This window comes from Bos mutus, chromosome 17, assembly GCF_027580195.1.
Source record: "Bos mutus isolate GX-2022 chromosome 17, NWIPB_WYAK_1.1, whole genome shotgun sequence".
Classification (NCBI taxonomy): Eukaryota; Metazoa; Chordata; class Mammalia; order Artiodactyla; family Bovidae; genus Bos; species Bos mutus.
The window spans coordinates 68,077,370-68,181,859 of NC_091633.1; the positions used below are offsets into that span (position 1 = coordinate 68,077,370).

General features: G+C 40.3%; 1 protein-coding gene across 1 annotated transcript; it reads left to right on the forward strand.

The window, feature by feature from the left end:
• Positions 1-4,026: 4,026 nt before the first annotated feature.
• On the forward strand, positions 4,027-84,445 carry MND1 (meiotic nuclear divisions 1). Its single transcript, XM_070385627.1, has 9 exons — positions 4,027-4,702; positions 7,829-7,942; positions 9,768-9,833; positions 18,500-18,557; positions 21,951-22,099; positions 60,687-60,761; positions 63,699-63,821; positions 78,294-78,336; positions 84,192-84,445. The coding sequence occupies exons 1-9, from the start codon at positions 4,700-4,702 to the stop codon at positions 84,296-84,298; spliced, it is 738 nt and encodes a 245-aa protein (XP_070241728.1). The 5' UTR covers positions 4,027-4,699; the 3' UTR covers positions 84,299-84,445.
• Positions 84,446-104,490: the final 20,045 nt, after the last annotated feature.

The following is a 104,490-nucleotide window of genomic DNA, read 5'->3' on the forward strand; positions in this document are numbered from 1 at the left end:
ACAGCCTTCTTGCTGATGTGGAGAAAGTCTGAGGGATCCGGAGAGACAACCAAAGCAGCTACATTCCCTAAAGCCAAAGCCTAGTCTATGGCAAGGTTGTAAGCTATGCTAAGTCACTTCAGTCGTGTCCAACTCTGTGTGACCCCGTAGACGTCAGCCCACGAGGCTCCCCCATCCCTGGGATTCTCCAGGCAAGAACACTGGAGTGGGTTGCCAGTTCCTTCTCCAATGCAGGAAAGTGAAAAGTGAAAGTGAAGTTGCTCAGTCATGTCCGACTCTTAGCGACCCCATGGACTGCAGCCCACCAGGCTCCTCCGTCCATGGGATTTTCCAGGCAAGAGTACTGGAGTGGGTTGCCATTGCCTTCTCCAACAGAGGAGCCTGGTAGGCTACAATCCGTGGGGTCACAAGAGTCCGACATGACTTAGTGACTAAACCACCATCAGATTCCTGGTCTAGAAGAAAAGTTGTGGGTAACAGATGGGCATGTCCCTTTGGGCCTGCACACTCCTTGGCCGTGGGGAGTGATGTGGCTGGAGTGGGGCCAACATGCCCCTCTACAGAGTAAGGTCTAGGGCAAGTGGCAGTCACCCAGATGGAAGGGCAGCACTGCCTGGAACATAAAGGCCACACTGAAAGGAGTGGTTCATCCTCAAAGGTGTCTGGTTCATCCTCACGTTCTCTGCAGGCACAGATATTCAAATTTTTTTAAATGAAATTAATGTGTGCTTAAGGGTTTTGTAAAACACCAATCTGTTTAATAAACCAGTGCCATTTGAGTACTATAACAAATGCTAGGTGGTGGATACTTGATCCAAATTCATGATGCTACAAATATGTATTTGCTTTCATACTCAGCTTATATACTACCTCTTCCTGGAGAATCCATGGACGGAGGAGCCTGGTAGGCTGCAGTCCATGGGGTTGCTAGGAGTCGGACACGACTGAGCGACTTCCCTTTCACTTTCCACTTTCATGCATTGGAGAAGGAAATGGCAATCCACTCCAGTGTTCTTGCCTGGAGAACGCCAGGGACGGCGGAGCCTGGTGGGCTGCCATCTCTGGGGTCGCACAGAGTTGGACATGACTGAAGTGACTTAGCAGCAGCCTGCCCCATAATATTGCAAAACTTGGAGCATCTCAAGACATCTGAATGGTCTATCAGATAGTTTCAGAACTCTGTTGGTGAAAATAGTAAATGGGAAAGCACTACTCGATGCAAATATATAGATTTTTCCAAATAAAATATCCTTTGTTTTTTCACCTGAAAGCCATATCTAGTTATCCCTAAGCCAATGACTAGGTGACGTTCTTGGAAACCTGGTAATTTATTTAATATACATTTATTGAGTGTCCATCATGTGTCAGGCACTTTATTAAGCCTTGGTGATACCAAATGGTTGGCTCAGTTTTTGCCACAGAAAGGAGTTTGATATTAGAGGGAAGCTGTCCAAGTAAATAATTACAAAGTGAATCGGGGTGCTGTGATAAAACTGTACAGAGATCCTATCTTGTGGGGAGGTGTGAGGAAGCAGAGAGAAAAAGACTCAGAGGCCTACCTGAGCATTTAAAGGATGGAAGAATGGGAATGGCTTGTGGGATTTTACTTCCCTGACCAGGGATTGAACCCAGGCCATGGCAGTGAAAGCGCTAAGTCCTAACCTTACTGGACCAAAGAGGATTTCCCAAGAAAGGCTGTTCTTGATGGAGCAGAAGGTATGGCAGTCTGAGAGCAGATAAGGTAAGTTCAGTTCAATTCAGCCACTCAGTCGTGTCAGACTCTTTGGGACCCCATGAACTGCAGCATGCCAGGCCTCCGTGTTCATCACCAACTCCCAGAGTTTACTCAAACTCATGTCCATTGAGTCAGTGATGCCATCCAACCATCTCATCCTCTGTCCCCTTCTCTCACCTTCAATCTTTCCCAGCATCAGGGTCTTTTCAAATGAGTCAGCTCTTCGCATTAGGTGGCCAAAGTACAGGAGTTTCAACTTCAACATCAGTCCTTCCAATAAACACCCAGGACTGATCTCCTTTAGAATGGACTGGTTGGATCTCCTTGCAGTCCAAGGAACTCTCAAGAATCTTCTCCCACACCACAGTTAAAAAGCATCAATTCTTCAGCGCTCAGCTTTCTTCATAATCCAACTCTCACATCCATACATGACTACTGGAAAAACCATAGCTTTGATAACATGGGCCTTTGTTGGCAAAGTAATGTCTCTGCTTTTTAATATGGTTAAATCTTCCTACAAATGCCACCTTTATTCTGACAACTTCATATAAACACCAGTATAGTTGTTTAATATTTGTCTTAAATATCACTTTAATTTTTTACTGACATACTTATTTTCGATGTATCTTGAGCAATGCATGAGAAATCTAGGGTCATTGTGCATGCATGTGTGCTCAGTCGTAGCCAACTCTTTGTGACCCCGTGGACTGTAGCCCACCAGGCTCCTCTGTCCATGGGATTTTCCAGGCAAGAATACTGGAGCAGGTTGCCATTTCCTCCTCCAGGGGATCTTCTCCACCCAGGGATCGAAACTGCATCTCTTGTGTCTCCTGCATTGGCGGGTGGATTCTTTATCACTGTACCACCTAGGAAGCCCTTTGAAAAATCTAGGGTATGGTGCATTAATTATACATTTTCTAGTACTAATATTAAAACATTAAATGGATAGCCTTTTATTATTTTAAAATCATCTTACATACCATCAACAGAATTATACTGAACTCTAGGAAAGACCAAATTAATGGAACTCGAAGTAATTCAATATATCCTTATCCTGCTTCTGTCAGAAGCAACAGGAGATGCTGTTACCGAGTCTAAGCTCATACTGCTCACTGCACAACATGCCAGTAATCAAGAGACAATGTGTTGGGGTGAGAAATTGGCTTTATTCAATAAAGTGACTTTATTCAAAAAGCCAGCAAACCGAGAAGATGGTGGGCTTGTGCCCCAAGGACCAATCGTGCCTGAGTTAGAATTCAGGTTCCTTTTCTACTAAAGGGCTTCCCTGGTGGCTCAAAGGTTAAAGCGTCTGCCCGCAATGTGGGAGACCTGGGTTCGATCCCTGGGTCGGGAAGATCCCCTGGAGAAGGAAATGGTAACCCACTCCAGTATTCTTGCCTGGAGAATCCCATGGACAGAGGAGCCTGGTGGGCTACAGTCCACAGGGTCGCAAAGAGTCGGACACGACTGAGCGACTTCACTTTTCTACTAAAAGAAGAGGGAGTAAAGTCAAACGCTTCCTGGTTTCCATCAGCCTCTGGAAAGTGTGAAAGTCTCTCAGTCATGTCTGACTCTTTGTGACTCCAAGAACTGTAACTGTAGTTCACCAGGCTCCTCTGTCCATGGACTTCTCCAGGCAAGAATGCTGGATGGATTGCCATTCATTCCCTTCTCTAGGGGATATCGGAGAAGGCAATGGCACCCCACTCCAGTACTTTTGCCTAGAAAATCCCATGGACAGAGGAGCCTGCTAGGCTGCAGTCCATGGGGTCGCTAGAGTCAGACACGACTGAGCGACTTCACTTTTACTTTTCACTTTCATGCATTGGAGAAGGAAATGGCAACCCACTCCAGTGTTCTTGCCTGGAGAATCCCAGGGATGGGGGAGCCTGGTGGGCTGCAGTCTATGGGGTGGCACAGAGTCGGACACGACTGAAGCGACTTAGCAGCAGCAGCAGCTAGGGGATATGCCTGACCCAGGGACCCAACCTGAGTCTCCTGCACTTTAAGCAGAGTCACCAGGGGTGTGTTAATTTCTTCCTTCTTGCAGTCATTCACAGGTGGGTCTGCTCAGGAGGTTTCCAGTGAGTTTAACATTGGTATTTTAGTTTAATGCTCATTACCTGGGAAGCAAGGTTCCCAGAGATGAGTCATTATACCCAGTTGAGCTTATAGGCAACATCCCTTTAGTTATTAATTTATAATAAGATTCAAAGGTTCGTCCCTATTACAATGCAAATTTCTAGTGAAATCATTATACTTTAAAATGGTTCAAGATAATACAATTTTCAGAATAACTGAAAAATCAGTTAATTTTCTAGCACCTTGTCAAATAATGAGGTAGCATATTTTTGACTTTTGATTTGAAATTCACTCTCTCGTATTAAAAAAAAAAAACCTAAAAGAAAGGCAAACATATAAACAAGGGGATTTTTAAAATCTGCAAAAGCAGTGCATAGCGGTAAAAGCTGGAGCATAAAATTAAGAGGAAAGAAAATCCGCCCCGGACCAGGCAAATCCGGATGGACGGAGGCAGTATTTCCTGCCCAGCGGCCAAAAGGCATCAGTTTCTTAAGGCAAACTTGGGGCGGTTTCCGCTGAGTGAAGAATGACGTCAAAGGCGAGGGCTCAAGACTTCCTCGGAAAAAAAAGTGGGATTACACTCAGCACCGAGGACGGAAAACGGAAGCAGCTGTGAGAGCCTGTCGGCCAGCCTCTGGAGCGCTGACGGGCGGGACCAAGCAGGCCCCGCCCCCAGGCTAGGCCCCGCCCACACCCGACCGGCCGCTCGCCGCCGCCGCCAGGGGTCGCTGCGCGCCGCAGGAGCGAGGGCTGGTCTTTCTTCCCCTCCTCCTCGCTGCTCCGCCCGCGGGGTGGTGTAGGCGCCAAAATCAAACCCGCCCGAGCCGGCCCCGCCCCTCGCCGCGTGCCGGTTCCGCCGCCGGAAGACAAACCGCCGGCGCCATGGTAAGAGCCGGAGGCGCGTTTCCCGGTCCACTTCCTCCCCGAGGTCCGGCCGCTTAATCCTCCGGCCGTGTGGGACCCCGGCCTGGCTGGCTCTGGGCTCCTGGGGTGGCTGCAGGGGCCGGCTCCCCGGCCGGGTCAAACGCTGCGTCCGCCCCGCGCTTTCCGGCTGCCGCTGCTCCAGTCCAAGGCAGGCATGCAGCTCCGGGACCCCCGCTTTATGCCCCCCGCGCCCTCCCGGGCGGGTTAGATTAAACGCGGAGCGTTCGAGAACGTGCCCCGAGTGTCTCAGGCTCAGCAGTCTGTCAGCAAGGCCAAGAGTCGCTTCAGAAGCCGTGTCCGGGCTCCCCGCCTCCGGCCTCCAGAAGGCGCCGCCCCCGCTTGAGAATCTTGGGGGAAGCGGCATTGAGGGCCCAAGGGCTTCGCTTGATCCCTGACGATTATTGGTTTTGTGCATTGTAGCCTGTAGAGCACATTTCAGAATTCCTCACAGTTTCTAAAGTGACCTAAAGAATCCCCACTTTATATGCCAGTTAGAGGATTTCTGTGAAAATGCTCCTTTTTTACTGAAGGGCAGGACTCACTTCTAAAGTTGCTGTATTAGGGAAGCACCCGGGCTTCCCCGGTGGCTCAGACTGGGAAGAATCTGCCTACAATGCAGGAGACCCGGGTTGGACCCCTGGGTGGGAAAGCCACCCCCCCCACCCCCACCCCCCCAGAGAAGAGAATGGCAACCCACTCCAGTGTTCTTGGCTGGAGAATTCCATGGACAGAGGAGCTTGGCGGGCTGCAGTCCATTGGGTGACAGAGTCTGACACGGCTGAGCACGCTCATGAAACTGCACTGACTTGGTCAGACGTGGTCTTGTGTGGCCCAGTGAGTTCTGTCTTGGTTAGGTTCCAAACCATCTCTTTGTTTTTGCGAGTTTAATGTCTTTCTGCTCATCAAATCATTTTCATAAACCTTCAGAGTTTCTACTCTCGCTGCCCCCCCCCGCCCCTTTCTGTTAGCAGAGAATCAACGTCTAATGAAATGGATCAAAGATTTTACTTTCGTATTTAAGTGGCCGTTATTTTGCCAAGCTAGTGGTGGATGGGGATCTAGGTTGTTCAGTGTTTATTTGAAGGTAATTGTCCAGATGTAATCATAACTGATAACGGCTTCTTTGTGGTTAGACTAACAGCCCAGCCACCTGGGCATACAGTGATGTTGGAAGCCAAACAAGCACACACTTAAATCTGGTACCAATGCGCCCTCATAGATTTCTGTTTATAGTTATTAGCCAGATACAACTGACTACTGCGTTAACTTTTTTTGTTTTTGTCTTTTTACCGACTGACTCTACACCTGCATCACCTTCTAATAGTAAATAGTTTAATTTGCCTTTAACTCTTTTCTGATGTTTACCTCTGGTAATGGAGAAACATGAAACAAAATTTTTTGTAAGAGACGTATTTCCCACTTTTCATGTATCATTAAGAAATAAGTTTAGTGTTATACAAAGATAACCTTTCTTCTCTTTCCTGATTGTTAATTAATTGCTGGTTGCTTCAGTTTGGTTATGCTTGCTGGGTAGACAATTGTTTTAAGTCCAAGCATGTTTTTGAAATTAGAGATAGGTGTTGTGGTCTGCCACTTATGAGGGCAGCAGCTATCATCTGCTTTTAATTTTTCAAAATTTTACTAGTGATCAACAGGGCTGACTTTAGGATTTCTTTTTTTTTTTTTGGACTGCACAGCATGTAGGATCTTAATTCCCTGACAAGGAATCGAAACTGCCTCCTGCAGTGGAAGCGCTGGGTCCCAAATCACTGGCCTTTCAGGGAATTCCTGACTTTAGGATTTTTTTAACTTATAATAAGAGAAGATTCCTTTCATTTTCCTAAAGTCAAGTGTTGAGTGAATCTCTAACTTACACTTTCAGGAGATTTCCTTTCATCTTAAATTTTACGTGAGCCCTTGTTGATTTTTTTGGAGAAATTTCTAAATGTGAAGTAATGTGGCATCCTTTTACATTAGTTATTTTAACTCTGGCCATGATACTCTCCTACCGTGGTTAGTAATAAACATTCTTTGTAGTGGTTAAGGAGAGTGATGAATAAATTAGCCTGAAACCAATGTTAATGGATGATAACGTGTGTGCATGCTAAGTCGCTTCAGTTGTGTCCGACTCTTTGTGACCCCATGCATCGTAGCCCGCCAGGCTCCTCTGTCCGTGGGATTCTCCACGCAAGAATACTGGAGTGGGTTGCCATGCCCTCCAGGGATTTCCTGACCCAGGGAACAAAGCCGTGTGTCCTGTGTCTCCTGCATTGGCAGGCAGGATCTTTTCCACTGGTGCCACCTGGGGAGCTCCTCCGTGTTTCTTGAGTCACTTTCATAAGCTGCTGAGCTGAGTGATAAGCGCTTTCCTCAAACTGTGCCCTCAGGACGCTAGGTTCTCCCCATTGCCTGCCTCTGTGTGGCAAATTCTTGCGGAGCCCAGGCTCTCTCAAGGAACAGTTTGTAACACCAACGTGTTAGGAGCCTTTTCGAAAGCATTAGATCTCTTTCCAGTGATGCAGCCACAGACTGAAGCCCTAGGAGCCCCGCAGTGCCCCTAACTTAACCTCCAGATTCTAGGCTGAGAAAAACTGTTTTCTCAATCCTGGGGCACATATAATCCCATAATAGCCCCCGTTTCCCCCTACCCCTGTGTGCCCTTCCCTCCGCCTCCCCAATGGCAGCTGCTAGTTTGTTCTCTTTATCTGGGAGTCTGCTGCTTTTTTGTTTTGTTGACTAGTTGTATTTTCTAGATTCCACATTTAAGTGTTATCATATATTTGTCTTTCTTTGACTTATTTCACTTAGCCTTCCAAGTCGGTCCATGTTGCTGCTTTTTTATGATCGAGTCATAAGAGTCTGTGTGTGTGTGTGTGTGTGTGTGTGTATACACCACATCTTTATCCATTCATCCTTGAGGGACACAGGTTACTTCCATATCTTGACAAATGTAAATAATGCTACGATGAGCATTGGGGTGCGTGTATCTTTTTGAATTTGTGCTTCTTTGGGATATATACACACAGGAGTGGAATTGCTGGATTATATTTTTAGTTTTTTGAGAAAGCTCTGTACTGTTTTCCACAGATTTTGCACCAGTATACATTCCCACTGAAGTATACGAGGGTTCCCTTTTCCCCACATCCTCACCAGCATTTGTTATTCGCGGTCTTTTTGATAATGGCCGTTCTGACAGGTGTGGTGAGTATCTCACTGTGGTTTTGATTTGCATGAGAGGAAAGTGTTTTAGGTAGAACAGCATTTTGTAAAAGCACAGAGGGAATTCCCCGGTGGCCCAGTGGTTGGGAATCTGTGCTTTCGCTGCAGAGGGCCCAGGTTCAATCCCAGGTCACACAAGCTGCGCCTTATGGCACGGGACCCAAAAAAGGCACAGAAATGGGAAAGAGCATGCTGCAGGTGGAGAACTACAAGTGGTTTTTGTATTACAGCTTAACTTGCGTAGCTTTTCGTGTTATGGTAAACTTGAGGTGGGGAGTGAACATGTGAGAGGTAGGTTGGGGTCAGATGGTAGAGAGCCTTGTCTGTCATTCGAGGGTGACTGGAAACTCCTGGATGCTTGGCAGCCACTGAAAAGTTTTAAGCAAGGGAGAGGCATCGTTAGATTTGCCTTTTGACAGCATGGAATGTGGCCTTGGAGGGACAGAGTGTGGTGAGCAGACTGCAGATCTAAAGTAGGCCTGAGCTTAGGTGGAGGCATGAGGGGTGGAGCAGACAGGATAGATTTGAGAAACAGCTTAGCACGGAGATTGGCAGGACTTGGTAACTGGTTGGATGTGAAATGGAGATGAAGGAGTCTAGGGTGATGGCCAGGCCTCTGGCTTGGGTAACAAGTGGCGTTGAACTGAACTCAGGATCCAGAAGAGCAGGTTTGGAAGGAGGTGTGGGAGAGGAAGAGGTCAGTTTAGACTTCAAGTTTGAGGCTGTTCAGCAGGCAGGTAATTAAATGTGATTGGAGTTCAGGCCCCCATCTAGCCCAGGGATGTAAAGGTTTGAGGTCTTAGCATGAAAACAGGTAAGATCAAAGAAAGAATATGAGGGGATCAATAGAGAAAGAACCTGGGGAACTGCAGTATTTGAGAATGAACAGAGGGAAAAGAGAGAAATATTAACTTTGAAGCTACTTATTTTACCTATATAATCATCAAGGAATACTGGATAATTTGCTGTGAAAATGAGTGTGTGCGTTTCTAGGCTGTATATTCTGGAATGCATTCACAACGGCAATTCCAAATTCCTTTCTTAACTTCAGATTGGCTAAAGAGTAGGATAATAATCTCCTGAAGTAGGCTTTTATTTTCTACTTGCATATGTTTTCCTTGCTCCTGTCTGCCCTCCACAATGCCATGTTACTCTGACTCCCTGTTTTAGAAATTGCCCTGTCGCTTCTCAGTTGCCTGGACAGTCAGCCTGCTGTAATCTGGCCCCAGACAACCTCTCTCATCTCATCTGCCACTCCCTGTACACCCTCATTCGTTTGATAAGCATCCCTAAGTGTTTGTCTCTCTGGAGCATTCTATGAACTTCCATAACCCTGTGCCTGTGTGTGGTCTGTCCAGGATACCCTCTTCACTGTTTCTCAACTTGCCAAAATCCCACTCATCTCTTGCCTCCCGAGCTAACCCTTCTCTCTTTCCTGGGTAGAATTAATTCATTCTGTCTTGGATAGCAATTTATGCATGTACCTGTTCATCAATGAGAAGCATTTTATGGCTGTTTATTTTCTTTGAGAGATTAACTCTTTTGAAGGTAGATACAGTGATTTATTGATCACTTGATACATATTGAATTTCTACAAAATGCCAGACTGTCTCAGCCACAGTTGTTGTTGTTATAGTGGCAGCACCTACCACGAGGCCTGGCTATGAGATTTATTAACCCTCTTGTCTCAGACGAGATCGTGCATTATTTCTAATAATGTTTCGAACCAAGTTGTCTTAAAAAGCATTGGTTTTTGGTTTTAAAGCAGTTTACTTTTTAACTTTTATGCCTAACTTTTGTGCTTTAGTCGAAGAAAAAAGGACTAAGTGCAGAGGAAAAGAGAACCCGCATGATGGAAATATTTTATGAGACGGTAAGTTGTTTCCCTTAAGATTTTTAGTACTTTGTGCAATTTTCTCTGTAAGTATATGCCATCCAGTGTTAACTGTACCTTTTCACTAGAAATCAATACCGACCAATTTCCTGAAGAATGAGTAAAATTCAGCCAACATTTGTGGTTCCTGTGGGCTGTGGAGCATGAAAGAACCCTATCCCAGTGTTTGTAGAGTCTCTCCTATTCAGGGGCTTCCCTGATAGCTCAGTTGGTAAATAGCTCCTGCCTGCAATGCAGGAGACCTGGGTTCGATTCCTGGGTCGGGAAGACCCCCTGGAGAAGGAATAGGCTACCCACTCCAGTATTCTTGGTCTTCCCTTGTGGCTCAGCTGGTAAAGAATCCGCCTGCAATGCGGGAGACCTGGGTTCAATCCCTGGGTTGAGAAGATCCCATGGAGAAGGGAACGGCTACACACTCCAGTATTCTGGCCTGGAGAATTCCGTGGACTCTACAGTCCATGGACTCGCAAAGAGTCAGACACGACTGAGCGACTTTCACTTTTCTGTGCAGACTGCCCTACCCTCTGGCACCATAATTTTTTTTTATCTTTATATTGGAGCATAGTTGACTAACAGAGCTGTGTGAGTTTCAGGTACAGCAGAGTGATTTGTTTATACATATACAGGGATCTCCCTTACGGCATAGAGGGACAACTGCTTAGATGGACTCCTGTGCCAAACACTGCAGGAGCATGAGTCTCAATGCAGTGGCTCAGGAAAGGCTTCACAGCACCTTTAAAACGGGAAGGGTGGTATTTGCTAAGCAGATGATCAGAGAAGTTGTGGACAGAAGAAACTTGTGTTACTGCTTGGTCTCACATCTTGTTTTTTTCACATTAATTATGCTGCTGTATATTGTTCACTTATATCTGGATATGAGATTTATTAATAGTAATAACAGCCCCAAAATATGTATTAAGGACTTAGAACAAGGTTGGAAACTTTTCTAGAATCTGTAGACATAACAATGAAGTAGATGGACAAAGGCCATGCCCTCATGGAGCTTCGATTCTAATTCAGGGAAGCAGAAAAGTGATGCTAATGTTTTGATGTTCCTGAAACAGGGTAACAGTGTAATAGAGTCTAACGGGATGCAAGGAAGACACTCTTCTAAGTACCTTGCACATATGAGCTCATTTAATCCTTACAATTACCTCAGGAAGGAACAGACTGCATTATCAGATCAGATCAGTCGCTCAGTCGTGTCCGACTCTTTGCGACCCCATGAAATCACAGCACGCCAGGCCTCCCTGTCCATCACCAACTCCCAGAGTTCACTCAGACTCACGTCCATCGAGTCAGTGATGCCATCCAGCCATCTCATCCTCTGTCGTCCCCTTCTCCTCCTGCCCCCAATCCCTCCCAGCATCAGAGTCTTTTCCAATGAGTCAACTCTTCGCATGAAGTGGCCAAAGTACTGGAGTTTCAGCTTTAGCATCATTCCTTCCAAAGAAATCCCAGGGCTGATCTCCTTCAGAATGGACTGGTTGGATCTCCTTGCAGTCCAAGGGACTCTCAAGAGTCTTCTCCAACACCACAGTTCAAAAGCATCAATTCTTCAGCGCTCAGTCTTCTTCACAGTCTAACTCTCACATCCATACATGACCACAGGAAAAACCATAGCCTTGGCTAGGGTTGCATTATATTGTCCCTATTTTATAGATACAGAATCCAGAGGTGTAGGAAGTTTAGTTCATTTGCCCTGGAGCTAGTAGGTGATGGAGCTAAGATTCTAACCTGGGTGTCTAGCTACAGCATCATTAAACACTGTGGTGTACTACTGACCTGGGCAAGGATTTGTTGAGGGAATGGTTTCAAGGATTAACTTTTGCCATATAATCCTAGATTTTAAAACACAATTCATATTTTTTTCACAATTCATTATGACCTTAATATCTAATTACTGGTAACAGTGCTTTCTAGATGTTTTTGTCATCAAGTGATGTCAAAGAATTTTGTGCCTTAGTTGTCAAATATTGATGCAAAGAAAATTATAACATGATTTGTAAATCTACAATTACAGCATAAAAATAACTGCCATGGATTGTTACCCCTTTTGTTGATAACAATCTGTACAAATAGTTCAGTAATTTTAACATCATAGGTCCAACCTATTTAAACTTGTAGATCGTGTTTTATAGAAACTAACTTAAGACTTGGAGTATGGGAGACAGACGAAAAATATGCTACAGATAAACTTGTTACAAAGCTTCTGGCTGGATAAACAAGTATGAAATAAACCCACAGTCCCTTGTCTACAGAACAAGAGTCCAGTAAGCCCTGAAAACTAAAAAGTGCTTTAACAAGCTAGCCAAACCTAACCCTGACTAACATAAGACGGTCACATTTATTATCTGAATATTTGTATGTTTTGCTGCAGAAATGTTCATATGTGATATACTGTAAGTGTTCTGCCATACACTATATGTGTCCCGTATTACCCTTCTAAACTTCAGAAAGTTCCAGTCAGGAGCACAGCTTTCTCCAAAATTGTGGCACGAACTATAGACCTTTGAGTTTTATAGCTATCATCCACATATGAAAAATGGAGTATTCTTTGAAATGTCGACGTAACCTAAGCCTTAAGTCTCTTGACTACATTCATATTTAAATGCTTTAAAGCATACATTATATAAATTAATGCCTACATTTTATTAACCCAGTTATGGGCAGCTCCATATAGCGTGATGATAGTTCAGAGCTTATGTATTATTTTTCTTCACTGATTAAATGCAACTCATACTAGCAGACTGGATACTATAAAGGAGGAAGGAGCACGTCAGCCACTTTTTGTGTTTTCTCAGTTTTCCACAGAATACACCACTGAATTAATTTTAATTCTGCTAATGCGTATTAGGCATGTACATCTTCTGTGTGATGCTAATGTAACAAAGATAAATAAGGCAGCAAAGGCCTTCCCTTTAGGAGGACACGGATGCTTTTCTGTCTCTGAAAAACTTATCTTATTGTCCCCTTTCCATGGTCATGTATCAAAATCAGAAACATGGATTAATTAATCCATTCAGCAAATAAGCATCTATTAATTTCCAGGCATAGTTCTAGATACATTATTGAACAAAATAGAAAAAAACATACTGTTTTTATCATTTAACATTTCAGTGGCCCTTAGATTTCCACCTCAGTGTGGATAGCAGGGTCTTCCCAGGTGGCTCAATGGTAAAGAAATCTACCTGTTTGCCCTCTAAGTGAAATCTACAAATCTTTTCTTACATATAATGACTAAATGTCATTGCAATCCAGAATATACCTCATAGTTATGACTATTATTCTGTTGAGTTGAAATATTTTTCCATGGTCTCAGAGCCAGAAAAATATATTTAATCTCTACCAGGCAGTGGAAGGCTGGGGAGATTATTTTGTCCTTTATGATATTGTTAATTTTCAAATGCCAAAATTGTTGTTTCTGATTAAAACATTTTCAACTCTGCTTGTAACATTAAGACACTGATGACTAAGATGCTGTGACATTTGTAACAAGTGTTAGCTGGTTAAAGAAGCAACAATTGGTTTTATGTAAAAAGATAGAATTTGTTGTATTAATTGACTGATTCCAGTTCATATATTCCTATACATTTTCATTCATATGAATTATTTGCTGTTGTTCTTTAGTCACTAAATTGTGTCTCTCTTTGTGACCCGTGAATGGCAACAGGCTGACTTCCCTGTCCTTCACTATCTCCTAGGTTCTTTTTCGAACTCATATCCATTGAGTCAGTGGTGCCATTCCAGCCATCTCATCCTCTGTTCGCGTATCTAATCTGCCCTCAATCTTTTTCCCAGCATCACTGTCTTTTGCCGGTGGTCGACTCTTCTTTGCGTCAAATTGGCCAGTGTTGGCGCTTCCTTCAGCAAAAGTCCTTCCAGATTCAGGGTTGATTCCTTTAGGAATGACTGGTTTGATCTCATTATTCATATAGGCCATACATTATGTGTTCATATATTCCTATTCGTTCACATGAATATACATATATAGATTTATTTGAGATTTGCTAATGTAATGAAAAAATTTTTACTATTTACTCTTAGGAAGGCGATACTTGTAATACAACTCGAGACAGAAGACTAATTTAAAGTCTGTTTCTTTGCTGGCTTTAAACAGATTATTGGAAAACCCAAAGGCTAATGGTAACGTGCCTGCTTCATGGAGTTGAGGTATGGGATTAAGTAAATCATCTGTGAAACATTACGATACCCAGGTCATAAGTGCTTAATTAGAAGTTAATTTAGTATTATAACTGTATTGTCTTCAGTGCTATCTTTATTCATAGTTTTGATTTTGAAAGTTAGAACCATTTGTGTTTTTTTTCTTTATTATCTCTGTGTAATGTGGGGAGAACCAATATTTACTTGGGACATTTTTCTTTGTTCTCTTAATGACCACACTTCAGTTCTGAGGCTAGTTCTTTGCAAGCCTATTCTTTACAACAACACCAGTAGAGCAGTTGGGTATGTCTGGGCTGTTCCTTGATATTACATAGCAGGCAGATGTCTATTACATTCTATTCTTTATTTCAGAATCTAAATTGTTGCAATGGTTTTGATTAATTGATTTTTAATCATAAAAGGCCTAAAGTTAGTAAGTTGTGCATGTTCTCTGAGACTCTACAGAACTTTCTTTAAATAGTTGATCCCAGGTGTGCAAAATTTTGTTTCACAATCTATTAATAGGACCAGTGACTTAGTATTTTCTTGAATTTACTAAATCTTAAGTGTACTGAGATGAAGTTACTTTTCCAACATTTTATAATTGAAGATGAAAGAATTTCACAGTGAATACCTGTATGCCCACTCTAGATTCCACCATTAACATTTTATACTCTACTTGCTTTATCATATATATTCATCTATCCATTCCTTTATCCATCTGTCAGTTCATCTTTTTCTTGAAGTTGTATTTCTGGGGTACTGTTCTTTTGTCGGGTATGTTTTGTGAATATTTTCTTCTGGTCTTTTTCAGTTATAGTGCCCTTGAATGAGCATGTTTTAAATTTTATGATGCCAAATTTGCATCCTATTGAGATTATCAGTTCAAGTTTATATTAGGAGAAATAGATCCCAGATTTCCATAACAGTAATCACAATAATTCTAATTACTGAATACTTAAGTCTTCCCTGCCTCTGTTAAGGGCTTCTGGTGGCTCAGATGGTAAAGCATCTGTCTACAATGTGGGAGACCCGGTTCAATCCCTGGGTCAGGAAGATCCCCTGGAGAAGAAAATGACAATCTACCTCAGTATTCTTGCCTGGAAAACTCCATGGACAGAGGAGCCTGGAGAGCTACAGTCCATGGAGTTGCAGAGTCAGCCATGACTAAGTGACTAACACTATTACTACTATACAAGTCTCTGCTCTTTTTCAAATTCTTTTTCCATTCAGGTTATTACGGAATATTGAGCAGAGTTCCTTATGCTGTACAGTTGCTTCTTGTTGGTTATCTCTTTTAAATGTAGTAGAATGTACGTGTCAGTCCCAAACTCCAGTCTGCCCCTCCTCTCCACCCTTCCCCCAGTAACCATAAGTTTGTTTTCTAAGTCTGTGAGTCTGTTTCTGTTTTGTAAATAAGTTCATTTGAATCTTTTTTTTTTAGATTGCCCCTATAAGCAGCATCATATGATACCTATGACATTTGTCTTTCTTTCAGACCTATTTCATTTAGTATGATTATCTCTAGGTCCATCCATCTCAGTGAAACACATGAAATATTGTGAGTTTTTTTTACCTGTTTGCCCTCTAAGTGAAATCTTACAAATCTTCCTTACATATAATGACTTAATAAAAGTCATTGGCAATCCAGAACATAGCCTCATAGTTATGACTATTTATTCTGCTGAGTTGAAATATTTTTCCTATGGTCTCAGAGCCAGAAAAATATATTTAATTCCTACCAGGCAGTGGAAGGCTGGGGAGATTATTTTGTCCTTTATGATATTGTTAATTTTCTCAAATGCCAAAATTGCTGTTTCTGATTAAACATTTTCAACTCTGCTTTCTATAACATTAAGACACTGATGACTAAGATGCTGTGACTGTAACAAGTATTAGCTGGTTAAAGAAGTTAAATAATTGGTTTTTATGTAAAGATAGAATTTATTGTATTAATTGACTGATTCCAGTTCATATATTCCTATACATTTTCATTCATATGAATTGTTGCTGTTGTTGTTTGGTCACTAAATTGTGTCCCTCTCTTTGTGACCCCGTGAATGGCAGCAGGCTGGGCTTCCCTGTCCTTCACTATCTCCCTGAGTTTGCTCGAACTCATGTCCATTGAGTCAGTGGTGCCATTCCAACCATCTCATCCTCTGTTGCGCCCTTCTGCTCCTGCCCTCAATCTTTCCCAGCATCACTGTCTTTTGCAGTGAGTCAGCTCTTTGCATCAGGTGGCCAAAGTATTGGCGCTTCAGCTTCAGCAAAAGTCCTTCCAGATTCAGGGTTGATTTCCTTTAGGAATGACTGGTTTGATCTCATTGTTCATATGAATACATACATTATGTGTTCATATATTCCTATTCGTTCACATGAATACATATATAGATTTATTTGAAGTTGCTAATGTAATAGAAAAAGAATTCTTTGCCTGTTACTCTTAGGAAGACGATGGCAACAATACAACTCAGAGACAGAGGACTGGTACCCAAAGTCTGTTTTACCTAATAGCTTTGTGGCTTTAAACAGATTATTTGACTGAAGAAGCAAAAGGCTAATAGTAACTTGTACCTGCTTCACAGAGTTGGTATAGGGATTAAATGAAATCATCTGTGAAACATTACGATGCCCAGGTCATAAGTGCTTAATTAGAAGTTAATTTAGTATTATAACTGTGTGTCTTCAGTGCTATCTTTATTCATAGTTTTGATTTTGAAAGTTAGAACCATTGTGTTCTTTTCTTTATTATCTCTGTGTAATGTAGGGGAGAACCAATATTTACTTGGGACCATTTTCTTTGTTCTCTTAAATGACCACACTTCAGTTCTGAGGCTAGTTCTTTGCAAGCCTATTTCTTTACACAGCAACACCAGTGGGGCAGTTGGTATGTCTGGGGCTGTTCCTTGATGACCACATGTAGGCAGATGTCTCAATGCATTCATATTCTTTTTCCAGAGAATCTAAGGTATTTGCAAATAGGTTTGATTAATTGATTTTTTTAATGCATAAAAGGCCTAAAGTTAGTAAGTTATTGCATGTTCTCTGAGACTCTACAGAACTTTCTTTAAATAGTTGATCCCAGGTGTGCAAAATTTTGTTTCACAATCTATTAATAGGACCAGTGACTTAGTATTTTCTTGAATTTACTAAATCTTAAGTGTACTGAGATGAAGTTACTTTTTCCAACATTTTATAATTGAAGATGAAAGAATTTCACAGTGAATACCTGTATGCCCACTCTAGATTCCACCATTAACATTTTATACTCTACTTGCTTTATCATATATATTCATCTATCCATTCCTTTATCCATCTGTCAGTTCATCTTTTTTTGCGGGGGTTGTATTTCTGGGGTACTGTTCTTTTGTCGGGTATGTTTTGTGAATATTTTCTTCTGGTCTTTTCAGTTATAGTGCCCTTGAATGAGCATGTTTTAAATTTTTATGATGCCAAATTTGCATCCTATTGAAGTTATCAGTTCAAGTTTATATTAGGAGAAATAGATCCCAGATTTCCATAACAGTAATCACAATAATTCTAATTACTGAATACTTAAGTCTTCCCTGCCTCTGTTAAGGGGGCTTCCCTGGTGGCTCAGATGGTAAAGCATCTGTCTACAATGTGGGAGACCCGGGTTCGATCCCTGGGTCGGGAAGATCCCCTGGAGAAGGAAATGGCGATCCACTCCAGTACTATTGCCTGGAAAATCCCATGGACAGAGGAGCCTGGTAGGCTACAGTCCATGGGGTCGCAAAGAGTCGGACATGACTTCACTTTCACTTTCACTTTAAGTCTTTTCAAATGTTTCACTTCTATTATCCAAGTTCTTTTGACCTGTTCAACCAAAGCTTATTACAGGAAGAAAGGAGTGTTCTGCCTAGATTTGTTTTTCCAGCCGTAGGATTGAATATTCTATGTGTGTATCTTCCCCACAAGGTTTTGCTCTGCGTGTGGTGGCATAGCCTGTATAGGTTAATGATGGATAGGCAGCCATGAATTGCATGATTTTCTTATTTAGGTCCAGCTCTTCCATGAAACCTTAAATGTAAACAAACCTTGACAGCTGTCTGTCTTAGTTAGAGCTGCTAAGTCTGTGATGTATGGTATATACTAAGCAAAGCACTATTTGTATTTTCTGTAAATCAGAGTGTCAGAGAAGCCAATTATCTCATGTTAACAAATGATTCATCATAACTAGATTTTATGCTTCATTGGGAAGATGTCCTTTATGTTCTGCCCTCCAGTTACTTTACGGGATTGTATGTTCATGCAAAATCTGTCCATTTTAAGTTCTGTTGAAGGTATTGAACAAGATAATTACAATTTCTTCTAGCTCTACAATTCTTGATTCTATTTCACTGTTCTTTTCCAGGCATAGTTTTCTAATACAATATTTTATAAACATAATTATGGTGACTATAAATATATAGTAGAAAGTAAATAGATGTTTTTCATCTTTTTTTAACTCTTTTAAACAGAAAGATGTATTTCAACTAAAAGACATGGAGAAGATTGCTCCCAAAGAAAAAGGCATTAGTAAGTATCAAAGATGTGCCAGAATGTTTTGATGAATACTGGTTATCTTTCCTGCAAATCTTTCACTTCATGGAAGCATAAATTTCTAGAGATGAAGAATGTTTGTTAAAGTCCTTATATAAGGTTTCTGGGCCATGACCATGATTCTTGTGTTCGGAGTATCTGCTCTAGGAAAACTAAGGGGACATATACATGCATGCCTGTATGCACACACACACACATGTATAATACACGTAGTTATACACAAGCCCATTTATGTGTGTAATTGACTTCAAAAGAAGTAAAGCTGTTCATGTATGTTCTGGTATTTGTTAATGGGATTTGCCTGGTGTGTTAGTGTTCTACAGCTGCTGAAACAAATTACTGTAACTTGGTGGCTGAGCACAATGGAGCTTTTATTCCCTCATAGTCCTGGAGGCCAGAAACCTGAAGTAGAGGTGTCGGTGGGGCTGGTTCCTTCCGGAGGCTCTGAGGGAGTTTCCTCTTCATGCTTCTCTCCTGGCTTCTGGGAGTCACCAGCAGTGCTTGGCTTCTAGATGCATCATTCTAATCTCTGCCTCTGCCTTCACATGGCCTCCCCTTTTTTTCCCTCCCCTTCTGTGTCTTATAAGGACACGTTTCATTTGGGACCCACCCTAAATCCAGGATGATTTTATCATGAGACCCTTAATTACATCTGTATAGACCCTTTTCCAAATTAAGGTTGCATTCAGAGGTTCTGGGGTTTATCTTTTGAGGAGTCACTCTTAAGCCCATTATATATGATACATATATTTTTTAAACCTTACTTTTCTGATTGTATAAGCTATACATGTTTAACAGATTTGGAAGTTATATAAAGAATATAATGAAAATACAGTTGTTCATAATCCCTCTACTGACATTACCACTTTTTTTTAAGCTTTTCATTTTGTGTAGGTGTACAGGCAGTTAGCAGTGTGGTGGTAGTTTCAGGTGGACAGCAGAGGGACTCAGCCTTGTCTACATACATGTGTCTGCTCTCCCTGCAGACCCCTGCCCCTCCAGGCTGCCACGTAGCACTGGGAGAGTCCGTGTGCTCCGCAGTGGGTTCTTGTTGATTATCCGTTTTAAATGGAACAGTGTGTAGCGGCAAACGTCAGTGCATTCTCTGCCTCTGTATCTTTCTGTTTTGTAAGTTCATTTGTATCAGTTCTTTTTAGGGTCCACATGTAAGGGATGTCATACGATATTTCTCTGTCTGACTTACTCACTCAGTATGACAATCTCTAGGTCCATCCATGTTGCTGCAAATGGCATTATTTCATTTTTTTAATGGCTGGGTAAGATTCCATTGTATAAATGGTAACATGGTATATTTTGATGTCTTATTCTTAGCTTCTGTTTATCTGTGTTTGTGTTATATATCTGTCCATTTCTCAGAGAGGAAGCCATGCTGCAAATACTGTTTTGTGTTCATGTATTTTTTTCATATAACATTGTATCGTCTACCTATGTTATTTGCTTTAAAAAAAAAAATGATTTACAGCATCTGTATTTCCTAATATTTTTTCTGTGACCACCCATTGTGCCATAATTTGCTTAGCCCATTAGCTATTGTTGCCCATCTAGATGTGTTCCCAAATTTTCTTGCTAAAGTTAAGATAATTAGCATGTCATTCTTAAATTTTTTTCTAAATGACTTATTTTTTAGAGTATTTTTAGGTTCACAGCCACACTGAGAGGAAGGTACAGTGTTTCTCATGTACTTCCTGCCCCCCACACATACACAGCTTCCCCTGTTATCAACACCACTCACCATCATGCATTTGTTACAATTGATAGCCTGCATAGGCACGTCATAATCACACTGAATCCGTAATTTACATTACTAGTCACTCTCAGTGTTGTGCATTTCTGTGGGCTTGTACACACGGATCCACGGTTATGATATCACATACAGTATTTTCCCTTCCCTAAAAATCCTGTGTGCTCTTCCCCCTATTCATCCCTTCCTTTCCCCTTGCCGAAAACTTTTTTCCACATATTACTTCATTAGGAAACGTCCCTAGAAATAGAGTAGAAAGAGACTGTATAGTTTTAGGCTTTTTAGATGGATTCTTAAATGGCCTTCAGGAAAGGCTATTATACTCAAATTCATTTCTCAGAACTGTTACCATTTTTAGAAGTCTTTGACATTTCAGCTTGTACTTTTTTATAAACGAGGTTGAATGTTTTGCATTTGGTGGAGATTTTATTTTTTTATTAAATCTTTTTAAGTTTTTAATGGATTTTATTAAATTTGGGGGTCTGCTCTAGGAAAAATTAAAACAGACTCTATGGATAATTTCTTGGTATAGTTCTATTAATAAAAAGTAAGAATGGGGACTTCCCTGGTGGTTCAGTGGTTAAGAATCTGGCTTGCAATGCAGGGGACTAGGGTTCAATCCCTGGTTGGGGAAGTAAGGTCCTACATGCCTAGGGGCACCCACATGACCAGCCCAACGAATGCAGCCAAGTAAACACTTTAAAAAAAAATAAGAATGGTCTATGAATTTCAAACATTTGTGAAATATGACTTTGTATTTTTACATGGTATTTTTAAAACTCTTTTCTGATTTTCAATCTTACCCCTGACTATAACATCCAGTTTATTTCTTTATTGCTTAATTTTTCATAGTAGTTTTCTTTTAGTTTCCTTAGCAAATAAGGTAAAGCATGTTTATTATTGGAAAAAAATAAGAAAAATGAGCAAAAAGAAGGAAATAAAAATTTCCCTCTTAAACTTACATTCTGCATAACTACTGTCACATTACTGAATACTGTTTTCTAACTTAGTTTTCTATACAATATGTTTTGGATGTACATATATCCAAGCCATTAAATATTTTATAAAGTAAATTTAATGAATGCATAGTATATTTATCCAGAATTTTAAGAGTCCAGTTATTGTACTAATTTCCAGGGTTTTGCTATGAAAAACAGTGATTTAATGAGCATCCTTAAGCATTATTTTCTTTAGCTAAATTTGTAAAAGTGGAATTTCTTTGTAAGAGTTATGCATAAATCTGTTTTTGCTATATTTTTCTACCATGTTGAGGAGTACTTACATCTCTGAATCCTTTATTATAATTTTTAGTGTTTTAAGTAGTCAAAAAATCCTGTCTCATGCTTTATTTTACATTTCTTCGATTATTAGCCGGTTTGACCACTTTCCTTGTTTATTGCCCATGCGTGTTTTATAGATGCTTATTGATGTATTTTGTTTTTCTCTTGGAGTATTTGCCTTTTATGTAATTATTTTTAAAAGCTCCTTATTTATTAACTTATTAACTCAATCTATAATATTTATTGCAAGTGTTCCCCCAGTTACTAGCCTTTAATTTGATTTATGATATGTCTTAATATGAAGTCTTTAAAAATTATCTCTCTTAGCTGCTATGTCAGTAAAAGAAGTCCTTCAAAGCTTGGTTGATGATGGTATGGTTGACTGTGAGAGAATTGGAACATCTAATTATTATTGGGCTTTTCCAAGTAAAGCTCTTCATGCCAGGAAACGTAAGTTGGAGGTTCTGGATTCTCAGGTAGGCCACCATAATTTAAAATAATAGATTTGTTTTTTAAGAAAGAAATTTGTTTTATTTAATCCTCTTCCTATTTAGTGGTTTCTGTTACATTTTTAACGTGCGTTATTTGACTCAGTCTAAAGATAATCAAAATCTCATTTTTTCCAAGGGGAGCAAAGACCGTAGAATGTTCTAACTCTCATCTCACATGCCATGATATTGTTTTCTAGTATTTTAGTTCTTTTTAGGTTTACAGAAAAATTTATGGGCGGGTACAGAGAGTTCCCAAATACACCCATGCCCCCTGCAACCAAATACACAGTTTCCCTTATTATTCACATCTAGTATTAGTGTGATACAGTTGTCACAGTTGACGAGCCAATGTTGATACCTTATTATTCACTAAAGTCCATAGTTGACATTAGAGGCTCATTCTCACAATGTCTTGTGCATTGTGAGTTTTGACAAATCTATAAACGTCATGTATCCAACATTATAGTAACATGCAGTGTAGTTCACTGCCCTAAAAGTCTCCTTTGCTTTACTTATTCCTCCGTCCTTTCCTCTCCTCTAGCCCCTCACAACAACTGGTATTTTTAAGGTCTCTAAAGTTTTGCTTTTTCCAGAGTGTCATCTGGTTGGAATCATAGTCTGCAGGCTTTTCAGAAGAAAGAAGACTGGCTTTTTTCACTTAGTAGTGTGCATTTTAAGTTTCCTCCATGTCTTTTGGTGGCTTGGTAGCTCATTTCTTTTGACTGATGAATAATATTCCATCCCATTGTATGTGCCACAGTTTGTTTACTCATTCAGCTATTAAAGGAGCTCTTGGTTGTTTCCAAGAGTGTAGTTCCAGATTCCATCACATTTTGATGAGCTCTTTTGTATCCTTTACAAGACTGATGGCATGAATTATCATGTAGAACTTACGATGCAGTGGTCCCACCCTTATCTGAGGAAATACTTGCCAAGACCCCCATTGGATGCCTGAAACCATGGAAAGTCCTGAATCCTATACATGCTGCGTTTTTTCTTATGTATACATACCTGTGATACAGTTTAACTTAGAAATTAGGCACCGTAAGATATGAACAACCAACTAGTCGTGAAATAGAACAGCTGTACCAATAACAGTGTGAATGTGGTCTCTCTCTCGAAACATCTTATTGTGCAAATTTAGTGCCCTTTCCGTCTTAATGAAGCACTTGTCATGCCCTGGGGCTGTATCTTTTGCAGTTTGAGGTGCAACAGCAGAACTAGCCCAAATTTCTTTTGCCTTCTTCACAGTTTCATGGAGAGAAGATTCATTCTCACAGTCTTTGCAAGCTCAGCATACGATTTTTTTCCTTCCCTACTAAGAACTTTCACCTTTTCACTTAAAGGAAGTTCTTTGCAGCTTCTCTTTAGCATATCTGAGTTGTGTGCATCAGCACTCTTGTGCTTTGGAGCCATTATCAAGTAGAATAACGGTCACGTGAGCACAGGCGCTGTGGCAGCATGACAGTAACCCCATAGCCAGCGTGACTGCTAAGTGAGTAACAGGCAAGATTCGCTGCACAGAGGAATGACTCATGTCCCATGTGGGATGGAGCCGGACGGGGCAAGGTTTCATCACGCTACTCAGAATAGCACACAATTTAAAACTTCTGAACTGTTTTATTTCTAGAATTTTCCATCCGATATTTTTGCACTATACTTGACCACAGGTGACTGAAACCATGGGAACTGAAACCACAGATAAAAGGGGACTCTACTATATAGGCAAGGGGTGAAATTTTAGGGAAAGTACTGTGGACTTTTTTGGGAAGGGAGGAAGAGTCCTGATTTTCTGGAAGGTAACAATAACAGGAAAAGTTAATTAACAATAGTAAATTAATTTCTCTCTGGAGGTTGTGTGAGATTGTGTTTATTCACAGGAAAATCGTCCTGAAACACCACTTTTTTAAATGATGCTCCTGTGTTCAACTTTGTGGGGAACCATAAAGTCCGTGTTCTTAATTACAAGCAACACAAACTAACTCTGGTTGACATTAGCAGAAAAGAAATTTATTAAAAGATGTAAGATGGACTTGCAGAGTCACTGGGAAGGATGGACACAGTTCTAAAAGTAGGCAGGAACTGAGGGAAGGTACACAGCCAAACTCCTACCAGAACACACCATGAAGCCTTTCTGGTGAGGATACTGCTGCTTCAAACATTGCACCCAACTTGGCCTTGCTGACCTCAGAAGATAACCTCAGGTTTATACGTATGTGTGTGTGTTTATTCTTTTTCAGATTCTTTTCCCTTACACTTTATTACACAGTAGGACCTTGTTGTTTAAGATACTGCATTTTTTCCTTGCTAGGAAATAGCATACGTATTCATCACTCAGCGGTTTTTTTAACTTATGCAATTAAAAACTTTATATAAGGTGATTTCTTTTTAGGCCTTATTACATTTTCCTGTCTTCATGGTTTTTTGTTCTTATCCCCTTTGAAAATTCCCTTGTCTTTCCTTTCTACTTAGTTCTAAACGTCTCTTCTCAGAGGCTTTCTCAAGCTCCCTTAGCTTACTATGTTCTTGTCCTTCTCTAAACTCCTGTAGTATTTTTGGTCTTACCATAAATAAAATGTACAGCTTTGGCAAATATTTCTGGCTGTCCAATAAACATTGTCCCCTTTTTCATTGCTGTGTTGAAGGAGCAGAAAACATTAACCTTCCCAGATTCCCTTGTATCTGTGAATGGCAGTGGGAGACAGATTTGATGAGTGAGATGTAAGTGAAGAGAGGCTTTGTGGTTTCTGGGAAGATGGTCACTTTCATGGTAAAGGCAGAACCCTTTCTTCCTCTTTTCCACGATATGGCCCTGAGATTGTACTGTGCCGATGTTCCTCGAATGGCCAGGCCTGAGTTGACAGGGCTTGGGTCCCCGGTGGCGTTTTGACACGCTGCACGAGCCTTGGACTGCCTCACTTCTGGACTTCACGTTGCATAAGAAAATTAAGCCCTGCTTCTGTTGGACTACAGTCCGTGGGGTCACAGTCGGACATGACTGAGCGACTTCACTTTCACTTCACTTTCATCTAGTTTTAGTCAAATACTCTCTTTATATTCTAAAAGGATGTATTCTAAGTGGGTAAATTTGCTTTAAATTTCTTTTTAATTTAAATGTGACTTAGCTCTTGTATTATCTATTGCCGTGGAACAGAACTGCATGCCCCAAAACTTCATGACTTAAAGAAACAAACATTAGTGTATCACCATTTCTGTAGGTCAGGAATCCAGGCATGGTTTAGTTAGACTCAAAGCTCATGTGAGGGGACGTCCCTGGTGGTCCAGTGGTTAAGAATCCGTCTTACACAGTATGGTACTGGCACAAAGACAGAAATATAGATCACTGGAACAAAATAGAAAGCCCAGAGATAAACCCACGCAACTATGGACACCTTATCTTTGACAAAGGAGGCAAGAATATACAATGGAGAAAAGACAATCTCTTTAACAAGTGGTGCTGGGAAATCTGGTCAACCACTTGTAAAAGAATGAAACTAGAACACTTTCTAACACCATACACAAAAATAAACTCAAAATGGATTAAAGATCTAAACGTAAGACCAGAAACTATAGAAATCTTAGAGGAGAACATAGGCAAAACACTCTCTGACATACATCACAGCAGGATCCTCTATGACCCACCTCCCAGAATATTGGAAATAAAAGCAAAAATAAACAAATGGGATCTAATTAAAATTAAAAGCTTCTGCACAACAAAAGAAACTATAAGCAAGGTAAAAAGACAGCCTTCAGAATGGGAGAAAATAATAGCAAATGAAGCAACTGACAAACAACTAACCTCAAAAACATACAAGCAACTCCTGCAGCTCAATTCCAGAAAAATAAACGACCCAATCAAAAAATGGGTTAAAGAACTAAATAGACTTCTCCAAAGAAGACATACAGATGGCTAACAAACACATGAAAAGATGCTCAACATCACTCATTATCAGAGAAATGCAAATCAAAACCACTATGAGGTACCATTTCACACCAGTGAGAATGGCTGCGATCCAAAAGTCTACAAGCAATAAATGCTGGAGAGGGTGTGGAGAAAAGGGAACCCTCTTACACTGTTGGTGGGAATGCAAACTAGTACAGCCACTATGGAGAACAGTGTGGAGATTCCTTAAAAAACTGGAAATAGAACTGCTGTACGACCCAGCAATCCCACTGCTGGGCATACACACTGAGGAAACCAGAATTGAAAGAGACATGTGTACCCCAGTGTTCATCGCAGCATTGTTTATAATAGCCAGGACACGGAAGCAACCTAGATGTCCATCAGCAGATGAATGGATAAGAAAGCTTTGGTACATATACACAATGGAGTATTACTCAGCCATTAAAAAGAATACATTTGAATCAGTTCTAATGAGGTGGATGAAACTGGAGCCTATTATACAGAGTGAAGTAAGCCAGAGAGAAAAACACCAATACAGTATACTAACGCATATATATGGAATTTAGAAAGATGGTAATGACAACCCTGTATGCGAGACAGCAAAAGAGACACTGATGTATAGAACAGTCTTTTGGACTCTGGGAGAGGGAGGGGGGCGGGTGATTTGGGAGAACGGCATTAAAACATGTATAATATATAAGAAACGAATCGCCAGTCCAGGTTTGATGCAGGATACAGGAAGCTTGGGGCTGGTGCACTGGGATGACCCAGAGGGATGGTATGGGGAGAGAGGTGGGAGGGGGTTCGGGATGGGGAACACGTGTACACCCGTGGCGGTTGCATGTTGATGTATGGCAAAACCAATACAATATTGTAAATTTAAAAAATAATAATAAAAAAAATAAAAGAATCTGTCTTACAGTGCAGGGGACACAGGTTCAGTCCCTGGTCTGGGAAGATCCCACATGCTGTGGAGCAACTAAGCCTGTGCCACAACCAGAGAATCAGTGCACCGCAAGAAAGATCCCACGTGATGCAACAGAGGTCATGTGTGCCACAACTAAGGCCTGACAAAGCCAAATAAATACATATTTTAAAAAAAAGTCTCACATGAGGCTTGATCAGACTGTTTGTTGGCCAGGGCTCTATTCTCATCAGAAGGCACATCTGGGAGATTTACTTCTGAGCTCAGTCTTAATGGTTATTGGATTTAGTTCCTTGATGGTTGTTGGGCTGAGATCTTCAGTTCCTGGAAGTCTGTTGGGTTGGTGGCCTGGATTCCTTGGTAGCGTTTAGCACCTCCCTCCCTGCCTCCTCGAATTGTGGTTTTCCCATAGGACAGCTCACGTGTGGCAGCAGCCTTCCCTCACAGCAGATGTGCGTGGAGAGTCCCAGACACGAGCCACAGGGGTTGTTGTGACTTAATCTTGGAAGTGACTCACCTCTGCCTCATTCTGTTCCCTAGACACAGATCTTAAATTCAGTTCACACTCAGGGAGAGATTATACATGGGCATAAATACCAAGAGACAAGGATCATTGGGACCATCTTAAAGGATACATACCACAAATTTTTCATTGTTCTAACTTCTCAAATGTATAAATCTTTTTATTAAAAAAAGGCTTTATTGAGGAATAACTGACGTACCAAAACCATATTTAAAGTTTATAAACTGTTAAGTTTTGACATACGTGTACATCCGGGGAAACATCACCATAATCAAGCTAAGGATCATACCCATCACCCTTAGAATTTCTTCATTCCCGTTCTCTCTCTCCTGCCTAGCCCCAATCCCTGACACACACTGCTTCCCCTGCCCCGTTCCCCAGGCAACTGCTGATTTACTTTCTGTCATTATACATTAGTTTATATTTCCTAGAATTTTATATCAATGGATCATGCAGTACATACTCTTCCTGCCTTCTTTTACTCAGCATAACTAAGATGTATCCATGTTCCTGTATATATTACTCATACATTTTTATTGTTAAGTGGTATTTCGTTGTGTAGATTTACAACAGTTATTTACCTGTTGATGGACATTAGGGGTTTTGTTTGTTTTAGTTTTCGGTTATTAGAAGTAAAGCTTCTATGAATATGTATATATGTCTTTGTATGGAAATATGTTTTCATTTATATTGGGTAAATACCTAGGAACAGAATGGCTGGATCATATGGTAGGGGTATGATTAGCTTTCTAAGAGGTTGCCAGAGGGTGTTCAAAGTGTCTGCGCCACTTTCCATTCCTACCAGCAGTGTGTGTGTTCCGGTCTCTCCGTGTGCTCACTGATGCTTGGGATGACACCCCTTCTAGTAAGTGTGTAGTGATATCTCCAATGCGTGAAAGTGAAGTTGCTCCGTCGTGCCCGACTCTTAGCGACCCCATGGACTGCAGCCCACCAGGCTCTTCCATCCATGGGATTTTCTAGGCAAGAGTCCTGGAGTGGGGTGCTATCACCTTCTCCAGATAGATAAACTGGACTTCCCCAAAACTTAAAATATCGGCTCTTCTAAACACAGTTAAGTAAACAAAAACACAACCAAAGACTGGGAGAAAACACTTGGAAAGCATTTGTCTGATAAAGGATTTGTATCTAGAATGTGCAAAGAATTAACCTGGAGAAATGGAAATTGCAGCAGCAGTTTATCTATCAACTTGTTTCTTTATGGTTAGTGTTTCTGGTGGTGTTATCTTACCCTCTTCCAGACAGTTACTCATGCCTGAAATTAGGCCTGCTGCTGCTAAGTCACTTCAGTCGTGTCTGACTCCGTGCGACCCCTTAGACAGCAGCCCACCAGGCTCCTCGTCCCTGGGATTCTCCAGGCAAGAACACTGGAGTGGGTTGCCATTTCCTTCTCCAGAAATTAGGCCTAACAAGTGCTAATTAAGCATTTCTTTTTTGACTTTGTAAACCAGAGATAATCTGGAGCAATGTATGCTCTTTATTTCTTTGCCTCTGGATTTAGCATAATTCTATTTAGCAAGTGAAGGAGTTTTGCAAAAAAAGTAAGCAAGAGATTCTTGCTAGTATAATGAATCTATTTTTAATAAGTGAACTTAATATTATTTAGTCTATATATAGAATAAATAATATAAATATAAATATATAAATATAATAAATATATAATATATAATAAATGGTATATATGTAAATATACATTTATTCTATATAGATAGGATAGAATAGTTCTAATTAGCTTCTGTCAATATTTTCCTCTCCCTACTGGTTTGAAAGTTGGGATCCAGTGTTTTTTGTGACATACTCCTGTTCCCGATGCCCCATTTACAAGCTGGAGATCAAAGCTTAATCTCACACACTTCCTGCAGGAGTCACAGTTCAAGTCAGAGGCCATTACATAAGTAGTAGGTCCAATACCTTCTGTTCTCAGCTCTGCAGAGTGAGATTTTGATATGTCATTCATAAGAGATTGATAGCATTTGGCATTTGCAGTAAATACATTTTTTTAAGAAACAAACACTCAGTACCATTTCACTGACTTAAACCTACTTTATTTTTTCACTGAAATTTGAGAAGGAATGCCAGTATCATACTATGCCCCTCAACTATGGTTCTGAAGAGAGCTTATCATTTTAGAGAAACAGTAAAGCTTAATGGGAAGAGAAGTAGTTAGAAATCGAAGATGGATTGAAATCACAGTTTTAACTTTTTGCTAGTTGTAAGGATCTTGGAAAAGTTTCTTAAGCTTTTAATGCCTTAAAGTTTCCCAAATTTGTTAAAAAAAAAAAAAGATTATACTTACTTCAAAGGGTTGTGTGGATTAAGTAGTCTATGTCGAGTGCCAGTGTGCATAGGCACTGTGTAAGGTGGCTGGAGGTTTGACTAAATTAGTGCTCATCCAGGAGTGTATACTCTTAAGTTTATTTGTTCAATCAAAAAAAATATTTGAGGGTCTACTATGTGCAAAACATTTTACCAGACGCTGGAGGTAATTCAAAAAAGTAGAAATCGGTATCTTTACATGCTTTACTAAGAAAGAACCTGTAACCTGCGCTGAAGATAAGACATACAAGTGAAGGAGTGAATTGGAGAGGAGAAGTAAGTGGCTGACTGCCGAACGAGCGATAGAGATTAGAAGTGTTGCAAGAGGTCATGGGATTTACATGTAGAAGCCACTGTTAATGTTGAATTGAAGCAGATTCCAAATTCAAGGTTACACTGAAAGATCAGTTTGTTCAACATATTGCCAAAGTAAAATGTTAACTTCTTTTGAGTTTCTTGTTAATTACTTCCAGATTAGAGAGAGGGAGCTCTTCGTTTCCCCCCATCACCCCCATCATTCTGTTCTGCTTTGGTTCCACCAGTGATTCCAATTAAGTACAGGAATGTACTTGTCTCTTGAGAATGGGCTTTTTTTTGCAAGTCTGAAAATCAGGAAACATTTTTCTCTCTTGCCTTTAGGTTGTATGTGTTGATCACTGTTAAAGACAGTCTAAAAAAGCCTCATGGTTATAATTTATGTTTCTCTTGAACATTTTCTAAGATAGCAAAGAAGCTATCAACTGCGTGTGGATTGCATTAACTGCTTCAACAGAAACTGTGTGCCTCCTCTGTTTATGTGCAGTACTGAGTTCTTTGAGCGATATAAAAAATGATAAAATGTGTGTTTCGTGTTGAGATAATTTATATTTACTTGGTAAGGCAAGATAAATATACAGTTAATTAACTTGTAATGAAAAGACATTGTTAATTAACTCTTATGAAAAAGAAGTCTATATAGTTAAGGGAGACTTCTTAGAAATGGTTTTTTGAGCTGAAAGTTGCCTCACTGTAGATGGATGGAGGAGATTACTGAGGGGGACAGCAGGAGCCACTGATGCTCTTGATGATGATAGCCAGACTTTACTGAGCAGTCAGCCAGGGAGTTTTAAGAGTTTGTCTTAGTCCATTCAGGCTGCTGTAACAAAATACCACAGATTTGGTAGCTTATAAACAACAGAAACTTGTTTCTCATAGTTCCAGAGGCTGGAAGTGAATGAAAGTTAGAAGAAACGAAGGTGTGAGGTTGTCTGAATGAGAGCAGCCCACTGGCGCAGTTTCCCTGGTGCTGCTGCAACTCTGTGTGGGGTTTAAACGGATGTTTCCTTGTTTAAAGGGTCAGAACTGTGGAAATCATGCTCTTTTGTTTTCTTGCTCTGCTGAGACCTTCCTCAGTTCTTCATCCAAGTTCTGATTTGCAACCCATTTATTACTAGTGGAAGGTAGTTTAGGGGTCAGGTTTTTGATTTATCACCAGCATTTCATTTTGAAATCCACACTAAATTGGATTTCACACCCAGGGTATGGGTTTGGGGAGACACTAAGAGATTCTCAGAATAATTTTTTTTTTTAATTTTACCATTTTTTAGAAATGAATACAGATCTTCCTCTACTTCTTACAGTGGGGTTATGCTGTCAACCCCATGGGAAGTTAAAACTGTTTTAAGTCAAAAAAATGCATTTAATACACCTAACCCACCAAGCATCATAGTGTAGCCAAGCCTATCTTATAAGGGCTCAGAACATTTAAACATTAGCCTACAGTTGGACAAAATCATCTGTCACAGAGACTTGTATAATAAAGTGTTGAATATCTTATATAGTTTATTGAATACTGAAAGTGAAACCGGAGGTGTTGTCTGGGTACAGAGTGGTTGTCGGTGTGTTGGTTGCGCACCGTGGCGGTGATGCAGCTGAGCGGGAGCTGCGGCTCACTGCCTGTGTCCAGCGTGCAGCGTCATGGGGAGTGTGTGCTGCCTGTCACTAGACCAGGACGAGAACTGAACTCCAAGTTCCAAATATGGTTTCTACTGAATGTGGACTGCTTTTGCACCATCATAAAGTTGTAAAATCATTCAGTCAAACCGTCATAAGTTGGGAACCATCAGTACATAAAATCATTTATTGCTAAAACTGAGCTGGTAAAGAATAGGTCCACTCAAGCTGTGTGGACAACTTGAAATGTTTTTGAATAAAAATAGGCGTTTACCTTTATTGAAATTCGTTCAGTTCAGTAAATGTATACTGAATGCTTGCTGTGGCAGGCGTTGTGACTGAGAGGGGTAATGGTGAATGAGGTAGCTCCGGTCCTCCAGGACCTCACAGCCTGGTGAGGAGAGACCCCGGTCAACAGACCCCCGCCACATGGTGGAATAATGTACAGCATGGGGGAGGATGGTAGAGGGTGAACATTCTGCTGAGGAAAGGCTTTACAGTTAAGGAAGGAGACGTTTAGGTCTGTTCTGGAAAGATGTGTGAGTCCAGAAGGGAGTTGAGGGTGAAGGACATGCTGGGTACAGAGACCCGTATGTTAAAGTAGTGGAGCACAGTGGCTTACAAGAGTGGACTCTAGACCCAGACCCCAGACTCAACTCCTACTTCTTCCATTTACTAGAAACATCTTGTGTCTCTGTTTTCTCTGTTAAGTGGTCCTAATATTTCCTACTTCACAGGTTGCTTGTGACAATTAAATGTGTTGTGTATAACTGCATACAACAATGACTAATCCATAGTAAGTGCTTTAACTTGTTATTATATGCCAGGACTGGATAGATATGTATAGAACTGCATAATATATGAGAAAATCTTGAGTTGTTTTGTACTGCTCAGTTGAATGTGAGGGGTGAATGTTGTTATTGTTCAGCCGCTAAGTCATGTCCAACTCTTGCGACCCCATGGACTTAAGCTCCCTGGGATCCACTGACCTTGTGATTTCCCAAGCAAGAATACTGGAGTGGGTTGGCCATTTCCTTTTCCAGGGGATCTTCCTGACCTAGGCATCAAATTTGCGCCTCCTACATTGGCAGATTCTTTACCACTGACCCACCAAGGAAGCCTGATAATGAAGGGCTCTGTGTATGAAGCTGAAGGATTTTGAGTAGGGAAGTGAAATGATCAGAGCCTTATTTAAGAAAGACGCTCCTGTTGGCAGTATGGAGGCCATTTGGAGTGTGCACTGTTAAATTCCCAGCTAGTGGCTGTCCCAGGCCCACTGTGCTCCAGATAAAAGGGCTTCTTTGCACCTCCTGTGCCATGGTGGTATGGATGGTACCTGTGGGGCTGCTTCTTCCTGGGGTTCTAGATCGAAAGTGATAGATTCTCTCTATTCCTGTACCCTGCAGGTTTTCTAGGGGCTCTGCAGTTGCACTCCTCTTTCTGTAGTTGTAGCTAATCTTACAGTACCAGAGAGGGTAACTCAGGGCCCTTCTCAGGAACTCTCAACAGTGTCTAATGTTCTTCCTTTCTTCCTAGACTCCTGCGTCTTCTGTCCTCAATTTGTCGTTGGAAGAGGACAGAACAGGACTGGTTCTGGCTGGTCTGATATTTTTCTGGCATAAACCTAGACTTTGACTTTTGAAAGAACAAAAGAAAAAAATCTCATGGTTCCACTGTGTGCTGTCACTGAAGTTTGTTCAGGCTCGGCTAGAGCATTTATTACTCTTGTCGTATTTACAGACCTCTCTCTTGTATTAGGTATGTGTCTCAAACATAAGATAAAAGCCATGTCTTCAATTTTCTCTCCCCCAAACCTAATACTAATCCTAAGTAGGCATTTAATCATGTAAACTTAAATGAGTGAATGAGTACATCACACAACTAGCCAGCTTCTAAACCATCTTATCAGCCTGTAAATTGATGTTTAGTAAAAATATTTGATAAAGAATGCTTTTGTCTAGAAATAAATGAAATGTCTGACTAACAGAGGCTTAAATAAATGGAAGTTTATCTTTCTCACATTAAGTCAAAAGGTAGGTATCTGTTAATGTTGATCAGTGTCTCAGTGGTATCCGTCAGCATCTGTGGGGTCCGTTATGGTTATGAGATGGTCAGCAGAGCTACTCTTGTCATAGCTGAAGAATGGTATGGCAGAGGGGAGAGGGAAGTTACAGGAATGTTGTCTCTTAACAGGAATACAAAAGAAAACTTTCTCAGACCTCTCCAATAGGCTTTGGCTTAAATCTGTAAACTGAAACAGTGTCTCTCTAAACACTGTAGTTTCCTCTCTGTAGACGAAACTAGGCGTGGAAGTGGGTAAGGAAGGAAGGAGGTTAGGAATGGCTTAGATGAGTCACTCAACCAAAAGGATTGTAGGCATAGTGTTATAAATAGGGTGCTATTTTATGAGAGTGTAAAGTTCTGTAACTGCAGCACAGTTGATAAGATAGTAGTGTTTAATGGTAATGTAGTCTGTTCTCAGTGAATACGTGAGCTGTACAGAAAACATTCTGCTGTATCACTGACTTTTTTCCCTCTCATTGCAGGGGTGATGCAAGGCATCAACAAAATGATATTTGTATTTTGACGTTTCCTTTCAATAGAGAAATACTTGGCCAATTTCTTACTTGTATAGATAAGCCCTTTTTTTTGCTATTTTTGATGTGAAAGTGAAAGTCGCTCAGTCGTGTCCTGACTCTCTGCGACCCGATGTACTGGGGCCTGCCAGGCTCCTCTGTCCATGGAATTCTCCTGGCAAGAATACTGGAGTGGATAGCCATTCCTTCTCCAGGGGATCTTCCCAAACCAGGGATCGAACCCAGGTCTTCTGCATTGCAGGCAGATTCTTTACTGTCTGAGCCACCCGGGAAGCTGTACAAATACATTTTTGTTGATATGTCTTCACATTTTGTCTACTGAGATTTTTCTTTTAAAAAGTATCAGAGACTCTTATTTGTTTTAGAAATTTTAGTTTCTTCATTGAAAGGTTTTTCTTTATCAAAAATACCATTTATCCGCCTTTGTTTCATAGCAAGATGGTCAACACCGAAATTAGATTGATTATATTCTTCGCAGCCAAAGATGGAGAAGCTCTATACAGTCAACAAAAACAAGACCAGGAGTTGACTGTGGCTCAGATCATGAACTCCTTATTACCAAATTCAGACTGAAATTGAAGAAAGTAGGGAAAACCACTAGACCATTCAGGTATGACCTAAATCAGATCCCTTATGATTAACACAGTGGAAGTGAGAAATAGATTTAAGGGCCTAGATCTGATAGATAGAGTGCATGATGAACTATGGAATGAGGCTCGTGACATTGTACAGGAGACAGGGATCAAGACCATCCCCATGGAAAAGAAATGCAAAAAAGCAAAGTGGCTGTCTGGGGAGGCCTTACAAATAGCTGTGAAAAGAAGAGAAGCAAAAAGCAAAGGAAAAAAGGAAAGATATAAGCATCTGAATGCAGAGTTCCAAAGAATAGCAAGAAGAGATAAGAAAGCCTTCCTCAGTGATCAATGCAAAGAAATAGAGGAAAACAACAGGATGGGAAAGACTAGAGATCTCTTAAGAAAATTAGAGATACCAAGGGGACATTTCATGCAAAGATGGGCTCGATAAAGGACAGAAATGGTATGGACCTAACAGAAGCAGAAGATATTAAGAAGAGGTGGCAAGAATACACAGAAGAACTGTACAAAAAAGATCTTCATGACCCAGATAATCACGATGATGTGATCACTGACCTAGAGCCAGATATCCTGGAATGTGAAGTCAAGTGGGCCTTAGAAAGCATCACTACGAACAAAGCTAGTGGAGGTGATGGAATTCCAGTTCAGCTGTTTCAAATCCTGAAAGATGATGCTGTGAAAGTGTTGCACTCAATATGCCAGCAAATTTGGAAAACTCAGCAGTGGCCACAGGACTGGAAAAGGTCAGTTTTCATTCCAATCCCAAAGAAAGGCAATGCCAAAGACTGCTCAAACTACCGCACAATTGCACTCATCTCACATGCTAGTAAAGTAATGCTCAAAATTCTCCAGGCCAGGCTTCAGCAATACGTGAACCGTGAACTTCCTGATGTTCAAGCTGGTTTTAGAAAAGGCAGAGGAACCAGAGATCAAATTGCCAACATCCGCTGGATCATGGAAAAAGCAAGAGAGTCCCAGAAAAACATCTATTTCTGCTTTATTGACTATGCCAAAGCTTTTGACTGTGTGGATCACAACTGTGGAAAATTCTGAAAGAGATGGGAATACCAGACCACCTGACCTGCCTCTTGAGAAACCTCTATGCAGGTCAGGAAGCAACAGTTATAACTGGACACGGAACAACAGACTGGTTCCAAATAGGAAAAGGAGTATGTCAAGGCTGTATATTTATCACCCTGCTTATTTAACTTATATGCAGAGTACATCATGAGAAACGCTGGACTGGAAGAAACACAAGCCGGAATCAAGATTGCCGGGAGAAATATCAATAACCTTAGATATGCAGATGATACCACCCTTATGGCAGAAAGTGAAGAGGAACTCAAAAGCCTCTTGATGAAAGTGAAAGTGGAGAGTGAAAAAGTTGGCTTAAAGCTTGGCTTCAGAAAACAAAGATCATGGCATACAGTCCCATCACTTCATGGGAAATAGATAGGGAAACAGTGGAAACAATGTCAGACTTTATTTTTCTGGGCTCCAAAATCATTGCAGATGGTGACTGCAGCCATGAAATTAAAAGATGCTTACTCCTTGGAAGGAAAGTTATGACCAACCTAGATAGCATATTCAAAAGCAGAGACATTACTTTGCCAACAAAGGTCCATCTAGTCAAGGCTATGGTTTTTCCTGTGGTCATGTATGGATGTGAGAGTTGGATTGTGAAGAAGGCTGAGTGCCGAAGAATTGATGCTTTTGAACTGTGGTGTTGGAGAAGACTCTTGAGAGTCCCTTGGACTGCAAGGAGATCCAACCAGTCCATTCTGAAGGAGATCAGCCCTGGGATTTCTTTGGAGGGAATGATGCTTAAGCTGAAACTCCAGTACTTTGGCCACCTGATGCAAAGAGTTGACTCATTGGAAAAGACTCTGATGCTGGGAGGGATTGCGGGCAAGAGGAGAAGGGGACGACAGAGGATGAGATGGCTGGATGGCATCACTAACTCGATGGATGTGGGTCTGGGTGAACTCCAGGAGTTGGTGATGGACAGGGAGGCCTGGCGTGCTGTGATTTCATGGGGTCGCAGAGTCGGACACGACTGAGCGACTGAACTGAACTGAACTATGCTATATAGCTCAAAATGTAGTTTTTTATACGGACATATTTTTAAAATCTATTTTTGACTGTGCCGGATCTTTGTTGTTGCAGGCGGGCTTGCTCTAGTTGTGGTGAGCAGGGACTAATCTATAAAAATATATTTATAATATATAAATATAAAGGACTATAAAGAAACCTGAGTGCCGAAGAATTGATGCTTTTGAACTATAATGCTGGAGAAGACTCTTGAGAGTTCCTTGGACTGCAAGGAGATCCAACCAGTCCGTCCTAAAGGAGATCAGTCCTGGGTGTTCATTGGAAGAACTGATGCTAAAGCTGAAACTCCAGTACTTTGGCCACCTGATGTGAAGAACTGACTCATTTGAAAAGACCCTGACGCTGAGAAAGATTGAAGTCATGAGGAGAAGGGGACGACAGAGGATAAGATGGTTGGATGGCATCACCAACTCTACGGACTTGAGTTTGAGCAAACTCCGGGAGTTGGTGATGGACAAGGAGGCCTGGCGTGCTGCAGTCCATGGGCTCGTGAAGAGTCGGACACGACTAAGCGACGACTGGGGCTGCTCTCTGTTTGCCGTGCACGGGCTTCTCATTGTGGTGGCTTCCATTGTGGACCGCAGGCTCTAGAGCGTGCGGGCTTCTGTAGTCGCGATGCACAGGCTCAGTAGTTAGGACGCATGGGCTTAGTTGCTCCACAACATATGGATTCTTCCCAGATCAGGGACAGAACTTATGTCCCCTGCATTAGCAGGTGGATTGTTAACCACTGCACCACCAGGGACGTCCAGCATATATGTTTGTTTTTTTTCTTAAAGTTGCCTCACTTGAAATTGTTCTGGATGTTTTTTATTTAGAATGTTGACAAATTTAATGTGTTAGTATGGTGCCCAGAGGGATAGGATGCTCAGTGAAAAACATAGCCTTTGATATCCAGATGATCTGGATTAAACTAGCAGCATTGCCATTTACTACCTGGTCAAATTACCTAGTCTCTCTGGATCTCAGTTTCTTAATCTGTAAAATGGCAGTATTAAAACTTCCAGTGAGGTCATGTATGTGCTGCATCCTCTATAGGCCTGGTTCTCTGGGGGCACTCAGTGGTAGCTGTTGTAACAGATAAGTGACTGCTGACAATGGAGAGTACGCGGAAACTGTATGGCTTGTTGCATTTGTAGTTTGTTGCTCATCATTGTTTTTATTTACTTGAAGGAGGGAAGAGAAAAGGAAGAATGTGACAAAACTTTTTTGAAGTGAAATTACTTGCTTCTTTAGTTAGGATTATCAAGTTATATTCAGTTTATTAAAGTGTTTATTTTGTAGAAGATAGTTCAACTTTCTCTCTCTTAAAAAAAAAGTTTTATATTTATCTCTCGCTTACTGGCCCCATATACCTTTGTTAATGGGAGAATTCCACTGTTTTGCAATGGTAAGCCAGAGGGTCATCACCTAATGGCATAATCACATTATAAATTTCCTAACTATACTTAACCTGTGTTCCAAAATGGACTTTTCTTAGCCAGTAAAACTAGGAGAAGTAATATATCAAATCATGCCAGTTTTTCTCAGTGGAAGTTCTTTCTATTTTGATTGTATTGGGCTATAACCTTTTCAGGTAATTTTTAATAAGGATTAAAAGTCACCACTAGACATTTTAATGATTCCATTTTTTATTTATAATTTTTGGTATCTCTTTCAAAAAATAAGAAAGAACTTTTTATTTTTGTGACATTTGATATCTTTAAGTTCACAAATTAAAAAAAAAAGTTGGCAACTTTTCATTTCTCCTCTTTAATAAGCTAAATTACAAAGCTACTTACTATTTGTAGTTCTTAAGTAAAATTGCCAGTTCTTTTAGGAATTTTGATATTGCCCCCTTCTTGATGGAAAGGATTAAGAGCATTAGGTCTTAGCTTTTCAAACTTTTCATATGGACAATTTTAAACCTACTGTCTTTCTTCACCAAGGCCACTTGTGCTTGTCATACCTTATGGCGAGTCTGTGTGTTTTCCATTGATGAGCACTTACATTGCTCCCATATCTTGGCTATTGTGACTATTGCTGCAGTGAACATAGGGGTGCATGTATCTTTTTGATTAGTAATTTGGTTTCTTTGGAGAAATACCCAGAAGTGGAATTGCTAAGTTGTATGGTAGTTCTAGTTTTAATTTTTTGAGGAAACTCCATGCCATTTTTCAATAGTAGCAGTGCCAGTTTACATTTCCACCAGCAGTGCACTAGGGTTCTCTTTTCTCCATGTCCTCAGTTCAGTTCAGTTGCTCAGTCGTGTCCGACTCTTTGTGACCCCATGGACTGCAGCACATCAGGCCTCCCTGTCCATCACCAACTCCTGGAGCCTACTCAAACTCAAGTCCATCGAGTCGGTGATGCCATCCAACCATCTCATCGTCTGTTGTCCCCTTCTCCTCCCACCTTCAGTCTTTCCCAGCATCAGGGTCTTTTCAAATGAGTCAGTTCTTCGCATCAGGTGGCCAAAGTATTGGGTTTCCACTTCAGCATTAGCCCTTCCAATGAATATTCAGGACTGATTTCCTTTAGGACGGACTGGTTGGATCTCCTTGCAGTCCAAGGGACTCTCAAGAGTCTTCTCCAATGCCACAGTTCAAAAACATCAATTCTTCGGTGCTCAGCTTTCTTAATAGTCCAACTCTCACATCCATACATGAGTACGGGTAAAACCATTGCTTTGACTAGATGGACCTTTGTTGGCAAAGTAATGTGTCTGCTTTTTAATAAGCTGTCTAGGTTGGTCATAACTTTTCTTTCAAGGAGCAAGCATCTTTTAATTTCACGGCTGCAGTCACCATCTGCAGTGATTTTGGAGCCCCCCAAAATAAAGTCTGCCACTGTTTCCACTGTTTCCCCATCTATTTGCCATGAAGTGATGGGACTGGATGCCATGATCTTAGTTTTCTGAATGTTGAGTTTTAAGCCAGTTTTTCATTCTCCTCTTTCACTTTCATCAAGAGGCTCTTTAGTTCTTCTTCACTTTCTGCCGTAAGGGTGGTGTCATCTGCATATCTGAGGGTATTGATATTTCTCCCGGTAATCTTGATTCCAACTTGTGCTTCATCAAGTCCAGCATTTCTCGTCATCCTCACCAACACTTCTTTCTTGTATTTTCGATGATACTGTTTTGACAGGTGTGAGGTGCTACTGTCTTTTGTTTTTCATGGCTGCTCTGGGTCTTTGCTGCTGCGTGTGGGCCTTCTGCAGTTGTGTCGAGCAGGGGCTGCTCTCTAGTTGGGACGTACGGCTCAGTAGTCGTGGTGCAGGGGCTTAGTTGCTCCACGGCATGTGGGATCTTCTTGGACCAGGGATTGAACCTGTGACCTTGGGTTGGCATGCAGACTCTTTACCACTGGCCACCAGGGAAGCCCTCACTGTGGTTTTGATTTGCATTTCTTTATTGATTAGTGATTTTGAGCATCTTTTCATTTGTCTGTTGGCCATTTGTATATCTTCTTTGGAAAATTATCTGTTTAGATACTCTGCTCATTGAGTTATTTGTTTTTTAATATCGGGTTATATGAATTCTTAGGATCTTCCCTGTAGTTCAGACAGTAAAGAATCCGCCTGCAATGCAGGAGACCCAGGTTTGATCTGTGGGTTGGGAAGATCCTCTGGAAAAGGAAATGGCAGTTCACTCCAGTATTCTTGCCTGGAGAATCTCATGGACAGAGGAGCCTGGTGGGTTACAGGCCATGGGGTCCCAAAGAGTTGGATATGACTGAGCGACTGACACTACTATATGAGTTTTTGGTATATTTTGGATAGTAACCCTTTGTTGAATATATCCATAGCTCAGTCGGTAAAGAATCTGCCTGCATTTCAGGAGACCTAGGTTCGATTCCTGGGTCAGGAAGATCCTCTGGAGAGGGAAATGGCAACCCACTCCAGTATTGCTGCCTAGAGAATCCCATGGACAGAGGAGCCTCACAGGCTACAGTCCGTGGAATTGCATGAATTGGACATGACTTAGCGACTAAACCACCACCATTGGATGTATCATTTGCAAATATCTTTTCGCATTTAGTAGGTACCCTTTTTGTTTTGTTGCTAGTGTCCTGCACTGTGCAAAAGCTTTTTAGTTTGATGTAGTCCCATTTGTTTATTTTTGTTTTTGTTTCCCTTGCCTTAGGACACATATCCTCCCCAAAAATCTTTCTAAGATTGATGTCACAGAGCATATTACTCATGTTTTCTTCTAATAGTTGTATGGGTTCATGTTTTACACCTTAAGTCTTTCTTTTTATATGGTATGAGAGTTTTAGTTTGATTCTTGTATATGTAGCTATCCAGTTTTCTGAGCACCCCTTAGCAAAGAGATTTGTCTTTTCCACATTGTGTATTCTTGCCTCCTTTGTCATAGATTGCTGCTACTCCTAAGTCGCTTCAGTCGTGTCCAATTCTGTGCAACCCCATAGACGACAGCCCACCAGGCTTCTCCATCCCTGGGATTCTCCAGACAAGAGTACTGGAGTGGGTTGCCATTGTCTTCTCCATGTCATAGATTAATTGACCGTAATTGCATGGGTTCATTTCTGGTCTGTCTGTTCTGTTCCATCTGGAGGAGGAAATGGCAACCCACTCCAGTGTTCTTGCCTGGAAAATCGTGTGGACAGAGGAGCCTGCTGGGCCACAGTCCGTGGAGTCACAAAAAGTTGGACACAACTAAGCACACACACACATTCTGTTCCATTGATCTGTGAGTCTGTTTTTTTGTGGCATACTGTTTTGATTACTGTAGCTTTGTAGTGTAGTTTGAAATCATGGTACCTCTAATTTTATTCGTCTTTCTTAAGATTGTTTTGACTATTTGGGCCTTTCATGTTTTGTTGTTGTTGTTTTTACAAATTTTGAAATTATTTGTTCTAGTTCTGAAAATTTCCAATGGTATTTTGATATTTGTTGCATTGAATCTGTATATTGCCTCTAGGAGCATGGTCATTTTAACATTCTTCCAGTCCATGAGCATGGTATGTATTTTGTCCAGTTTCTTTCATCTGTGTCTTACAGTTTTCATAGTACAAGTCTTTACTTCCTTAGTTAGACTTATTCCTAGTTGATTTACATTTTTTGATGCAACTGTAAGTAGTAATGTTTTCTTAATTTCTCTTTCTGATAGTTTATTGTTAGTGTATAGAAAAAAAGGGCTTCCCCAGTGGCTCAGTGGTAAGGAATTCATCGGCAATGCAGGAGATGCATATTCAATTCCTAGGTCAGTAAGATTCCCTGGAGAAGGAAATGGCAACCCACTCAAGCATTCTTGCCAGGGAAGTGCTATGGACAGAGGAGCCTGGTGGGCCACAGTCCACGGGTTGCAAAAGAGTCAGACACAACTTAGTGACTAAACAATACCAGCAACATAGAAACACAATAGAATCTTTATGCTGATTTTGTATCCTGCAGCTTTAGTGAGTTATTTTATTCTAACAGTTTTTGGTAGAGTTTTTGAGATTTTTTTTTAACATTGTGTCATGTCTACTGCAGTGACAGTGTTACTTCTTTCCAATTTGGATTCTTTTTCTTGACTGACTGCTGTGGCTAGTACTTCCAATATTGTGTTGAGTAAAAGTTGTGAAAGTGGACATTGTTGTCTTGTTCCTGATCTTGAAGGAAATGCTTTCAACTTATCACCATTAAGTGTGATGTTATCTGTAGGTTTGTCGTTAATGGCCTATATTATGTTGAGGTATGTTTCCTCTATATCCACTTTGTTGAGAGTTTTTATAATCATAAATGAATGTTAAATTTTGCCAAAAGCTTTTTTTGTACATGCTGAGGTAATCATATGATTTTTATTCTTCAGGTTGTTAAGATTGTATATCACATTGACTGAGTTGTGTATATTGAACCATCCTTGCATTCCTAGAATAACTCCTACTTGATCATGGTATATGATCCTATTAATGTATTTTCAAATTCAAATTCTATTTGCTAATATTTTGATGAGGATTTTTGCATCTATGTTCATCCGTGATATTGTCCTATAATTTTTTGTGTGTGTGGTCTTTGGTTTTGGTATAAGGGTATTGCTAACTTCACAGAATGAGTTCAGAAGTGTTCCTTCCTCGTTAGCATAGTTTGAGAGATCTAGGCATTAATTCTTCTTTACTTGGTTGAACTCCCCAATGAAGCCTGAACTTTTGCTTGTTGGAAATTTTCCTTTTCTTTTAAACTGATTTAATTTTAGTACTGGTAAATGATCTCTATATATTTTCTATTTTTCCCTGATTCAGTCTTGGGAGATTTTATGTTTCTAGCTTGCCCATATTACTGGCATATAATTATCTCTTAGGATCTTTTGTATTTCTGTGGTTTCAGTTGTAACTTCTTTTTCATTTCTGAATTTGAGTCATCTCTTCTTGATGAGTCTGGCTAAAGGTTTATCAGTTTTGTTTATCTCTTCAGTGCACCAGCTCTTAGTTTTATTGATTTGTCTCTGTTTTATTTATTTCTGTTCCTCATTGCATTTTGAATTATTTTTCCCCATTTTTTTTTAACTGGAGATTTATATGACACCAATAAGTGAAGTCACTCAGTCGTGTCCAACTCTTTGTGACTGCATGGACTGTAGCCTACAACACTCCTCCATCCATGGTATTTTCCAGGCAAGAGTACTGGAGTGGGTTGCCATTTCCTGCTCCAGAGGATCTTCCTGACCCAGGGATTGAACTCAGGTCTCCCGCACTGTAGGCAGACAGACGCTTTACCATCTGAGCCAGGGAAGTCTCTATGACACCAATAAGAGCTTTTCAAAATTGATGTGAAATAACTAGTACTAACTTACTTTAGTTGATATAAATCTAGGTTTTAAAAATAATACTTTAATCTCCCTAATTATAACAAAGGATTATTCTTTCCATTAGAGTCTCATTTTTTAAGAATTGCTATTTACAAGTATCATTCATGAGATTTTAGCTAGCTTTTGTAGCCACATCTTAAGTAAGTACATGTTTTCTGTAAAATGTTTTGACATGAGGGGAAAACCTCAAATCCAGGCAACCACTGTTGACATACTAAGGACCGCCAGACTGGACCCTAGCCTTTCGTCCTCAGTTCCGGTCCCTCGCTCTGCACACTCTTCTGGGAGGCCTCTACTCTTGTGGCTTCCGTTGCCTCCTGTATACTTCTGAGTCCCTGGTTTTTATCTCCTGACTATGCCTCTGCACTGAACTCCACACCTGTGTATGTGTTCAGCTACTTACTAGACATCTCTGCTTGAGTGGCTGATCGGCAGCCCACATTCAGTACGTTCAGGACTCACTTCTTTACCCAAACCTGTCCCTCTGTGTCTTGTAGATTCTGAAACTACAGTCTACTTAGTCATCCAAACCAGAGACCTGATGTAGTCTTTACTGGTCTCCCTGTTACTAGTCTTTACTTTCATTTATGTGCTATAGTAGTGTTTTAAATGCCCTTTGGATAGTTTCCTGTCTCTAAATAACAAGTCTAGATTCCACAGCCTGACTTTAAGGCTCTCTATAATCTGGCTCCTGCCACTGGCCAGCCTAATAACCTGCTGTTTGCCTTCTCCAACCCTACACGCCAGCTAACCTAATTGTTTACAACTCTGCTCATTTCATATCTTGTGTTTTCACACGCTGCACCTGACTAGCTCTTTTTGCTTGTCTGCCAACAAACTTCAAGCTGTCCATTAACCAGAGATATTTAAGACTTACATCAGAAATCTTTTCTTCTGGGAAGTTTTTATCCCCTCCTCAGCTGAGTTGATTACTCCTTTGTGCTTTAACTGTCTTACGTACATTTCTTTTGTAGAACGAAGTCTATGTGCTCTGTTACCATGGCAGACATTCTGAGAGCAGGAATATCTTAACCATATTTTATCCCCAGCATGTAAATGCAGTTACTGAGATGCAGAGAGACAAATCTTGAATGAATGCATGCATCAATAAAGCATCGCCTAGTTTCAGTGCTGTTGTACACCTTTGTAGCAGATAGCTCTGGGCTGGTAGCTTCAAAGCAGGTAGCTTCTGAACTGTCCCTGTTAGTTATTCTCCTTGGCTGTTGGAGCTACTTGCTGGATGGGTTTGAGAAGCCTGACTCCAGAGCTATAGAATTCCCTGTACCATACCCCAAACATTCTTCTGTGCTTCATATGAATTGCAGGTCTGGAACAGCCATTCTCATTCATAACTGTTTTCTCCCCAAATCAACCAACCTGGAAAAGGTTTATTCCACAAAAAACTGGAGCTGCACTGTTGATGTCATGCCACCAGGCGGCGGCAGTGTCAAAGACATGCGGATCCTCAGCTTCCTGGGATAGCCCTGATTTTATTTGTCTTGTTTTGCCTTCAGAAACTACATCAGTGTTTTGTACATTTTGGTATTTCAACATTTATAATGTTTCTGGCTGTTTTATGTATTTGGAAGTTTCACAAAAATAGCTCTATCAGTGGGGTGCTTTTTTCGTTTAAAGTGTGGTTCTTACTTGACCAAAGGGCATGGGTTCAAACTTCTAGGCTTGCATTTAATCAGATTCAAATATAGGGCTTTGTTTGGGTTCCGTAGTATTTACGTTTAATTATAACCATAAATTTCCTAGTCTATAAATTTGGTGAAAATTTAGATTGGATGCAAAAAAACAAACCTCAATTTAAATTTTTTTTAATTATTATAATTTTTAAAGTTAAATACCTTCTACTTTTTCAAAAATTTCTAACACTTAAACTTGCCACAAATCTTAGTGTGGTTGACTGCTCTCGGCTCTTGAGTTAGGCTACCATCCAAATGTGTTAGGTTGCTCTCTTCATTCTGCTGGAACTGCTTAGACTATGGAAGAAGCAGCTTTCATTTGCTTTTTTAGCCCTTTAAAATCCAAGTTCTCTTAAATCTTTCCAGTATACAAGGCAGAAATAGAAAGAAAAGAGCATCTTTCTTTTCAGAAGAGAAAAGCCTTTATGGGCAGCTACGTTCTCCTCACTATTTCTCAGCAGTGTTGTCTCCTTATGACTTTTTCTTTGGCTTTATAAGTTTTATGTGAAGTTTATTATAACCCGGCCTAGAAAGAAATTTAAAGCTTTAAATTTGTTAATTATATTTAAGTTAAATAGAAACTTGAACTTAAGCACTTTAGTGCTTCTAAGCAGGTAACTTGTTATATTTTTGATGGGTAGATTCTAATGAAATTAAATTACTTACACTGAAAAACTTACTGGATCAAAACATTTTAAATAGTATTTAAGTAACATTTTTATTAGCAATTTGAATAGTGGACAGTCTTAATTCTCACAAGAGGAATTCATAAATGTTAGAACTGAAATGTGAGCATATCATTTCCCAATACTCTTGAAAAACTAGGAAAATAAGTTATTCCTTATGTAAAAGTAATTTTGCTGATTTTAGCATCTATGTAGATCTATTGGTAGATTCTGTCAGTTATTATATAAAAGTATGGGCCAGCAATTCTGGAGCTTGTTGCATACATGAGTGTCCCCATGGACTCTATTTGAACCGACTCTCAAAAGTGAGAGAACAGGAGCCCATTGGGAGGCACATTACATTCTGTTCCAGAGGGCATTGATACCCTCCATGGAGGGAGGGAGGGAGAGAGAGAGAGAGAGAGAGAGAGAGAGAGAGAGAGAGAGAGACTGTGTGTGTGTGTGTGTGTGTGTAATGAATCTAAAAATCAAGCTGGAAGGGAGTGCAAGGCAAGCTAGAGAAGGGGGTCGGTGAAGGGGGAATGTTGTCCAGTCTCCCTGGAGTGTGTCTCCTGCATCATGGAAGTTACAGATAGGGAACTGGCAAAGAACCCAGCAGCACAGCCATGCAAGGACCTAGCAGACATGTCAGGCCCAAGAGCACCGAGGCATCTTACTGCTACCTAAATATGGTATTTCTAGTTCCCTTTACCTGTTCTGTTCTCTCTCCCCTTCTCCAGGCTGGGTAGAGGTGGAGGACAGGAGGCAGAAACTGCAGTCACTGGACTGAAGGGAGGACAGAAACTCTAGACTAGGAGAGAGAGAAGGACAATGCACCCTTTCTGGTAAAACCCACTGGCAGCCTGTGGTTGCTGAAAAGTCTTAGCTTTAAATCAAGAGTTGAAGTGTTGATTGTTATGTTAGACATTCTCATTTCTGAATTAAGGCTTTGTTTGCCAACCTAAAAAAATTGTAGATCTTGATTAAGAGTGATCAAAAATTCATGGGACTCTCAATTCTTCGTTTACTGGCAAAGGAAGCACTTCCCTCACTGAAGTATTGGCAGTTGTGGGGAGGAATTAAGTTGCATCTATAGTTTTACCCTATGAGTACAGTGCAAAATGCATGCATGCTTAGTCATGTCCAACCCTTTTCGACCCCATGGACTGTAGCCTGCACAGCCCCTCTGTCTATGAGATTCTCCAGGCAAGAATAGTGGAGTGGGTTTCCATTCCCTTCTCCAGGAGATTGACCTGACCCACAGATCGAACCCAGGTCTCCTGCATTGCAGGCTGATTCTTTACTGGCTAAATCAAGCCAGGTTATGCAAAATGCAGTGCAAAATATGTATAGGTTATTTCTTATCACAAAAATATTAATAATACAAATCTACTCATCTTTATAATTAATTTAAAATCTCCCCTTGATTTAAAAAATTAACTTGTTAAACAGTTCTGTCATTCCAGATAATTAAAGGGTTGGCCTTCCAAGTAGATTTTGAGTTTTCTTCGCAAATGGATTTTTTTTTTAAGATATCCTTTTTATTTTATTTATTTATTTAGGTTGGTGAAAAAGTAATTGCAATTTCAGACCATGAATTTTAAATCATCAAAATAAGAACCATTACAATCAGTACATTTTTGCCAATGAGATTAAGTTTGTTATTCCTGTAGCATAAAAATCTGTGTCTCGGGATTCAGCAAACTCTTGGAAAGCATTTTCTCCCTCCTGCTGGTTGTGAAAGCATTTTCCTTGCAAAAGTTGTTGAGATGCTTTAAGAAGTGGCAGTCAGTTGGCGAGAGGTCAGGTAAATGTGCCAGGTGAGGCAAAACTTCATAGCCTAATTAATTCGGTTTTTGAAGCGTTGTCTGTATGACATGTGATCGGGCGTTGTTTTAGAGAACAGTTCGCCCTTTCTGTTGACCAGTGCTGGCTGCAGGCATTGTGGTTTTTGATACATCCTCATCAGTTTGCTGAGCATACTTCTCAGATGTAATGGTTTTGCTGGGATTCAGAAAGCGATAGTGGATCAGACAGGTAGCAGACCACCAAACAGTGGCCATGACCTTTTTTTGGTGCAAGTTTGGCTCTGGGAAGTGCTTTGGAGCTTCAGGCTGGTTGTCGGTGGTTGTCGTATAAAATCTTTTTTCGTCGAATGTCACAATCCGATTGAGAAATGGTTCGTTGTTGTTGCATAGCATAAGAGAAGACACTTCTAAACAATGATTTTTTTTAATTTTCAGTCAGTTCATGAGGCAGGCACCACTTACTGAACTTTCTCACCCTTCCAATTTGCTTCAAATGCCGAACGACCGTAGAATGGTTGACGCTGACTTCTTCAGCAACTTCTTATGTACTTGTAGGAGGATCAGCTTTGATGATCCTCTCAGTTGGTCATTGTCCGCTTCCAGTGGCTGGCCACCGTGCTTCTCATCTTCAAGGCTCTCATCTCCTCTGCAAAACTTCTTGAACTACAATAAGAAAATGCGAATAAGAAAATCACTCAAATTTGCCTTTTGCCTTAACATCATTTCTCTAGTCTAAAATAAATATGAAGTAAACAGGAAGTAGTAAGTCATTAGCATAAAAATATAAAGCAAGAAATGCTCATTAAAATGATACATATAACAATAACCCTGTGTACGAGACAGCAAAAGAGACACTGATGTATGGAACAATCTTATGGACTCTGTGGGAGAGGGAGAGGGTGGGAAGATTTGGGAGAATGGCATTGAAACATGTAAAATATCATGTATGAAACGAGATGCCAGTCCAGGTTCAATGCACAATACTGGATGTTTGGGGCTAGTGCACGGGGACGACCCAGAGGGATGGTATGGGGAGGGAGGAGGGAGGAGGGTTCAGGATGGGGAACACATGTATACCTGTGATGGATTCATTTTGATATTTGGCAAAACTAATACAATTATGTAAAGTTTAAAAATAAAATAAAATTAAAAACAAACAAACAAAAAAAATGATATGTAACATAACCACATTTGTTTAAGAATGTATTTCAATATCAAACAGCAAACTTCAACAATGCAAAATGGCAGTACTTTTGCACCAACCTAAATGTTTATTTTTGGTTGTGCTGGGTCTTCCCTGCTGAGCGGGCTTTTCTCTAATTACAGAGAGTGGGGGCTACCCTTTACTTGTGGTGTGCGGCTTCTCACGCAGTGGCTCCTGTTGTTGTGGTGCACAGGCTCTAGGGTGCATGGGCTCAGTAGTTGCAGCTCCTGAGCTCTAGAGCACTGGCTTAACAGTTGTGGCACACGGGCTTAGCTGCCCTGATGTGTGGGATCCTCTCAGATCAGGGATCAGACCTGTGTCTCCTGCATTGGCAGGTGGATTCTTCACCACTGAGCCACCAGGGAAGCCTTAAGATGGATTTCTTAACAGAGACTCTCTATCTAGGACATATTCTTGCTGATGGCACTGACAGACAATAATTCCTTATTTATTTTCACTATTGTCTGAGGTCCTATTACTAAGAAATAATGGGAGTTGGTAGACAATTAGTAGCCCTCATACTTAGCCCTCAGTTCTGTGTTTGTCATGTTAGAGCCCAGTTCTCATGTTTAAAGAGTCTATAATCCTCCATAACTGTATCTAATTTCCCTCTCAGTATCAATTGGATTTTGCATGTCTTTGGCTTTCAAAATATCTGACTGACTCCCAGTTGGATTCTGTATAAGGCTTTGACTGTAGTCACAATTTCTGACTTAACTCTCATGACTTAAGGCTTCGTTGGACCTCCTTATCATCTGTTTCTCTTAACTACTTCTTTATATTTTTATTGCTTCCTCAGTTCAGTTCAGTTCAGTCGCTCAGTCGTGTCCAACTCTTTGCGACCCCATGAATCGCAGCACGCCAGACCTCCCTGTCCATCACCAACTCCCAGAGTTCACTCAGACTCACGTCCATCGAGTCAGTGATACCATCCAGCCATCTCATCCTCTGTTGTCCCCTTCTCCTCCTGCCCCCAATCCCTCCCAGCATCAGAGTCTTTTCCAATGAGTCAACTCTTCACATGAGGTGGCCATAGTACTGGAGTTTCAGCTTTAGCATCATTCCTTCCAAAGAAATCCCAGGGCTGATCTCCTTCAGAATGGACTGGTTGGATCTCCTTGCAGTCCAAGGGACTCTCAAGAGTCTTCTCCAACACCACAGTTCAAAAGCATCAGTTCTTCGGCGCTCAGCCTTCTTCACAATCCAACTCTCACATCCATACATGACCACAGAAAAACCATAGCCTTGACTAGATGGACCTTTGTTGGGAAAGTAATGTCTCTGCTTTTGAATATGCTATCTAGGTTGGTCATAACTTTCCTTCCAAGGAGTGAGTGTCTTTTAATTTCATGGCTACAGTCACTATCTGCAGTGATTTTGGAGCCCAGAAAAATAAAGTCTGACACTGTTTCCACTCTTTCCCCATCTTTTTGCCATGAAGTGATGGGACTGGATGCCATGATCTTCGTTTTCTGAATGTTGAGCTTTAAGCCAACTTTTTCACTCTCCTCTTTCACTTTCATCAAGAGGCTTTTTAGTTCCTCTTCACTTTCTGCCATAAGGGTGGTGTCATCTGCATATCTGAGGTAATTGATATTTCTCCTGGCAATCTTGATTCCAGCTTGTGTTTCTTCCAGTCCAGCATTTCTCATGATGTACTCTGCATATAAGTTAAATAAGCGGGGTGACAATATACAGCCTTGACGTACTCCTTTTCCTATTTGGAGCCAGTCTGTTGTTCCATGTCCAGTTCTAACTGTTGCTTCCTGACCTGCATACAGATTTCTCAAGAGGCAGGTCAGGTGGTCTGGTATTCCCATCTCTTTCAGAATTTTCCACAGTTTATTGTGATCCACACGAAGACTCTAGAATTTAAAAATAGTTCATTTGCAATAGTTTTCAAGTCATCTTACCTTTTTTTCCTTATAATTTCTTTAGTTCTCTGACTGACTGAACAGATTCCTGATATTTCTCCTTGAAGGAATGCTAATCCCGCTTGCTGTGCACTGCTCCAGCAGTTTGTTTTTTACACTGTAACGTTCATCGTGATCTCATCGTCATCAGGTGCTACGTGTGCGTGTCAGAGTTCTCCTCAAGCGTGTACTTACTGAGTGGCTTCACTTTCCCCTTATGTTGCTTTCCTGTTGGTATTCCCCTGTTTTTTCTGTGTCCGTTATTTAGGATTCCTGCTATACTTTTCTCAGGTTCTGAAGTGTGTTCCACAGGGTTGCACTGCTGGAAGTTTGATCTCTTGGTTAAGTGGAATATTAATCTGCTGTATTTTTACTAGCTTCAGAGAGTGTTACCTTTTAATGAGCATTGTCTTGTAGCATAAAGAAAATATTTCAAAAATATTGAACATTCAGTGCTCATCCATGCCTTGAGTTATTTGTTACTGTATTCAGTGGAAAGGTTTGAGCCAATATTACTGTAACCATATGTACATTGAGCATTTCATAAATGTTTACTGAATGAAGAGCCTTCCTGGCATACATTACTTTATTCTACTCATATTCCCAGCATATATTCCCAGCACAGAGGAATAAGAATGTTGACGTTTGATGTCTTCCAAAATATTTCACAGCTGTCATAGCTGGTCAGCACTATATGAAACAGGCTATTGTTAAAGCACTATCTACTGTAATAGTTAAAATGTGTACTGTAGTGAAGGTAGAAATCCCGGGTTGACTTGGTATGAGCAGTAATGGCACTTTTGATGCTATGTCTCATTTAAATTAAAATATTTCAAAGGTAGAGCATACGTAAACGTACTTCCCTGGAGTCTGACTCTGTTTCTCTTGGTTTGGCCTCTTGTATAATGCCTTTTTCCTCACGCTGGCTTTCTTCATGGTTACAAGAGGGCTGCCAGCAGTAATGTGGACCGTTTGCTTCCTTGTAGCTATGCGGATTACAATCCAGAGGGCAGGAGAAAATTGTTCCCCACAGTCATTGAACAAGACTCTGATCTTATCCAAATTTAACACTTGAAATCAACCACGGTGGCAAAGAACATTGCTTACAATGGTAGGCTCAGGCCTAGGGTAATTGCCTGTCCCTCAGCACCAAAACCAGTATTAAACCCTAACCAGAAATGGGCAAGACAGTCGTGAAGTTTGCAGAACTCTACTGAAGGACACGAAAGAACTCTTGACTAAAGGAGCAGCATATTCATGAATGACTAAACTCAGCTATAAAAATGTCAATTTATTATATATCATTTATATGTTACAGAAGCCAGAATCCTACTAGATTTTTATGGCTAATTCTCATATTCATATAGTAAAGAAACTGCAAGAAGGACTGAGAGGGACTCCCCTGGTGGTCCAGTGGCTGGGGCTCCACGCTCCCAATACAGGGGGCCCGGTTCACTCCCTGCTCAGAGAACTATAGCCCACACGCACAACTGAGAGTTTGCACAACTAAAAAGATCCCTTATGCCGCGATGAAGACTAGAATCCTGCGTGCCGCAGCCAAGACCTGGCACAGCCAAATAAATACGTAAGTAAATACTAAGAAGAAGGACCAAGAAAGTATTTTAGAAAGGAAGAACATGGGGTAGGATTTTCCCTATAAGATATCAGTATATAATACTGTAGTAACTAAAACTTGCAAGACTTCCCTGGTGGTCCAGTGGTTAAGAGTCCATCTCACGGTGGGGGATGAGGGTCCCATCCCTGGTCAGGAAACTAAGATCCCACAAGCCGTGGAGAAACCAAGCCTGTGCATGCTGCAACTTTTGAGTCCTTGCACCACAACTGGAGAGCCTAACCAGCCTAACAAAAGATCTCGTGTGCCGCCACTAAGCCTTGACACAGCCAAATAAATATTTTTTAAAACTTATTACTTGTGTAAGAATAGACAGAGAAGTATAGCCATACAAAGAAGCTATAAGCAGGCTTTTGTATACCTGTCTACTTGATGATAAAGATGCAATACATCTTTATCAATTCTGAGGGAAAAGGCCAGACTGTTCAGTAAGGTGTAGGAATAATTGGGTATCCATTGAAATGAATTAAAGTTAGAGCCATACCCAAGCCCTTTTCCAGAATAAACCAGAGGCCTTTTAAAGAGTGAAAGATCAAAAGAATATAATAATAGGAGGAAAGTATCTGTACAGTATTAGTTTGAGAGGCTTTTCAAAGCAAGACGCAGAATCTAAAAGCCAAAAAGTTGATGCATTTGCACAAATAATTAAAATTTGCATATTGGAACATAACATTAAAAGTTAAACATTTCTAACCAAGTAATTACCATCTTCTACATATAGACAGTCCCTAAAAATACATGAGAAAAGGGTAAACAATGCAATGAAATAATGGTCGTAGGACAGTATTAACGAAGTCAGTGAAGAAATACATTTACATAATCACTAGACATGTGCTGCTAAGTCGCTTCAGTCGTGTCCGACTCTGTGTGACCCCAGAGACGGAAGCCCACCAGGCTCCCCCGTCCTTGGGATTCTCCAGGCAAGAACACTGGAGTGGGTTGCCATTTCCTTCTCCAATGCCTGAAAGTGAAAAGAAGTCGCTCAGTCGTGTCCGACTCTTAGCGACCCCATGGATTACAGCCTACCAGGCTCCTCCATCCATGGGATTTTCCAGGCAAGAGTACTAGAGTGGGGTACCATTGCCTTCTCCGACTAGACATATGAAGAGATGCTAAATCTTGAAAATCAAAGACATACAAATTTAAACAATAATGGAATGTCATTTTTCAGCCATCAGATTATCATTCTTTTAAGCTATTGCCAGTATCCATTTTGGGGAAACCCACAGAGAGTAAACTTGTTTTATACAGTTGGTGAAGGACAAATGAACAAACGTTCAGCATTCATGTCACACCCATTAGGATAGCTGTGATGAAAAAGAAAAAATGCTAAGTGTTGAGAAATTGAACCTTGTGCATTGCTGATGGGAATGTAAAATGGTGAAGTCGTCATGGAAAACAGTATGGTATTTCCCCAGAAAGTTAAACAGAATTACCATATAACCCAGCAGTTCCACTTCAAAGTGTATACCCCCAAAGAACTAAAAACAGGAAGAGGTCTCGGGTGTAACAGTGTTCAGAGCAGTGTTATTCACAGTAGTGAAAAGGTGGAAACAACCCAAAGGTTAATCACCAGGTGAATCGATAAACAAAATGTGTTATGTACAAAAGTGGAATATTTATTTAGTCTTTAAAAGGAATGAAATTCTTGGGTAAATCTCAAGGAATGCTGTTGCTGGATCATATGATTAAAGTTTTGTAAGAAGCAGCCTATTGACTTCGTTGAGTACTACGATGTTTGAGTCTTTTTTTAAAAAAAACTCATTTTAATATCTTGAAAATATATTCATATATTGCTTATAATAGGAAAGTAATTTTTCTTTTAGTTTTATTGAGATATGGTTGGCATAACTATATAAATTTAAAGTGTACAGCATAATGATTTGATTAACATACATCATGCAGTGATTACCACAATAAATTTAGTGAATATTCATCGTCTCCTATAGATACCAAAGAAATAGAAAAAAAATTTTTTTGGATGAGGATTCCTAGGATTTACTGTCTTAACTTTCATATGTAACATACACATTGCTAATTGTATTTATCATGTTGTGCATTATATCCCTGGTACAAATAATAACTAGAAGTGTGTATCTTTTCAGACGTAGGGAACAGACTGGGGGGTTCAGGATGGGGAGACAGGTGCACCCGTGGCTGATTCATGTACATGTAAGGCAAAAACCACCACAATATTGTAAAGTAATTAGTCTCCAATTAAAATAAATGAATTAATTTTTTTAAAAGTGTGTACCTTTTGACTGCCCTCATCCAATTCCCCCCACATACCCCCGTCTCTGGTAACCACAAATTTGGTCTTTTTCTATGAGTCACTATAGTTTGTTGAGAAATGCTGGACTGGAAGAAACACAAGCTGGAATCAAGATTGCCAGGAGAAATATCAATAACCTCAGATATGCAGATGACACCACCCTTATGGCAGAAAGTGAAAAGGAACTAAAAAGCCTCTTGATGAAAGTGAAAGTGGAAAGTGAAAAAGTTGGCCTAAAGCTCAACATTCAGAAAACGAAGATCATGGCATCTGATCCCATCACTTCATGGCAAATAGATGGGGAAACAGTGGAAACAGTGTCAGACCTTTTTTTGGGGGGGGGGCTCCAAAATCACTGCAGATGGTGACTGCAGCCATGAAATTAAAAGACGCTTACTCCTTGGAAGGAAAGTTATGACCAACCTAGATAGCATATTCAAAAGCAGAGATATTACTTTCCCAACAAAGGTCCGTCTAGTCAAGGCTATGGTTTTTCTGTGGTCATGTATGGATGTGAGAGTTGGATTGTGAAGAAGGCTGAGTGCTGAAGAATTGATGCTTTTGAACTGTGGTGTTGGAGAAGACTCTTGAGAGTCCCTTGGACTGCAAGGAGATCCAACCAGTCCATTCTGAAGGAGATCAGCCCTGGGATTTCTTTGGAAGGAATGATGCTAAAGCTGAAACTCCAGTACTTTGGCCACCTCATGTGAAGAGTTGACTCACTGGAAAAGACTCTGATGCTGGGAGGGATTGGGGGCAGGAGGAGAAGGGGACGACAGAGGATGAGATGGCTGGATGGCATCACTGACTCGATGGACGTGAGTCTGAGTGAACTCTGGGAGTTGGTGATGGACAGGGAGGCCTGGCGTGCTGCGATTCATGGGGTCGCAGAGTTGGACAGGACTGATCGACTGAACTGAACTGATCCTTTGTTGGTTCCTGTTACACAACATTGTGATTCTATGTTTCTGTACATTTCAAACTGATCACCATGGTAAGTATAGTCAGGATATGTCACCTTACAGACGTAGTACAGTGACTGACTGCATTCCACACACTGTACATTTCATACCCGTGAGTCATTTATTTTGCAGCTGGAAGTTTGTACCTCTTAATCTCCCTCACCTATTCCTTTCTTCTCCTACCCCCTTACCCAGGAAAAGGATTTCTAAAATAATAAATATGATCACAATATAGGAAATTTTATGTTTCACAGTACAAAGATAACATTTTCAAGTTTTGTGCATTTTCTTACAGGTTTTTATTCTGGGGGGTTGGTTTTTGGATCATACATAGTCTCTCAAAGGGCTTCCCTGGTGTCTCAGACAGTAAAGAATCTGCCTGCGATGTGGGAGACCTGCGTTCGATCCCTGGGTTGAGAAGATCATGGCAACTCACTCCGGTATTCTTACCTGGAGAATCCCCAAGGACAGAGGTGCCTGGCAGGCTAGTCCATGGGGTCACAGAGTCCGACCTGACTGAGCGACTAAGCGCAGCACACAGTCTCTCAAATGTATTGACAGTTTTGTTTCCAGCTTTTTTAAAACTCTATATTGGTGTCATTAAAAGTTCTTCTAAAATGTTTACTTTGGCTACATAATTGTGACACATCAATACCATGAAATGGCAATTTAACATTTCTCTATTGTTAAGACAATTACATAACCCCCTTCTTTATATATAAATTCATTTTTATAGTACTCATTATTTTGTTATGATTGATTCCTAAATGGAATATCATCTTAATTTTAAAATTGTAGATACACCATATGTGTGTGTGCTAAGTCGCTTCAGTCGTATCTGGCTCTGCAACTGTATTTACTGTAGCCTGGCAAGGCTTCTCGGATTCTCCAGCCAAGGATACTGGAGTGGGTTCCCATGCCCTCCTCCAGGGCATCTGTCCAACCCAAGGATTGAACCTGAGTCTCTTACATCTCCTGCATTGGCAGGCGGGTTCTTTACCACCGACACCACCTGAGGAGCCCCAGATACACTAATGAGACTTTTTAAATATATAAAATCTTAAATTATACTGGCGCTTTTTTTTTTTTTTTGAGGAGAAACAAGACATAGAACCTCTTTTTTCCATACCATATTGTGCATGAGTTTTGATAAAGCAGTAGACTTACCTGGTTTCTTTTACTGTTACCTTTTTTCCCCAACCTCCTTTGACAATCTTTCCCACCTATGAGGGCTTCTGTATTCCTTTCAAAAGCTTTGAAATTTTATTTCTAAAAAGGAGCAAATCAGAATTCCAATGCAGCCAGCTTGAATCAATCTTTCTGTTCCTCCAGGCAGTGAATTAGCCCTTTAGAAAACATTGGCATTATGTCTCTGAAGCCTCAGAGTCTGTATAGGTGGACTGGAATGCGTTAAAGAGAAGCATTGTCAGATCCTTCCTCAAGTCTAAAGATGAAATCCTGTTCTTACTAATTATAAGTCATTTTTGTTGTTGCTGCTGCTGCTGTTTTTTCTGAGTTACTTCGGTTTTAGAAGTTATTTGCTTTAGTGAGAGTTGGAAGTAGGTTGTTATAGTATGTAGTTAGTTCTTGTTTTATGTTACAGAAATATGTCAAGAGAGTTTGCTCTTTAAAGGAGTCCTGTGGTGAATATTTTTTCTCATTATAGAATAGCACTTCTTTTTCTAATTTTGTGAATGTAGACTTTTGTGTTTCTCTCAGTGACAAATACTGAGATACTTTGTTTCTGGTTCAGACTACAGTGCTTAGCATTAAATCATTGTTGCTGATGAACTAGGTAATATTCTCCCATATATTAATATCTTGTATATTTTAGTTGGGTTTGTTACTGCAAAAAAAAAAAACAACAGATTTCTGTAGTAGTTAGTAGTTCTCAAAAGTGTGATGCCCCTAATCTGAAGCGTCAGCATCCCATCACCTGGGAGCATGTTAGAAATGCACATTGTTAGGCTCTGCCCTAGACCTCTTCTGTTCAAAGCGAGAGGGGGCGCCCAGCAGCCTGGGCTTTAACACGTCCTTTGGGTGACCCTGATGTGCACTCAAGTTTAGGACTACTGGTTTAGATAATATCTACAGTGGCTGAAATCTTGGCTCTTAATCACTGAAGCCCTAGATTTGGTTTAATTCCAAGGTATGTGTTAGGAACTATGGCAATATTGCTTCTAAGAGGTGTGTAGATGAGAAACGGATAGCATGGGCTGCCACACAGAAGTTGCTTTCATTGTTTCGAGCAATTGAGATTTTAGGAAATAAACATAGAGCCAAGATTCCTTCCCTACTAAGTTGAACCAAACTGTTTCAGTGCTTAGGATAATTAGCAGAAGCTTCTCATTTGATACCATCATTTAACAGAGATAGTTAAAGTGACAAATCATGAAATCACATCTAAAATACGTAAGATTATTTTCAGAGTTAAGAAATTCCTGAATTAGCTCTCTTTCAAAAGCTTTTAAATTGTAAATAATTACAAGCAGACATACAATATCTGGGAGACATTTCATTAATATAATTAATTAATGAACATATATAATTCATTAATTATAATGAATATAATTAATGGACATATATTAATATGTCCATTAATTATTGGCTTATTTTTACGTAGTTCTTCATTTAGGGAGTAACATCTACCTATCTGGTTAGTTTTTAAACATTTGTAATATAAAAATGTTGTGCTAATACCTGCATGTATTTTTTCATTGGAAAATACTCCTAAATTTATATATTACATGCATTTACTAAATTATTTCAGGTGGGTCCTTCAGGGTGGAATATTAACATTTTAAACATGGTGTTATTTTATAAATGAGAACTCTTGTTTTAAAGAACAAGGTCTTGCTAAATTTAGGGCTTTAAAGCTTATTTTGGCTCTTAACTCTACAGCAGATTTTTGTATTTCAACTTAGGAAGATAATTACTCTCTCTAGAAGAGGTATAACTGGTTTGGTGGTGATGTCCTCTTGTCATCACAGATGGATCTTGCTCGTGCTGTGGATTAGAATCAGGGACTAGACAGCCAAATGAATACTAACAATATTCCCTTTGTACATATTGAGAAGTGGAAGATTTCTTAAAGTCAGGGTAAAGCTACCAACTTTTTGAAGATACTGTTTGTGATTTTTAAGCAAAAAAGGGTATCTAAGTATAATTCACCCTCTCTACATATAACGAAGTCATATTGTGAAAGATCAGTTTTTTTACAATCAGCCAAAAGAAATTACTCTTCCGTTTGTTAATTATTTTCCAAATGTTTATAACTTAAGAGTGAATGAAGAGTAGAATATATTTTAAGAAAGCCCTTACCCAAGGGGCTTCCCTTGTGGCTCAGCTGGTAAAGAATCGGCCTGCAGTGTGGGAGACCAGAGTTCGATCCCTGGGTTGGGAAGATCCCCTGGAGAAGGGAAAGGCTACCCACTCCAGTATTCTGGCCTAGAGAATTCCATGGACTGTAGAGTCCAGGGGGTCGCAAAGAGTCAGACACAACTGAGCAACTTTCACTTTCACCCAATCAATGAGTCTAAGATTTCTAACTAGTTTACAGCAAAAGATGTGGTAGAGAATTTCCCGTGATTATTTATTTGGTTTGGGGCCCAGGTGAGATTAATAAAATTGAGACGGGAAGCAATGTTCTGAAATTAACCAATCCCTTTTGGTGTGGGCTCAACCACATGCTAATGAATATTCTATGTCTAAGGTCTCTTTATGCTTGTGTTATTTAATCCATTTTCAATATAACTTACTACTTTCTAAGCTTGTATGTTTAAACTGGTTACTTTTAAGATATCTAAAACGTGTAATATTGGCAATGCTGTGCTGTGCTTAGTCATGTTCAGCTCTTTGTGACTCCATGGACCATAGCCTGCCAGGCTCCTCTGTCAATGGGAATTCTCTATGCAAGAGTACTGGAGTGGGTTGCCATACCTTCGTCCTGGGGATCTTCCCAACCCAGGGATTGAACCCAGGTCTCCCGCATTGCAGATGGATTCTTTACCATCTGAGCCACCAAGGAAGCCCATGAATACTGGAGTGTGTAGCCTATCCCTTCTCCAGGGGATCTTCCTGACCCAGGGATCAAACCAGGGTCTCCTGCATTGCAGGTGATTCTTCACCAACTGAGCTACTGGGGAAGCCCAAATTGGCAGTACGTTTGTCTGATAGATTTTTCTTGTCTAAGAACTTAGTGTATAATTCCTCATAAAGTACCTTATTTAAGAAGAATAATTAAGAATAGTTTCATTTTTGACTCTCTATTAGTGAAACAGGTCACAGTACTACCAGTCTATAAGAAACAGAGTGTTTCAAAAAGACTTTAGTCTGAAGTGAAATGAAATTTGAAGAGAGAATTTATATAAAACAAGATTTTTTTGAACTTTCAAATTAAAATTTTAATATACTTCAGGTTGTTTGTGATGGAGGCAGGGAATCTGATGAATGAAGACTGAAAAGATTGATAACATATTCATTTTTTTTGTATAGGATAAGAAGAAATATTTTAAACTTTTTCAGTCTGCCCTAGTGATTCATAGTACTTGCTTTTCTTCAAGTTAGAGAAGTCAGTTCCCAAGTAGTCTTTGACATTTTTTGTTATGCTGACTTGGGCTGAAGGCAAATCTTATTTTGTCTTTTTGATTCATAAACTTTATGTTAAGCCAGTTGATCTTAGCAAGCCATTTTCTTTGTTTCAATTTTATAGTTATCTGAGGGAAACCAAAAGTATGCAAACCTACAGAAAAGCATCGAGAAAGCTAAAGTTGGCAGACATGAAACGGTAAGTGTCTATCTGTACGTTCTTTAATAATGTCGGTTCTAAGCATAATGAAAGCAATAGTGCTTCCTGTGAGGAGGATGCTGTTCCTACTAGAAAAGAAGCAAGTCCCAGCAAAGGCTGTGAACATTTGACCTGACCCGCTGACTGTGAACCTAGATTTTTTATTATTGTATTATATACGGCAGTGTAGCAAAGAAACACAAACCCCGGAGCCAGACTGCCTGGGTTTTCGTCTCCTAAACTCTCTCTGCTCCGTTTTCTCAGTTGTAAAATGGGGAATAATAAAATCTGCTTCATTGAGTTATTGTTTGATTAAGCTAGCTAATATTTGCAAAGCACTTAGAAGAGAGCCTGGCACAAAGTAAGCCCTGTATAAATGTTTATGTAAATTTTTAAGAGTTGGGATTTTTAAGTCTTGGCACAGAACCAATTGAAAACTGTCAATATAGGGTCCTTTTGGTCTTGTAATATTTTTAAATTATTTAAATGAATATTGACCTGTTTTATTTTTTAAAGTACAGTGTTCTCTAAAGTATTATATTAGGGTTTTTTTTCATGTTGATGTATGGCAAAACCAATACAATATTGTAAAGTAATTAGCCTCTAATTAAAATAAATAAATTTAAATTAAAAAAATAAAGTATTATATTAGGGGTTTTTTAAAATCACTTTACTTTTTAGTTTTATCATTATCTCAAGTTTGAGCTTATGACTTGAAAAAATGTTGAAGATCAACATGAACCTCTAAGCCCTTCATAGCAGCCTCTGTACCACTTGTTGTGAAAGACACTCAAAAACTGGTCACATTGTACAGAAGAATACATCACAGATTTACATGGCTTTATGCTTTTCAAAGTTATTTTATGTATATTCTTTCATGTGAGTAGTCAGCACAGCCACGGATAGGAATTGGAGAATGGTAATTGCTAAAGAATATTTAAGGGAAGGTGAGTTCTGGACACAACCTGAAAGTTTTATTTCTTCATTTGGCAACAAGTGCCACTTTTTAAAATTCAGTCGTGGTTTTTTTCCTTTGATTTGGCAATAACCTATAGAAGCACCTTCAACTAACGGTGACATACTCATGCCCATAATAGTCAGGCTGCTGAGATTACCCAGTCTACTTTAACCACTGAAACTAGGGGAAACCACTGGCAAACCTGGTTGGTGCCTACAGCTATCAGATTGTAGTAATGAGAGTTCAGAGTGGCTCCCAGAAAGATGGACCCTTACGTTCATCCTGAGTTCGCTAGTCAGGAGTTTTCAGAAATAGCTGGAAGCTTTTTCTACCTATTAGGTAGTATTCCTGGTGATGATGATACTGCTGACAATGACAGTTAAAAAGACATAGCTGTCATATATATTCTGCTTACTGTGAGCCAGGCAGGTGCTGTTCCAAAGGCATTTTCTGTATTGAATTTTGCCAGTAGTCCAAGGAGGTGGCCTCTATTACTGTCTTCATTTTTACATTTGAGGAACTGAAAGCACAAAAAGGTTAAGTGATGTGGCAAAGGTCTTGTTGCTAATAACCAGTCTGGGACGGCTCCCAGTTCAGGATATCCGGAGAGCTGTCCCTGTATTCACATAGACACTCAGCAGTTGCTTCACCTGGCTTCCTTAGCTTTTTCTCCTCTCATTTTTCATTGAGGATTATGTATGATTTGGGCATTTATAGCAAATAATGATCAGCATATCTTGTGGTTATTTTAAATCACTCCTGAACTGTGCTAATATAGCCTACCTTAATCATATATAGCTGTTTACTTTTGAACAGCTAAACAGTTAAAATTAAATACAATTAAATTTGGTTTCTCAGTAATAAGAGTCACATTTCATGTACTTAGTAGCCCCATGTGGTTAATGTTTCCTGCACTGGAGAACACAGATCTAGAACATTTCTATTATTGCAGAGCTCTATTGGACTCTGCTACATCAGAGCTCTGTACATGGATTCTGTTGCATCGATGCTAGGAAAAGGAGCCAAAGAGAGCAACTGAAGGCAAAAGTAGAAAAATACAAGTACAAAAATACAAGCTAGCAAGGAACCTTAAACGAGTCCCATTAGAGACCTTGAACTCTATTTAGTTTTGCCTCAAACTTATCCTATAATTGGAGAAGGAAATGGCAACCCACTCCAGTATCCTTGCCCTGAAAATCTCGTGGACGGAGGAGCCTGGTCGGCTATAGTACATGGGGTCGCAAAGAGTCGGGCACGACTGAGCGAGTAACACTTATCCTATAATTCTATATCATAACCGTTTCCAGTGTTTGCTTTTGGTTTGGGCTTATTTTTCACACACATAAACTGAATACCAACAGCACTGTGACTTCTACCTGTTAATGAAAACTGTGGCTAGAAATTTCAAATACTGTTTATTGGATAATTTTTTGTTTCAAAGTTTTATTTTGGTTTACCTTTAAAGGAAAGTGATGGGAGGTCACAGTTCTATTGTTTCTGATATCTTTAAATATTTTTTAAAGTTAATCATTCTTGAAGACTAGAAAATTATCTAGAACACTTTTTTTTTTAAGGAAAACTTTATACTGTCTGATGTTGCCATAAAATTTACATACATATATATAGTGTGTGTGTGTGTGTGTGAGTATATATATATACACAATCTTGTGAAACTCTCCAAAAAATTACCATTTGTCATGTAATGACAAATGGCAACTATTATGTAATAACAATCATCTTTGAGTTTCCATTCAGTTAACATATACATAAGATAATTGGAGATTGCAGAGAAAAATGAGAATTGAGTTTGTTCTTATACTGTGAATATATGTATGTGTGTGTATATACTAATATTAATGTTGTCAAAAGCCCAATTAATATCAGTTATGAGAAATAAGATAAAAATGTTTGTAAAATGTATAATATTACAACATGGCATTTTGTTTGTCTTATTGGACATAACGTTATTTTGAATGCAGGAAGAGCGAACTATGCTAGCAAAAGAGCTTTCTTCACTTCGAGACCAAAGGGAACAGCTAAAGGCTGAAGTAGAAAAATACAGAGAATGTGACCCACAAGTTGTGGAAGAAATACGTAAGTTTGTGTTACTCCCTGAAAGTTCTTAACTTTGCTGATGAAAGATACTTTATACTTCTAGTTGCCTTGTAACCATCCTCCATGTATATGAGAAAATAAAGCCCTTAATGCTATTACTATTGCATTAATATTTCCATTAAGGAGTCTTAATGTTAAAGCACTGAACAGTCAAAACTGAGCATTTCAAGAATAAGGAGAGCTGGTGGGGTAGGATAAAGACAGAAAATGTAAGCTTAGGAAACTGAGGAGTCAGAGAAGGGGCTAAGTTGACCTCAAGTACCTTGTATCCAGAAAGAAATACACTGTTATAGGAAAAGAATACCAAAAGATTTGAGTTTACAAGTTGCAGAAAATTAATCCGTGTGTTGATTTTCCATTTGAATGTTCCAGTGATGTTTTTCCTTACTTTTAAACCAGAGTCCCCAAAGCTTCATTTTCAATATTTTTTTGTACATTTATATAAAGATAGAATTTTGAATATTTGAGGAAATGAAAGATATTATACTTAATTGTTTAGAAAAATATGCATAACTTTTTTCATGTTTTTCTGTCTTAGATTGTCTTTGCATTTAGGAAACTATCAAGTGAAACATTTAGAAAAATGGATATTATAGTATGTGATTGAAGGCTTTGAGAGAAAATTGAAAATATTTAGTGTTTTTAAATTAATCTGAGGACAGTTTGATTACAGTTAAGTTTGATGGTGTTATTTATAACTAAAATGTTAAGCAGTTCAGTTAGTGTAATCTAAAGTTTAAATTAATTTTAGAGATTGATTCCACTTTGCACAACTCCAAGAGGTGCCATTCAAATATATGTAGTACACAGCCTAGATAATATATATTAGCCCTGATTCAGCTGATTACCCAGGGTGATTTTCAAAGCTAAGTGGAGACTTTGAAAGAAGAACCCTCTGCCAGTCATTTTCTGTTAATTATTTGAGGAGATAACATTGACTCTTTCATGCTGCCATGGTTTCGTTTCGTGTATCATCTTCCTACAGATGAAACTATTGATACTAACCAAATCTGCTTCAGAATTAACCACTCTAATCTGTTTTATTAAAGTTTTAACTAATGTCAAGTGAGCCTCAGTGTACACAGGCACATCAGAGCAGCAGGAGACAGGCTAGGCGTTCACTACTAGGAAGCGAGGCCTCGCTGTGAGCCACCTGTAAGAGGAAACACAGACTGCTTGTTAGAGAGGACAGCAAGTATTGTGTATCCTACCCAGAGCAGTGTCTCATCAAAGAGCACTTTTAAGAGCAGTTTTCTTACCCAGATTTGTAATACTTCTGGTGGCTTATTTTCAGAATCAGCCTGGCTATTCCGTCTGGCAGTTGATCATGAAAATTCTGTTTCAGGAACCAAATATGATCTTTCGCCTATTACTTTCACTTGGATCTACCTTCCTGATTTTAGTTTTGTCTAATTCTTGGACTTTTTTCTTGAAGTGTCAACTCTTTGCTTACCTGCCTCATTCTCTTTTCTGTCTAGGGACCCACAGCTCGTAGCCACACCCAGCCACGGCTTCTGCTTTTCACTTTGTGGTCCCCATTGTCTTGCCACAGCTCTTTCCCTGGGCAGATGACTGTGACTAATACCACCTGCACTTGTAACCTCCCATTTTTACAGACCTTTCCACAGTTAGATTGTATCTGTCCACTCAGGAATGACTAAAAACTCTTACTTAGGCTTTCAGAATCACTCTGACCCTCACTGATGGTGATCCTAAGCCAGTAGATCTTATAGTGCAGAAAATCAGTAAGGATTTTGTGCCAGACTAATTCATAAAGTGGGAAAACTTATTTCGAGCATGTAACTTCAGATTTGACATTCCTTGTACCTCTGAACCAAAGAGCAATTTTGGCAAGTGCATCGCTTCTTAGAAAGGTGATAAAACTTGAAGGGAGAAGTTTCAGGTATATTAAAGGTGATGGATTTTCTGGAGAGTTGAGTTGAGTCCAGCATAGTTGCAACCATATAAGGTGAATCTGTATTTGGGTCCTATAGAATTTATAATCACGAATCTATTACACATATATGAACTTTTGACATTTTCACATTGTACATTTTTTTACCGTAATAGAATGAGAGGATAAGAGTCTTTCCTGGCTTTGTGCTATTACTTTTTCATTCCATTAAAAAAATCATCTATTTTTATAAAATATATAATTATAGAAAACTGCATATTAAATAGACAGTAGATATCTAGGATAATTACATTATTTCAAAAATGTATTGTAGATGTGAGGTAGAGTATTTTTTCCTATACTATAGGAAACTATAGAACTACAATCAGAATGAAAAAAAAAAAAGCTATCAGGACCTATATACCTATAGAAAGAATTTTTAGACTAACTTTAGTTCATACTTTTATAGAGAAATGCCTAGTCCTCTGCTTTTAAAATTCAGAACAGCTCACAAAAGTTTATTCAAATGTGGCACTTTGGCTTTCAGCCAAGATAAAGTAGTAATGTACTGAATTCATGCACACATAAAAACAAAAAAATGCGAAATAATGGTTTCCAAGATACTTGAAATTAGATGGCAAAGAAAAGTGATTCCTAGAAAAAGGAAACAGACAAAGTAAGCCTTACAATTATCCCAACTAATTTTTTTTGAGGGAGTTTCCTGGCTGCAGCACAAGGAAGGAGAACTTTGGAAGAGCCCTGCAGACTTCCTGAGTCAGGATGAAACTGAGTCAGGGAGACCAGCGTGGATAGAGCTCACAGGACAGCATCCTGGAGAGCAGAGAGTGACACAGACAGAGAGCCCTGGTGTCTGGAGAGAGCTCCTCTCAGCTATTCTGTGCACGCTTATGAGGAGACTACCCAAAGCTGAGGAAAGAACGATCGCAGAGGGCCAGGAGGAAACCAGTGCCAGGCAGTCCGAGAGGACCAGGAATAGTGTCTGTTCTCACCAGCCGGATTAGAAGCATTTGTAATTCACGAGGCACTGAGTAGAGTATCCAAGATGGACTGAACTCTACTCTCAACCCAACTCACAAACCGTAAGAGCAAGTCTTGAAAGCATCAAATTATTGCAAAATAACTTAAATGCATTCCAGACAAAGTTCAGTAATACACAAAAATACCCAGCACCTAGCCGTGTAAAATTCATAATGTCTAGCATACAATGAAAGATTACCAGGCATATACAAAGAAGTAGGAAAAATATGTTCATTAGTGAGAATACTCCTTCAATCAAAACTGATCCAGAATTGACACAGATAATGGAATTAGAAGACCATAAATGTAAATGAAAGTTGCTCAGTTGTGTCTGACTCTTTGCAACCTCATGGACTATACAGTCCATGGAATTCTCCAGGCCAGAATACTGAAGTGGATAGCCTTTCTCTTCTCCAGGGGATCTTCCCAACCCAGGGATTGAACCCAAGTCTCCTGCATTGCAGGCGGATTCTAAATGTATTCTATATGTTCAAAAGGTAAGTAGAAGCATTGAAGACATAAAAAAGATCCAAGTCAAACTTCTGGAAATGAACACTACAGTGTCTGAAAAGAAGAATGCACTGGATTGGATTAATAGCAGATTAAACTTGCAGGATTAGTGTATTTAAAGACTATGGCAATGAATATGATCCAAAATGAAACTCAGAGGAAAAGAAAATTTTTTAATGAAAATAGCATCTGTGAAACATAAGACAACTTCAGTGACCCTAATATATGTGTAATTGGAGTCCCAGAAGGAGTGTATATTGGGGATGGGGGCATGGTAGGGATGTTTCAGTTCAGAAAAGTATCTGAGGAAATAAAAGCGAAATTTTTTTCAAATTTGATTAAAACTGTAAACCCAAAGATTCAAGAAATTTAAATATGTAGGTAGTAAATGGCAGTAATTTTCTTATCACTAAATCTAGAGAATTTTTAGGCTTTAACTTGACTGACCAGAAATCCTCTTTCCTCAGTGAGATTATTGTTTTTAAAATGTGCTTTTTGGTAATGAGGTACTTCCCAGGATTTGGCTATCATATTATTGCAGAACAGATTAAAGGATTATGAGTTTCACAAATTGATTTTAATAGGATTTTGTTCTTAATAGCATGGCTATAGCACCCAAATTATAACAATCAGGCTTGTCTCTAAGTTTATAATGGCTTATTTTGAAACAGTTTTTCTGCGGGTAATAGCTATAACCCATATGTCCATGTAGATACAGCTATGTATTATCTTTTATTTCTCAGTAATCCCTGTAGGAAATATTTATATTTCATCATGCTAATTGAATTAAAGTGAGAACAGATAAAATAAATTGTAGTAAAAATGAATTCTCACAGTAAAAGTTTTGGAAAGTAAATCTTATAAGTACTTAAGAGATTTTTCTTAGAAATAAATGCCCAGATGACAATGAAAATGGTGGAGTAAGGACCTTTGAAAATGTACCCTTCCATGAAAACTGGAAAAATTATTACAGCTTTTCCAGAACTCTAGAAACTAACCAAAGACTTACCTAGTCAAGAAAAATGGCCAAATCTCTGTAAGAAGAGCAAACTTTGTGGTTTCAACTTGCCCTACTCTCATCTCCTGCTCTCCAGCTCAACAGTAACCTTGAGAAATATCAGCCCTGCATTGTTAGTATCAGAGGGAGTAGAATGGACCTGGAGCTCTTTAAGACCCTCATGCCAAAGAACTGTTGTCATTATTTGCCATCTTTGATGCTCCCCTACAAGCTACCAATAGAAAGTACTGCCTTTTTTTGACCTGACTTGGAATATGCCCGTCACTAACAGGGGAGCATCCCTCAGAAGTGTTTGTCTAAAACTGTTACAGGCAAGAATTTTAATGTCACAGCTCTCTTGGGTGATGAATAAGTTAACGAAAACAGTGGGCTAACCAAAAAATTTTAAAGGAGAAGCCAAAAGAGATGTTCTTAGATACCTTGAAATCAACATATTCCTAGAAATCTAAATGCCCATACACACGTTGGGCTATGCTCATTCTCATAGAAGACCTGAAGCGGTCCTAGCCTCCCACTGCCTGCTGACCTTGACGCTCTGTGTAGAGGTGGAGGCTAGAGCAGAATTGTAAATCACCTAACTGAATATTGTTGGAACATGCTCAAACACACACATGCAGCCTCTCAGCAGAGATGTGAAGATTTAGTCCAGGTGTTTAAGGAAGTCCCTATTCAGTCACTGGCTGACCAGTAAGCAAACTGACTGGAGACTTCAGTAGCCATATATAACAAAAAATACAGACTTAACAGAATTAGTTCAGAGAAATCACTAGCTAAACAATAACTAGTAGCCGCAACAACAACCCTGGGAACGTGGGAAGAATCAGATTTCCAAAGTTGAAGCATTATATTATTGTAAATGTCCAGTTTCCACTGAAAAAATTGCAAGATATGCAAAGAAATAAGAAAATATACCTCATGCATGATTTTGAACTTTAAATCAGCTGTTTAAATATGTTAAAAGAGCTAAAGAAAAATATGTTGGACTTCCCTGGTGGTACAGTAGATACAAATCCACCTGCCAATGCCGGGGACACCGGTTCAATCCCCAGTCCAGGAAGAGTCCACATGTTGTGGAGCAACTAAGCCTGCAAGCCCACTAGGCACTGCTGAAGCCCATGTGCCTAGAGCCTGTGCTCTGCAGTGAGAGAGACCACCACAGTGAAGCGCACTTTGAAGTGCAGCACCACTGCAGCAAAGAGGAGCCCCTGTGTGCTGCAGCTAGAGAAAGCCCTCACGCAGCAATGAAGACCCAGTGCAACCAAAAATAAATACATTTTTTTAAATAAAAAATGATGTGTCTAAAGCAGAGTACATCATGAGAAATGCCACATAAGCTGCAATCAAGATTGCTGGGAGAAATATCAATAACCTCAGATATGCAGATGACACCACCCTTATGACAGAAAGTGAAGAAGAACTAAAGAACCTCTTGATGAAAGTGGAAAAGAGGAGAGTGAAAAAGGTGGCTTATAACTCAACATTCAGAAAACTGAGATCATGGCATCTGGTCCCCTCACTTCATGGCAAATAGATGGGGAAACAATGGAAACAGTGACATTTTATTTGGGGGGCTCCAAAATCACTGCAGATGGTGACTGCAGTCATGAAACTAAAAGACGGTTGCTCCTTTGAAGAAAAGCTCTGATCAACCTAGACAGCATATTAAAAAGCAGAGACAATACTTGGCCAACAAAGTCCTGTCTAGTCAAAGCTATGGTTTTTCCAGTAGTCACGTATGGATATGAGAGTTGGACTATAAAGAACACTGAGTGCAAAAGAATTGATGCTTTTAAAGTGTGGTGTTGGAGAAGACTCTTGAGAGTCCCTTGGACTGCAAGGAGATCCAACCAGTCCATCCTAAAGGAAATCAGTCCTGAATATTCATGGGAAGGACTGATGCTGAAGTTGAAACTCTCGTACTTTGGCTACCTGATGTGAAGAACTGACTCATTTGAAAAGACCCTGATCCTGGGAAAGATTGAAGATGGGAGGAGAAGGGGACAACAGAGGATGAGATGATTGGATGGTATCACCGACTCAATGGGCACAAGTTTGAGCAAGCTCCGGGAGTTGATAATGGACAGGGAAGCCTGACGTGCTGCAGTCCATGGGGTCACAAAGAGTCGGACATGACTGAGCAACTGAACTGAACTAAAGGAAAATCTGTAAATGATATCTCATCAAATACAGTAATCCCCTACATACAAATGAGTTCCATTCCAAGAGCGCATTCGTAAGTCCAACAGTTAGTCTAGGTACCAAGCAACACAATTGGCTATATAGTACTATACTATATACTGTAATAGGCTATAATACTTTTCACACAAATAATACATTTAAAAAAACACAAAAAATAAAACATTTTTAATCTTAACTATACAGTACCTTGAAAAGTACAATAGTGTAGTACACAGCTGACATATTAGGAACTGGCATCTAGTGAACAGGCAAGACAAGTTACCGACTGGAGAGAAGGTGGGAGATGGTAGAGTTGAAGTATTGTCAGCAGTAGGAGATGGAGGGCAAGCTGCAGTTTCGCTCATGCCTGATGATGGCACAGGTTCTGGTTCCTTGCTAGCTTCAGTTCTATCTACCTTGAAAAAAGACCCAGTGATGCCTGGGTAGCAGTTCTTGTTTTCTCATCATAGATGATGACGTGGCAGCGTTGGGTTGCGTCTGAAGAGCTGCTGCAGCTTCTGTGTATCCTTCTACCTTGCCATTTCCTGCATCGAAAATTTCCTCAGCTAGTCCTTGTCTGTCTCTGTTCTTTCTCTGGACCCCCTGTTCCATTTTTTTGCCTCGCTCCACTCTCGATTATTTTCACTTTTGTTTCCATCATTATCACCTGGGGCTTCTTAGCAGCACCAGCTGCATTACCACTGCTTTTGTGCTTGCTCTTGGACATCCTGGACTTGAAATAAAGATCTTGTTCTACTGTACTCCATACACTACTGTACAGTAAAGTACACAGAAACACAGCCACTTGTAGAGGATGCGTGCACGTGACATTCTGCGCTGTGCACGTGAACTGACTTACATGAGTGGACATGTGAACACATGTTTGCATGTTGGAAGGTTCATATGAAAGGCATTTACTGTAGAGAATATAAATAAAGAGGTAGAATAAAGAAGGAACCAAGTAGAAATTCTGGAGCTGAAAACTATAGTAAGTAGCTGAAACATTCACTGGAAGGATTAACAGCAGATTTGAGCAGGCAAAAGAAAGTTATCTTCAGCAACTTGAAGATAGTTCTGTTGATATAATCCAATCTGAGAAACAGATATTAGAAAGAATGAAAAAACATTAACAGAGTCTCACAAACCTATGGTATGGTATCAGAAATGCCAAGATTCCCATAATGGCTGTCCCAGAAGGAGATCAGAGAGAAAGCTGCCAAGGGAATAAAAGCTGAAAATGTCCCAAATCTGATGAAAAACTTTAATTTACACTTTGAAAAGGCTTAACAAACTCCAGTTAGGACAGCCTCAAAGAGATCCATACATAAACTCATAATGGTCAAATTGTCAATTGAAAGCAATAAAAAAAGTAACTCAACATATTTAATGGATCTTCAATCAGATTCTTAGAAGCCATAGATGCCAGAGATATTAAAATGACATATTCAAAATGATGAAAAGCTGTCAACCAAGAATTCTATATCTGGAAATATTTTTCTTCAAAAATGAAAACCAGGCTAAGATATTCTCAGGTAAATAATTGAAAGAGTTTGTCACTAAAAAAAATATAGAATTCCTTTTGGTTGGAGTGAAAGAATAGTAGACAGTAACTTGATCAACATGAAGAAAAAAGGAGATTTATATGAGTAAATCTAAAGGACAGTATTGTGTATTTTTGTTCGTATCTCTTACATTCTCCTATCCAATTTAAATTATAGCTGCATAAAGCAATAATGATGAAGATGTTTTAGGACATGCAATGTATAAAATACATTTTGTGACAGTAACAGCATAAAAGTGGGGAGAAAATGGAGCTATATAGGAGCGAAACTTTTGTATACTATTGACACTGGTAGTAATTCTAATTAAAATGTTAATAGTCATCCCTAGGGCAATCACTAAGAAAATAACCCAAAAATATTTGGTAAAAGAAATAAAGGAATTAAAATGATATACTAAAAATTACCATTTAACATAAAATGAAGCAATTGTGGAGGAACTGAGGAAGAAAAATTTATATGACTTAGAGAAAATAAATAGCAATTGGCGAATGAAAATCCTTCAGTTCAGTTCAGTCGCTCAGTCGTGTCTGACTCTTTCCAACCTGTGAATTGCAGCACGCCAGGCCTCCCTGTCCATCACCAAGGAGTTCACTCAAAATCCTACTTTATCAGTAATTACATTAAATGTAAGTAGATTAAAATCTCTCATTCAAAGGCAGAAATGATAGATTGAAAACACACAAACTACTGTCTACAAAAGACTCACATTTGACTCAAAGACACAAATATGGTAAAAGTAAAAGCTGGAAAAAGATATTACATGAAAACAGTAACCAAAAGCAAGCTAGAGTGGCTAAACCAATACCAGAGAAAATAGACTTTAAAACAAAAATTGTTGCTGGAGACAAGTACAGTTTATAATGATAAAGGGGTCAACTCTTCAAGATGATATGACAATTATAAACACATATACAGCAAACAATAGAGAACTGAAATACTTAAAACCCCAAATTATTGAGGGGATAGACAATTCAACAATAATAGTTCAAAATTTCAGTTCTCCATTTTGAATAAAGAATGGAACAAAAAGATGGAACTTAAGCAAGAAATTAGAAGGCTAAAGCTGCAGACCAACTGCATCTCTGTGGGACACTCCGCAACACCAGAAGACTTATGCTTCTCATGTGCCTAGTCGCTCAGTTGTGTCTCACTCTCTGCGACCCGATGGACTGTGTGGACCCCATGGACTGTAGCCCACCAGGCTCCTCTGTCCATGAGATTTCCCAAGCAAGAATACTGGAGTGGCTGCCATTTCCTTCCCCAGGGGATCTTCCCAGGGAAGACCCAGGGATCGAACCCGGGTCTCTTGCATCTCCTGCCTTGGCAGGTGGATTCTTCACCAGTTGAGCCAACAGGGAAGCTTTATTCTTCTCAAGTACACATGAAATATTCTTAAAGATAGATCATATGTTAAGCTTACATCTCAATAAATTTAAATGGGTTGATAATACAAAGTATGCTTTCTGATAATAGTGGAATGTAAAAGATAATTAACAGAAGGAAATTTGAGAAATTCACAAATATGTTGAAATAAATCAACACACTCATAAGAGGGATGGCTCAAAGAAAATCACAAGGGAAATTGGGAAATACTGGGAAATAGTGAAAATGAAAACATAAAAAAACCTTACTGGATGCAATGAAGGCATTGTTCAGTGGAAAACTTATATTAATATTGTAATGATTGTGTTAAAAATAGGGACAGCTCTCAAAAGCCTAGCCTTCTATCTTATTCTAGAAAAAGAAGAGCAAATTGAACCCAAGCAAATGAAGGAAATAAAATGACTAGAACAGCAATAAGAGAAATGAAGAATCAAAAAAACAAGAAAGTCAGTGAAGCCAAAAGGTGGTCCTTTTATCAGATCAACAAACTTGACAAACCTTTGGCTGTTCAAGAAAGAAGGAAGATTTAAATTACTAAAATCGGGAATGAAAGAGAAAGATCGTTATTGACCTCATAGATATGAAAAGGATCGTAAAGGAATACCATGAGTGATGTTTGTATGTCAATAAATTTGACAAGGTGTATGAAGTGAACAAGTTTCTGAAAGGATACAAAGTACCAAAACCATCTCAAGTAGAAATGAACTCTGCAAATAGATGTATGGGCTTGCCTAGTGACTCAGTGATAAAGAGGCTGCCTGCCAATGCAAGAGATGTGAGTTCAATCCCTGGGTCAGGAAGATCCCTTGGAAAAGGAGATGGAACCCACTCCAGTATCCTTGCCTGAGAAATCCCATGGACAGAGGAGCCTGGTGGGCTACAGTCCATGGGGTCACAAAAGAGATCCGACTGAGCAACTGAACAACAACAAATAGATGTGTAACATGTTAAGAGATTGATCTGGGGATTAATAAGTTCTTACAATGAAAAACTAAGTCTATACTGGTGAATTCTATCAGTTTAAAGAAGGAACTCTTCAATGAAAAAAAAAAGAAAAAACCTAGAAAAGAGAAAACACTTCCTAACTTATTCTTTGACATCAATGTTACTCTGATACCCAAACCAAAGACATCATAAGGGAAAAAAAAAAAACTGTAGTTAAGTATCATTTACAAATGTAAAAATTCTTGACAAAGTACTAGTAAATCAAATCCAGCAGTACGTAAAAAAAGATTATACACCCTGATTAAGTAACATTTGTCAGGAATGAAAAGTTGACCCAACATACAAAAATCAATCTAATGCAACATATTGGTAGAATGAAGGTGGGGGAACTCCACAAGATTGTGTCAATAGACAAAGTATTTGATAAAATCCAACACCCTTTCATGATAAAAACACTCAAACTGGGAATAGAAGTGAACTTCCTCAATCTAATAAAAGGGTGTCTGTAAAAAATGCACAGCCTAACATAACGAGTGGTGAAAGACTATGCTTTCTCCAAGGATGTCCAGTCTTACCACATCTATTCATTATTGTACTGGAAATGCAAGCCAGGGCGACCAGGCAAGAAAGGGAAATAAAAAGCATCCGTATTAAAAAGAAAAAAGCAAAACTGTTTGCAGTTGACATGATCTTAGCCCTAAACAATCCATGAAACAACAACAGAATACAACTATTAGAGTTCACAAGTGAGTTCAGCTGATGGCTAAATAGAAAATCAATGTGTAAAAAATACTTGTATTTTATAAACCCTCAATATACAGCCTGAAAATGAAATTGAGAAAAAATTCCACTTATAATAGCATCAAAATGAATAAAATGCTTAAGAGTAAAATTAATTGAAGAAGTACAAGATGTGTACTGAAAACTAAACTTTTAATGAAGTTAAAGATCTGTACTTTTAGGGTGGAAATACTCCTCCAGTCAATCTAAAGATTAACTCAAATTTTCAAAATTCCAATTTCTTTTTTGCAGAAATTGTTGTTGATTCTAAAATTCATATGAAAATGCAAGAGACCCAAAACAGCCAAAAGAATCTTGGAGAAAGAGTTGGAAGACTCAAATTTCCCAATTTCAAAACTTATTACAAAACTCGAGTAATCAACTCGGGCAGCAAAAAAACTAGTGTCATTTGCAGCAACATGGGCGGACCTAGAGGTTGTCCTTCTGAGTGAGTAAGGCAGACAGAGGAGCAGAGACACCGCGTAACGTCCCTTACATGCAGTCTAAAAAGAAATGATGCAAATGAGCTTATTTCCAAAGTAGACTCACAGAGAACAAACTTAGGGTTGCCAGGGGGAAGGATGAGAGGAAGGGATAATTAGGGAGTTTGGGATGGACAGGTATACACTTGCTATTAAAATGGATAACCAACAAGGACCTACTATACAGCCCAGGGAGCTCTGCTCAATGCTATGTGGTAGCCTTGATGGGAGGGGAGTTAGGGGGAGAATGGATACCTGTATATGTATGGCTGAGTCCCTTTGCTGTCCACCTGAAATTATCACAACATTGTTAGCTGGCTATACTCCAGTACAAAATAAAAAGTTTGGGGACTTGCCTGGCGGTCCAGTGGTTAAGACTATGCCTTCCAATATAGTGTGGGTGTGGGTTCGATCCTGATCAGGGAACTAAGATCCCACATACTGTGGGGTGCAGCCAAAAAGTTAAAAATTTAATAAAATTTAATTAATTTTTAAAAACACTAGAGTAATCAAGGCGATTTGGTACTAGTAAATGAATAAACGTATAGGTTAATGAAATAGACTTGAGAGTCCAGAAGTAAAGTTTTGAACAAGGGTACCAAGACCATTCAATCAGGACAAAGAGTGTTTTCAACGGATGACACTTGGGCACCACATGAATTGTCCTGGCCTCCCACTTCACACCGTATACAAACATTAACTCAAGTGGAGCAGAGACTTAAATGCAAGAGCTAAAACTATTGAACTCTTAGGGGAAAAAACATAGCTGTGTCTGTACCCTTGTTTTAGATATGACATCAAAAGGTCAAGCAGTCATATAAAAAGTAGATAAATTTGACTTCATCGAAATTGACAACTTTTTTATGTCAAAGTACATTGTCACGAAAGTGAAAAGAAAACCCACAGAGTAGGAAAAACTAGTTTCAAATACTATATCTGAAAAGAACTCTTATGATTCAACAATAAAAAATTTAAACACTGGCAAATGGTCTGCCCTGGTGGCTCGGATGGTAAAGAATCTGCCCGCAATGCAGGAGCCCTGGGTCGGGAAGATCGCCTGGAGAAGGGAATGGCTACCCACTCCAGTGCTGTTACCTGGAAAATTCTAGGGACAGAAGAGCCTGGCAGGCTATAGTCCATGGGGTCACAAACAGTTGGGCACAACTGAGCAACTAACACACACAAAAGATTTGAATACATTTTTCCAAGGAAAATATACAAATGGCCAATGAGCATATGCAAAGAAACTCGGCATCGTTGGCCGTGAGGGAAATGCAGATCACAACACAGGGAGATACTCATTAGGATGGCTGTGATAAAAGGAAGGCAAAATAATTGTCGGTGAGGTGGTGGAAAAGTTGGAACTCTTAGGTTGCTGGTGGGGTTGTGAAAATGATGCAGCCACTTTGGAAAACAAGTTATCTGTTCCCCAAAATGTACATACAGTTACCATTTGAGCCAGCAATTCCACTCCCAGGTATATATACCGAAAAGAATTGAAAACATGTTCACACAAAAATTGTTACTCATATTAGTCATAACAGCCCAAATGTCCATCACCTGATGAGCCACTAAACAAACGGTGGGATATCTATACAATGATTTGATAATGAAAAGGAATGAAGTTCTGATACATACCACAGTTGCCCAACCTTGAAAACATTGTGCCAAGTGAAAAGAAGCCAGACACATGGTTTCATGAAATGTCCAGCACAGGCAAAGCCATAGAGACAGAAAGTAGAGAGTGGTCTCCAGAGACTAGAGGGAGTAGGACTGTGGAGTGACTCCTAATAGACATGGGATTTCCTTTTGGGTGATGAGAGGTCTGAAGATAGGCAGGGGTGATGGTTGTACAACCTTGTAAATATACTAAAAATCACTGAATTGGATGCTTTAATATGGTGAGTTCTGTGGTATATAAATCTTATTTCAATAAATAAATGCTCTCATTATGACTAATGTTTATACCCATTTGGTCATGGCATTGTTATGTGCTGTGTAGATTAACTTGAACAACATAAAATAGATACAGATACATTTAATAGCAAGATATATAATATAAAGTAAATATTTCCTCCTTCAGGGCTACTACTGTATGACCATTAACATTTTATTGTCAGGTTTATTGTGATCTAATATGTATACGGGCTTCCCTGGTGGCTCAGTGGTAAACAATCCACCTCCCAATCCACCTGCAGGAGACATGGGTTCAATCCCTAAATCCGGAAGATCCCCTGGAAAAGGAAATAGCAACCCACTCCAGTATTCTTGCCTGGGAAATCCCATGGACAGAGGAGCCTGGCGGGCTGCATCCATAGGGTCTTGAGGGAGTTGGACATGACTTAGCAACTAAACAACAACAAATATGTATATACTAAAGTGCTTATCATTAAACTTATTTTATCCTCTTCTGGTGTTGTGAATTATTTGAGAAACATCTCAGTTAAACATTTTGTTTTTAAAGAGCAAGTACAATAATAGTAGGGGACATTTAGGAAAGAGATACTAGTCAAGTTGACTTTGTGTTCATCTTATGTAACTGCAGCTATCTAAAATTTCTTTGGGAAGTTGAGCAGGTTTGTGAAATACATTGTCACTTATTGAGCTTTTTTTTTCCCCCAAAAAAATGATGGAAAAAATATATATATATTATATATATTTTTTTTCAGGTCACAAATCAAGTGGCCAAAGAAGCTGCGAACAGATGGACTGGTATGTATTACAATGGTAATATATACCAGTGTGTTACTACTGGTAAACTAGTCAAACTCTTGTGCACTTTCTAGGATGTGAAATGCAGAAGCTATTGTGCCTAGTTTTGTTTAAGAAAAGACATTTCTGGAAGTGTATGTATTAATCAAGTTTTTATATCTTAAATCATTTTAAAAAGTCTTATTATGAGTTATTTTGTAAAGTAGGAGACATTTTTGTAAAACAAGTGATTGCTTTCAGTTTAAGTTTTATATAGCTTTTTCCCAATAAATCACTTAGACTAATCACTTAACCTTCATATATATTAATGCAAGATACAACTTTTAAGAGCTTTGTGGAATGTGAAAGATTTGTCTTCTTGTTCATAATATTAATTTGTTGAGGACTGACTATGAGCTAGGCATTGTAAAGCCTGTCTATGGCACATTCTCATTTTATTGCCACAGCAATCTTGTGAGGTAGATAGGATTATTATCCCAAATTTTAGAGGTGAAACTGAGGCCACTGGGATCCCACAGTCACACAGGTGCTAAGCATTGGAATAAGAATTAGATTTCAGAGTCCAGGTTCTCACCCCCTACACAGAATAGTCTTCTCTGTGTACCTGCTTTCATGTAAATGCCTCATTAATCCATGTGCCAATGGATACACCCTCTGGTGTATGCCAGGGATATTCTAAGAGATGGTAATTTATAGGGTATTATTTATGTATCTTAAAGTTTAGAAGAAAATTAATAAATAGTGATTGTTGTGAATTATATACCAGTATGATTACTATTTTTAAAACCTACCTGGAAGTTACACTGATGCGTCTCCAGTATTTAATTATAAAATAATGGTAATTGGGCTTTCCCATCCTGGTAAGAGTCTTCAGTGCCGTTATGTGTGTTACTCATCCTGGTTCTGTTTCTCTGGGAGCGTATGGATAAGATCACATTGACGCCGAGATGCAGAAAGCTTGAAGTAGCTGCCTTACTAAAGTCCAAGGTGATTAGTCACTGGAAGAACAGGGCCTTATGCCAGATTTCCCTGATTCCATATTCAGGCTTCTGTGCTTCACAGAAAGCTTAAGAATCATTTTTCCTTGTCTGTTTTAGAATTAAAATCAATATAAATGGCCTTTGGCTCCTGTAAAATTGCAGTCTTACTTATTACAAAGTTATTTCCTAAATAGTATGATGCTTTACTGATAAGAGCAGAGAGGGTAAAAACAGCCAAGTAATATTAAATAAAAGGGACCAGTGAAATGTGTGCCCAATAAAGTATACATAACCAGTAAATACAGTGATACCGTATAGGTTTGAGAAATACAAAATTTTGAGTGGAAAAAAGGCAAATGGATTTTTTACGTTAAAAATAAATCAAGAGTTACAAAGTGATTTCCCGCAGTTAACAAGCAGTAGGAACAGGAGGCTTGTGTATATGGTGAGAGAGGAACCTGACTTTGAAAGGAACCCTGTTGTGCTCAGTATTTGCCGTGTGACTCACTGAACCTCTCTGAGCTTCCTTCTTCATCTGTTCAGTGTGGATAATGTTTGCCTCAACATTTCAGAGGATTCAATAAAGCAGTTTGTAAGCCCTTTAGCACACCATTAGACACATTGATACACAAATACTTCTATTTTCCGTCTTTTAAAAAAATCCTTTTATGTTTTCCAATTGATCGTAAACTTCAAAAATTATAATTAAAAAAATGTGAACAACTTCTTTTTCCGTTGTGTTACTAGCTGAGAAAGAACCTAAAACTTTTAAAATCATGTAGGACGGATGATATTTTTAGAAGACCAGAAACAGCTGTTAAGAACCATATTTCCATTTGAGTTTATGACTAGCTCCTTCCAACATAAAAGTGCTATGAAAAAATCATGGAGTTACATTACACCTCAGAAAACCTTCCTGTTTTCAAAACAAACAAAAAGAAAACATCAGTACAATTTATAACTAAAGATTGTTATGTAATTATTAGGATTTGGTTTCTTCATATGAAAGAGATTCCTAAAATGTATGTAAAATTGAGCATATTTACTTTTCAGTATTTCAGTTTTGTAGTATGAGAAATCAGGGTATAAATAGTGTTTTGTGACATTAAGTAACTTTAAATGTGATTTATGAAATTATACAAAACCTTGCCTGATAATGAAGATAGTGGAGTTTTTATGACTTTTTATGGGAGACTTCTTGGTGAGTGAGGGGGATAGGTTTTGTGACGTCCTGGTGTAGACCCATACGTGTGATACTGCCCGTCCTAGTCCTGCATTTATCCTGGGTTTGCCATCATATAGACTAACATGAATTCTACCCCTCTTAAAACTGTTTCTTTTTTTTAAAAAATAAGATTTTTCCAAAGTAAACAAGTGGGACCTGATTAAACTTAAAAGCTTTTGCACAGCAAAGGAAACTATAAGCGAGGTGAAAAGACAACCCTCAGAATGGGAGAAAATAATAGCAAATGAAACGACTGACAAAGGTTTAATTTCCAAAATATACAAGCAGCTCATGCAACTCAATACCAGGAAAACAAACAACCCAATCAAAAAGTGGAAAAGAGACCTAAACAGACATTTCTCCAAAAAAGACATACAGATGGCTAACAAACACATGAGAAGATGGTAAACATCACTCATTATTAGAGAAATGCAAATCAAAATCACAATGAGATATCACCTCACATCGGGCAGAATGGCCATCATGAAAAAGTCTACAGTAAATGCTGGAGAAGGTGTGGGGAAAAGGGAACCCTCTTGCACTGTTGGTGGGAATGTAAACTGATACAGCCACTATGGAAGACGTATGGAGATTCCTTAAAAAACTAGGGATAAAGCCACCATATGACCCAGCAATCCCACTCCTAGGCATATACGCTGAGGAAACCAAAAGTGAAAAAGACACATGTATCCCACTGTTCTTTGCAGCGCTGTTTACAATAGCTAGAATATGGAAGCAACCTAGATGTCCATCGACAGATGGATGGATGAAGAAGTTGTGCTGCATATACACAGTGGGATAGTACTCAGCCGTTAAAAGGAATGCATTTGAGTCAGTTCTGATGAGGTGGAGGAACCTAGAACCTACTTTACAGAGTGAAGTGAGTCAGAAAGAGAAAGAGAAATATGTATTCTAATGCACATGTATGGAATCTAGAAAATAAAGAATTTATTTGCAGGGCAGCAATGGAGAAACAGACATAGAGAATAGACTTATGGACATGGGAGAGGGTGAGATGTGTGGAAAGAGTAACATGGGAACTTATATTACCATATGTAGAATCCATAGCCAATGGGAATTTGCTTACAGCAAACTCAAAAACGGGCTCTGTATCAGCCTAGAGGGTGGAATGGGGCGGGAGATGGGAGGGAAGTTCAAAAGGGAGGGGATATATGTATACCTATGGCTGATTCATGTTGAGGTTTGACAGAAAATAAAATTCTATAAAACAATTACCCTTCGATAAAAAATAAGAAAAAGTTTTTAATCCATTTATAAACATTTCCACACAACAGAAAAATTGACAGGTACGAACTGTCAAAATTTCAGATAACACTGTCTTAAAGGCAGACATCCAGTGGCCCAAGGACATATTGAATCAGTCACTTTTAATTGATTCATTAAGAATTGTGTAGAGAGGCTTTTTGTTTGTTTGTTTATTCTTAGTCTTTGAAGGCCTGTAGAATGGTTTCTTGCCGTCACGTGAACCAGTATTCCTTCCTGCAGAGGCTCCAGCCTCACTCTGGTGCCTCGTTTCCTTCTTCTCTCCTGATCCCGGCTTGAAGTCCATCCCTCCAAGGTTCCTGCAGTGTCGCAGTTGTCCTCTTATTTTCTGCAAATCTTTCTGTATTCTTAGAGTCTCACAGAGTCTGGAAACAGTACATATAACACTTGATCTTTTGTCTCTAGCATACATACCACTTTGGAATTGTTTAGCGTTAATTTTTCTCTTTCTTGTGTCAGTTTGAAGGCATAGGCTCTTTATGTTCTGCGAGACCTGTAATATACTTAATAACTGTCTTATGTAGCAGTATTTGTTGTGACTCTCAAGAATGCATAGGTTATGCAGACATTAACCAAATTAAACAGACCATTCTAGAGTACCTCTTGCTATTAGTTTTCTCACTTAGGTTCTTATGGAAAGTAGAGATTTGGTTTAGATTGTTAACATAAAGATTTGTTTTAGTATCTGTTGATACTCTATAACAATTAAAGAAATGAGACTATTTTATTAACATTCTATTTGATATAGCAGTATTCACCTCAGCAGTTAACTTTATTCAAACCATTTAATTATTATTACTTGATACTTGGAATTCAACTTCCTAAAACAGTATTCTTTAAAGTGATCAAACTCCATATAATAACTTCCTAATGATACCATGCAGTATAACAGTATACTTCAGACCAAGTGACTTAAATGAAGAAATTGGTTTTCTCACAGTTCTGGAGGCTGAGCATCCAGAAGCACGGTTGGCAGGCGTGGTTTCCTGAGTGTCCCTCCCCGTGGCTGGCAGGTGGCCGCCTTCCTCCGCGTCCTTACAGCCTCTCCAGCGCCTGCCCCTGGCGCCTCAGTGTGTCCACCCTCCTCTTCTTGCAACACTGCCAGTTAAACTGGATCAGGGTCCACCCCAGTGGGCTCATTTTAATGTAATCACCTCTAAAGACCCAGTTTCCAAATACAGTCACATTCTGAAGGAGCGGGATTAAGGTCTAAAACGTATGAATTTGGGGGAGGTACTAATTCAGCCAATAACACTCCAGAAGAACCTATTTTAACCCTTCATTTCATTGTCACAACTAACGCAGTGCTTAACGTTTATAGAGCACTATGAACCAGAAGGTTGTGTACCATGGTTTTTCTATATTTATAGTCTTAGTGCATATTCATTATGAAGATGGCATATGTACATTAAACAATATTTTAAATTACAAAAAGAAAACTCACTGTCATTCCTGTTCTCTCTAAGTGCCGACATAGGAGCACACTGGTACTGCCTTGCATAGACACCCTTCTGGGTGATCGGACATTTAGATTACTTGTATTTTTTTCTTTTGTTACCTTGGGATGAAGATTTGATCATAAATCTTGTACACAGTTTGTTTCCTTCGAGTCCCCTTAGATAGACATAACACTTTTTTCAGTGGTAAGATGCACTTAAATTCCCTAGAAGACATTAAGGCTGTATCTGCTCCTTTTAGCCTTCAGTGACCCCTTCCCTCCTCTTCACCCCTTCTCCCTAGCCTGGCTGTCTAGAAGCCACTTCTGTGCTGGGGGAGGGAAGGAAAGGGGTGCCCTCTGGGACAGGAGCAGCTCTAATTCCTGAGGTAACAGAACCCTGCCTCGGCTCTGGAGATGTTAAAGAGGTACCATCAGCCTCTCCCTGTCTTTGGATTATTCTTTAAGTCAGGTATTCTTCAGTGGCAACTGATTTACTGAATTTTTTGAATATGAAATCTGTTTATTCAAAACAATCACTAATATTTTCTTTATTCTGAAAGTTAATTGTCGTTACTTTTAAATGGGTTTCCCTGGTGGCTTAGTGGTAAAGAACCCACCTGCAGTGCAGGAGATGTGGGTTCGATCCCTGGGTCAGGTATATCCCCTGGAGGAGGAAACGGCAACCCACACCAGTATTCTTTCCCAGGAGATCCCATGGACAGAGGAGCCTGGCGGGCTGTAGTCCATGGGGTCACAAGAGTTGGACACGACTTAGCGACTAAACAACAACTCCTAAAAATACAGAAAATTCCTTATTTTGATACTTCTAAAATAATAGAAGTTTTTTTTTAAAAATGAGTGTAATTATATTTGAACTTTTGTGATTGTGTTTCCAATTCTCAAAAATATTTCTCAATTTTCTTTATAGATAACATATTTGCCATAAAATCTTGGGCCAAAAGAAAATTTGGATTTGAAGAAAATAAAATTGATAAAAATTTTGGAATTCCAGAAGACTTTGACTACATAGACTAAAACGTTCCATGTTGTTGATGGTGAAGGAGCTATGTGCTCGTGAATATGTAAATTTTTATATTATCCAGCTAAATGCACTGAATTGTCATTTACCTGTAACTGTCTTTATTGTTTTGTTAAGTTTAAATAAAGTCAGAGTGTGGATGTTTTCACTCTTTTTGATTATCCTCAGTGCTCATCAGAATTAGGAGAATGCAAGTCTGTTAGGCTTACCAATAATTTTTTTTTTAATAGATCAAAGCCATCATGACATAACATTTTTTAGTTTTATTCAAATATTAAGAACTAAAAGTACCTCTGAAGACTGTATTATACATGCTTGGAAATAACTTTCAAAACTAATGGCTGCTTTACTCTTAATATTTCTCAGTATTTAGTGGAAAATGTGTCTGATTGAGTCTCAGTAATTGCATCATATTTGCAAATTTCCCACAGGAAAAAATACAGAAAGTTGATGTTCCTTAAATTTAGCGTTAGATAGTAATTCCTCAAACATGAAAGCTACTTTTTTTTAAATGTTTGATGCCTTTCTGCTGTAAAGAACAAAACATGCCCTTTGTCCTAATTTATACACTTGTAAGATGATATAGTGGTGTTAGTATAGCATGCATACTCAGCTGAGTTCAGGGATTTTTTTTTTCCATCTACCTTCAAAAAAGAATAGGTTAAAAATAATGTATGTCTTGTGTGTATATCTTTTTCCAGTTCAACTTTGGCATTTAGGGTATTTGCAGGACAAACTTAAAGAAAAGAAAAATCAAGACTAGTGTGTTCAATGCCCTTTCCATACATGCCTTAATTTTTCTTCACACAGTCCAATTTTGATATTCTTTTAAGTAACTTGAATGAGGCGCTCCATATGTTTGAAGTGACCCAGATGGTATCCACACCATTTGTTAGTGAATCTGGTCTTTGAATTGTGTGGAGTTGCCAGGGGCCTACTTAATCACTTCCTGGATGTGGGCCGGAGCTTACTGGTCCAACTTTGTTCTCAAAGCCAGTCTATGTTGCCTTAGGGCAGTAGCTCTTCTCACAGGAGAAAGTATTTGATGTAAAAGACAAAGGACAAAAAATAAAAATAACCCATCGTAAGCCTTTCCCTAATACACTAATGGGAATTCCAAAATTTCTCAGACCTCATTTGCTGTTTCTTGGAAAAGATGCTTCTGAGAATTCCCTGGCAGTCCAGTGGCTGAGGCTTCCCTGGTGGCGCTAGTGGTAAAGAACCCACCTGCCAACGCAGAAGACATAAGTACGGGTTCCATCCCTGCATCAGGAAGATGTCCTGGAGGCATGGCAACCCACTCCAGTATTCTTGCCTGGAGAATCCCAGGGACAGAGGAGCCTGGCAGCTACAGTCCACAGGGTCACAAAGAATCGGACACGACTGAAGCGATTTCGCATCACTGCATGCCAGTGGTTAGGAGACTGTGCTCTTTCTGCTGAGGGCCCAGGCTTGATCCCTGGTCAAACGGGAACAAAGATCCCACAAGCTGCATGGCATGGCCAAAAAAATTTTTTTAATTAAAAAAATTAAAAGGTACTTTCCTCTTTAGAAGGTATATATGTTCAAAAAGAAAGCCATTTCTAATGGCTTAAAAGATTCTATTTCATAAATATTTAGGTAGCTTCAACATATTTTTTTTTTTTTACTATCTTATGGGGCTAGCCTGAGAATCACTTCTCAGTATTTGCCTAAGATCAAGTGTAGTATGCAGGCTTCTCATGTGGCACAGTGGTAAAGAATCTGCCTGCCAGTACGGGAGACGCAAGAGATGGAGGTTTGATCTCTGGGTTGGGAAGGGGAATAAAAAATGACAACCCACTCCAGTATTCTTGCCTGAAAAATTTCATGCGCAGAGGAACCTGGTGACAGTCCATGGGGTCGCAGAGAGTTGGACACGACTGAGCGACTAAGCACATAGCCTGAGAATGATTGAGACGGAGTCTGTTCATGAGCCCCCCAGAGACTGTGGTACCCTCCTAAGCCAGCAGTGCTCTAGTAGATGTTTAACTAAACTGAGTCTTTGGAAAGTGAGTTGGGGCCTGGTTTATAGAAGGTGGCTATTTGTGTGATGTAAATACACCCAGCGTAGAGAATTGCAGATTACCAACATGATGACTGTGCCAGGTTGGAGAAAGATGCTGGGTATCAGGTGGTATTTCTTCCGTGCAGATACAGTAGCTGTAAATCCTCTAGAGCATAGATAAGGGTAAAATGTGAAATAATTAGGGAGCGAGGAGTTTTTCGTTTTAGTGCTGTTGTTCTGAATGCATAATTTCTGTGGTTTCATCGTGGAGATGGCTGTAGTAACAGCTGGCCCATTAACTGTTGGCTTGCCTACTGCGGCACATCACTCTTCTTAATCTTGAAGAGCTGCTTTTGAGTTTGCTCTTCCCTGAAATTGGAGATACTGATTAAGAAGCCCAGGGGCCCTGGCCCAGCAAAATTCTAGGTAATCCTTAGTCCTGGGTCGGTTTTGTAATTGACCTGAAGACTGAGGACAACTTCGGTAGACCTAGAGTCAAATTGCTAGTGATTCAGGATCAAATCTGATTCAGTATTGTATGATTGACACTCCCGATGTCCTCTCAGTGAATTGAGAAGTTTAAAAGGCATTTGAGAGATGACTTTCATCTTAACATCCTTCTTCACATGTAGTTATTATTAAAATCTCACTACCTATCTTTTAAAGAACCCTAGGAAAAATTTTGCAGTCTCCTAATGAGTTTCAATTTTCCGGGCCAGATCAGATCGCTGAAATGTCACTTCTGAGGTTGGGCCAGGACCAAAGAAATCCATAAGGATAAATTGGATACCACTTTTCCTCTGATATTTGCCGCATCATTAGTCTAATAGGATTAGAAAGTTCTTGGCCTGTCTCAGAAATTGATGCTATTATCCTAAACTTTTTCAAACATGATTTGAAGGGATTAGAAAAGGCAAGTACAGCCAAGAAGCAAGAACCACCCTAATAATTCTTGATCAGAAAAATCTAAATTGTAAACCTGATAATACTGTTTTTTTGGTTTTTTTGTTGGTTTAAGAACATGACTGGAGTAAAATAGAAAACATTTTCCTGCTAATATGCCATCATTGTAAGAGCAGTTACAATGGGACAGGTGATGGGAGGGTATCTCAAAATTATACATAAATCCCCTTTCAGGGTATGCCTCCTGAATGCTGTCTGTATGCTAGGAGGAAAATGTGCTGCATTATGAACTGTCCCACTGCAGTGAATTTATATTATACTTACTCCAGCTTGATTTTTAAAAAATTTTTTGTAAGAGATAAGAGGCCAGGTGAGGCTAATGATTTCTATTAACCAAGAATGGCAAACTACCATCCCAAGAGCCAACTTCAAGGCCCGTTTTTTACAGCCCTGGAGCTAAGAATGCCTTTTTACACTTTTTAAATGATGTAAACATAGGAGTGAGCAACAGAGGTGGTATGTAGCCTACAAAACCTGAAATATTTACCAGCTGAACCTTTACAGAAAAAGTTTGTCAACTCTGAAAAGATCAAAAGCTGACAGCCTGTGGTCTAGATAGACATGCGAGGCATGTTTTGCCTAACCTGTATTTTACTTTTCATTTAAGCTGGTTGTCAACACAGCCACATGTGAAACGTCGCGGGCGTCTCTAGCTTCCTATGAAAGCTGAATGATCGAGCAGCCCCCATGGCTGCACCTCTGCCGGAGGGGAGGGACTGGCTCGGGGGGGCGGGTTCATCTCTTAGAGGAGTGCCGAGCACAGCTTTCTTCCTGAAGTCACTCTGCTGTTCCAAGGTGACAAACTGACTTGAGATCAAACTTTAGTTTCAACTTTTCAAATCCCAGAAGGAAAATCCCGGTGCCATTTTTTTGTATTAAATGTTTAACCTAACATAGAACTGACATCTTGATGATGAAACATTCTATGCACAAACAAGCGATGTCTTTCCATATGCTCAAACATGCTTTTCGTTTTTCCTGTAGTTCTATAGATGGGCTTCGCTGGTGACGCAGACAGTAAACAATCTGCCTGCAGTGTGGGAGACCTGCATTCGATCCCTGGGTCGGGAAGATCCCCTGGAGAAGGGCATGGTAACCCACTCCAGTATTGTTGCCTGGAGAATCCCCATGGACAGAGGAGCCTGGTGGGCCACAGTCCATGGGGTCCCAAAGAGTCAGACACGACTAAGCAACTAACACACACTTAGTTTTTCCAGTGGTTTTGTAGTTTTCTTCATATAAAATTTTTACATTTCTTAAATGTATTCCTAAGTATTTTATCTTTTATTCCCATTTTAAATGGAGGTTTTTCTAACTAGTTATTATTTATGTATCTGAAGGCAGTTTTGCATATTAATTTTGCATCCTGCCATCTTGCTAAATTCTTTTTTGAGTTTGTTTTGTAATTAGTTCTCCGAAGTTTTCCAGGTATCCTGTCATATCATATTCAAATAGGCATAGTTTTAATTCTTCTTTTCTCATTGTTTTCTCTTACCTGATTGTATCAGCTAATACCACTCATAAAACTGTAATAGAGGTAGGAACATCTATCTTATTTCTGACTTCAGTAGGAACGCCTTATAATTCTGCATTAAGTAAAATGCTGGCTTTTAATTGGTAACGTTAAGGAAATATCCTGTTTTCTCAAGGATTTGTATCAGGAATGCTTGTTAAATTTGTTGGAGTTTTCCCCATTTATGGAGATAAGCATAGGATCTTTCTTTTAAAATCTATTAATAAGGTGAATGATATTAATAAATTTTTCACTCATCTATCTGTACATTCCTGGCATAAAACCTACTTAGCCATGGTGAATTATTTTCTTAATGTGATATTAGAGTTAGATATTATATAGATATTAATAGTTTATTGATATTAATAGTTTAGAGTTTTTGCATCAATATTCATAAGTGATACTGGTCTATAATTTTTCTTTAGGTGCTATCTCTACAGGTTTGGATATCAGTGTTATACTAATGTTAATCCTTCTTAAAAAGGATTTGCAAGTTTTCTTTCATCTGCTCTGAAACAATTTATGTAACACTGGGATTACCTGGCTTCTAAAGATGTTCAACTATAATTTTCAACAACAAAACCAAAAATTGGATCATTCTGAACATATGAATCAATGCTATTTTGCTTTTCACTTAAGAGTTTGAAAATTTTGTTCAAAAAATTTGTTTTACTTGCTATATATTATTTCTTCATAAAGATGTACTAAGATTTATAGACATTTGGTTTGTTTTCAGCAGCATGCTATTTCAGATGGTATTTTCATAGAACATTTCCAAACATCTGTTTGTGCATTCATGGGAGTTCTTGACAAGAGAAAAAAAGAAGCTCTTTTGAGTTTGTTTTTTACTCAATAAGACTATTCATGAAGAACTGATCCTCTACAAAGACTATAAGTAATATAAGATAGAGCTGAGTTTTATAGAAAAGAAGGGGCAGGGTAATGGCTTTGAGGACTTTTTAAATTGCTTTTTCAATGGGTTTTCAGAAATGAATTCTAGGTAATTTTTTATTGAAACAATTTGTAAAAAACTGTGCTGGGACTCTATTATCAAAAACAGATTTGTAAAAATTACTGCCTTTTAGCTGAAATGTATTAATTAGAAAAAAAATGTGTAATTAATGCTCAGATGTCTTTAGGTTAAAGATTAGCTTTTAAAGGCTAAATGCCAAATGCTTTCTGAAAACCTCTCTAAAATGTACCTTGCCGATTTGGAGTTTGGGTTTGATGCAGAAAGGGCGAGTTACTTTACAAGCCCTGACTTGGAAGGCATCATGTTTCCCATGACGTTTGGAAAAGTAACTATGGGAACTTTTTGCACATTTACACTGAACACATACGTAATTTTTTGTGTCCAGTTGTGGTTGTTACATGCTTAAGTCACCGTACTTCTGGCTTACATGCATTTCCTGTGTTGTGTGAGCTCTGGGGACCCACACCTGACTGACTTTAACTTTCTCATTAGCAAGTTTCCGTCAGAGCAGATTTGGTTTGATTCTGAGGTCAACCGGAACAAATACTTTGCTTTTAAGGACCCTAATAAAATCAGTTTGTATTTATGGAGACTGAAATGACCTGTTTTTTTTTTTTTTTTTTTTCCTCTAATTTTATTTTATTTTTAAACTTTACATAATTGTATTAGTTTTGCCAAATATCAAAATGAATCCGCCACAGGTATACATGTGTTCCCCATCCCGAACCCTCCTCCCTCCTCCCTCCCCATACCATCCCTCTGGGCCGTCCCAGTGCACCAGCACCAAGCATCCAGCATCATGCATCGAACCTGGACTGGCAACTCGTTTCCTACATGATATTTTACATGTTTCATTGCCATTCTCCCAAATCTTCCCACCCTCTCCCTCTCCCACAGAGTCCATAAGACTGTTCTATACATCAGTGTCTCTTTTGCTGTCTCGTACACCGGGTTATTGTTACCATCTTTCTAAATTCCATATATATGTGTTAGTATACTGTATTTATGTTTTTCCTTCTGGCTTACTTCACTCTGTATAATAGGCTCCAGTTTCATCCACCTCATTAGAACTGATTCAAATGTATTCTTTTTAATGGCTGAGTAATACTCCATTGTGTATATGTACCACAGCTTTCTTATCCATTCATCTGCTGATGGACATCTAGGTTGCTTCCATGTCTTGGCTATTATAAACAGTGCTGCGATGAACATTGGGGTACACGTGTCTCTTTCCCTTCTGGTTTCCTCAGTGTGTATGCCCAGCAGTGGGGTTGCTGGATCATAAGGCAGTTCTATTTCCAGTTTTTTAAGGAATCTCCACACTGTTCTCCATAGTGGCTGTACTAGTTTGCATTCCCACCAACAGTGTAAAAGGCTTCCCTTTTGTTTTTAACCGATTAAAAATATACTTTAATGACAATTTTCTTAATAGGTCCAGAAAGATAACTTCTTTTTTGGAATGGTGTCAATATTTGACATAGCACAGCCTCAGGAAATAACATACCTGTATGCCAAAATTATTCTGCATAACCATAACTGAAAGGGCCTAAGAGATTGCTTTTCTCATACGTGGACAGAGTATGAAGAAGCCATATTATAGTGCAGTGTTAACTATGTTATAATAAGACCATTTAAAAAGTAAGGCAGTGACGTTGGAACTAAGTATATTTGGAAGATAGTTTTTTCCCTACTAGACAAAAGCTCTTTGAGGGCATGTTGGTTTTTCATCTCTTTAGGCCCAGAGCACCTCATGTAGTATTTGACACAAAAGAACGACAATTTCATCATCTCCTGCTTTGAATGGACTTTCATCATCGCTTACCAACACTTTTACTTCAACTATAACTGGCCTTACTCCAGAAAGGCTATAAAGCAGCTGTGACTTTCAGTCAGCTTTTCCTCTCAGTCCCTAAAACTATTTCAGACATTTCCCACTCAGGCCTCTCTACTCAATTCTACTTTCCTCAATTTTCTCTATTTAAAAAAAAAAAAAAAGTGTTCTATTTAAGCTTGAGCTCTTCAAGCATAATCTCAACTCCCTAACAGCCCCTCTTCCAGTTGCTGCCACAGCCATCCTTCTGCCTAGACGGGGTCTCCACGGCTGTCCACGACCCAGCTCCCTCCTGGTTGCTCCGAGGCCTTGCTTTGCTTCATTTTCCTCCTCTTTCCCTCCCTCCTCCCTCACTCTTCCTTCCTACTGCCTGGTCTTAACACACCTCCACACTGTTGCATCAGAACACATTGCCGGGTAGGAGGAGATACCATTTCTTCTCCTTTTATTCTAATAAGCTAAAGTGAGGTGAAGTCGCTCAGTCGTGTCCGACTCCATAGCCCACAGGCTCCTCCGTCCATGGGATTCTCCAGGCAAGAGTACTGGAGCGGGGTGCCATTTCCTTCTCCAGGGGATCTTCCCCACCCAGGAATCAAACCCGGGTCTCCCGCATTGTAGGCAGACGCTTTACCATCTGAGCCACCAGGAACCTAGGATTCAGCTAAATTGTTTAAGTCATTTTTGAACATTAGAGTCACTTTTTCTCCATTTATGAAATCATTTGAACACTCATTTAATAATCTCATGTTTGCCAGGCATTACATTAGAAGTTGATGATCCAAAGATAAATGAGTTCTATAGTCCTTGCCTCAAAGGATTCCAACTAAGTAAATGAGGCAGACGCACAAGCAGGGAATTATAACGCTGAAGAGAGCACAGGCAAGGAGTGTACAGGTGTCAGGGGGTGTGGACGGGGAAGACCGCCTCATCAACCTACAGTGCCGCTTCCTAGGATTTAGATCCACAGATACAAAGCTGGCGCTGGGTAGGTCCACCTCAGGATATCACTGTCCCTCTTCCAGATCCCAGTTCTTGGTGTTCGTTTTATAAATCCACAGTGGGAAACGCCATTATATTTTAATAAGGAAATTATCATTTTAAATAGTAAGAAAAAATATGTACATAAGTAAATTACTGCTATCCAAAGTTTCTACAGAGCATATGCTACCATTTAATACAAGGGGAAACCCTGACGGTCCAGTGCTTAGAACTTGGTGATTTCACTGCCATGTGGTCAAAAAAATAAATAAGTAAAGGGGGAAAATAACACATGTGTTTGTGATTGCTCGTGTCCACACACACACACACACGCACCGAAAGGAGACACAAGAGGCTTCAGATCAGATCAGATCAGTCGCTCAGTCGTGTCCGACTCCTTGTGACCCCATGAATCGCATGTGAAAGGGAGGAATTCTTCCTCTTCTCCTTGCTATAAATTTTATTTTTGAATGTTGCCTGTTCAAATATTTTTGTATATTGTTTGTTCCGGAAGTTGAATTACAACAAAGAAATCCCAGAGGTCTCTGCATCATCTGGCCCCAACTTTTCAGTCTTACTTTGCACTTCTCTGCAGCATGAAACAAATCAAGGTAGTCTTATCTCTTAATCAAAGAATCATTAGCAAGCAAGTTTTGCTCATCTGAGCCCTTCATCAAGCGTGTCCTCCATCTAGACTCTGTTTCTTTGGAGAGCAGCTTGAGACCAGCATTCTTCACGAGGCCTTCTGTGCCAGGCCTTCAGTCACAGAAACCTCCCGTGAGCCACTGCTCTATACAAGGCACGTCCGCTCATGCAGCACTGCCCAGCTGCTCTAACGCCACCTAAGTAACGTTCGTGTTTGGACGTCCTATATCCACTCGATTCCTAGCTCATACAGCCTTGCATCATCCACATATAAAGCTCTTAGTATTTCTTGAATCAATTAATCCTCTCCACTTGCTGAGGGGGATAATTACTGTCCTAATGAAAACCACTGAATGAAAATGAGCTGTTGGAAGTGTTCCCTAAGTCCCTGGGAAACAATATGGATTTGAATCAAACAACCTTGAGTTCCCATACTGGCTCTCACTCTGAATTTAGGCAAGTTAATGTCCCTATGCTTTCCTGCCCCATTTTTTCTTTTTTAAAAAATTTTATACAATTTTTAAAAGTTACTTGACATTTACAGTTATTGCAAAATACTGGCTGTGTTCCCTGTGTTGCACAATAGGCCTGAGCCTACCCTACCCCCAGTAGTTTGTGCCTCGCTCCCCACTCCCCAGGGCTGCCCTGCTTCCCAGGTGGCTCAGTAGGTAAAGAATCCGCCTGCCGACGCGGGAGACGTGAGTTCGATCCCTGGATCAGGAAGATCCCCTGGAGGAGGGCCTGGCTACCCACTCCAGTATTCCTGCCTGGAGAATCCCATGGACAGAGCAGCCTGGCGGGCTGCATACAGTCCACGGGGTCACAAGCAGTCAGACGTGACGGAGCACGCCCAGCCCACTCCCCAACCCATCTGTGGCCCTTCCTCCCCCTCTCACCCCGCCTGTTTCTTAAATCTGGATGAAACACCTGGCCTCAAAGATCTTGACTTTGCTTGGAAAATCAAGCGAAATGATGTGGACAGAGCAGTGAACGCTGTGCTCTAGCGCAGAGTACGTGCTCAGCGGAAGGTGGTCACACTCTTCTGAGCATTCAGGAAGTTCTTGCCAAAAGGAAATAAAATACTGCCAACACAGTGATGGCGGTTTCCTTCACAGGTACACTGGCCTCCAGGGCCTCGCACCCCCAGGCCTCGGGTCACCTCGGGGGCCCTGCTGCTGCTGTGGAGGAGCCCACCTCGCCCCGGGCCAGCCTCCACCGCCCGCCCCAGCAGCCTCTGCCTTCAGGGTGTTCCCACTCCTGCCGGCCAGGAAAGGTGAGTTACAGGAATCCCAGCTGAGAAGCTAGGAAACATTTTCTTACAGAAAAGCATTGTCTGTCACACATGGTGGTCAGAGTTCGTAGCAAAATTAGGTTAATGGGCTTCTTGGCCATATCTGGCCATCTGAACCACCATATCTAAAATTGTTTCCATGGGAAACTATGTTCCGGCCCAACCACTGACTTAGGAGGGAGCTGTTGGAATGCAGCTCGTTTGGAGACGGTCTGTAGGTCAGCTTGCATAACTCATTGTCAATGAAAAAGGAAATGACATTTCTCTTACTGAAACATACTGTACATACATTTTTACAACTGTCTCTTGGGGACACCAAGTATCTAAAGGTATCTGAAATAGCAGTCCATAAACCCATCAGCTTGAACTGATTTTCTGGGTCTAATTATGTTTGAGCTGCTAACTCCAGCAACTCAGATGTGCTTGTTAGGTGTCTTTGAGACATTTTTAGCATTTAATATTTTGAGGGAAGACGGAGCTTTTCCCTTCGCAGCACTCCCCCTGTGGTTACATAACGCTGTGCCCGAGCTGTGCCCCCACCCCCGCCCCCTGGAAGCCTTCCTGCCCTTGTATGGTAACTGTTCCACTGCAGTTCTTGGTACTGAAGCAAGCAAGTTGAACCCTTATTAGGATCCAAGCTTAAAAGTTAAACAGCTCAGGGGCTAAGATTAAGAATCTCCTGTGAGTAGAATCCAGTAGATACTACATGAATCAAATTTGTTTGGTTTGGGACCAAGCTATTAGGTATGAATATAAGTGATCTGTATGAGGTTGGTGTCATAAAAACAAACAATTACTTGTTGTGTTTTAAATTCATTCTAAGTTCCAAGAAAGCATTTTTCTAACTACCTAATGTTTCCATGTTGTGTAATTACCGCAAAGAGCATCAAGAATGTCTTTTCCTTCCTTTTCTTTCTTATGGCCTATGGATGCGGCAAAAGCAATGTCCATGTACTCTCTGTTTATTCCAGGCTTACGCTCGGTCCTTGAGTCACCCTCCCTTTTAAGTTAGTTTCTCTGAGAGGGAGAAGAAAAAAGCAGAACCAGGCAGACTGTTAATTCTCTTATTCCACCCCCTCAACAAAGCCAGTTCTTAAGAAGGGTAAAAGAAGCATTTAATATATAAAAGCAAGTCTTATATTCCACCCGGAGTGGAAACTGGTACAGCCATTATGGGAAACAGTATGACGATTCCCTAAAAAATTAAAAATAGAGTTGCCATATGACCCAGCGGCCCCACTCCTGGACGTGCACCCAGGCAAAACTATCATTTGAAAAGATACACACACCCCTATGTTCACTACTTAAAATAGCCAAGGACTCCCCTGGGGGCACAGTAGATAAGAATCCACCCGCAGGGCAGGGGACACCGGTTCGATCCCTGGTCTGGGAAAATTCCACGTGCCTCTGAGCAGCTAAGCTCAAGCGCTGCAACCACTGAGAGCACACTCTAGGGCCTGCGAGACCAGCCACTGAGCCTGCGTGCCGCAACTACTGAAGCCCGGGCGCCCTAGAGCCTGCGCTGTCAACAAGGGAAGCCACTGCAGTGAGAGGCCTGCACCCCAGCAAGAGAGGAGCCCCCACTCTCCGTGACTGGAGACAGTCCAGGCAAGCAATGAAGACCTGGCACGGCCAAAAGTAAATAGCCAAGACGCGGAAGCAATCTGAATGTCCATCCACAGATGAATGGATAAAGAAGATACGGCATATTTACACAATGGAATATTTTTACACTTTACCATCTGAGCCACCAGGGAAGTCAATGGAGTAGTACTTAGCCATAAAAAGAGTGAAATGATGCCATTTACAGCAACATGAATGGGCCTAGAGATTATCATACTAAGCAAAGTTAAGTCAGAGAAATACAAATACCATATGATATCACTTATATGTGAAATATAAAATATGACACAAAGGAACATATCTACAAAACAGGAACAGACTCATAGACACAGAGAACAAAGAGGGAGCAGGTCGGGTAGTGGGATTGGGATTTGCGCGCTGGAGGTGACCGTATGCTTTGGCATTCCAGTTGGGACCCTCTTGAGAGTGAACACGAGGGCTGATTCTCATGGAGCCAGAGTGACGGGTGTGAATCAAGACTGAGCCAGGCAGACCGGCTGTATGGTCACCCTGCTTATGGGCCACTGATTTGCCTTAGATTTAGCATTTTCTAAATGTGCTGTGTCTGTGAAACACTACATTTTATATCCCCCCCTTCCTACATCTTTCTAGTTTGCAGATGCCAACTAGTATACATAGGATGGATAAATAACAAGGTCCTACTGTAGAGCACAGGGACTGTATTAGACAGCCTGTGATAAGCCATCATGGAGAAGAATGCATGCATAACTAAATCACTGTGCTGTACAGCAGAGATTAACACACAGCATTGTAAATCAACCTTACTTCAACGAAATTTTTGAAAATAAAGATACCCCTCCCAATGCATTTGCCTTGTCTAAGGAATAGATTTAACTTTTTGAGAATTCTGGAAATTAAACAAGTTGAAGCATTTCTTTTTCTTTTTTAATAAAAGGACCTATAATACCAGAGATCCCCAGTCACTTATGAAATGCCTCCTTTACACCAGTCCCAGAGATAAATGATAAGCTCCAAGTCCTGAAGACAGTCAATCTTGGTGCAGAAACAGAAGGGAAAGGAGGTGACTCCCTGATAGCTCGGCTGGTAAAGACGCTGCCTGCGATGCAGGAGACCCTGGTTCAATTCCTGGGTTGGGAAGATCCCCTGGAGAAGGGATAGGCTACCCACTCTAGTATGCTGGCTTGGAGAATTCCATGGACTGTATAGTCCATGGGGTCACAAATAGTCAGACACAACTGAGCGACTTTCTCTTTTCACTTATCCCTAAGTGATGGGATAAAGCTTTCCAGAGGATGCTAGGGAGGCATTGTTCAGGGGCCTCTCAAAAGGCCTCATATAGAAACATGGTTCATTGGGACCCAGAATTACATTGTCTGGAGCAAGGAAGAGGAACCCCAGAAATGCCAGAGGTTCCTGAGGTGATGCTCTGCGGACCCTCCCAGGCCCTCTCACTCTCAGGAATCAAGTGTGAGTGTAGGAGTTGTTACTTGAATTCATTCTTTTGTTCTTCTTTTGTGCCCTTGTTAGGTGCTGGGAGTTACAGTGGTAAAGAGGTTCTCATGAAGATTATGGCCTCGTGTGGAAGGCATGGAACAAAACACTATACATGTATAAAAGCAACCCTGCTAAGTCCCATGATGGAGCATGCAGGGTGCTAAGAGAGTTGAACGCAGGGACTAGGAGAGAGAGGACGGTGTGTAGGGCAGGGGTTGTCAGGGAAGAGATATTACACCTGAGACCTAATCCCGTGGACAGAGGAGGCTGGCGGTTTGCAGTCCGTGGGGTCACAAACAGTTGGACACAACTGAGCGACTAACAAATACACTCACAAAGCTTCACAGAGGCAGAGGGCAGGGCATGTGTGCCCTGTGTGCTTTCCCATGGGGAAAACCTGGCTTCAGAGGAGGAGCCGAGAGGCAGGGGGCACAGAGCCCCACGCCTAGGACAGGGGCAGAGTCACAGGGTCAGAGACGAGGCACATGCTTCCAGGTTTGTAGGAGCTGCCACAGGTTTTGGCCTCTGGATGACGGGAAGCCATTGAGCAGTTTAAGCTAAAGAATCAACAAGATCTGATCTGCATTTTTAAAATTCACGCTGACTGCCGTGTAGAGTAGTGGCCACCGAACTTTTTAAATAGTACACCGCTATCAATAACAGTTCGGAGAAGGCGATGGCACCCCACTCCAGTACTCTTGCCTGGAAAATCCCATGGATGGAGGAGCCTGGTGGGCTGCAGTCCATGGGGTCGCTAAGAGTCAGACACGATTGAGCAAATCCACTTTCACTTTTCACTTTCATGCATTGGTGAAGGAAATGGCAACCCACTCCAGTGTTCTTGCCTGGAGAACCCAGGGACGGGGGAGCCTGGTGGCTGCCGTCTATAGGGTCGCACAGAGTCGGACACGACTGAAGCTACTTATCAGCAGCAGCATGAATAAAAGTTACAACCTGCACACCAATATAGGCAAGTTTATCCTTAAATCATGTGTGGATTATAGGATACAGAATAGTCATTTTAAAGGATGAGAGAAGTTGAAGTTCTAAGCATTTCGTCCCACGGTCCACGGCTTTTACGGCTCTGCAGCCGCAGGTCCGTTTGGGAGGCTCCTGGCTGCGCGGGGCGGCGGGGGAGACGGGTTGTGTGATAATTCGGCTCAGAGCGGTGGAGGCTTAGATTAGGGCGAGGAGGAAGAGATGTCCACAGACCGTAAAGGTACCTTCCAGGATGGGCAGAGGAGACTGAAGGTCTGGTCGGCTGGGGTAGGGTCGGGGAGGGGAGGAGAGCGGACTTGATGGCGACTTCTAGTCTCTGGCTCCAGTAACTCGCCCTGGAAATACAGCTGAATAAAAGAAGCCTGCCGTTTACATTTTGGAGACAAAAAAGAAATGAGGAACTCTTCCTGTCATTTTAGCGGGGGTGTGTGTGTGTGAGAGAGACAGTAAATGTTTATTTTTGTAAGAAAGATTGCCTCTAACTCTCATGTTTTCTGCTCTTACCCTTTATGTCTCTAAGGAGGGGAAGTTCCAAGATTTAGAAATCTTATTAAGAGAAAGGCAAGATTTCTCTCTCTCTCTCTTGTTTTGTCTCTCTCTCTCTCACTCACTCTCTAGGACTGAATACCTTCTGGGTTGTAAAACTTATTTGCAATTTTGATTGTGACATAGATATTTAAATTGTGTTGCTCTTGTTGTCTAGTTGCTAAGTCGTTTCCAACTCTTTGTGACCCAATGGACCGTAGCTCACCAGGCTCCCCTGTCCATGGGATCTCCCAGGCAAGAAAACTGGTGTGGGTTGCCATTTCCTTTTCCAGGGGATCTTCCCAGCCCAGGGATCGAACCAGCATCTCCTATATTGCAGGTGAATTCTTTATTGTTGAGCCACTAGGGTTTCCCATATTTAAATTATATATAAATTACATATAAAATTATATATATGTGTGTGTGTATAAATTAGGGCTTCCCAGGTGGCACTAGTGGTAAAGAACCCACCTGGCAATGCAAGAGACATAAGAGACTTGGGTTTGATCCCTGGGTAGGGAAGATCCTCTGCAAGAGGGCATGGCAACCCACTCTAGTATTCTTGCCTGGAGAATCCCATGGACAGAGGAGACTGGTGGGCTACAGTCCATGGAGTTGCAAAGAGTTGGACACGACTGAAGCAACTTAGCATGCACACACGCTTGTATAAATTAGAACTCTTTTCCCCACTCATCTTATTTTATAACCCTTTTCTTAGTACACTTTCAGAACCACTTGAGTATTTCAGTACATAGTATATTCAAAGTAAAGCTATTCACAGATTTCCACAAAAATGACAAAAATGGGAGGAGTTATGGTTATGCTAATATGTCAAAGGCAGGCATCTTCTGTACATCCCCAGAGAGCTGGCTGGGAATCCCCTCATTAAGTAAGCCCATCCTCAGCACTTATCTGTAGGCAAATGTCAGCTGCAGATGCTATTTTAAAAGTCCTTCAAAAAAACCCACAACTACTCGCAGTGATTATGAGGAGCCAAAAAATTATAGATCTAGAGTATTCTGTAAACTGTAGGTTCCTATACTAATATCCATTAATATCCTGAAAACGAAATTATTTTAAAGTGCTCCTGAAGTAGCTGCTTGTGTGGGAACTGAATCAATCATTAAATGAGATGGGGAAAGCATCATGACCAGCCCTGTGCCATAATTAAAGGTCTGCTGAGGACGTTTAGGATGGAAGCAGGGTGCTTCTCCTAGACGTGCACTGAATGAAAATAGATTTTCTATACCTGTGAGTTGTTTGTAATTACTTTTCACTTTTTTACTTATAGAAATGAGTAGACAAGCCAGAGGTGTGGGCCTGTTCGGCCATCTTAAAGTATAGGGGGAATATTATTCAAAAACCTAGAAATGCCTTTCTAATTTTCTCCAGAAAAGAGAGTTTGAATAACTCATGAACTAATTTTTGAGACGTGCAACTTTTTACTGTATGCACACATGTTTATATAAAGACTAGACAACAACTTCGGAAAGAAGGGTATTCCTTAATTAGAGACCTAAAAATTCTTGGTTGGGGAGATGTAAGCTCCCCATTATATACAAAATGAATAAACAACAAAGTCCTACATATAACACAGAAAGCTATATTCAATATCCTACGATAAACCATAATGGAAGAGAATATATAATTAAGAAAAGAATGTATGTATGTGTAACTGAACCACTTTTCTGTACAGTAGAATTCTTTTTTTTTAATTTGGCTGAGCTGAGTCTTAGTTGAGGCACATGGGATCTTCAGTCTTCGCTGCAGCATCAAGGATCTTTAGTTGTGGCTTGCATACCCCTAGCTGTGGCACGTGGGATCCAGTTCCCTGACCAGGGATCGAACCCCAGGCCCCTTGCATTGTAGCCGCTGGACCGCCTGGAAGACCCTGTGCAGCAGAGATTAACACAACACTGTGTTAATCAGCTATACTTAGATTTTTAAAAACTGATGTAAAAAATAAATTCCTGGAAATTGGGGGTGATTACACATTTTTGTGTAAAGAATCCACCTGCAGAGCAGGATACACAGGAGACCCGGGTTCAGTCCCTGAATCAGGAAGATCCCCTGGAGTAGCAAATGGCAACCCACTCCAGTATTCTTGCCTGGAGAATTCCATGGACAGAGGAGCCTGGCAGGGCTACAGTCCATGGGGCTGCAAAGAGCTGGACGCAGCTGAGCATGCATTGAGAATTGAGAATACCTTTTTGTATGCCTATAAATTTATGCTCCTAGTAGCCCTTCAATATATATTTTAATCACCCCTAAATAAATAAATAAAATTAAAATCCTTCATGCTCATGTTCAGAATCTCCTGCTGAAAGTGTGACTTGAAATGAGAGTTGGGGTTCCCTTTACTGTTCAGCTGGGGCCTCCTGCTTGCCGTTTAGGGGGCCACGCTGGAAAGCAGAAATACTGGCTTTATTGTGTTTTTTTCTTTCCCCAAAGGCTTGAGCCCTAGAGAAGGGAGTGGATTCCTAGTTAGAGGAAACTGTTGGTTTGAAGGCAAGGGGGAGAAGATTAGAGGGTGTAGTGAAAGCACCTTGGCCAGAACACAAAGGGAAGGCTTACCTGCTACTAGAAATTCCCACTGCTAGGAAGAAGAGGAAAGAAGGGGAAAGCTGGCGGTCCTGGAGTTGAGGGGAGCTGGACGCTGTTGCTTAGCTGCACTCCTAAGGGGAAGAAGCATGTCGATGGGCAAGGAGCCCCACGTCCCAGACACAGCACCGCAGCAGCTGAGAGCTGCCAGGCCGAGGCCAACGGTGCTGTGGCAGGGAGCTTCTGTGTGCAGAGGCCCGCTGCTGGGCCCCACGCCCGGTGAGACCCCAGACCTGCAGCACAATCTCGGGATCAGGGCTAGGAGAACCTCAGGAAGGGCAGAGATCAACTCTGCCCCACTGCAGGACAGGGCGGGAAATGGAAAAGAAGTTGAGGTAGAACACAAAATTATATTCTTGCAAAAATATATTTGTGGACTGATATGTAATGTAACCACTACCAAGGGCAGACTTTTTTTTTTTTTTTGAGTATAAAGTGCAGAAATAAATCAGTTGAGCATGTCTAGGCAATTGTACACATCCCAGAATAGCAGTACATGGATGAGCAGGGCTTAACCAAGCCAGCACGGTAGAATGAAAAGATGCACAAAGAGTTTTCAAGCAGGAATCCTTTAAGCAGAGTCAGCCGAGACGGAATTTAGACGCTTGTACGGGACTGGAATTTCTGCCCAGTTGCAAAGGCCCTCATGAGATTTTACGCTTCAGAGGCAGCTTGTGTGTGTGTGACAGGTGTGAAAGTTGCTCAGTAGAGTACAACTCTCTATGACCCCATGGACTGTAGCCCGCTGGGCTCCTCTGTCCGTGGGGTTTTCCAGGCAGAAAGTGGGTAGCCATTCCCTTTTCCAGGGGATCTTCCTGACCCAGGAATTGAACCTGGGTCTCCTGCATTGCAGGTGGATTCTTTACCATCTGAGCCACCAGGGAAGCCCTCAGAGGCAGCTTACCCAATATATTATTTCATTTCTATTTTTCCAAAAGACACCGTTACAGTAAAATGGGGACCTGTAGCGCCCAGAAACAGCAGGAGGTAAAGACTTCCCTAAAATCTCTCTCTGACCCTCGGGGGGCATCAGGGACCTACACACAAGCTACCTTGCTTTCACCCCAGGCGGCTGGTGTAGGCTAGCCAGTGACAGGACCCTGAAGGCAGGACTGACTCTCTTCCCCAGTGTCTGCAGGGCAGAAGAGCTGGGAATGTCCCAGCGGGATTGCACATGTGAAGCAGATCTTGAAAGTGGAGTTGAGTTTACTGTAGGAACCGCCGCCAGTACCTTGGGGGAAATGGAACTCAAGGTGTGAAGACAGAGAAAGCAGCTGTGGCAGGGCCGCAGGGAGCAGGCCAGAAGAGGTGTCGAGGAAGACAAGACAGGGACATGACGGGGAAAGGAGAGGAGACAGCGCTCCCACCACCAGGGGGTTCTGATGGGAAGGGAAGTGAGAACTGCAGAAATAGAAAGAGGAACTCAGGGACCAGAGGCCTGCATTTCCCAGCGCGCTCCCCGCCCACCTCCCCTGAAGAAGCAACCACACTGGGGGAAAGATACCCAGGCAGTGTCCTTTGCACCAAAGGTTCTGATTTGATGGTGGATGATCTGCCAGCTCTTTAAAAGGTCACTGCCTAGGCTGGGGAGGAATCAGACGTGGTCCCAGACCAGAACGTGGACATTTAGAAAGAAATGACGTTCTCATCCAACACTGACGCTAATACTTAAAAAAAAAAAGAAGGAAAGGAAAAAGAATTACAAACTGTAATTTTTGTGTGGTGTTCATGTGGGAAGAAAAGAGGGAAAGAGGGGTGGGAAAATAGGAGGAAAGCAGCGTCTTCCAAGAAGGTATTTTATCAAGGGTTTCATCAACTCTTGCTCGAGGCTAATTATGAAAAGAGCTGTGTACCTCCCCCGCTGCAGGCAGACAGTAAGTGCAATCTGAGAGTCACCGAGTGCCCAGTTGTGATTCAAAACATATTTCCTAAGAGCTGAACCAAATTTATGAGCACGACTCATTCAGATCTGATGCTGCTGCTACTGCTAAGTCACTTCAGTCGTGTCCGACTCTGCGAAACCCCATAGACCGCAGCCCACCAGGCTCCCCCTTCCCTGGGATTCTCCAGGCAAGAACACTGGAGTGGGTTGAGTTCCTAATAAAACATTAATGTAACATTTCTTTATTCACATACTATGTTGAAACCTAACTAACAGAGCCCTTAAATACATCACAAGAATTTAACAAGGAGACCCGTTTTCCAGTTTTATTGAGGTAGGATTGATATATAACATTCTATAAGTTTAAGGTGTACAACAAAATGATTGGATATTTGTATATTTATTTTGTGAATTGATAGCCACATTGTTCACATCGGTCACCTCACATACATTTTTTTTCTTGTGGTGGGAACTTTTAAGATCTACTCCCTTGGCAATATTCAAATATACAGTTTTTAGTAATTGTATTTATGTATTTATTTCTGGCCAGGTTGGGTCTTCGCCGATGCTCAGGCTGTCTCTAGTGGGGTGCAGCAGGGGCCATTCTCTATGGTTACGGCACTTCTCATGGTGGTGGCTTCTCTTGTCGCAGAGCACAGGCTCTGGGGAGCACTGGCTTCAGTAGCTGCAGCCCCTGGGCTCAACAGCCGTGGCTTAGTTGCTCTGAGGCATGTGGCATCCCTGAGGCAGGGATCGAACCTGTGTCTCCTGCACCACCAGGCAGATTCTGTTCCACTGAGCCACCAGAGAAGTATTTTCTAAGAGATAAACTAAATTTACCAGCCTTGCAGTATGTTTTGGG

What these genes read in the sequence shown, in the direction of transcription:
- MND1 (XM_070385627.1), top strand. An exon ending in TGGCCGTTCTGACAGGTGTG is followed by an intron (nt 7,943 to 9,767) that starts GTGAGTATCTCA and finishes TTTGTGCTTTAG; the next exon opens with TCGAAGAAAAAAGGACTAAG. An exon ending in TGGAAATATTTTATGAGACG is followed by an intron (nt 9,834 to 18,499) that starts GTAAGTTGTTTC and finishes TCTTTTAAACAG; the next exon opens with AAAGATGTATTTCAACTAAA.